This window comes from Meles meles, chromosome 5 (genome assembly GCF_922984935.1).
Source record: "Meles meles chromosome 5, mMelMel3.1 paternal haplotype, whole genome shotgun sequence".
In the NCBI taxonomy this organism is placed as follows: Eukaryota; Metazoa; Chordata; class Mammalia; order Carnivora; family Mustelidae; genus Meles; species Meles meles.
Genome location: NC_060070.1, coordinates 34,184,708 through 34,328,886, shown reverse-complemented (window position 1 = coordinate 34,328,886; position 144,179 = coordinate 34,184,708).

Below are 144,179 nucleotides of genomic sequence, written 5' to 3'. Positions count from 1 at the left end.
TCATGCATTGTTGGTGGGAATGTAAATATGTGTAACTACTATGAAAAATTGTATAAAGTTTCTTCAAAAAATAAAAAATAGAAATACTGTAGGATTCAGTAATTCTACTACTGGTTATTTACCCAAAGAAAGTGAAAACAGTAATTCAAAAAGATATATGCAAACCTATGTTAATTACAGCATTATTTATAGTAGCCAAGATATGGAAACAACCCAAGTATTAATCCATAAATGAATGAATAAAGAATATGTGTATACAATGAATGTACATACAATGGAACAAAGATGTATATATAATGAACATTACTCAGCCATAAAAAAATGAGATCTTGTCATTTGCAATGTGGGTGGACCTAGACGGTATTATGCTAAGTGATTTAAGTCAGACAGAGAAAGGCAGATACCATATGACTTCACTTACATGTCGAAGCTAAAAATTCAGAAATGAACAAGCAGAGAAACAACCTGACAAGAAAAGTCTTAATATAACATTCTATGTTAATTATATTTGAATAAAAAATGGGCAAAGTGGGGGAGGAGTCAAGATGGCAGAGAAGTAGCAGGCTGAGACTACATCAGGTAGCAGGAGATCAGCTCGATAGCTTATCTAAACATTGCAAACACCTACAAATCCAATGGGAGATCGAAGAGAAGAAGAACGGCAATTCTAGAAACAGAAAATCAATCACTTTCTGAAAGGTAGGACTGGCGGAGAAGTAAATCCAAAGCGACGGGAAGATAGACCACGAGGGGAGGGGCCGGATCCCGGCAAGCGGCAGAGCAACAGAGCACAAAATCAGGACTTTTAAAAGTCTGTTCCACTGAGGGACATTGCTCCAGAGGCTAAACCGGGGTGAAGCCCACGCGGGGTCAGCGTGGCCCTAGGTCCCGCAGGGTCACAGAAGGATCGGGGGTGTCGGAGTGTCACAGAGCTCACAGGTGTTAGAACGGAGAAGCCGGCTACAGAGACAGATCCGAGGACTGAACTCTCAGCTCGGGGTTACCTTGAACTGGTCGTGGGCTGGGTGAGCTCGGAGCGCGGCTGGAGGCTGGGGATACGGGAGTGATTGGGTGCTGTCCTCTGGGGGCGCACTGAGTAGTTGAGCCCCGGGCTCTTGGCTCCTCCGGGCCAGAGACTAGGAGGCCGCCATTTTCGTTCCCGTCCTCTGGAACTCTACGGAAAGCGTTCAGGGAACTGAAGCTCCCAAAAGCGAATCCGAGCGGATTACTTAGTCTGGCCCCTGGTCAGGGCGGTGCAATTCTGCCTCGGGCAAAGACACTTGAGAGTCACTACAACAGGCCCCTCCCCCAGAAGATCAACAAAATATCCAGGAAGGACGAAGTTCATCTATCAAGGAAAGCAGGTTCAATACCTAGGACAGCAGCGGAATTCCAGAGGAGGAGAAGGCAAAGCACAGAACTCATGGCTTTCTCCCCATGATTCTTTAGTCTTGCGATTAATTCAAATTTTTTTCAAATTTTTTTAATATATTTTATTTGTTTTTTTGACAGAGACAGAGATCACAAGTAGGCAGAGAGGCAGGCAGAGAGAGAAAGAAGCAGACTCCCTGCTGAGCAGAGAGCCCGATGTGGGGCTCGATCCCAGAACCCTGGGATCATGACCTGAGCTGAAGGCAGAGGCTTTAACCCACTGAGCCACCCAGGTGCCCCGAATTTCTTTTCTTTCTTTCTTTTTTCTTCTTCTGCTAAATTGTTTAAAACTTTTACCCTTTTCTTTTTTAACGTTTTTTGACTAGTTTATCTAAAATATATATTTTTTCTTTCTTTTTTATATTTTTTCTTTATTTGTTTTATTTTTTTAAATTTTTTCCTTTTTTTTCCTGAACCTCCTTTCATCCCCTTCCCCCCCCACACACACAATATGGGGTCTCTTTTCTGGGGTCTTTGCCACCCTTTTAGTATTTTATTTGATCCTTCATATCCTCTTATCTGGACAAAATGACAAGGCGGAAAAAATCACCACAAACAAAAGAACAAGAGACAGTACCGAAGGCTAGGGACCTAATCAACAAAGACATTGGTAATATGTCAGATCAAGAGATCAGAATGACGATTCTGAACGTTCTAGCTGGGCTCGAAAAAGGCATGGAAGATATTAGAGAAACCCTCTCTGGAGATATAAAAGACCTTTCTGGAGAAATTAAAGAACTAAAATCTAACCAAGTAGAAATCAAAAAAGCTATTAATGAGGTACAATCAAAAATGGAGGTTCTCACTGCTAGGATCAATGAGGCAGAAGAAAGAATTAGTGATATAGAAGACCAAATGACAGTGAATTAAGAAGCCGAGCAAAAGAGGGACAAACAGCTATTGGACCACAAGGGGAGAATTCGAGAGATAAGTGACACCATAAGACAAAACAACATTAGAATAATTGGGATTCCAGAAGAAGAAGAAAGAGAGAGGGGAGCAGAAGGTCTATTGGAGAGAATTATTGGAAAGAATTTCCCTAATATGACAAAGGGAACAAGCATCAAAATCCAGGAGATGCAGAGAACCCCCCTCAAAGTCAACAAGAATAGGTCCACACCCCGTCACCTAATAGTAAAATTTACAAGTCTTAGTGACAAAGAGAAAATCCTGAAAGCAGCCCGGGAAAAGAAGTCTATAAAATACAATGGTAAAAGTATTAGATTGGCAGCAGACTTATCCACAGAGACCTGGCAGGCCAGAAAGAGCTGGCATGATATATTCAGAGCACTAAACGAGAAAAACATGCAGCCAAGAATACTCTATCCAGCTAGGCTATCATTGAAAATAGAAGGAGAGATAAAAAGCTTCCAGGACAAACAAAAACTGAAAGAATTTGCAAACATCAAACCAGCTCTACAGGAAATATTGAAAGGGGTCCTCTAAGCAAAGAGAGAGCCTAAAAGTAGTAGATCAGAAAGGTACAGAGACAATATACAGTAACAGTCACCTTACAGACAATACAATGGCACTAAATTCATATCTCTGAATAGTTACCCTGAATGTTAATGGGCTAAATGCCCCAATCAAAAGACACAGGGTATCAGAATGAATAAAAAAACAAAACCCATCAGTATATTGCCTACAAGAAACTCATTTTAGACATGAAGACACCTCCAGATTTAAAGTGAAGGGGTGGGAAACAATTTACCATGCTAATGGACATCAGAAGAAAGCTGGGGTGGCAATCCTTATATCAGATCAATTAGATTTTAAGCCAAAGACTATAATAAGAGATGAGGAAGGACACTATATCATACCTAAAGGGTCTGTCAAACAAGAATATCTAACAATTTTAAATATCGATGCCCCTAATGTGGGAGCAGCCAACTATATAAACCAATTAATAACAAAATCAAAGAAACACATCAATAATAATGCAATTATAGTAGGGGAATTTAACACTCCCCTCACTGAAATGGACAGATCATCCAAGCAAAAGATCAACAAGGAAATAAAGGCCTTAAATGACACACTGGACCAGATGGACATCACAGATCTATTCAGAACATTTCTTCCCAAAGCAACAGGAACATGGAACATTCTCCAGAATACATCACATCCTGGGTCACAAATCAGGTCTCAACCAGTATCAAAAGATTGGGATCATTCCCTGCATATTTTCAGACCACAATGCTCTGAAGCTAGAACTCAATCACAAGAGGAAAGCTGGAAAGAACCCAAATACATGGAGACTAAGCAGCATCCTTCTAAAGAATGAATGGGTCAACCAGGAATTTAAAGAAGAATTGAACAAATTCATGGAAACAAATGATAATGAAAACACAACGGTTCAAAATCTGTGGGACACAGCAAAGGCAGTCCTGAGAGGAAAATATATAGCAGTACAAGCCTTTCTCAAGAAACAAGACAGGTCTCAAGTACACAACCTAACCCTACACCTAAAGGAGCTGGAGAAAAAAACAAGAAAGAAACTCTAAACCCAGCAGGAGAAGAGAAATCATAAAGATCAGAGCAGAAATCAATGAAATAGAAACCAAAAAAACAATGGAAAAAATCAATGAAACTAAGAGCTGGTTCTTTGAAAGAATCAATAAGATTGATAAACCCCTGGCCAGACTTATCAAAAAGAAAAGAAAAAGGACCCAAATAAATAAAATCATGAATGAAAGAGGAGAGATCACAACTAACACCAAAGAAATACAGACAATTATAAGAACATACTATGAGCAACTCTACACCAACAAATTTGATAATCTGGAAGAAATGGATGCATTCCTAGAGACATATAAACTACCACAACTGAACCAGGAAGAAATAGAATACCTGAACAGGTCCATAACCAGTAAGGAGATTGAAACAGTCATCAAAAATCTCCAAACAAACAAAAGCCCAGGGCCAGACGGCATCCCAGGGGAATTCTACCAAACATTTAAAGAAGAACTCATTCCTATTCTGAAACTGTTCCAAAAATAGAAATGGAAGGAAAACATCCAAACTCATTTTATGAGGCCAGCATCACCTTGATCCCAAAACCAGACAAGGATCCCACCGAAAAAGAGAACTATAGACCAATATCCTTGATGAACACAGAGGAAAAAATTCTCACCAAAATACTAGCCAATAGGATTCAACAGTACATTAAAAGGATTATTCACCACGATCAAGTGGGATTTATTCCAGGGCTGCTGGGTTGGTTCAACATCCGCAAATCAATCAACGTGATAGAACACATTAATAAAAGAAAGAACAAGAACCATATGATACTCTCAATAGATGCTGAAAAAGCATTTGACAAAGTACAGCATCCCTTCCTGATCAAAACTCTTCAAAGTGTAGGGATAGAGGGCACATACCTCAATATTATCAAAGCCATCTATGAAAAACCCACCTCAAATATCATTCTCAATGGAGAAAAACTGAAAGCTTTTCCGCTAAGGTCAGGAACACCGCAGGGATGTCCATTATCACCACTGCTATTCAACATAGTACTAGAAGTCCTAGCCTCAGCAATCAGACAACAAAAAGAAATTAAAGGCATCCAAATCAGCAAAGAAGAAGACAAACTATCACTCTTCGCAGATGATATGATACTATATGTGGAAAACCCAAAGGACTCCACTCCAAAACTGCTAGAACTTGTACAGGAATTCAGTAAAGTGTCAGGATATAAAATCAATGCACAGAAATCAGTTGCATTTCTGTACACTAACAACAAGACAGAAGAAAGAGAAATTAAGGAGTCAATCCCATTTACAATTGCACCCAAAACTACAAGATACCTAGGAATAAACCTAACCAAAGAGGCTAAGAACTTATATGCAGAAAGCTATAAAGTATTCATGAAAGAAATTGAGGATGATAGAAAGAAATGGAAAATGTTCCATGCTCCTGGATTGGAAGAATAAATATTGTGAAAATGTCTATGCTACCTAAAGCAATCTACACATTTAATGCAATCCCTATCAAAATCCCATCCATTTTTTTCAAAGAAATGGAACAAATAATCCTAAAATTTATATGGAACCAGAAATGACCTCGAATAGCCAAAGGAATATTGAAAAAGAAAGCCAAAGTTGGTGGCATCACAATTCCAGACTTCAAGCTCTATTACAACGCTGTCATCATCAAGACAGCATGGTACTGGCACAAAAACAGACACATAGATCAATGGAACAGAATAGAGAGCCCAGAAATAGACCCTCTACTCTGTGGTCAACTAATCTTCGACAAAGCAGGAAAGAATGTCCAATGGAAAAAAGACAGCCTCTTCAATAAATGTGCTGGGAAAATTGGACAGCCACATGCAGAAAAATGAAATTGGACCACTTCCTTACACCACACACGAAAAAAGACTCACAATGGATGAAGGACCTCAATGTGAGAAAGGAATCCATCAAAATCCTTGAGGAGAACACAGGCAGCAACCTCTTCGACCTCAGCCACAGCAACATCTTCCTAGGAACATTGGCAAAGGCAAGGGAAGCAAGGGTAAAAATGAACTCTTGGCATTTCATCAAGATCAAAAGCTTTTGCACATCAAAGGAAACAGTTAACAAAACCAAAGACAACTGACAGATTGGGAGGAGATATTTGAGAAAGACATATCAGATAAAGGGCTAGTATCCAAAATCTATAAGGAACTTAGCAAACTCAACACCCAGAGAACAAACAATCCAATCAATAAATGGGCAGAGGACATGAACAGACATGTCTGCAAAGAAGACATCCAGATGGCCAACAGACACATGAAAGAGTGCTCCACGTCACTTGGCATCAGGGAAATACAAATCAATACAACAATGAGATATCACCTCACACCAGTCAGAATGGCTAAAATTAACAAGTCAGGAAATGACAGATGCTGGCGAGGATGCGGAGAAAGGGGAACCCTCCTACACTGTTGGTGGGAATGCAAGCTGGTGCAACCACTTTGGAAAACAGCATAGAGGTTCCTCAAAATGTTGAAAATAGAACTACCCTATGACCCAGCAATTGCACTACTGGGGTATTTACCCTAAAGATACAAACGTAGTGTTCCGAAGGGGCACGTCCACCCGAATGTTTATAGCAGCAATGTCTACAATAGCCAAACTATGGAAAGAACCTAGATGTCCATCAACAGATGAATGGATAAAGAAGAGGTGGTATATATACACAATGGAATACTATGCAGCCATCAAAAGAAATGAAATCTTGCCATTTGTGACAACGTGGATGGAACTAGAGGGTATCATGCTTAGTGAAATAAGCCAATCGCAGAAAGACAACTATCATATTATCTCCCTGATATGAGGATGTGGAGATGCAACATGTGGAGTTAGGGGGATAGGAGAAGAATAAATGAAACAAGATGGGATTGGGAGGGAGACAAACCATAAATGACTCTTTTTTTTTTTTTTTAAAGATTTTATTTATTTATTTGACAGAGAGAGAGATCACAAGTAGGCAGAGAGGCAGGCAGAGAGAGAGGAGGAAGCAGTCTCCCTGCAGAGCAGAGAGCCCGATGCGGGGCTCGATCCCAGGACCCCGAGATCATGACCCGAGCCGAAGGCAGCGGCCTAATCCACTGAGCCACCCAGGCGCCCCCCATAAATGACTCTTAATCTCACAAAACAAACTGGGGTTTGCTGAGTGGATGTTGGGTTGGGAGAGGGGGAGGGGATTATGGACATTGGGGAGGGTATGTGCTATCGTGAGTGCTGTGAAGTGTGTAAACCTGGTGATTCACAGACCTGTACCCCTGGGGATAAAAATACATTATATGTTTTTAAAAAAAAAAAAAAAAGAAAGGATGAATACCCAACTTTTGTAGCAACATGGACGGGACTGGAAGAGTTTATGCTGAGTGAAATAAGTCAAGCAGAGTCAAGTATCACATGGTTTCACCTCTTTGTGGAGCATAACAAATGACATGGAGGACATGGGGAGATGGAGAGGAGAAGGAAGTTGAGGGAAATTGGAAGGGGAGGCGAACCATAAGAGACTATGGACTCTGAAAAACAACCTGAGGGTTTTGAAGGGGCGGGGGTGGGAGGTTGGGGAACCAGGTGGTGGGTAATAGGGAGGGCATGTATTGCATGGAGCACTGGGTGTTGTGCAAAAACAATGAATACTGTTACACTGAAAAAATAAATTACAAGTTTTGGAAGCAAAAAAAAAAAAAATGGGCAAAGTATTTGAATAGACATTTTTCCAAAGAAGACATATAAATGGCCATTAGGTACGTAATAAAAATGCTCATATCACTAATCATCAGGGAAATGCAAATCAAAACCATAGTGAAATATCACCTCACACCTATTAGAATGACTATTGTCAAAAAGACAAGAGACACTAAGTATTGGTGAGACTGTGGAGAAAAGGGAACTATTGTGGATTGTTGGTGGGAATGTAAATTGGCACCCTGACTGTGGAAAACAATATGGAATTTCCTTAAAAAAAAAAAGGATCCTCATATGATCCAGCAATTCCACTTCTGGGTATATATCCAAAGGAAATTAAAACACTGTTTTGAAGAGTTATCTGCATATTTATGTTCATTGTAGTATTCACAATAGCCAAGATATGGAAACAACTTAAGTACCTATCAACAGATAAATGGATAAAGAAAATGTGGTATAATATATACAGTGGAGTATTATTTAGCCATAAAAAGAATACAATCCTGCTGTTTGTGACAGTGTGGATGGATCTTGAGGGCATTATGCTAAATGAAATAAATCAGGCAGAGAAAGATAGATCCTGTACATTCTCACATTCATGTGGAATCTAGAAAAATCTGAACCTGTGGAAATAGAACATATAATTGTTGTTGCTAGGGGCTGGGAGTTGGAGGAAATGGGGAGATGTTGCTCAAAGGGTACAAACTCCCAGCTATAAGGTGAATAAGTTCTGGGGAATCAAATACACTATAGTTAACAGTACTATATTATATACCTGAAAGTTGTTAAGAGAGTAGACTTTTTTTTTTTAAGATTTATTTCAGGGAAGGGGAGAGGCAGAGGGATAAAGACTGGAAGAAGACTCCCCACTGAGCTCAGAGCCTGACGTGGGGCTCTGTCTCCCAACCTAGAGATCATGATCTGAACTGAAACCAACACGGTGCCCATCCAGTTGTTGCCCAACCAATTGAGCCATCTAGATGTCCCAGGAGAGTAGATCTTAAATGTTATTATCAGATAATTTTGAAGTCTGTGGTGTGATCTTGGAATAAAAACAGGAAGAATTGTTTTAAAATGGTAAATAGTAATTGAGATCTAAGGTAAAATGGTAAATAGTAATTGAGATCTAATGGAAAATGGTAAATAGTAATTGAGATCTAAGGGAAAATGAAAACAAGTGACACAAATCTTGAAAAAGAAAACTTTTGTTATTAGGCTCAGAGAGTGAGAATGACCACAAAAGATAAGGAGAAAGAAAATCACATCTTAATAGTTCACTGACTATTCATGAAGAAAAATCAGCTCATGTTTCAGAAGATGAAATATTCTTCAAATTTGTATATGCTGTGCCAAGTCTTCATGCTTCTAGGAATTTGAAAAAAATATCCTAGATATTTTAGCAAAGCTTTTGAATTAGTGCTGTTTCTGTTGAAAATTCATTCATCCATTTGTACATTCATCCAATAATTATATGTTCTCCTACAATATAATCAGAGGCTGGGAATCAGCAGTAAACAAGATAGGCACTATCTCTATCTTCATGAAGTTTACAATCTTGAAATGAAGACTAAATTTAGTCCTCTTATATAGCATGTGCTTCTTAGAGGGAAATAGGAATATGCCTCATAATGTGGTAGGTGTTTCATATTTAATTCTCATAGAAACTTCATGAGGCTTCATTTTTCATCTGTATTAATAACAGCTATTGTTTTGGATCACTGCAAGGATTAAATAAGTTAATGTACATCCTTGGTTTAGTGCCTGCCGTTAAATAATCATTCAACAGTTATTTGATATACTTAATCTTTTTTTTATTTTTGTGATTATGTTGTATGCTTTAGGACTCTACCTGTACAGATGAGGGAAGTGAAATTTAATATGCTCAGTGTCTCTTGGCAATTAAGTGGTGGAATCACAGCTTGAATATAAGTCTGTCTTTCTCAAAACTGCTCTCTCCATAATAAAAAATTCTTACTGATCATTATATAAAACCTACCTTTTTAGGTTGGCTTACTATTGGATAGTGTTTCTGAAATAATCTCCATAGAAGAATATGATCATATTTTCAAATAAGTGACTTACAAGTGAGCTGTTGGAATATAATCTTTTGTAAATGGTGGTTTATTTAGCTGTTGAGGAATCAAATGGATCCCTAATGATTTGGAAAATTTTAGTGTCACAAATTTTCAAAACTAGTAAATGGATTAAAACATAGTTGATACTCTGATCTTCCAGTTTTGTAATGTCCAAGTAATGTGTTTGAAGGAACTCTTTATACTGTAGGAAGAATTCTAGGTAGGAAGACCAGGGTATTTATTTATTTACTTATATTTTTTTTACATTCTTTCTTTTTAATTATGCTATGTTAGTCACCATACAGTACGTCATTAGTTTTTGATGTAGTATTCCAAGATTCATTGTTTACATATAACACCCAGTGTTCTTTGCAATACATGCTCTCCTTAATACCCATCACCAGGCCATTGCATCCCTCCACTCTCCCTCCTCGCCAGGTTCCTTTTTAAAAACCATTTCTGATATGGTCTAAATGTTTGTATCCCCTTAAAATTCATATGTTGAAATCCACCCCCCCAAGATGATGGTATTAGGAAGTGGGGCCTTTGGGAGCTGATCAGATCTTAATGGTGGAACTCTCATGATTAGTGCTCTTATATATGAGACCTCAGAGGTCTAACTTGTTCCTTCCACCATTGAAGATAAATAAGAAGTTGGTTGTCTGCAACACTGAAGAAGGTCTTCCCTGGAATGAATCCAACCATGCTGGTAACCTGATAATTGGACTTTCTGCCTCCAAAACGGTGAGCTATAAATTTTTGCTGTTTATAAGCCATCTGGTCTATGGTATTTTTTTATGTAGCACCTGAAATAGACTAAGAACATTTCCAAAGGTGTATTTCACTGAAATTCAGAGCAGATTCATGGGTCCTCATGGCACTTTATGATCAATATGTGGTGACTAGGACTTCTGAAGCTGGAAGGCAGACAGGCAAGGTAGGGTAGTAGAGTTAGGAAGAATGAGATAGCAACCCTACTAAGGAATGGAAGGAAATACAGAACAGAGGAAGGTAAAAACATTTCTGTGACTATCATGTGAGAGACGAAAATGAATCCAATTGGTTGTACATAATTCATGTCTCTTTGACTTGTTTAGAGTATTATTAGGAAACCCAGAATCACTCATGTTAAATTCACCTAATGTGAGATAGTGAGTGACTTTTGGATGAACTATTGGTAGAGAGTGTACCAATAAATAGAGCTATAGAAGAGGTAGAAAGGCATTGAGGGGGAAATCCCAGACTTCACTCAGTCCTACCAGTAACTGGGTATGAGAAGAGGTACTTAATTTCACTGAGGCTTATTTTACTCATTTACAAATTATTTTACTCATTTACAAATTTACAAATTACAAATTACAAATTTACAACCTAAATTTCTTTTTACTTGTGAAAGTGTTATGAAGATGAATCAAAGTAAGGCACATGAAAATCCCTTGAAAAATCAAGCACCATACAAATGAGTCATATTGCTAGTGGTAGGGGACTCTTAACACCCTCCACCTTACCACCCAGGAAGTCAAATGCCTAAATACCTTGATTTCTTGTATACTTTTTCTTTAAGAAAACCATCTTTCTTTGGCTCTGAAAAGCCATTTTCTTTAGCTTTGAGGAAAGTAGCAAAAAAAAAAAAAAAAAAAGCTGTGGATGTGAAGTACCAGCAAGTTGGTACTTCTTGCAAGTATGCAAGAGTGCATACTGAGTGTCAGCACTGTGAGTTAAAGTGATTTATTTTCAAGAAAATAATAGTAGGGGCTTCTATTTACTGAAAGTCTGATATATAAGTAGATATTGTAATAAATAATTTATACAGATTAACACATTTAATTCTCACAGAAATCTATGAGACAAGTGCTATTATTATCCTTTTTTACTGTGGAGAGACAGACATTGAGAGATTAAGCTTTCCAGGTCACAAAACTACTAAGGTACCCAATCTGGTGTAGAACTCAGGCATTCTGTCTTTAGACTGCACTACTAACCACTGCAGCATTCAAGCTTTAGTATTGAGACTATGAACTCTTATCACTGATTTGCGTAAGCTCCTTGATTGATATGTGTACAGCTCTTTATAGATAAACTTTTTAATAATTTTTATTTTGGAATATTTTTAGATGTATGGAAGAGTTGGAAAGATATTGCAGCATTCTTATATACTCCTCACCTAGTTGCTCCTGATATTAATATTTTAATATTATAATTATGGTTCATTTAATAAAACCAAGAAATTAATATTGCTACCCTACTCTCAGATAATCTACACACTTTATTTTGATTTTACCAGTTTTTCTCTGTTCTCCCCCCCCCCCCAGGATATCACATTGCATTTCATTGCTTGGTGACAGTCTCTTAGTTTTTCCTATCTATCTATCTATCTATTTATTTATTTTAGTTTTTCCTTTTTTTATGACCTTGAAGTTTTGAAGACTTCTTGTCAGGTATTATGCAGACTGTTTCTCAATTTGAGTTTGTCTGGTATTTTTCTCTTGGTTAGATTGGGTTTATGTTTATCGGGAGGGGATGAATACCTCAGAGGTTAAATGCCTTTCTTATCTCATTGTATGAGAGAGTACCTGATATAAACATGACATATTGCTAGCGCTGTTAATCTTGACCACTTTGTTAAGTTAGTCTTGCCCAGGTTTCTCTAAAGTTCCTATTTTTTTTTTGTTTTATTTTCTATACTCTGTTCTTTGAAAGTAAGTCACTAAATCCAGCTTATACTCAAGTGGAGAGGGAAAGTAAGCTCCAGCTTCTGGGAGTAACGTGTATCTGTCTTTCTGCCTGCCTGCCTATCTATCTATCCATCTATCTATGTATCTCTCTGACATATAATTTGGATTTCTTTAGAATGGAATATTGGTCTCTTCTCTCTCCTTTATTTTTTTATATTTAAGTATTTGTATCAGTAGGAACTTATATACTTATTTTATATTTTGAATTGCAATCCAATACTATGTTATTTATTTTGTTGTTTATAATTTTGTTTATTTATTTAAAGATTTATTTATTTGCTTTAGAGAGAGAGAGAGAGAGAAAGCATGAGTGGAAGGGGTAGAAGGAGCGGGAGAGAGAATCTTCAGGCATACTTCCTGATAAGTGTGGAGCCTGACAGGTGGCTTGATCTCTTGACTCTGAGATCATGACTTGAACCAAAACCAAAGTCAGATGCTTAACCAACTATGCCACCCTGGTGCTCCTTTTGTTTATAATTTTAAAAAATCCCTTTATTCCTGACATTAAAACATGATTCAAACTATTTCATAGCTTACCATCTGAAATCTATTTTGAGTGTAAATGGACTCTGGTCATTTCCTAATATTAGGTGAACTTCATTTTCTTAGCACAAATAAAATAAGTTATAATGAGCTTCATCATATCGTATTTCATCTTATCTAATCCTGGTAAAGCACAGAACATAAATTTACTTTCTTAACAATTTTTAAGTGTACATTACGGTAATATCAACTATATGTGTGATGTTGTATAACACATCTCTAGAACTCTTTAATCTTACATGACTGAAATTCTACACCCACAACATCCTGTCTCCCTCTTCCCCCAGCCTCTGAAAACCATGATTCTACTTTTTGTTTCTGTGAGTTTGATTATTCTAGATACGTCACAGACATGGAATAATGTTGTATTTGTCTTTTTATGACTGACCTACAGCATAATATATTCAAGGTTCATTCATGTTGTAGCATATGCCATGATTTCCTTCTTTTCAAAGACTGGATAATATTCATTGTGAGTGCATGTGTGTGTGTGTGTGTGTGTGTGTGTGTGTGTGTGTATGCATGTGTATGCAATATGCATGCTACATTTTCTTTATCCATTAGCCAGTTGATGGACATTTAGGTTGCTTCCATCTCTTGGCTATTGCGAATAATGCTGAAATGAAGATGGATGTACAAATATCTCTTTGATATCCTGGTTTCAAATATATACCCAGAGGATGGATTGCTGGGTCATATGGTAATTGTATTCTAAATTTTTTTTTGAAAAAAAAATTATTTTTCATAGTAGTTGCACTATTTTACAATTCTACCAACAGTATGCAAGGTTTCCAGTTTTTGCATATACTCACCAACACTTTATTTTCTTTTTTTTAAAATAGTGGCTATCCTAACAGGTGTCAGATGATGTCTCATTATGATTTTTATTTGTATTTCCCTGATTATTCGTGACCTTGAAAATCATTTTCATATTTGTCTTTGGCCATTTTTATATCATCTTTGGAGAATTGTTTCTTCAGTCCCATTGCCCATTTTTAAATTGGGTTTTTGTTGTTACAGAGTCATAGGAGTTCTTTATATATTCTAGATATTAATCTTTTATCTGATACATAGTTTGCAAATATTTTTCCCATTATTTAAGTTTTCTTTTACTCTTAATTGATTTTTTGCTGTGCAGTACTTTTTAAGTTTTTTTTTTTTTTAAGATTTTATTTATTTATTTGACAGACGGAGATCACAAGTAGGCAGAGAGGCAGGCAGAGAGAGGAAGCAAAGCAGTCTCCCTGCTGAGCAGAGAGCCCGATGGGGGGCTCGATCCCAGCACCCTGGGACCATGACCCAAGCCAAAGGCAGAGGCTTTAACCCACTGAGCCACCCAGGTGCCCCAGGACTTTTTAAGTTTGATGTAGTTCCATTTGTTTTTGCTTTTGTTACCTATGCTTTTGGTATTGCATCCAAGAAATCATTGTGCTGTCCAATGTCATGAAACTTTCTTCCTGTGTTGTCTTGTAGGAGTTTTATAATAAATTTCAGGTTTTATATTTAGATCATCAGTCCATTTTGAGTTAATTTTTATATTAAAGTATAAGATAAGATTTCATTTTAATTCTTTTACATGCAGATATCCAGTTTTCCTAGAGTCACATGTTGGAGAGATTATCCTTTACCTACTGTGTATTCTTGACATCTTTGTTGAAGGTCCTTGACCATATATGTGAAGGTTTTCTGGGCTGTCTATTCTGATGCCAAACTGTTTTGATAACTCTATAATAACCATGAAATTAGTAAGTAGAGGCCTCCAGCTTTGATTTTCTTTCTCTTTGGTTATTTGAGGACCTTAGAGAGTACACATAAATTTGATGGATTTTGGGAACACCTGGCTGACTCAGTCAGTGAAATATGTGACTCTTGATCTTGGGGTTATATATTTGAGCCCCATATTGGGTGTAGATTACTTAATAAAAGAAAACCTTACAGAAATTTTTTTTGAGGATTTTTTTTTTCCATTTCTGCAAAAAAAAAAAAAAGGTACTAGGATTTTGATAGGGTTTTCATTGACTCCATAGATCACTTTGGGTAGTATGGACATTTAATAATATTAACAAATGTTCTTCCGTTTATTTGCAGTATCTTTAATTTCTTTTAGCAGTATTTTGTAGTTTGCAGTACAAAATCTTTTACTTCTTTGGTTAAGTTTATTCCTTAGTTTATTCTTTTGGATGTTACTTTGAATGGAATTGTTTTCTTCATTTTCTTCTCAGATTGTTCCTTGTCAATGTATAGAAAGGCAATTTATGTTTGAGCATTGGTTTTGTATCTTGAAACTGCTGAATTTGTTTATTAGCTCTAATTCTGTGTGTGTGTATGTATTTAATTGTTAGGGTTTTTTACATATACCAAATGCTATCTGTAAAGAGAGATAACTTTTTTTTTTCAGTTTGGATGTATTTGAATTTCTTTTCTTACTTAAATGCTCTGGTGAGGACTACTATTTTGAATGGAAGTGGCAAGAGTGGGCATCATTTTCTTGTTACTGGTAGTAAAGGAAAAACTTTCAGTATTTCACTGTTGAATATGATGTTTGCTATGGGCTTTACATATATGGCCTGCCTATATAGTAGTAGTTTTCTTCTGCTTGCTGAATTTTTTTTCTTTATTATCAAATGGGTGTTGAATTTTGTCAAATACTTTTTCTACATTGATTGATATAATCAAGATGACAATTTTCTGTCAACTGAAATGATTTTTGACCTTTGATCTATTAATATGTTTTATTACATTTATTGATTTGCATATATTGAACCATCCATGCATCCCAAGAATAAATCCTATCGGTCATAGTGTATAATACCTTTAATGTGTTATTGAATTCAGTTTGCTGGTATTTTGTTGAGGATTTTTGGATTAATATCCATTAGGCATTCCCCCCTCCCTTTTCTCTTTATTTTCCTCCCTCCTTACTAATTCCTTCCTTCCTGCCTTCCTTCTGTTTCCCTGTGATATCTTTAGCTTTGGTATCAGAATAATGCTGGTCTGATACAGTAAGTTTGGGAGTGTTTCTTCCTTTTCAATTTTTTGAAGAGTTTGAGAAGGATCAACATTAATGCTTCTTCAAATGTTTGGTAGAATTCTACAGTAAAGCCAATTGGTCCTGGGCTTTTCTTTGTTGGGAGGTTTTTGATTACTGATTCAGTCACCTTATAGTTAAGGTCTGTTCAGATTTTCTATTTCTTCATGATTTAATCTTGCCAGGTTGTATGTTCCTAGTCATTTATCCATTTCTACTAAATTATTCAATTTGTTGACATAAAACTGTTCATGGTAGTTTCTTCTACTCTTTTTTATTTCTATGGAATCAGTTTTAATATTTCCTTTTTCATTCATGATTTTATTTATATGAGTCTTCTCTCCTTTTATTCTCCCCATACTTAACCTAGCTAAATTTTAGTCAATCTTTTCAAAACACTAGCTCTAGTTTTGTTGATCTTTTTATATTTTTTTCTTATTCTTGGTTTTATTTATTTCTATCATAATCTTTATTTATTTTTTTCTTTTTCTTATTCCTTGATATTTTAGTTTAGGTTGTTGATTTGAGATCTTTCTTCTTTTAACTATACCTTATGGTACTGTCTTTTAAATCTATACCAGGATTGATTGTTTTATGCACCATCATTATAATATTACAGTATTTTGCACTTGTTTATATATTTACTGCTTTCATCTTGCTTTCTAGTGCCCATTTGACACAGCTTGGAGTTCCCTTTAGCATTTCATGTAAGACAGGTCAAGTGGTGATGAACCCCCTCACATTTATTTATCTGGAAAGTATTTCTTTTTCATTATTCAAGGACAGTTTTCCTGGGTATAGTATTCTTGGTTGGCAGTTAATTTTTTTTGCCACTTTGAAAATATCCCACTCCCTTCTGATCTGTAAGGTTTCTGTGGAGACATCTGCTGATAATATTATAGGAGCTCCCTTTTACATGACAAGTTCCTTTTCCATTACCCCTTGCAAGAGTTTCTCTTGCCTTTGACTTTTGACAATTTTATTATAGTGTGTCTCTCTGGGCTGATCCTGGTTATAATCTTTTGAGTTTCTTGAATTTGAATGTCCATTTTTTTCCTTAGATTTGGAAAGTTTTCAGTTATTATTTCTTCAAAGGAACTATATGTCTTTTTTCTCTTTTTTCTCCTGGAATTCTCATAATGCATATGTTGATCTGTTTTACAGTATCCCATAAATACCTTATACTTTTCTCATTTTTGTTTGTTATTTCCTTTTCAACTGATTTGTCTTTGTGTTTGTTCAGACTTTCTTTTGCTTGATCAAGTCTTATGTTGACCTCTCTAGTGAATTTTTCTATCTAGTTATTTTATTCTTTACCTCCAGAATTTTTTTTCCCATAGTTGCTATCTTTTTGTTGATATTCTTATTTTGTTCATGCATTATTTTCCTGATTTCATTTAGTTGTCTATGTTTTCTTGTAGATAACCAAACTTCTTTGAGGCAATTATTTTGAATTCTTTGCCAAGTAATTCATAGATCTCTGTTTATCTAGGGTTGGATTCTGGGAATTTTTTTTGTTGTTGTTGTTCCTTTGATCCAGCCACATTTTCCTATTTCTTTGTGTAAGTTATGATTTTTTGCTGAGGTTTATACATCTGTACAAACAGCCATCTCCCCTAGTTTGTATGGACTGGCTTTGTGCAGAGAAAGGCCTTCACCAATCAGCCCAACTATAGATTCTTAGGGCCTCTAAAACCTTTGTGGGGTATGTCACTATTTTGATACTGTGTATATAGTTTCCAAATAAGGAACATCTGACCGTTTTCCTCCTTTCTTTATCATCTCTTGTTCCTTCTGGTGTTTTTTGTGGTATTGCAGGTTCTCTGGTGCTACAATCACAAGCTATCCCACTCTTTTTTGTCTTAGCAGACCGCAGGCATCCAAATCATGCCCGTCCCCAGCAGCTCCCCCAAAACAGACAAGACAGGTAACAGTCCCTTGGCAGCAATCTGAAAAGTTGGAATTCAGGATGCATGGTTGCATCTTTTTCCTGCAGATCATAGGAAAGTCACAAGTTCTTCACCTTCTGTTTATGCTGAGCTGTGATGGCCTTAGCTGCAGAACTGTAGGCCCTCTGGTGCAGCAGCAAGCCACTCCCCTCCACTTTTCCATTTTCAGCAGCCCCCAGGCATCTAAGCAAGTGGAAATCAGTCCTTCGTGCAGCCCTCCAAAAAACTGGATCACTGAATATAGGTTCCACCTTTCTCTTTTCTTGAAGGGAAAGCTGTGAGCCAATCTGAGCCATGCTTGTTTAGGGCAAGGGCCATCACATATAAAGTGAAATGCCTCTTGTCCCTGTTTTAATGTGTCCCTTCTTAGCTTTGTACTGAGGCTTCTTAATTGGTTTCTAAAATTCTCATGAAAGTATTTTGATTCATGTATTTTTAATTCAGTATCTTTGTGGAAAATGCTGGTGCTCTCTGTTTTTCCATCTTGCTGATGTCACTACAGTTATAATGAGCTTTGTATCTTAAAGTTATGGTGAGTTTCTACCAAATATTTGATTCAAAGAAACTCTTAAATTTATTATTTATACTGAAATTAGGGGAACTAATTCTTTTATGACCCACAGTTTTTATTTAATAATGATTGCTATTTAGTTTTATACAGATAGAAAATATAGTTAGAATTTCTTTAAACTTGATTATTCTTGTGGTATTTGACTTTGAACTTTAATAAGATGAACACTTTAGAGTTATCTATGGAGGATTATCAGTTTTAAGATTTATTACTTTTAGATAACAGAATTAAAAAAGAAACAAGATCATTGAATATAAAGGAGCTGTTCATCAGCTATATGGAAAAAAGATCTTGATTTAGGATTTGAAAGACTACTAATTGTTAGAGTTTAACCACTCTTGAGATATATTCAAGAGAATGAGGGATTTTATACCAGTGATAGGAAAAAGAAGAGAAAATTTTAAAAAATCCAGAGGTGTAAGTTGTCTTAGAATATGCGCTTATTCTTAAAAGAGTGAATATTTAAATGTTTGTAGTCTATTGTTGGAAAAGTTCTACAGTGTTAGAGAAACAGACTAGGTGGTTTGACCAATATATTTTTGTCTTCAATTTGCATCCTGTTATGCACATGTGCCCAATTATAAGGTCAGTATTTTATTGCTTTTGTTAAAGGTCATTTAATGATCTGCAGAGAAGAGAGTAAAGTATTATGGTACAAGATTATTTTCAGGTATGTACAACAAAGTTACATTTTAGCATAGAATTCAGGATAAAAATTAAACTGATAACGTTATGCTTATCTGTAATTATTAAATAAATGTTGATTCTAATTTTAAAGCACCTCTCAAACTCAGAGAGATTCTAAATTATAATCTAGGGAGTAATTTACTCACTTCTTCAGGCATTTCTAAAGTGGTTTCTATGTAAAAATCTGTAAGAACATTCTGGCCTTCATTCCAGGCACATAGAGTATATTAACAGGTTATTAAAAAAAGCCTTCCAAAGTGAGTTGTGCAAGATAACATATTTTGATTTGAGAAGATATTAGAACTTCCTCAAAATACTTATGACTTATTTTTAAAACTGTGTGTGTATGTGTGCATACAATTAAAAGATGTGTGCATACAATTAAAAGATTATTTATTATTATAGTACATTTCTAATCTAGTACATAATCTAATCTAGTACATTAGAACATAGAATTATTTAAAACATTAATAGGTGTATTGGAAAACATTTTACAATAAAAATGTGTATTAAATTCAGGTCTGTTGACTACAAATATTTGGACTTTTGGATTCTGTCATGGCAATGATTTCTTTAAAGCAGTTTATCAAGGTATAATTTACATACCATAATTTACTCTTTGTAAACATAGAATTAAATGATTTTTAGTAAAATTATTGAAGTATACAATGATCACAATAAATCATATTTAGAACACTTTCCTCAGTCCCAAATTTCTCTGATGTCGAATTTCAGTCAATCCTTATTTCCTCCAATTTCTGCCTCTATAAATTTGCCTTTTTTGGACATGCATATAAATTGAGTCATATAGTATTTTGTACCTGGCTTCTTTTACTTAGTATAATGTTTTTGAGGTTCACCCATGTGTTAGTATATATAATTGATGGACATTTTAATTGTTTCCAGTTTGAAGCTACTGTAAATAATATTGCTATGAATATTTGCCTAGAAGCTTTTATATGAATGTGTTTTTTATATTCATTGTTAGACCTCCATGTGTGGAATTGCTGGATATATGTTAAACTCTCTTTTTAACTATCTGACAGTTGAAGTGTTTTCATGTCCTTACTAACACTTTATATTTTCTATCTTAAGGATCATAAGCTATTATAGTGGGTAAATAGAAGTATCTTAACTGAGGTTTTGATTTAAGTTTCCCCAAATGACTATTTTGTTGAACATATTTTCATGTACTTATTAGCTATTCTGTATCTTTCCCAAATATCTATTTAAATACTTCATCAATTTTTTAATTGAGTTTATTTTTAAACTCAAAGAATTTTAATATATTGTGGCTAAAATTCTTTACAGAAATATAATCTGAATATATTTTCTCCAAGTCTGTGCCATTTTATTATATTAATGGTGTGTTTTGACTGAAAAAATTAATTTTAAGTAAGGTCAGTTTATCAACTATTCATTTTATGCATGTGCTTTTGTTTTCATATCTAAAAAAAAAAATCTTTCCCTAACTCAATGCACAAAGATTTTATTCTATGTTTTTTTTTCCTAGAATTTTCGTAGGATTTGCTCTTATGTAAGAGCTTATGGGTTCTGATCCATTTGAGATTATTTTGAGTATATCTAAGATGATTTTCTGACATATGAATATTCAAGTACCCGAGTACTACATGTTGAAATACTTGCCTTTTCCTATTGAAATGTCCTGGCTCTTTCATTGAAAATCAGTTGGTCATAAATTGAGTATTTCTGGATCTCAGTGTTATTCCATTGATCTGAATGTCTATTCTGACACTGATATGACACTCTTGTTATCATAGCTTTGTGTTAAGTGTTGAAATCAGATAATCTAAATCTATTTTTATATAAAAAGGTTTTGTCTACTCCAGGTCTTGCATTTCTATATAAATTTATGGATTGGCTTATAAATCTACAAAACAGTTTCCTTCAATTTCAATAATAGTTGGGTTGAATCTATAGATCATTGTGAGGAGGATTGCCATTTTATTAATTGTATGTTTTTCAATACTGAGTTTTTCTGTAAACATGGAATCGCTCCCTATTTACTTAGATCTTTAATTTCTTTCAGCAGTGCTTTGTAGTTTGTTTGTTTCTTAGAATAGATTTTTTTTAGGAGGTTTTAGATTCACAGCAAAATTGAACAGAAGGTATAGAGATACTCCAATCACCATAGATGTATATCATCTCATGCTATTAGCATCCTGTAGCAGAGTGGTACATTTGCTCTTTGTTTTGCCCATACTAGGTTGTCTTGATTACTTAGGCTTTATAGTAAGTCTTGAAGTCAGCTTGCATTCTCCTCTCACTTTGTTCTTCAATTTTGGATTAGCTATTCTGAGGTTTTTGCCACTTAATGTAAACTTTAGGATCAGTTTGTTGATAAACACAAAATAACTTGCTGGTATTTTTGTTGGGATTGCAATGAAACTATAGGTCAAGTTGGGAAGAATTGACATCTTGACAATATTGCATCTTCCTATCTATGAAACATAGAATATCTATTTATTTTGTTTTATTTATTTATTTTATTTCTTTCAACAGAATTTTATAGTGGGCCTCATATAGATCTTGTTCATATTTTCTTGGATTTATACCTAACACTTATACGTAAGTGTTTCATTTTTGGAGATGCTGATGTAAATGGTATTGCATTTTTATTTTATTTTATTTTTTAAGTAGTCTCCATGCCTAATATGGAGCTTGAATTTACAACCCTGAGATCAAGAGTCATATGCTCACTGACTGAGCCAGTCAGGTGCCCTAAGTATTTTTGTTTTTAATTTCAAATTCACATGTTCACTTCCTGTATATAGGAGAGCAGTTGATTTTTGTATATTAATGTTATGTTCTGTCATCTTGCTGTAGTTGCTTATCAATTCCAGGAGTTTTTAATTGATTCTTTTTGGATTTTCTATGCTTTATAGTTTTTAATATACAAGGCTTGTATTTATTTTAATGAATACATTTGTAAGTATTTTATTCATCTCAATTCTTTTGATGATGGAATTATTTTAATTTACTTTTGGTATTCTTTGCTAGTATATATAAATAGAATTTGTTTTTTGAATATTGATTTTGTGTCCTATGATTTTGCTGAAGTTGTTAAGTAGATTTGTTTTTGTTTTTGTTTTCATTTTTGAGCCCTTGGATTTTTTTTTTTTTTTTAACATGCAAGATTATGTCATCTATCAACACAGGTAGTTTCACCTCTTCTTTTGCAATAAAGATGCCTTCTATCTCTCTCTCTTTCCTTTCTCTCTCTCTCTCTCTCTTCTTCATTGCACTGAAAAGAACTTCAATAAAATGTTGGATAACAGGGGTGAGTTTATATATTTGTGCCTTCTTCCCAACCTTGAGGAGGAAGGTGTTCACTCTTACATCTTAGGAGGACAGTGTTAGCTGTATGTTTTCTGTAGATGCCCTTTATCAAGTTGAAGAGATTCCCTTCTGTTTCTTTTAATTATGAATGGTTATTGAAATTTGCCAAATACTTTTATCAATTGATTATAGTCTTTTATCTTTTATTCTACTATGGTATGTCACATTAAATTATTTTCATATGTTAAACCCACATTGTGTTCCTGGGATAAATTCTACTTGGTCATGGTGTACCATCCCTTTTATATGTTACTGGGTTCACTTCATTAGTATTTTGTTAAGGATTTTTGCTTCTATGTTCATGAGGAATAATGGTCTTTATTTTCTTTTCTTATGATATCTTTGTCTGTTTTTGGCATATGAATGATTGAATAGCTTGGAAAATTTATTTCTCCTCCTGAATGCTGTGAAGGATTGGTTTCTTCATAAATATGTTAGAAATAATTAGTGAAGTGATTTTAATTTTAAAAATAAAGAAAATTGTATTAAATCCTTGCTTATTTCCCAGTAATGGCTTCACTTTAAATGTAGAATAGATTTCCAATTCCTTTCCATGGTCTACAGGCCAAGATATAGGGACCTTGTCTAACATCTGATCTTACCTTATACCTTATACTCTTTTACTTGTATGTTGTGCTATAACTACATGGGCCTTTTTTAATGTACCTTGAACTCTCTAGTTTTACTGCCTTTTCACTTGAAGTTCTTCTACTGCTCTCTTCTTTCTTATCAACTATATCATAGTTCAAATGTAATTGCCTCATACAATTCTTCTCAGTCCATTTACCTTCATTGCTGTCCCAGTGACACTCTAACTTCTTGCTCTGTTTAATTTTTTGCCCCAGCAGTGTTTACTATTTGAAATTGTTATTTACTTATTTGTGCATCTAAGATTTATTTTCTGTCTCTACTCCTACTTCAACATTAGCTCTGTAAAGGCAGATATCTGGCCATTTTTTACTGCTATATGTCTTGCACCTAGAACAATGTCTGTCGCTTAGTGAAACCTCAGTCATTATTTGTATAATAAATAAAATGAATTATCTCAGGTCTTGCTTGAATTTTAGAAATATAATTAAATTCCCCTTTCCTGGTATCTCTTCATTAAAAACATTAAAGGTACATAAAAATAACTTGACAAGTAGAAATCATCAGAGGTCTATTTTTGTTGGTAAATAGCATTTACAAAAGGGTAGTTTCACTGTTGTCAATACTCTATTTGTCATATGAAGAATCATAAAATTGTTTGGGTTTCTCAGACTCAATCCCTTCCTTTCACAATGAAGCTCATTAAACCTATAATTCCCTGTGCTCATTTTAAAGATCTCAAGAGATAAATATTCCTTAATATCCTTCAGTAGCCTATAGTAACCTTAGGTACCTTGAACCTAGGTTTTCTTATTCATTTTCTTCACTTGTTGAAATAGCCTCCAATAGAAGATACAGAGCAATTCTTGTCTTCGTAATGAGAAGATCCCTTCAAAAGAAGGTTATGGCTGGGATGCCTGGGTGGCTCAGTTGGTTAAGTGGCTGCCTTTGGCTCAGGTCATGATCCGAGCGTCCTGGGATCGAGTCCCACATTGGGCTCCTTGCTCGGCAGGGAGCCTGCTTCGCCCTCTGCCTCTGCCTGCCACTCTGTCTGCCTGTGCTCGCTCTCTCTCTCTGACTGATAAATAAATAAAATCTTTAAAAATAAAAAAAATAAAAAAAGAAGGTTATGGCTGACTTCAAATTTTAAACTTCTAGGAATGTAAATGAAATCCTTATGATATTTTACTTATAAATTTAGGTGTGTTTTGCTATTAAAGCATTAATTATTAAATATTGCTTTTTCCATTTTCTACCTACCATGGAATTATTGTATTCAAATTTATCTCAGTTATCTACCACTTTAGTGTTTTTATTAATTAACACTTCAACCTATTTTTTGAGTCATCTAATACTACTTTCCATCTATCTAATAGGTTTCTAAATAATATTGTCTTACCTTCAGTATAGCTTAATATAGAGAAATTTTGTAATTCAGCATATGATACTCTCTCTAAAATTCTATTTCAAGCTACTAGTAATTATTTTATAACAGTATAAAAGTTTTTAGTTCTATTTACTCTTTTTAAATATATATTTGTTAATAAATCACTTTGTATAAGTGAGTGTTGCATTTGTTTTTGTAACTTAATCTTTCCTTGGCCATATATTTGTTCAAATTGTGAGATCCTTTTCCAGAGTAATTTCTGAATTTGTATTTGATTTTTGTTGTTGTTTTTGTGTGTTTAATCAATCCCATGAGTTTACATATTTAAGCATGCCAAATTAGCATAGATTATAGGCTAATGTATCTTTTCCAAGCTATACTTGTTTGCTTAAAATAGACATTAAAATGTCATTAATATCAAAGATTTTTAAAGCCCTCAAATATTTTCCAACTATCTTTTTTATATGAGATTGTTTGGGGAAAAAAATCATGGTTTGAATTTGGCCAGATAAGGATTTTATTTATTTGTTTGTTTGTTTGTTATTTATTTATATTTTTAAAGTAGGCTCTGCATCAATGTGGTGCTTGAACTCATCACCCTGTCATCAAGTTACATGCTCTATCTACTGAGCCAGCCTGGTGCCTGGCCAGATAAGGTTTTCAAAGAATTTTTTCTTGTCTTCCAGTTTTCAGACTTCTGGGAATATAACAGGCGTTTTCTTTCCAGTTTAGTGAAGATTTTTCTCCTTCATCTGCTTTTGAAATTTGTGCTTTTGAAATAATCATTTTAGTTTATCTGATTATTTTTCTGTTAACCACCAGTGTAAAGAAAGATTTCTAATTGGCGATATGTTTTTGAAGTGAATTTCATCACTATGTGCTTTGTGAGAATGTAAGATCTGTAAGAGTTGATTTATTTTAAAACTTCAATAGGAGCGGGTCAGTGACTTATTTTAAGTATAAAAATGTATTTGACCTATTATGGTTAGTTTTGCATTTTTGCATGTATAACTCAAATTTTATTTTATTATTATTATTTTTTAAAGATTTTATTTTATTTGACAGAGATCACAAGTAGGCAGAGAGACAGGCAGAGAGAGAGGGGGAAGCAGGCTCCCCACTGAGCAGAGAGCCCGATGCAGGGCTCAATCCCAGGACCCTGGGACCATGACCTGAGCTGAAGGCAGAGGTTTTAAGCCACTGAGCCACCCAGGTGCCCCTCAAATTTTAGTTTAAGGAGGATATTTTAGCATGTGTTAGAATTTCTTTCCTTTCTAAGGCTGACTAATATTCCATTGTGTGTGTATTTGTGTGTATATATATGTGTATGCCTACATACCACGTTTTGTTTATCCATTTTTCCATCAGTGGACATTTTTGCTGTTTGCACCTTTAGCTAATTTGACTGGTACTGCTATGTATACAAGTATCTGTTTGAGTTCCTACTTTGAACTTTGAATTTGTTTGGGTATATACCTAGGCACAGGGAGCATTTTATCATCAGGGATAAAATAGGGGGAACAAAAAGAAAGCTCCTAACTTCTAGGAGTTCTCATCCTTAGGTTCATGGATAGAATTTGGAGGATCTATAAACATGGGTGTGGAATAAAATGACAAGTTTATGATCACCAACCTATGGCTGAAAGGGAGCATTTCCTTCAGTGATAATGGCAGGCAAGGCCACATAGCATTAGCAGTACCTGTGAATTGGTCACCAGGAGAAATCACACATGTTTTCATATTCCATTCTGGTCATTGTGGATTTCTTAGAATATCATTGCATTTGTCACTACTCCAAAGTTTGGTAGTTAATAGAACTACAGCTAGATCTTGTTATTTAATGCAGTGAAATAGTCATTTTTAACTCTATCACAGATTTTAAGAAATATTTTGATAACTGTATTTCAGTGTTATCAGTTCCCTTTGCAATCCTGTGAATTTATTTTACACATTTAAAAAGACTACTCTAAGAATGCATCCAGAGAGCCAAGGCTCCAAGATAGACTACTCTAAGAATGCACCAGACAGCCAAGGCTCCAAGGCAAAAATAAATAAATAAATAAATAAATAAATAAATAAATAAACAAATAAAGCAAGCTACTGCTTTTGAAAGTGACAATTGGCTGAGATTGATCTGAACTACATTTTCTCTTTTGCAGATTCATGATTTTCAGTGCTGTCTTCTGCCCCCTGAGCTGCCTGACACATTATTGTACTTTCTAAGCACCTCATCTCTAATTGCTAAATGTCTCTATGACTTATTATTTGAAATTGGAACTTGATAAAATACTTTTAAACATTTGAAAGTTTTTTTTTTTAAAGGATTTTAGCTTTTCAAGGAAAATGCTGTGAAATTAAATCTTCAGTTGTTTTCTTGTACTACCTAAGTAAATTGCTTAATGTTTCATATATCAGTTTTGGAACAACAGTTCTTAGGTGCTTGCTCCAACTTTCTTTATTTTAGTTTCAGGTAGTTTAGAGTGGCACTTCTCAGACTTGAATTCCAGATGAGTCAGCTGGGCGTCTTGCTCAAATGTAGATTCTGAATCAGAAGGTTTGTGGGCCTGAGGTTCTGCATATCTGCTCCCAGGTTTTGCTACTACTGCTCATTTTAGACTATCATAAAGAAACATACCATGCAGTAGTTAGTAATATGCATCAGAAGATTTAGCTACTTTGCAGCACCATTGCTTGACCATTGCTTGGAATCTGTACTAATTATTTACTGGCTTCTGCATTTAAATTCATTTGTTGAGTTTAATTCACAATCGATTGATTATAATTCTAGCCTCATAGGAGATTTGCAGTTATGTTAATGGTAGCTTGATTTGAAATTGTGTGCACTTGTGTATGTTCTTTAAAGATTTATTTATTTATTTGAGAGACAGAGAGCTGGGGGTGGGGGAAGGGGCAGAGGGAGGGGGAAAATTGTCTTTTTTTAAAATTTTATTTTCTTAATTTTTTAAAAGATTTTTATTTATTTATTTTGAGACAGAGAGAGAGAGAGAATGAGAGAGAGCATGAGAGGGGAGGTCAGAGGGAGAAGCAGACTCCCCATGGAGCTGGTAGCCTGACATGGGACTCAATCCCAGGAATCTGGGACCATGACCTGAACCAAAGGCAGTTGCTTAACCAACTGAGCCACCCAGGCACCCAGGGAACAGCAGTCTTAAGCAGACTCCAAGTTGAGCACAGAGCCTGATGTGGGGCTTGATCTCATGACACTGAGATCAGGACTTGAGCCAAAACCAAGAGTCAGACACTTAACCAACTGTGCCACCCAGGTGCTCCACTAATGTATGTTCTTTAGAAAACCTTGTCCCTGGTGTATCAAGGAGTACATATTCAGCTACTATTATGAAATTTTTATTTTGGGCTAGTTAGTGTACATACAGTTTCAAAGTTCTAAGTGGTAAATTAAATATTTGGGAAAATTATTTTTGATCTTGGGTTTTAGAAGCTCCATTTCTCCCCCAGTCCAATCAAGTAGATAGAACAATTAAGATACAGTGGTATACTGTGCAATTGGACACTTGTACTTTGGCAATTTTAAAGGTATTTTAAAATGTCTATATTAGCTGTTTGTTTCCTTCTTTATTCTGCCATCCTTTTTCTACTCTATTCTATGCTGTACTTCTGAGATAGTCTTCTATAGTAGAGGGAGGGAAACCAAACTGTATGCAGGAAGATAAAGGGCTAGTGCTTGAAAGAACACTTGTTAATTTTAGGAATTTTTTTTAAGTGAAAAATTCCATCTATAGTTCTAAGAAAGACTACATAGAGGTGTATCTACACTGTAGAAATAAATGAAAAGACCACCCAAGTGAGAACAAATAAAGGTTATTTATTCCAAACTTGCTATGACAAGGGAGCCAGCCACCATCACTTGCATTCAGCAGGGATTCAAAGGCAGGTGGGGCTTAAGGGAAGTTTTATTGTGAAAAAAATGGAAGACGTCAGGTATGTCTGATTGGAGATTGTTGGCATGAGGAAACTGGAGGTGGCTAACTGGAAGCTGGGCATCTGGGTGATTGGTTTGGAGGGCATATGTGACTTTTTCTACTTGATCCTGATTTGGAATAGTGACAAAAAATTATATCTTGCCATTATCTCAAAACTTTACCAAGTTTCCCCTAATGTTAACACTTTTGCCAAACTAGGATAGTATATCACAATATTGACATTGCTACAATCTACTAATCTTATTCAGATTGCTCCAGTTTTATTTGTACTTGTCTGTGTGTGTGCATGTGTTTTGTTACGTGTAGATTTATGTATACCACCACAGAAAAGATACTGAACAGGACAATTCCATGAGTACAAGGATCTCTAGTGTTGCCCTTTTATAATGACATCAACCTCTCTCCCATCTTTAAACCCCTGCAACCACTGATCAGTTCTCCATTTGTAAAATTTTGTCATTTCAGAAATGTATAATATAAATGGAATTATACAGTATGTGACCCTTGGGATTCTTTTTTTTTTACTCAGCTTAATCTTCTGGAGTTTATTTGTTTACTTTTAAAACCATTTTAATTAGTCAGGTAATACATGAATAAATTCTCCTTGTGAGCCATTAAAATAGAAAAAAATCAGGTTAAAGCTTCCTTTAACTAAAACCACTCTTAGTCCTCATCTCCTCCCTTGAAGCAATGAAGTATTTATTCAGTCATTCTTTTATTGAAGTCCATTTTAAAAATATATAGATATACATATATGTATATGTGCATATACACACATCTGTGTGTGTGTGTGTGTTTTCACAATTCTGTTGCTGTCAGAAAGCTTCAGAGGATATCCTTGTACATGCTTCCTTTTGCATTTGCCAGTTGGTCTGTTTTACATCTAAGAATGATACTGTTGGGTAATAGGAAATGTAGGGTATAGATATTGCCAAATTTCCCTTCAAATTGGCAGTACTCATTTATATGCCTGATTATACCCCCAAATGAGCATTCCCTCAGATTGTCCAATGTCAAATAGATTTAGAACTTAATATTTTTCTGCCAGTTGTCTAAGTGAAGAATGCTATCTCATTATTGTTTTAATTTATATTTCCCTGGTTAATAATGAGGGTATCTTGAAAAATATTTATTGTAATTATTTGCTCTATTTATAATTCCTGCTTTGTAGTATTCTTTTCACGTTCTTTTTCTCTATTGGTTAATTCTTCTACTTTCTGTTGGTTAGTTGTCTTATTTTTCTTCTTGATTTAGATTTTAAAAATTTATTCTGGATACTAATCCCTTGTTTATTGGATATGTATGTACACACACAGAGTTATATTCTGTAACTAATCCCTTAGCATGTTAACTTTTGTTGTTTTAAATTTGATGTTCAACTTATCATTCTCTTTTTGTACCTTTTTAAAGAAAATCTTCCTCCCTCTCATTTTTAAACCTTACATTTTCTCAAAGTGACAGGGTATTTTGTGTTTCACAGGCTATGGGGCAGATTTTCCCATGTACATGTTCTGATTCAGGCCTACTGTGGTTTTTGTGTTAGCTCTGCCTTCTTGATCTTTTCAGCTGAAATATCTTGTCTTGCTTTTGACCACTTCGAAGAGGTTGAAAATATTGGTTGTCGAGAAGAGCAAGTCCCCTTATATTCCATTCCAGTCTCATTTCTTTGTGATTCATGTGGACAGCTCTACCTTCAGAAAAGCCTGGTAACACTGAAAGTACATACAATTCCAAAGACAGAATTTTAAAGATGCTGGATATGTGAATAATAAATTCCAGAGGAATGTCAATGCCTAAACATCCAGATAGATTTTAATTCCTCTCAAGACAGATCAATAAAGACAAATTTTATGATTCTAGGTATGGATGATTTTGAGCTATCCCCTTAAAACCAACTTGCTATCTATTTTCTGTAGAAATGAAAAATTGCCTGACTTTTACAGTAAACGTTACTTAAAGAAAAATTTGCCCTATGGTTCTTGGCCAAATATCGGGGGTCAGATGCAAACCTTTGGAAGCTAACAACTTTGGCAGACCCCCAGAGTTTAATAGTATTAATGTTTTGGTTTTCTAATAAAAGTTTAAATTTATTTAAATTCTCAAATAGATTATGTCATTTGAAGAGATAGGATAATGGCAAAAGGAATATAATAACCTTGAGATTTTTAAATATTGATTTTGGAAACACTTCACACTAAAATCATGTAATATAATAATTAGTTGATTCAGTTTTTCCTCTCTTTGTATTTATAATTCTTATGAAAGTATTTTAAAGCATAATAGGTTGCCAGCAGGAGTTTAAGTAGTAAAAATAAAGAATCGATGTCATTATAACAATTTTGGGGGGGTGAATTTCCTCCAACTCTATTTCTATATTCAACAAGAGTTTATTTGTGCATTTATAGTTATATTCATCACCATGCCTTTTACCTAAATTTCTTTATTGTCTACAGACTCAAGTATAACTGACTGCTAACATGTTTTCACTGAGAGATGACAAATTTGTCATTTTTATCATTTTTTTTCCTTCTGCATTCCCTAATTTGGTCAGTGGTGTCACCATCCATTATTTATGTAAGAAACCTTTTAGTTATATTTGGATTCTCTTCCTCATCTCCCATATCTAGTCAGCTTCCAAGACCCTTTTGTTTCTGCTTTCTAACATCCAAAATTTTCTTTTCTCCATCTCTGTTAGTACTTAGAGTTTTCAAGCTAGCCTTCTACCTTGTGTTCTCATTCACAACTCTCACTTGATTCAGCTCTCTTCTATTTCTTTTTAGTCTAGGTTTTCCCCTAAAGCAGATCCTGCGACCAGGGCTCTTGTGCAGGTGGTGTACTTTGGGAAGTGATCCTAAGGAAAAGGGTGAATAGCGAGAAGAGTGAAATAAGAAGGGAATGTCTATCTAGGGATATGTTACTGAGCTGAGTTTCACAGTGGGTATTTAGGGTTCCATCCTGCCAAGTGAATCCTTAGGAGCCCTATAGAACATTCCCCAGAATTATATAGCAAAACGATAACAGAGGGGAGTATTTATCTACTAGTTTCCATCTTCCATTGCTCAAGAGTTGCTGAGGAGGTGTTAATTTGTGTATTTGCAGTTTAGTTGAACAGGGGGCACTGCAGAGAAGCTTGATTACAGAAAGAGAACAGGGCTGACTTCATGGGTGTATTATCTGTTAGTGATCTGTGTAGTCACAAGAGGCCACACTTTGAAGGTCCTAATGCTTTGTTTAATGGTGTGCTCTCATTGTTTTGAAATGTATAATTATTTATGAACAAGAGACCTTACATTTTCATTTTCTACTGGGACCTACAAATTATCCAGCTATTTTTGCTGGAGACACACACAGTGACCATGAGATAAAAGGCTGCCTGTAGAGAAAAGGTTAGCCAAGAGAATGTGAAGTGAGGCCAATCACGTATCTAATACATATTCTGTGTAGTGGATCCATATCTGGGTTTCTACTTAAGAATGTACTAAACAGTGATGATCTAGCAAAGACCAATAGACATCCTGCAGAGGAGAGTACAAAGCTTGTTCTTCCAAATCTATGCAGAGCATGTAAGCCTGGGGTCTCTCTCTTAGAGCAGTTCCTGAGTGCAACCGCATGGGCTGTGACTCAGGCCTGAGGACCACAGTGTGCTGGTCACTCAGATTAAATGTAAGAATGAAGTTTATAAGCATTTTCTGATAAGTCATCTTTTCCTAGGACTCACTAATTTTGACTTGAAGAGCCCATCTTCAGTTTCAGCTGGGAAGAGAGCCCACCAGTGTAGGGAAGCAGGTTTCGACTATTACTCTGAGAAGAATACCAGTTTTGCTTGCCTTTCTTTCTTTCCTACTGTGGTGACTCTGCTGCTTCAACCCTAGCTTTGAGGGAAGAAGGGAAGTGCAATCATCAAGAAGTGATATAATTATTTCCTTGTAAGCATGTCCTTCCTATGACATCTCTCTCTTACCTCCCATAGCATTATAAGGAATCTAAAGGAAAAGGCAAAAAAAGTCTTTGTGTGAGTGTATAATCTTGAAGTTCTGTATCCTCTACCCTGTAATATTTTTACTGGGCAAATACTATTGGCAGGTTTTAAGTATCCAGGAGCTGGGAATCTTTTGGTTGGTTCTCAGGTAAACATTTGTTTTTGAGAAACTAGAGGAGGAAAGACTAGAAAGCACAAAGCAAAAAGAATATATATATATTTTTAAAGTGAGAATTGACCTGCAAGTTAGGGAGATGTCAAATTATATTTGTTTTATGGTTGTAAAAACCATACTGTAATGCAGAGAGGGCTACTAACTCCTCAGTTAGATCTAGCATGCTAAATACAAACAGGAACCCGGGTTGGTTTTTTGCTTACTGAGTTGGCAGTATTGTTTTTGGAATGCCAGTTGTATTAGAAATTTAGGAAATATCTGTTCCTTACACCCCCCCCCCCGCCTTTTTTTTTTGAGTGTGCAGCTATAAAGAAATGGGAATGACAAATGATAATTGTTTAGGCCTAAAGAACAATGGATGCCACAAATTTCTTTTTCAATCAAAAGAGCAATAATAACTACTTTTGCTCATATTATGGAAGTAGTTGTTATTTAAGTGTTCTTTCTTTCTTTCTTTCTTCTTTCTTTTATATGAATGTCTCTAGTTGTTTACACATATTTAGGTTACAAGTAAATCATTAAAGAGAAAGGTCAAAGGATTTAATAAGATTTTGTTCATGTTAATATGTGCAAACCATGTGTTTAGATTCCTTCCCAGTGCACAAACACAAATGCTACTATGTGTATAGACATATACATAAAAATAGAAATGATTCAAGCATTTGGATATGAGAGATTATTATTTCTTTGGTGTTTTTGTTGTTCCTTCTCTAAAGAGGCAGACAGCTACACTCAGCTGAACACTGGATTTTTCTTTGTGTCACTGTTGTAAATTAACTTATTGTGATGATCTCCATGAAAACTGATGACAAATTATTTTTGAAAAATGTAGATACATTCATCATCATCAGCTGTGATCAGCTGCATTAAAGATGTTCTTTGAAAATGAAGTGTTCTAAATTAAGATGCTTAAAAAGTACAAATAACAAAAACAAGTGAGAGAAACCCTAAGCTTTTCAAACTCGGTATGTGAATGTGTCCTTTTTTTTTTTTTTTTTTTTTGAATGTGTCCATTTTTAATGGAGAAAATGAGGCCAGAATCAGTTGGGGACTTTCCGAAGAACACATTGTATGTACTGTATCAATCAGTGACTCTATTCTTAGGAGGCCACAGTGACACAGTCCTTCATCCTGCTGCCAGGTGGCGCTGTGCGGTAGTAGGTGCAGTCTTACGCAAGGCATAAAATGTCTGCTCCTGCCCTGACTAATTGTACTGCTGACCCTGATAACTGATTCTATCAGAAGTGTGAAAATAAACTTATTTTACAAATTTCTAAATCATTTCTATACAACTATACTTAAAGAGGTCTTAATCTTTACATTTAGTGAGAATCTTCTGTGTTTAGTGAATGCGTCTGAAAGAGTGAATAAAAGACTCATGATTTCCAGAATGCACTAACATCTTTCATTATAACTGGTGCCTCATGCCTTATAAATACTCTGCTTTGAATATAAATAAAGCAGTATTAAAAATAAAACTCTTTTGTTGCCAATAGAGTGCTTTTTTACTTTGGAACAGTCAGACTAGGAGGAATTTGCCGGCAATGAATAGACAAAATATCTTATAACATTAGTTTACCATGTGTTAACATACACTTAAAATATTTCTTTTCAAAGAAAAGCCTTCTGTATATATATATTTTTTCCAAGTGAGTATATGTTTGCCCATTTTCTTCCCCCAAGGATGATTACAATCATTCTTAAAATGGTCAACTTTCTGGTTGTTTTTTTTTCTCCCCCCTCTTGCAGCGTGATGTAATTTGATGGTCTTTTTCTTTGTTATTATAACGACCTGACTTTACAGTTACTCTCAAATTAATCCTCAGACGGGAAGTTTCCAAGACCAGTGCAGGTGGCATATATCAGCTGAAAATTATTTTAAATGTTGGATTTCTTTTTTTAACCTTACAAATGTAAATCTCCAAATTGTGTAAATGTGTAAGGTAAATGGGATTTTGAATGTGAAACCACTATTAGAAATATGACTCAGTGCTTTGATTTTTTAAGAGACAGCATCTAAAAGATGTGAGCATTTTTGCAATATTTATGAAATAGGACAATTTTTCTTGTTGCCAACATTCTTATCTTTTCATGTTAGTTATCTAGGCACTACAGTGAACTAAACAATTTAATTTATGGATGGCTCTTGAATTGTATTGATATTAATGAAGATCTCTAGTTTATAGAGGAATATTTTAGTAGTAATTATTAAATTTCCCATGTAAAATTTATTATGACAATATGAAGAAATCATAGTGGTATGAATCCCAAATTGTGAATTAGTTTCATAGTGTTTGCAAAAGGAAATGTTTATATTGAATATTAATTGACAGGAACACATTTCTTAGAGACATTTTCTTCAAATATCCACACTATGTTTCCAGTAAAATCAAATAGAGATTGGACAAAAGCTGTGGCTTTCAAGGAATTTTTAGTTTAACAAATGCCAGCAAATTTCAAAAGGAATTTACAGAATTAGAGGAAAGTTATTGCAGAGTTACTGAGAACAGTATGAATATTTTAGAGGAGGAGTTAAAGTGCTGATGAATCCCTCTGATCTGTCACTTTAAAATTATGTTTCAAGAATATGTAGTTACATGGACAAATGTTTACCATTAATAACTGTGATAAAAAGGTAGGTTATAAAATAGTAAATAACCTATATCTCTATAACATATGATGAACCTAATTTTATGTGAAATAATTATAAAATATATATTTAAAATATTTCAAAGAGTTTTCACCAAGATATTAACAGCAATTATTTCTGGATAGTAGGATTATGAATGATTTTTTTTCTTTTTTTATACTGTGGACATTTTCTTCACTACATGTTTTATTTTCATAATATGAAAAATGCATTTTATTTTACTAATTTTTAAAATATTTTATTTTTTTGAGACAGAGACAGAGAGAGTACAAACACGTGGGGAGGGTCAAAGGAAGGAAGAAGCAGGTTCCTTGATGAGCAGGCAGCCAGAAGCAGAGCTCCCTGGATTCCATGAGCCTGGGATCATGACCTGAGCCCAAGACAGATGCTTAACCAACTGAGGCACCCAGGCACCGCACATTTCATTTTAAAACAGAAACATACATAAATTCCATATAATAATATTAATTTATGTTAAATGTCTGCACAAACATTTTATTGTCATTATATTTTAGGAAATTAAAGGAAAGTCAAGTTCTTTTCAATGTTACTGATTACCTTCCAATTACCCCAAACCCAGGACAATATCTAAATGGTTATATTTTCTATAATCAGGTTTTTAAAAACATCTTTAGTTGTAATACATTTTTATTGGTTTGATAAGTGAGTATCTTGTATCTAGTTTTAGACGACACTGATTTATAATACAATTGACCCTTGAAAAACACAGGTTTGAACTGCATAGGTCCACTTATATGTGGGTTTTTTCCCATAAGTATTTAGAGTGAAGTACTATAAATATATTTTCTCTTCCTTTCTTAATAACTTTTAATTTAATAACTTAATAACTTTCTTAATAACATTTCCTTTTCTCTAGCTTACTTTAAGAAATAGTATATAATTCACGTAACATACAAAATATGTGTTAATTGGCAGTTTATGTTATAGGTAAGGCTTCTGGTTGACGATAAGCTATTAGTAGTTAATATTTTTTTTTTTTAAAGATTTTGTTTATTTATTTGACAGCGAGAGGGAGAGATCACAAGTAGGCAGAGAGGCAGGCAGAGAGAGAGAGAGGGAAGCAGGCTCCCTGCCGAACAGAGAGCCCGATGTGGGGCTCGATCCCAGGACCCTGAGATCATGACCTGAGCCGAAGGCAGCGGCTTTAACCCACTGAGCCACCCAGGCGCCCTATTAGTAGTTAATATTAGGGACTCAAAAGTTATATGTGCATTTTCGAGTGTATGGGGTGTGGGTGCCCCTAACACCCATGTTTTTCAAAGGTCAACTGTATACAGGTGAAGGAGTGATGATAGGTGGCATGAATATATGTGGCTAAAGTAATTCCCTTAAACAGTGGTTTCTGGGTTCAGTTTTGTGACTGATACCATTTACTGAGTACTGGTGCTGGGCATTGTGATTGTAGCATTTTAAGTAGTTTATCTTGATTTCTATAGCAAACCCATAGGTTCAATATTGTTATTTCCATTTTACAGACATGTAGCTAAAGCTCAGAAAGTTAATGATTTACTCAACATCACAGGACTAGTTAACTACAGAGGAAGGCTCTGAAACTAGGTCTTTTAGACTTAAAATCTATTCTCCTCTAATTATAAATTAGTTGTTTGACCATATAGGCAAATTGCTTTCTGAGATTCAACAATCTTCTTTCTCATCTTTACATGAGAGGACTTAGACAAGGTTAAGGGAAATTAAATTTTTCTTAATAAAGAGCTACTTTTATTATTTTTAAAATCTTGTATTTAATTTTGGGACCTAACAAGAAAGGACCCAAGTTGCGGAGGATAGAAACAGCTTGGAAATTGATGTGATGTACCTTTTAAATTGCTGGTAGATAGGAATTGATCGTGGGATTTCTGGGTCCTCCAAGGGACTATAAGACAATAATAATTTGTGATTCTAAATATACATTTTTCTGGCTAAAATGTATGATAATTAGCCTTATAATTAAAAATATATAGGTGAGGTCAGTTTTAAAGAGAGTCTATAACAAGGAATAGCAGTAGCGTGAGGGATTTGTTGTAATTGAGTAAGGGCAGAATTAATTATTTGTTACAAAAAGACCAATAACATTTAAAGGAAACAATTGTCAGGTTTGAAAACAATTCATCATAGTGAAATAAAGTAATGAAATGAAAGGAGAAATAATAGAATCTCATGATGGGAGCATGGACTCTATATTTGAAAATATTTTGCTGAGAGCACTTTGATACCAGGAACAGATGAAGTGAGTGACCTCACGGGGCTTTTCTAATTTCTGCGATTCCATAACAGAGCACTCTGAAAGCACCTTGCTTATGACACTTCTGGATTTACATTTTACCTCATAATGAACTGCTGAATGATTTTGGTCGAAACAGTTTCCCTGTTATTGCACGAGTCATCTCATTATTGAATGGAACAACCCCTGTGTGCTCCACAAAGCTCAAAACCGGAACTTGACTGTAATGATTTTCTAAGTTCATTCCATAATCAGTGGTGCAATGCCTCATATTCATATCCATAAATATGAAAAGTCCTGGTGACTCCACATGTGACCAATATTATATGCCATTGAAATTATGCAATTTATTTTTGTAAAATACAAAAAATGACCAGAATGACATGGAAACCATAGAGTGCAGATTTTCTTCTTATTAGCACTCCTCCTGCCCCCATCTCGTACAGCACCCAATTTAGGACAAAGACAAAACGAAAGTGTATCTTGAATATGCATCACAGGTTCCAAAAATGAAAAGAAATTGGATTTGGATAGCACTTACTCAATAGACAGATATGATACATGGTAAGAAGGTACACTGTCTGCCCTGTGATAGATTAAACTACTTTGTAGGAAAATTACTGTGAGCCAGTCACCACCACCACCGTGGCTAAATCTTTAATAAAATTCTCTTCCATATTCAGGAGTGAGGTATGAAGTACACAATAAGCAGAGTGAAGTAGAGTGCCATTTATCAAACACCGGCCAGGTCTGTAATCTTCTGCTTTATCCCTTCTTTGTACTTTATTTGTCTTTATTGTTGCAAGGAGGGATATTTACCCAGAGCAGTGGGCATGAAGCCCATAAACCTCCTCCTTCCCCTCTTTCTCTCTTTCTTATTCCCCCTTGTCAGCCTTGTCAATATAATTTGTTTGTTTCCTTCTAGGTGGTCCTTTGCTTGTTTGGCTTTCTTTTCTCTCTTCCCTTTCTCTTCCTTTCTCTGCAATGTGCATTCATGCTATGGGAAATGACACCAAAGCTACTGGAATATGCAATGGGAATGCTAACAGCTACCATGAAGGACTGTCCGGGATGCATTCGGTAATGACTTTGAATGCCTCTTGGCAAGATAGCAGTGTTAAAATGTTGTAGACAGCCCCTGGGTGGCAGTGCACAGCCAGTCCTGATGCCAGCAAAAGCATTTTCAGAGTAAAGATTTTATGTGTGTGTGTGTGTCTTTATGATATATAGGATGTATATGTTTATGTGCATGCATGTACACATGACATACGTATACGTGGTATGTGTGTATGTTTGTATGATATACACATATGACATATAGGTATATATGTCTAGATGTGATATGTTTGTATATAACCCGTGTGTGTATGTATGATATATGTATATATGTCTATGATATGTGTGTACATTGTGTATATACATATATGCATTACATATCTATCCATCTGCCCCAAATTAACTAAAAATTAACTTTCTGTTTGAAAGATATAAACTTTCACTAATTTAGCCCATGTTTCTTAAGTACACTAATAATAATATTGCTAAAAATAACTTTTTTAATCTAAGGCTAAAAAGGTTCTAGATATCCCAGTCATATAGTGACATCCAAATTATCTTTAAAATCATGCAGATATGGGTTCAAATGTAGTAGAAGAGTTCAGAGGCTAGAGTATGGCTGGAGGTGTTTTGGACCCTCAGTCTGCACACTGCCAGTCTCTGCAACAGCCTTGGGGGTAAATTATTTTTAGTACTATTATAACCTTTTTTTTATTATTTGAATAGCAGTTTTATGACAAAACATTTATATTCAGGCTGCCTTTGTACTTGACTGAAAGAGAGCAATCATGGAGAGTGATAAGGCAACAATGGTAATGATAACTGCATTTATAAAGACGTACAGAATTTAAACGGGAGTGCTAAAATAGACTGACAGTAGTTCTCTACCTGAACCTGGAGCAGAGATAGGCAAGGTTCTTGTGGCAGAGATGCCTTTGCTATTTGGGGGCAGATGACAATGTGTAAGTGTATATGTGTGTGTGTGTGTGTGTGTGTGTGTGTGTGTGTGTTTTCCTATGTCATTGTTTCTTCCTTTTATTTAAATGTACTTAATATGTAGATGAAGGGGTAGCAATAGCAACATAGGGACATTCTGTATTCAAATTGACTATTATCATAATTTTGTCAGAATATGATACAATGCAGCTGCATTTCTGGATAAACTAATTCAACTCAAGTATTAGTTCTTAGAAGAATTGTGATTTTTTTTTTTTTGCTCTTATCTAGCATTGGTCTGTTTCTCTGTCTCCTGAGGATCTACCTCTTATAAAAAATTGACAGTATACTCTGTGAAAGATAGGATATGGGAATAGCAAGGGACCCGGTATCTTTAAACATAATGCAACAATAAGAAGTCATTCTGTTTACCTGGTACCAATATTTTACATATATTTTTATGGTTTCATTAATTTTCCTTATTCCTAATGTTCTGACCATAAGTAAAAGCTAAGCTTCTTCTGGTCCACTTACATTCCTTTGTTTCTTATTTCTAAATATGTTGTAAGTATTAACATAATTGATGTAACATAATAAAAGGGGTTGACTTTGTGTAGTTGCCTTGTGCTGTACATAAAACTAAAACTATACAGTGTGGGATATAAATAGTATCTCTTCTTCACAAGATATCCCCAAGGTCTCTTAAAATCAGCCATACATTGCCAAAGTCTATATTTTGTCTTTCTTTGCTTCTTCCTTTCTTCAGCAATGTTAATAACTTCTACATGAAGGTAAAAAATCAATTTATTTACATTCCACCTTGATTCAAAAATAAATTATGTTGACTTACAGAGATACATAACATAAATTTAAAACTATGAGAGGGAAATGAAGTCAAGGGAGCCAGAAAAAGGAAGGGCGGAGCTTGGAGTATAACTATAGAACCACATGCCCACTCTGAAGCCCTGAATACTGGCTACATGGGAGCCACAGGTTTAGTCCTCAGCTCTCTAACAGCCAACATAAAGATGGAAATAACTCCAAAATGCACAGAGGAGAAGAAACGGATTCTTCAGGAGATGTGCAACTATTCCAAGTACAGGGACTCATGGGAAATTTGACTCCTGGGTCTTCATAGAACATTGTGTAATTCAGGGAAATAAGTTTCTTAACTGTAACCTATAGTCAATACATGCTAGTGTAATGAGAGCTATTTATATGTTATAGAGCATCTTGGTAAAGGAAGTCAGTGAAAGCAAGTCTAGGGTTGTTCATTTATTCAGTAGTTATGTATTGAGTGTCTCCTATGTGTTATATGGCACTGAAACAGGTGTTGAATGGTAATGGAAGAGATGTAGCCCCTGTCCTCATCAAACTTACAGTCTTTCCTTGACAATTGACATTGACAAATTAGTTATATGTGTGCAATGAAAAGTCCTGCAGGTGGCCAGTGGGAGAAGTTTCAAGATATGCCTGGTGGTCAAACCTAACCCAGGGGCAGATATCATAAAGGCTAAAGAAATACAGGGGCTTCATAAAATTTACACAGATCTGTACAAATGACAATTCTATGGATCCAGGTTTTAATTTGTATCAAATAGTGAGTTCAAGATTGTATCTTCTGATGAGAATCTGAAAAAGTGATTTTATTCTCTGTTGGCAGTTGGGTGCAAAGCCATCATGACTCAGGAATCCATTGACCTGTGACTAGGAAGACAATAAAAATAGAATTTCATATTGAGTCATATTCTCTTTGCCCATATGGAGGAAAAAAGAAAGAGATGTTTCTATATACATTTTGATTGCTTAATTCTTCCATTATGAGTTCCTTATCTTTTGCCATGTTTTTAGTCTTTAAGTTTTTTTAAGACTTTAACTCACATACTAACCTGTGTCTTTAGAATTTTTAAACACAGTTGCTATCAGCAGCCACTGTTAACAGCATGTTTCAGAAAAGAAATCGTTTAGAAGAATAGTTATATACCAGGAAAATGCATATTCTATTTAGAAAACAGCATTTTATGACACCAAGGAAATTATTTTTCATCAATAATCTAATTGGATGGCAAATAAATGTTTCTGTTACATTTTATTTAACTTGTTATTAATAGTATTCAGCATAGTTTCACTTTCAAGTATAGAGCTTTAACATTTCAAACAATCTATCTTTTTGATTCTGTGTGTCCTTAAGAATGGGCATGTTTGTTTTTCCAAATCCATGGTTATTTCCCTTCACATGATTTACTTGTTCCTCTTTTGGACCTGGTTGTGAAGACGGTTGAGGGGAGGGGAATGATGTCTGATTAAAGGATTGTGAATCCAATGATGATAAAAGGATGGAAAAAAACTCAGAAACCCTAGAAGATTCTAACTTCACAGTAAGATAGAAAGAATACCTAGTTATTTGTAACAGTTTTTAGATAATGGGCCATACAACTTCTCGGGAAGATAATTGCTATTTAGCATGAATTTCTTTATAAACATTGAAGGGATATGGGCAACTTCACCCAGAAAAGTAATTCCCAAATATTTTGGTTTGCACCGTTCCTTTCTTGCCTTACTTACACAAGCTCTGAAGCCACATTAAGTGCCCACCCAACTTTGTTGTTGTTGTTACATTCTTCTGTCTTTTTTTGCTCCAAAGTAACAGAATGAAGAAATTATTACTACTGACTTGAGTTAGAGGTTTAGAAGAGCACTGTGTGTGGTAACAGAACGTATCTCCTACACATTCCCATATTAAAGGAAGCAGAGTTTCTTAAAAGTGGATATGTCTGTAAGAAATGGAATAGGAGATAGGCAACAGTTTCATCTATTTTCTGGATAATCTAGAAATACAGTGTCATGTATTTTTGGATAATCCAGACATCTCTTAACCTTTTGAATATTCCTGGCATCTTCATGCTGCTCTCCATTTCCCCCCATTGCCCCCTTCCTCCACCTCATCCCATGACCATCAAATTAAAGTTATATAGGGAAAAAAGAGAATGTGCCTCTTTTTGTTCCTCTCAAAAAAATATAAGCCACAGAAATATTAACATTCTTTTCCACACTTTTATAGGCTAATTCTGGGAGAGCCAACTAATTTGGTTCTGCCTGCCCCTTGAGAAACAAGCAAAAATGATATTTTTTCCCCTTGGCGATTTTAGTTAATGTTTATTGTTAAATTTATGTCTTTCTTGGGGCTTAAAAACAGTGGTAAAGAAGTGCATCCAAAACATTTTTTGAAGTACATTTAGATGAAGTAGAGATGGGCTTGCAGAATATTAAGCAAAAACCTGAAGCTTTCACTGTAGTTGCCTAACATCTGTTGGATGTAGCCATTATTAATTCTTCATTGGCCTTTGGTTTCTTAGATTACAAAAAACTATTATGTACAATGGGTAAATGGACTCTACAGCTACCTGAAGCCTGTATCAATTCTTAAAAATGAAAGATGGCTCTACTCTGTGGCATAATACAGTTTCTTTGAACATTAGGGATTCTGGTCTAAACTCATGCATAATTAGTTATACTGTAAAACTAAATAGATTTTCTTCTAGGTGGCAGGTTCCTTTCAGGCACATAATGACAGAAAAATAGATTTGTTTCTTCCGAACCTTTTGTTTCCTCTTTAGCTTCCTTAGCAAAAGCTTTTTAAAGCACAATGGAATGCATTCCTACTAGACTTCATTGGGGAAGACTTAAATGTTAACCATACTAGGACACTGAGAAACAATAAACATAAGTTAGATATAAGAAAAGAGAAAAATGATATGCAAAATAAAAAGAAAGATAAAGGGACTAAGAAAGTGACAAGAAAGCAAAGAAGAGAAAGGAGAAATTGTTCCCAATCTATTTGAAAAGCAAAAGTCTCAATATGGCACTGTGTTTCCAGAAAGATAAATATTTCCTTGGACAAAGATTTCAATTTTTAAGAAAGGAGATTATATTAGAAACTTTGAAAAATCTGTCTTCAGGTAAGAAGTGTTACTCTGTGAAATGGGGTTTAGTAACTTTTTATTCAAAATAGGATGTTCATAGAATAAGAAATGATTGGGAATAGTGTTGCTGAAACAGGGACAAACTTTCTTTCTTTCTTTCTTTTTTTTTTGAGAAGTAGCAGTAATTGTTGTATTTTAGACATCCTTTTCTTTCCTGAAGAATTATAATTGTGAAGATGTTGTGGATCAGTTGCATTGGTAAAGACTTAAAAGTTACATGAATTTCAAGGATAAGAATCTCCTCCTCCCCTTGCCCAACTTTTTTGTTTGTTTGTTTGCTCATTTGTTTTGGAAAAAGATGGCAGAAGTTTCACTTTTTGGCTTGAAAAGCAGGTCTTAAATGTCTAACCCAGTTGATAACCAAAAACAATGTTTCAAGGTCAGTCAAGTAAATTTCTTAAAGGGATGGGAAATTACCAAGTAGCAAGTAAGTATCAACCTTAAATACATCAAATTCTCTTGCTTCCGTTTTTTTCTTTGTGCTATATACACTTGTTGTGTACATATGGAGTATGCTGTCAGATCCAAGAGATGGTACTGTACTAGGTAACATGACAGCATGCTGTTTGGTCTTCAGGAGTACCCTGTGCTTATATCTTATAAACCCTAAATGCCACATTGAAAATTTTAATCCCAATAGTTTTGCAAGATTAATTTGTCCACTGCTTATAATTCACATACCATACTAATTCTTTGTAGCGGTCTAGTGGGAATTAATAATGACAGTACTTTTGTGTGGTTTTTAAAAAAGTCACACTATTCAGCAAAGTTTTTACACTGTAAACTTTTTACCTTCCTTCGATGTATGAGGTTTAGGTGGAAGTACTAGTGGGTATGGGAGGATAGACAAAATTTAGTAATACACACTCACAGATATTTAACCCAAATAGAATTCTAAGTGTAGAATCTTAGAACTTGTAGTGTTCTTAAAGGTCATGGACCCTCATCTCCATATCGTAGGGATGAAAAAATGAGGCTTAAAATGGAATTCCTAAGACCCCAAGTTATTAGAAGAATAAATAGTAAAAATTATGTCTTGAAAATAAACTTTGCTTCTTCTCCCCCCCGCCCCCCCCAAGGCTTTGGGCTCCTTAGTGATATAATTTCATCCCTACTTCTGTATTACTTTATTGAGTTTAGGCTGAGTAAAAACATAAATGTTGTGACTCCCTTATGCACAGAATTATTCTCTGACTACTTATATGGTTAACTCTAAGTATTTGGGCTTATGTATAACATTTCTCAGGAGGCAATTCCTAAAAATACACTTTTGTTTATTTTGCCTATTTTAGATTTATAGAATTGTAGAGATGAAAGTAAATCTCTAATATATCAACTCGGTTTAACTCTATTTTATAAATGAGGAAATTGAGGCCCAGATTTTGTGACTTTTCTCTAGGTTTATAACCCTAAATGATCAAGTAGGTACGAAAATGCCAGGTCCCAGGACTCAGTCCATTGCCCTTCATACTCTAATGCATTACATTCATCCCATTTGTATTAAAAAAATTAAATTATAAAATACTTCAAGCACGAAGAAAAATATGAATAAAAGAGAAAAGAGATCATATGATAGTTGTCTTTCTCCGATTGACTTATTTCACTAAGCATGATGCGCTCTAGTTCCATCCACGTCGTCGCAAATGGCAAGATTTCATTTCTTTTGATGGCTGCATAGTATTCCATTGTGTATATATACCACATCTTCTTTATCCATTCATCTGTTGATGGACATCTAGGTTCTTTCCATAGTCTGGCTATTGTAGACATTGCTGCTATAAACATTCGGGTACACGTGCCCCTTCGGATCACTATGTTTGTATCTTTAGGGTAAATACCCAGTAGTGCAATTGCTGGGTCATAGGGTAGTTCTATTTTCAACATTTTGAGGAACCTCCATGCTGTTTTCCAGAGTGGTTGCACCAGCTTGCATTCCCACCAACAGTGGAGGAGGGTTCCCCTTTCTCCACATCCTCTCCAGCATCTGTCATTTCCTGACTTGTTAATTTTAGCCATTCTGACTGGTGTGAGGTGATATCTCATTGTGGTTTTGATTTGTATTTCCCTGATGCCGAGTGACGTGGAGCACTTTTTCATGTGTCTGTTGGCCATCTGGATGTCTTCTTTGCAGAAATGTCTGTTCATGTCCTCTGCCCATTTCTTGATTGGATTGTTTGTTCTTTGGGTGTTGAGTTTGCTAAGTTCCTTATAGATTTTGGATACTAGCCCTTTATCTGATATGTCGTTTGCAAGAAAAGAGAATAATACAACTAAAACCCATGAATACTAGGGTCTTTAAAATAATGTTTTGTTCTATTTGCTTCAGACCATTTGCCTCTTCATTTTCAAGAATAAAGCAGATACAATTTAGCCCTCTGAGTACACCTCTCACATTCCCTCTTTATATTTTTATTTAATATGCAATTTTCCAACTTTTGTTTAGAAAAATTTCAAAAATACAGAAAAGTTAAAAGAATCTTACATGATCACCATGTAAATACCATTTAGATGTATCTTTCTACAATTTACTATATGGCTTTGTCCCACATCTCTTCATATAGTTTTTCCTACAATTTTTCAATTCATCTATGTTTTTGATGCATTTCAAATGAAAGTGCAGACCTCAGTACACTTTCCTTTAACAACTAGCATGAGTGTTCTGTTTGCTTCCATTTTTTGGTGTAAAACTTACACACAATGAAGTACATGATTCTTAAGTGTACTTACATTGAGTTTTGACAGTTGCATGTACCTGTATACCATCCCCAGGATCATGCTGTGGAACACTATTATCACCAAGAAAATTCCTTCATGCCTCCTAGTCAACCCCTATCCCAGACCACTGAAAAACAGCTACCTTTCTGATATTTTCCATTGCAGATTAATTTTATCTGTTTTAGAGTGGAATATAAATGGAATCATACAGTATTTTCAGTTTTGTGCAAAACTTTTTTCACTTAGCATGTTTTAGAGATACATACATACTCAGGTATATTAGTAGTCAGTTCTTGTTTATTGCCAACTAGTATTTCACTGCGTAGTTGAATTGTGGTTTGTTTATCCACTCTCCTTATGTTAGAATGTAGGCTTTCTAGTTTTTGTCTGTTATAAATAAAGCTGCTATGATAACCACTCCAGCCTTGTACTTAATGTTTCAATGGTATATCTTTTTGCATCCATTTAATTTTAAACTCTATGTCTCAGTATTTAAAATTCATCTCATATACACAGCATAGACTTGGGCCTTGCTTTTTAAAAACTGCACTCTGATAATCACTGATTTTTAATCAAAATGATTAATCTACTTACATTTAAGGTAATTATTGGTATTGTCGGGTTTAGGTCACCATTTAAAAATGTGTTTCCTGTTTTGACCCCTCCGTTTTTTATGTTTTTATTTTGCTGTCTTATTTTGTACTATAGAAATGTTTTTAGAATTTTTAGAACTTCATTTATATATATTTAATGGTTACTCTAGGGATTACAATGTACATCAGTTTTTTTTCACAGTTTAATTAGCATTAATATTGTTGGACTTTAAAATGTAGAAACTTTGCAACTGTACAGCCTATTTACTACTTCCCAGTATATGTGTATAAAATTTGTGCATTATTTTTGCTTTATACTGTTCAATTGCTACAGCAGAAAACATTCAATGCAAAATCAGTTTTGAAAATTCTTAATTTTGTTTAAAGAAAGAAAATGGAAACTAAGAAAAAATTATGAAGTAGTATAAGAATTAAAACTATGAATTAGCATGAAATATTAACTCATGACAATAATATAAGTAGTCTGTAATAACTAAAAGAGAAGAGAATAAACAATTATGGATGAGATCAGAAACAAAAACCTTTTAAAGTTTATATCCTTAATTCTAATGTTTAAAGGCAGAAGATACATGACATAGTCTTTTTTGACTGATTTGTTGAAAAGATGATCAGATATCAAAAGAGGGGCACCTGGGTATCTCAGCTGGTTAAGTGTCTGCCTATGGCTCAGGTCATTATTTCAGGGACATGGGATCAAGCCCTGCATCAGACTCCCTGATCACCAGAGAGTCTGCTTCTCCTTCTCCCTCTGGCCCTCCTGCTAGCTCGTGCTCTCTCTCTGTGTCTCAAGTACGTAAATAAAATCTTAAAAAAAAAAAAAATATCAAGAGGAAGTTTTCAGAAGCTGTATCAAGATTCTTTGTTTTCCAGCATGTAGGGCTGAGGCAGGGTGAGGGAAAGAATCAAGCAGGCCAAGCAGTTATTTGGCCAGTGGTTTTATAACTTTGTAGTTGGGTAGGAGCACAAGAGGGTCTTCGTCCCTTGGGTAGGTAGGGAAACAGCAGTGGGTTCAGCCACTTTATTCAACTCCTTTTGTGAAGTCAGAAGTTGACTGGCCTTGTGTGGAAAAATCAATAAGGCATTTATAAACCTTCATGAAAAAAAAAAGATTTTTGAAAGGGGAATATGTCGGTTACATGGAGAGATGACCCTGTGTGAAGGTGGGAAGGGTTAGAGTAAGAGGATTAAGCTGCAGTGACTACAGGGAACACATGCCAGTATTTTTGATTTATGTTAGCGTTCATGTAGTGAGCACTATCTGGAGAATAGCAGTGCTTTTCAGACCCTGTTGATGAAGCTCTGGTCACACATTGCGGCACTGGGAAGCTGCTAGAGTGTACTATGCTGAGGGATTCTGATGGAGGTAGCTGATGATCCTTTTATTTCTTGAGGGATGCCTGGTCTAATCCTTTATAGCTTGGATGGATGATTTTTGGTTCAAGCTTCCTGCTCACACATAAGGTGATTAGTGATCTTTTTAAAATTCCTGTATGGCCAAATTCACTGTTGTCCAACATTTAGATTTGAATGTTTGACCCTCTTCCTCTCTTTTTCCTTACTGCTCTCACATCTGCATGATTATTAAGGGTGAGTCTAGTTGTCATGGACATGTTACATTATCAAATATATGACACTCATCTATTTTAATTTTGATCAAAATTTTAACTGGTTTGCATTTATATGACGCTTTCAGTGCCCTGAAATTTTGTTTTCTTAATTATGAAAGGATATTAATTCTAATAGAATAAAATTATTATTGGATTCAGAAACATAAAACAGTATAAAGAAATATAGAGCTATATCTGTTGTATGAATGCATGCCTCTCTATTGAAGAATGTTAAGCATTAGAGGAACTGAGTATATTTTGTCAAAGTACAAACATGTTGGTATGAGACACTGCATAAGTGGATGGGCCTTGAGGCTAAGTCTGCCTTATATGCTCCTCGAAGCTTTCTTTTTTTTTTTTTCTCATTTTATTTATTTTTTTCAGCGTAACAGTATTAATTCTTTTTGCGCAACACCCAGTGCTCCATGCAAAACGTGCCCTCCCCATTACCCACCACCTGTACCCCCAACCTCCCACCCTTGACCCTTCAAAACCCTCAGGTTGCCCCAACCTCCCACCCCTGACCCTTCAAAACCCTCAGGTTGTTTTTCAGAGTCCATAGTCTCTTATGGTTAGCCTCCCCTCCCCAATGTCCATAGCCCCCTCCCCCTCTCCCAATCCCATCTCCCCCCAGCAACCCCCAGTTTGTTTTGTGAGATTAGGAGTCATTTATGGTTTGTCTCCGAAGCTTTCTTGTTATATCTCATATGATTTTCTCTGCTGAAGCTCCTTTTTATTTTGTAAATGTGAAATGGGCTGGATCAAAGTCTTAGAAGATTCAAGGAATCTTATCCAATTTGATGTAGAGCAAAACACAATTTAAAATCTAAATAATTCCCAAATTCAAGAAGTTGCTTTCTGATCTACCTTCTTTTCCAGTCATCACAAAGCGAGACTCCTGCTGTAATTTTCTTTTCCCAAGATAGGCAACTCTTCTGTACATCTCTCTGGCAACCTTAAAAAAAATTACCCTTGCACTGGTTCATTTGATTTAGTGGTCTGGAAATTTGAAAATGAGGTTGTCTGTTAAAGGTGACCCCTGCAGTGGCTTTGGCAGCATGGGGTGTTCCGGAGCAGGGAGCAACAATGGCCGGAAGCCCCCTGAAATATCAGTGATGCTGACATGATTGGGCAGAACAGTAAAGGCTGATTTCCTTACACTGAAGCTCTCCTGCCCCAGGCGTCTTCCTCTCACTGTCACCCCATTAATGCACAGCAATTGCTAGACAGTCTCCAAGTCATCACCTTTTGAAAAACAATAGATGGGTTAACTGGCTTGAGGTCACTCAATGAGTCAGGAGCAGAGCTGGGGTTAAGTCCCCAGTCTCCTCATACCCAACCTGGTACAGGACCAAATGTGTAGGCTGTGGCTCCATCAGCTTGGGGAACAAGCTCATTAAAATGGCTCTAAACTGATTAAACTAGGTTTATACCCACTTTCTTTTTCCTTTTTTCTTCCTTCTTTCCTTCCTTCCTCCCTCCCTTTTTCCTTCTCTCTTCCCTTCCAAAAAATATCCCCACTTAATTATGTGGCACTTACTATACGTATTTGCAAGGATGCTTCCTAATTATACTGTCTGCCTCTCTTTGTAGTCTCCTTTTATTGAATAATATTCTGCTATCTCATCACATATCATTAAAAATACAAGATTTGAAATTAAAACATTACAAGGTTTACCCTGATTTTTTAAAAAAGATTTTATTTATTTGACAGAGAGAGCACAAGTTGGCAGAGAGAGAGAGAGAGGGTGAAGCAGGCTCCCCTCGGAGCAGAGAGCCTGATGCAGGGCTTGATCCCAGGACCCTGAGATCATGACCTGAGCTGAAGGCAGAGGCTTAACCCACTGAGCCACCCAGGTGCGCCTACCCTGATTTTTGGAAGAGGAATTTTTTTTCCCTAAGTGACTGTTCTGATTCCATATGTGAGTTGCCACATTTAAGTAGATGCTACGCTTTTATGTGTGGGGGAGAAAGGAGATCACATCTAGTTAATACTTGCACACAAGAGAAAAGTGACTTTAGTTAACAAGTTCAAACTGTTGAATTTACAACCAAGCTTTTCTCCAAAAGCTCTTGAAAATATCAAGATTAGCCATTGAGTTACTTCTGACCAGTTGCAAAAGTGAATCAAGGGCATAAGAGACAAAGAGATGGTGGGAGTAGGGGAGAAAAAGGCAGAGAACAGGGTGAAAGAATAAAGTTGAAAAAAAAAAGAATTGATTTTATAAACAGATTGGAAAGATGGATAATAGACTTGATTGTGAATGACAGCCTCTTGAATCCGTGGTTTGTAATCTTTTTAAAAATTTTATTCAAATTTTTAAAATTCAAAGCTGAATAACATTATGAGCTCTCTCCCCAGAAACAAACATATATTTTCATTATACACAATTTTTAAAATACAGCTCTAGGCATTAAATTCCTTAAAGCCCATTCAAGGCTGTAAGTTAAAATATCTTAATAAAGCAAACAGAAAAAAAATTAGGAAAAAAACTCTCAAAAATAAAATGTTTCTGAATAATATAGGATTTAAACTGAGGATTTTTAGCTAAACTGTGGACCTCTAACTCACTTTCTAATATATCACCTTATTGGGGTGCCTGGGTGTGTCAGTCTTTAAGCAGCTGCCTTCGGCTCAGATCTTGATCGTGGGGTCCTGGGATTGAGCCCCGCATCAGGCTCCCTGCTTTGTGGGACACCTGCTTCTCCCTCTCCCATTCCCCCTGCTTGTGTTCCCTCTCTTGCTGTGTCTCCCTCTGTCAAATAAATAAATAAAATCTTAAAAAAAAATCACCTTACTCACTATTAAAGCTACCAACTAAAATTCTCAGTTCTCTTATTCTATGTTCTATGAACAGTGCTCTCAATTAATTAGTATCATCACAGAATTAAGCAATGAAAGGAATTCTAAAAAGTTATTTGAATTTATAATACAACCCTTGGCCATTTAGATTCAGACAAACCTAACCCATTCTAAAAAGTGAAATTACTATTAAAAAATTTCCAAGAAAATTCTACAACTATTTTCAATAGTTAATATCTAATACTTTCCTATAAGGAAAAGAATTTTTTCTTTATATCTGACCTAAATTCTTCATACTTTAGATTAAATAGTTATTTTTTTATCATCACTGGGAATTGAACACAGCTGGTCAACAACTTCTGTGTAGTACTGCTCAGAGCGGTATCTTATTTTTTTAATCAACTAAAATATGTAGATAATAGGTTGTTTTGATTGTATATTTAGTCTTGATCAGCTCCTAAAAGATTTTGCTGTGATTTAAACTCCTTGAATTTCAGCTTACGAACCAGAGTTTCTTTGGAACAAGCAAAACATGTTAAAATAGCAATTACTCTTGTAATTGCAAATAGCTGAAAGTTCCTGGATTTTTTGATGCTCTTATTCTAGGTTTGATTTTCAATATGTTTTTGATTGCTTCCCTCAAATTTCTTTGCATTTTCTTGTAGTTTTATTTTTTTTAAATCATGTTTATAGTTTCAAGCTCATCAGGAAAAAAAAATGGAAGTCAGTTGGGGGATGAAATTGGAAAGAAGCAAAAGAAAAATTTCCCAGTCTCTTAAGATGCTATATTCTTTTTAAAGAACTCCATTCAAATAAGAGTATTTCCCTGGTTACTTCATGTTCATTTTCAATTAATATTTTCATTAAATTTGCTTGTGCATCCTTTGCAAACTCAACCAGAATTATAGTTAAAGTTCTAAGCTTCATCAATGAATCAATTTGGTTTTTGTTCCCCACTCTACCTCTTTCTTTCCTAAAAACTGCTGGAAGAAGTTTTTCGTATTTCCATGATATTCTTGTTACTAAGCCATTGATCCTTTCAAGTGTAATACACAGTACAGTGTTCCTCAGTGGAAGATTTGTCTTCAGTTTCTCTCTATAGGTTAATCAGGATGGCATATGCTCTGTTCAAAGGGTCTCTTTCAGTACTTTTCTGTTTCCTAATCATGACCTTATATAATTGACTTTGTGCCCTTAACTGCAACTTCCCTTGCTTGAGACAGTGTTTTTAATTTAAGGAGACCTTTAAAATTGCTTTAGCAAGATATTGATTAAAAATAGAAATTCTCTGAATCGTTTTTGTGCATTTCTTTTCTCATAAATTATTTTAACATCTCATACTCAGTTGCAGCAGATGACACAAGATCACAGTCTCACAAACACACATGATAAACGTAATGCAACAATATTAGAAATCAATAGTATGTGTTTTATTGTATACTGTACCGAAAATATACAATAGGGTGACTTACATAAATCATTTATTCCCAGTCATGATTGATGACCTCATAACTCACGAGTGACGGGGCAAAGCAGAGCCCCAAACGAGTTATGAAATGTCATCAATAACAAGTGGAAACAAATGATTTATCCAGTGTCACAGCCCATTGTATGTTCAGTTTATGCAAGAGCAGTTAATGATAAAAACACCCAAAATGAGTGCAGCTTTTATTTTATCCATCATATATGCACATCCTCTTCCTATACTATTTTACACTAGGTTAGTGCCTATTGTCCATGAAGAAAATGATCAAGGTTGAAATAGGAAAGTGGGTTGATAGAGAAGATATGATCTTTATATATATAAAAATCCTTTTGGAATCTCTTTCCTCTTGACTAGTTTCCCCCCTTATTTTCTTTTTTTAAAAAAATCTATTCCCTTTCTAGCAAGGAAAACATAGAAAAGAATATCTGTAGCTGTGCGATTCAACTTGTTTCTTTTTCAGTTGACATTCTAGAAGAGAGAAAAGTTAGCATGATTTTTAAAGTTAAAGGATGTTATATGACTTATTTTACTAATTTTTTCCAATTTGGTATTTTTTTCTGATGATATAGGTTAGGACCAAGGAATTTTATATCTCCATATTCAGAGGCAGTAAGGACCTGACTATTAAACTGTTTTATTTGCAACCTTATCCTATGTATTATGTATATTTGGAAGTCCTGCATGTTTCACATAGAAATCTTATTTGCAACATTAAAGTGCATTTATAGTCTCATTGAAAATTTAGAGATATGTTTCAGTGAAGTTAGGGATATTGGTGGTTGCCAGAAGCTTGTATTTGAGGTTAATTTTATGAGGTTCCAATTCCAGTTCCTCAAAACTGATATTAACTTTTGGGAAAGAATGCCATTTAAGGAGAATGTCAGGTTCTTTTGAACTGAATTAAAAGTCTGTCCGTGCAACACTCTCCTTCAATATTTACAATACTGACTCACTAAGAACCCCAGAATCTTGTTAGGCAGAACTTTATCAAGTGAATTTAAGAGACTGTAATATGAGTATCATGCTGCTCTGGTTGTTGCACAAAGATAAACAAATCTAGGTTTTACTTGAACAATTAGACAAAAGGTAAAGGGGCAATTAGACATAAAGATATCTGTGAATCTTAGGGGTTATGGAAAGCACATAATGTCCGTAGGTATTGTGTGAAAGCAATTTTGTGCCAAGTTCTACACCTTCCTTTTGATTCCTCTGGAATATATTTCTTTCTTTTTTTTTTTTTTTTTAAGATTTTATTTGACAGAGAGATCACAAGTAGACAGAGAGGCAGGCAGAGAGAGAAAGAGAGAGAGAGGGAAGCAGGCTTCCTGCTGAGCAGAGAGCCCAATGTGGGACTCGATCCCAGGACCCCGAGATCATGACCTGAGCCGAAGGCAGCGGCTTAACCCACTGAGCCACCCAGGCGCCCTGGAATATATTTCTTAAATATGCCCCGAATCTGTCTATGTTTTCAAATATCCACTGTCATCATTGTAGTCTAAGCAAATATCTTTTTTTCTCTAAACTGTCTTCTGTGGAAGTTTGCAAACATGATCGTCTATTTCCTCTTGTCTCCCATCAACATACTCTGCATATAGCGGCCCTGAGTGATCTAAAACTGCAGCATTCCCTGCAGTAGCTCTTCAGTGTCTGTGCACTACATTTAGAATAAATCTAAACCCCTCTAACTGAATCTTTAAGTGGTCCCTGTATAACTCTCCAGCCTCATCATAATCCATTTTGCCTCTCATTTTAGCCACATGTTCTTTTTTCATTTACCCAAAGGGGCTGGCTAAGCTCCTTACAGCTTTGGCATCTTTTCCTGTCCTATTCCCTTTTGCTTGGAATTTGTCCTTTTGCCTGGCTAGTACCTGCTTATCATTCAGATCTCTCGTAAGGTGGATTTTTCAGAGGAGTCCAACTTGAATTTTGTTCTAAATCAAGTCCCCACTGTAATCTATCAATCTACTTTTCATTCACAATGTCTATCACAACTTTATTTCCATTTTATTTTGTTCTTTTTTCTGAAGATGGCCATCACAATTTTAATTTTAATTGTATATTTATCTCCCCATCTAGGCTTTTAGCTCTATAAAGGAGGACACATGGATTTCATTCATTGCTTCTCCTCAGTACTAACACAGTGCTTGATACCTTAATAAATGTATATTTCTTGAAAAAAGGAGGTTTGAAAATGACACAGTAGAAAAAATTAGTAATTTCCTTTGAATAACTTCTCATTCATTATCATCTACTACAGGAAGACTATAAAACCCAATACTGTGGAGATTTATTAGAGGATTTGAAAAATAGTTTTTTATTCTTGGAAAACTTATACTAAATATGAGCACCTAAAATCAATTCAAGTGTTTATTGAACATATATGAGCAGAGGAAATGCAGAATTAATCTTGGAAGTTTACTTGATGTTCAATTTAAAAATATGAGGAAAAGATTAGCAAGTGGGAACAGAATGAACATTGTTATTTTCCATACTGGACTGTGCATATAATCATGATAGCATAAATTACTAAAAAGTTTCTACTTTGCTGCTATGGATGGATTTTGTCACTTCAAAATTCATATATTGAAGCCATGAGCTCCAGTATGATAATATTTAGAGATGGGGTTTTAAGGAGGTAATTGGGTTTAGAGGAGATCAGAATGAGGTCCTCATTATAGAGTTAGTGCTCTTAAAAGAAGACTCTTGAGACCTTGCTCTCTCTTTACACATGCACTCAGAGGAGGGACTGTGTGAATGAATGTACAGCAAGAAAGCAGCTATCGACAAGCCAAGGAGAGAACTCTCATTTGGATTTGACCATGCTGGCACCCTGATTTCAAACTTCCATCCTCCAGAACTGTGGGAAAATAAATTTACATTGCTTAAGAAGCACCCAGACTATGGTACTTTGTTATGAGTCTAAGCTGCTAAGACATTTACCCAAGGATGTACTTTTCCAGATTAGAAGAATCTTGATTTGAAAAATCTAAACCTGAAGTGCAGATTTAATCTAAGCTGAGAGGCTATAAAAATGGGCGTGATTACTTATCGGCTATGTGCCTTGGTATAACTGTCCATTGGCATGGGCATAAGAAGATAGTAAGATGGCATCCATTTTCATTCACTAGCTTTCATAAATGAACTGTCCTGCATAACATTCCCTCATCAATCTCTGTTGAAGTTGGTAATTGAAAATAGCTTACTGTGTTACCTTCCCACAAGATGTCTTCTTTGATAAGCAACCTGCAATCCCTTGAAACAAATGGATATATTAAGAATTTGAGCTGTGTCAAACCAGGGATGGTCTGCCAAAATGGGATCCCAGTTTTATAGAGGGTGTGTGGTAGATTAGGGCACTGAGCATCTCAGAAAGGCAGTATTATGTGGGAAAGGGTTTGGAAAAACACACGGAACTAAACTCTTGGGCCTCTTTCTTAAAACACTCCTTGCTTTAATCACACTTAGTTATTAGGGAACTCTTTCTTTTCCATGTTTCTTGCCCAAACTTCTGATTAGAGATTGCTTAATTCCATTAAATTTTATAATATTTGGTGATGGAATTGGGTGACTCCCTTTTATATTAGATTAGAAGTCACTGGTGTCCATACCTGCAATAGGATATTTGTAGATCAGCACCCAAATGTAGGTTTCCCAGATGTTAGCTTATTGATCCTCTCATATATTATAGGAATTTGAGATTGAGTAGCTGTCCCAAAGATGAAGCAATTTGTGACAGCTGACTCTTTTCTTGCGGTTGTAAAACTTTGCATGATGACAGTTTGGCAGAGAAGAGAGGATTGGCAGATACAGAGAGATAACTGAATCCCAAACCTAATGTACTAATTTGCTAGTCAGAGCAAAGAAATGCCATTCTCTGTTTTCATCTCTCTAATAGTCATCCAAGTTGCCCACATATAATCTATGTCATTAAGGTTAAGTCATACCTTAGCTTAATTTTGCCCTGACTTCACCCAAATAAAGGTGGCCAGAGAATGGGAGAAAGAAGAAACAGAAAATACAGTGAAATTTCCTGTGTTATCCTATACATGGCTCTTAGGGACTTCCTTTTACACATTAAAATGATTTAGTGATCTATTTCTTTATGACTGATTTCTTGCCCTTTTCTTACTTGTATTTAAGATAACCTAAGAAATAATGTTACAAAAACTATCAGAATTGGGACCAGGTGAAATATACATCAGTATGGAATAGTGATTCGATATCCTGGTTATAAACCAAAACATCTTTTTATTTTGTTTTTATTTCAAATAGCCAACTCTCACCCCAGATCTTTTACCAGAATCTTAGGACTCTGAGTCAGGGTCATGTATAATTTAAAAGGTGGTAGATTTGATGTATAGCTAGAGTTGAGAAAAGATTTATTAGGTCAGGAATTCAATTAAGTGGTTCTGGCTCAAGGTCTGTCCTGCAGTTAGGAAATCAACAGGTCCACTTCCATGATGGCTCACTCAAATGGCTCAGTTCCTTGCCACATGAGCCTCTCCATAGGCTGTCTGGGTTTCCTAATAACATGGCAGGTGGTTCCTCTAGAACAAGTGATATAAGAGAAGAAAGAAGGTCAGAGCCAAGAAAGAATATCAGAGCCAATTCCAACAATTGTTGGAATTTTGCCAGCTGTCAAGAATGTCTGTTTCTACTGTAACACTCTGTAAGTGAAAATAACTAAAGAATGAGTTTTCAGGCACACTGACCTGTGTGAGAGGTGGGCTTGGACCAAAACTTGGTTTATTACATGACTACCATAAGTCTTTTCTCTGATTAGTAGATCACAGTGGGTCCCCAATAATTGATTTTAGCCCAGAGCCCCTGTTGGAAATGTTTAAAAGATCTGAGTATTTCTCCTTGCTAAGTGTATAGTCACTGCAATAAATGGCTGTGGTTACTTTGGGGAAGACTGAGAGGTGATATCATCATAGGTTGTTCCACATCACTACCTTGCCTCCTACGTGAGAAGCTGTGATTTTTCTATCAGGGTGACTAGTCAAGCCTCTGTTTACTGGACCTGGAAGTTTTCATTATACAGATTAAATAAGGCTATTTATTTAGTTATAAGGACCCTATTGTCAGTTAGTCGTTATCAATTTCATTCTGATGGTCCTTCTAGACCTAATACCTATTATGGTAAAAGTATTCTCCTTGCCTCTTGTAATTAAGTCTCTGCTACCCTTAGATCTTATCCTGCCTACTGAAGTCAAGGAATTCATTTTGGTGGCAACATGAAATGGCTCTTTCTTCCCTCCCTTTAGATGACAGTTGACAGTGTTTTCTGAGGAGACTCATGCTCCTTCGACAATTCAGGTGTTAATGTCTTTGTGAAGGTAGTGTGCTTTGGACTGGAAAAAATAAGAGGTGGTTGCATGTGATTAACTCACTCCAATATTTTTCTTTTTCTAAGTCTTGAATTTCCCCTTCCATATATTACAAGACTTTTCCAGCATTCTCTACCAGATTATTTTAGGTCACAAATGATTTTATGTTTCACTAAAATTTAGTCCTACTGATGACGTGCTGACATTTGACTTAGATCTGGAAGAAAGTAGGGTGTGGCATGTGAAAAATCGGCATCCCTTTAAAACTTAGCATCCTCATGGCAGGTCATTTCCAGCTCTTTGTGCAGAGTCGAATTGGCCTCATCAGTCAGGGTAGGAGGTCTCTGTTGACTCAAAGTTTTGTTAGGATCTGGGGGTGATGTGTACTCGAAGATACCTGAAAAATCCCAATTATCATCTTAATCAATTGTCACCAAATTCTCAAGTTTCTACTCTTTTTTAAAGCAAGTTTCTAGTTTTCACTAGAAATATAAGAAATATAGGACTTTTTTGAAATTCAGCAACCAAAGTATCAATTCTTCTTTTGATTTAGCTAATCAGTTCTGTGACAGTAGAGAGAAGAGATTCAATCTCATAAGGCAAGGAAATTTTCTTTTTTCTGCTTATGGGTTAAACAAAGACTTTATGTTAGAGCCTGCTATTTTTCTTCCTTTGCATCTCTAGTGCAGTTATAGACAACTAATCTACCTGACCATCCTTGCATCATTATGCTCATCATAGTCCTTCAGAAATTGCTACTATTTCATTATAGTTGTACCTTCCATAGGCACTTCATTCCAGGTGACTATAGGTGGTAAGTGAGGTATCTGTTTTACTACTAGAGACCTTGGTCTACCAATATACAACATTTTTTGGCAGCCAGGTTCTCACTTATTTTAAGTAGACTCAGATATTCATCTTTGAGTATTTCATCTACAGTTATTTCTGACAAACTGTAGTATTCAAGGTCCAGTTGCAACAATAGAAACCACTTCACCTATTTAAGCAAGAAGAAAAATACAAGGAATTATGTGCTTAGAAAATGTTGGAATTCTGGGAGGATTGGGAGTTTGATTGGGCCTCTAAGGAGATTTCAAGAATGATGTTTCAGAATAGTTCTGACAAGAAAATTAAAAAATACTAAAATTAGCAGGCTGGGAAATAAGACTGTTTTAGACTCCAGAGCCACACCACAGTTCCTAGACCTGACCCAGTAAAAAATGGTTGTCTTGTGCATCAGGTCTCTGTTTAACTTAAATAAGTACTGAATTTGTGTCATTCATGTCGTCTAATTGCTAATATCTCAATTGCATCTGGAATTCTAGATACAAGGGAATGTGGGTAATGAGAGCTTTCTAGCCTTTATAATGAATAACTTATTTAAAGTATTTATCACAGTTCTTGACAATTTATGGTAAATTCTTGAAGAATATTAATTATTTTTATTGTTACCAAGAAAGTATATCATGTTGTGTGTACTGTACTGTTTAGGGTGGACTTGCATTTTGTGGTCTCCTTATTCATGGTCCTTGTTAGCAGAGTGGTTGTTATACATATGGATTTTATTTCCAATTGCCCTGTTGAAAGATGTCTTCAGATTTTTGTACCTATTACATTCACCACACTACTCTCTTATGTGGCTTCCTGTAGTGAACAGCTGAGCAATTGAGTTCTCATTTCACAGATTCTTATGATAAATTGCACAATTCTTGTGCATCTTCCATTTCTTAAGCTATCTCAGTATTCTTAAAATAAATAGAAGAGCATAAGAATATAGTGAATAAGAAAAATTTATTGTGCTTTGAAGTCCAAAGAAGAGGATGCTTATAATAACATATTCAAAGTATCTTTCATTTGATATCTGTCTCTGGTTAGCAGCACCTTCTTAAGTCTTTCTTGGTCTCATAAAGATTGCTTTTTTTGTTATTAAAGTATGTGAGAGAATAAAAGGTGTCAGGAATCAGATATGTAGCTAAATAATAATGAAAATTCACATATTGATTGTAAATGCTAAACACAAACCATAATTCTTCTATAGTGGCCTAAATATTGACAAAACTGTATAGATGTGAAAGCAAAAATAGTTCTGAAAATGTTGACATTTCATAGAAGGTTAGGGGATCTTAAAGATCATCTAGTCTTACCTTCTCTTTTCATACCTTGGGATCCTGAAAAACAGAGCTGAAGTAAATTATCCAGAATCATGAAGGTGGTTCATTGTAAGGCCCCCAATAGAAGTCAATCCCCTTTGAAGTTCCATCTAGTCTAGGGTTCTAGCCACTATAAAATACCTTTACTTTTTAATATTCTTAGTATTCATTATCTAGCTTGGTCCATGTTTCTTTTAAAGTACCAATGAAATCAAACTGTTTAAATCAGTTTCACTATTAAAATGCATTCATGTAGAGATATATTTATAATCTTTTTCCACTGTTTAAAATGAAGATGACTTAGAAATTTATCCAGAATAGTCTGCCCTCCAAAAGTGGTATATCAACACTTTCTTTTCTTAGAGAATTTTTGTTGTTGTTGTTGTTGTCCAATAACTGCTTTTTCATATTCAGTGGAGTGGAGCAGCAGTGGCATCTGATGATTAATTAGTTCAAAAAAGTGTTAGTTCCCCAAGGATAGCCTGTTAGATACTTTCCAGGTCATTTAAAAAAAGAAATCTATTGCTCATGCTTACAGGTGGTGGCACACTGAATTTAGATAGGCTATAAGGCACACAATGAATTTACTACTTCTGCAGTTCCCATTGCTAATCCTGTTATAGTAATCCTGAGCAAAAATCCAGGTTTACATTTGACAACAGAAGTATGAGTACTTGCCTCTTTGATTCTATATTACATTAAATATTCCTTACACTTTCTTTTCAGATTCTTGTGATAGTCTGCATCATTTGATCTAAACATGTTTTAGCTTTAAGTGCCTAGGGAATTAATTCACTTCTGATTTCTGAATGATTTTGTTAAATCAATCGGGTGAATTCTCTAAATGATTGGTAGTTGTCCTGTATAGGACTGTGAACACCAACACATCAAAGTCACCATGCAATTTAATTCCTGAAATTGTCCCCCACGATGTCGGTATTGGATCACATAATCAAGTATATAATGTTCTTTAAAAAATATTATTTTGGTCTTTTTCATGTTTTAAAATTACTACTTGGTCTTGGTTCTAAAATGGTAGCTTAAACACACTCAGTGAAGCTGAGATTCTTAGCAGAAACTTTGACAGAAAGAAAGGGAATGTTTTTGTATGAATGTAATCAGAGCCTCAGGTGAAGATTATTATCTGATAACATAACAGATTTGGACTTTTCTAGGTTTTAGAGCCATTAAAACCTATGGGCAAAGTTTTACTTGCCTCAGTATAGGAGGAGCAAGTAAGTGTTGGGTCTCATTATTAAGAAACACTGATATAGATGCTGAAAGCCCTATCTTACAGGGTGCAGTAGTCAAGACAACACAGTTTTCCATAAGTGCCTGCCATATGCCTAATGTTGTGTAGGTTGCTCCAGAGAATGAAGAGAAGCAGCAGAAATGGACAAGGCCATGCTGGCCTGCCAGGGAAAAACAAATAGTAGACCCTCTTAATTTAACTTCTTATTCACCATTTTTCCTCAGCTATAGGGAAGAGTGAATTTGAAGTGCTGACCTGTAAGATACACTCCAATTACAAAAGTTAATGGCTTGGTTCTCAAGGGTTCAGAATATGGTTATCAGTAAAAGCAAAATTAGACCTTCATTCTTTCTTTCTTTCTTTCTTTCTTTCTTTCTTTCAAAGAGACCTCATGGGCTGAATGTCACTTTTAGTCCTCTCCTGTGTCTATTATGCATTTATTGAGCTTCTTCAATTACAATCTTGAAAGTGCCAAGTAAATAGATTAAAGACTGCCAATATTTATTTTTAAGTGTATTTAAAATCTTTGAGAACTTTTCTTTCCTCCTCCTTGGAAAACAAAGGCAATGGCTCAGAGCTTTAATTTGGTTTTATTTTTTCCTTTTAATTCTAGCTGATTGTTGTAAATATTGTGCAAATTAATTTCACAGAAAATCTACTTTTGTATTGAAAAATGAACAGAAATCTGTTGAAATGTTCTCTTATTTTTATCTAGATATAACTGGTCTTGATAGTTACTGCTTGCATTTCTAGGCTGAGAAAGTTTACAAAATTTATCCAAAAAATAACAATTTTTCCCCTCATTACTCACAGTCATAATCATTACCATAGGCTATTTGAAAAATCATCAATCTGCATTCAGCTCTGTGCTGTGAACTTAAACTGTTCATTTACTGACTTGTATATTAATACTGTCTTTTTTCTCCTAGAAGAAAACTATTTTGTGTTGTAAAACTTAAAATGAATTAATCACTCTATGATCCTTTATGAGGTAGAATATTTTATTAACTCCGCTATCATTTCTCTTCTCTTTCAGTTAAGGTGGGCAGTTTTTACCAGGAGACCAAGCAAACTCCCCCAGTTTTGGCTGGCCTTCTGTTCTCAGGTGCAGGCTATCATTATCCTTTTCTTCTATTCCTGACAATCTCAGACGATTTCACCTAGAATCCTTAATCCACCAAAGTCCTTAAACCATGCAGCAGAACTATTCTTTTGTCCTTGGAGTAGCCAAAATAACCAGTTCTAGAACTTCACAATTTATCCTAGCTCCTAAATGGCCAGGGTACCATGATAGATATTTAACTGCTTGTGGCCAGGGTTTGTGCTTCTAAGGTGTTACCCAGTGCCAGGTTAAATGGCAAAGAAGTTCCTCATGAGTCTAAGAGGGTGCTCTTGTGGGAGGCTTGTTCATATACTGTCTTTTAAATTACTCTGAAGATGTCCAGGCATTTCAGTTGTTGACTCCACATCTTTCAAAAGGTGTTACATTTCCTCAGAAGTTAATTGATAAACATTTATTAAATTGGTAATTTTGGTAAATTTGATGAATTGGCTGCTTGGCAAGTGAATCTTCAGGTGGGTTGCCCCAGAAAATTGGTTTCAAATGAACTGATTTTCAGTATATTAATGTAGAGTCAGGCTAAGCCAAGACACTTGCTGACTTCTTGGCTGAATACACACCAGACTGATATTTCTAAAATCCTCAGTCAGAAGTGCTGCTCTTCTTGTAAACCCTTTAATCACTTCTCATTGATTTTAGGATGATTCTACCTGTTTTAGCTGGTGCTGACCCCTTCAGCTCACTGGGTACTGGCCCCTAGCCTTCTTGTACTCCTATACGCCAGCCACTCTGTTCCTCTCAAATCCCTCCTTTCTTAGTGCTGAAAGTCTCCTTCCCCCCTGTTCCCTGGCTTTCTCATCCTCTTGATCTTAAGTGAAATGCCACTTTTTCTGGGAGGCCTTCTCTAATCCCTAAACTAGGTTAAGTTTCTTGATTAGAGTCTTATATGCACTTTTAGGGGTTTTTTCATGGCATATATCAATACTACAATACAATTATTTGAATAATTGTTGTCTGTCTCCCACACTAAAATGCAAACTCCAGGAAGATCATATCAACTACTATCTGGTTCAATACTATCAAATAGTATTTCTGAAATGATGGAAACGTTCTGTTTTGCACTATTTGGTATGATAACTATGAACCATATGTAGCTATTGAGTTCCTATAATGTGGTTAATGTGACTTAGGATTTGAAATTTTTAGTTTTATTTAATTCTAATTAATTAAAGATTAAATTTAAATAACCATGTATAGTGACTACTATACTGGACAGTAGAGGTTTGGCTCACTGTCATATCTGAAATTCCAAGCATAGCAACTGACATAATAGGTATTTGATTAATATTTGTTAAATGAATGATTTAGTGGGGTTTCTAGTATAAATCTTATTTTTGGATAATGAAACTGAAGGATAAAGAAATGTGACCATTATTGACAACTGCATACATACATTCATTCATAATGCTTGATTTATATATTTTTTTCCAATTTTATTTATTTTTTTCAGCGTAACAGTATTCATTGTTTTTGCACAACACCCAGTGCTCCATGCAAAACGTGCCCTCCCTATTACCCACCACCTGTTCCCCCAACCTCCCACCCCTGACCCTTCAAAACCCTCAGGTTGTTTTTCAGAGTCCATAGTCTCTTATGGTTCGCCTCCCCTCCCCAATGTCCATAGCGCCCTCCCCCTCTCCCAATCCCACCTCCCCCCAGCAACCCCCAGTTTGTTTTGTGGGATTAAGAGTCATTTATGGTTTGTCTCCCTCCCAATCCCATCTTGTTTCATTTATTATTCTCCTATCCCCCTAGCCCCCCATGTTGCTTCTCCATGTCCTCATATCAGGGAGATCATATGATAGTTGTCTTTCTCCGATTGACTTATTTCACTAAGCATGATACGCTCTAGTTCCATCCACGTCGTTGCAAATGGCAAGATTTCATTTCTTTTGATGGCTGCATAGTATTCCATTGTGTATATATACCACATCTTCTTTATCCATTCATCTGTTGATGGACATCTAGGTTCTTTCCATAGTTTGGCTATTGTAGACATTGCTGCTATAAACATTCGGGTACACGTGCCCCTTCGGATCACTATGTTTGTATCTTTAGGGTAAATACCCAGTAGTGCAATTGCTGGGTCATAGGGTAGTTCTATTTTCAACATTTTGAGGAACCTCCATGCTGTTTTCCAGAGTGGTTGCACCAGCTTGCATTCCCACCAACAGTGGAGGAGGGTTCCCCTTTCTCCACATCCTCTCCAGCATCTGTCATTTCCTGACTTGTTAATTTTAGCCATTCTGACTGGTGTGAGGTGATATCTCATTGTGGTTTTGATTTGTATTTCCCTGATGCCGAGTGACGTGGAGCACTTTTTCATGTGTCTGTTGGCCATCTGGATGTCTTGATTTATATTTTTAAGCCTCAAGGTTCTAAGTCCCATTTTCCTCATCTGTCTAACAGGGAACATAATAGTAAGTACCCTTTAATGTTAAAAATATTTTTTCTAAAATGAGGTAAAATTGTATTATAATATATAAGATTGAGGTATAAAACATTATAATTTGACATCTATATACACTACAAAGTGAGCACCACCAAAAGTCTAGTTACCGTCCATCACCATGATCCCCTTCACCCATTTTTGCCTATTCCAAACCCCCTTCCTCTCTGGCAATCATCAATCTGTTCTCTGTATCTGTAAGTTTTTATATGGTTTTGTTTCTTTGTTTAGATTCTACATATGAATGAAATCATATAATGTTTGTCTTTCTTCATCTGACTTACTTTGCTTAGCATAATACCCTCAAAGTCCATCTATGTTTTCACAAATGGCAAAATTTCATTCTTTATGGTTGAGTAATACATTGAATATACCACATCCTTTTTATCCATTCAACCATTGTTAGAAACTTAAATTGTTTCTGTATCTTGACTAAACACTGCTGCAATAAACATAAGGGTGCATATATCTTTTCAAATTAATGATTTTGTGTTCTTTGGATAAATACACAGAATGGAATTTCTAGATCATATGGCAGATCTCACCTTATTTTTTTGAGGAATCTTTGTACTGTTTTCGATAGTGTTTGCATCAATTTACATTTCCAACAGTAGTTTATGAGGGTTCTATTTTTTCTGCATCTTTTGCAACACTTATTTCTTTCCTTTTTGACAATAGCCATGCTAACAAATGTGGGGTGATAGCTCACTGTGGTTTTGGTTTGTATTTCCCTGATCATAAGTGATGTTGAATATCTTTTCTTATGCCTGTTGGCCAACTGTATGTCTTCTTCCGAAAAAAATACCTGTTCAGATCCTTGCCTATTTTTTAAAAAACATTTTTATTGTTGAGTTGTATGAGTTCTTTATATATTTTCAATATTAATCATTTATTGGACATGATATGTTATGAAAATATTCTACCACTTGTTTGGTTGCTTTTCCTTTTTCTTCTTTTTCCTCCTCAATTTCATCTAAATTATAAACAAAGTTTATTTTTTATTAGCATATAATGTATTCTTAGCACCAGGGGTACAGGTCCTTGAATCATGAGGCTTACACATTTCATAGCACTCACCATAGCAGATACCCTCCCTTATGTTCATAACCCAGATACCCTATCTCTTCCCTGCCCAACCCCAGCAACCCTGTTTCTTTCCCAAGATTAAGAGTCTGTTATGATTTGTCTCTCTCCCAATCCCATCTTGTTTCATGTTTTCCTTCTCTACCCCCCACAGCTCCCTGCCCTGGCTCTCAAATTCCTCATAGCAGAGAGATCATATGATAATTGTCTTTCTCTGATTGACTTATTTTGCTCAGCATAATACCCTCTAGTTCCATCCACATCATTGCAAATGGCAAGATTTCATTTCTTTTGATGGCTGCATAGTATTTTATGTGTGTGTGTGTGTGTGTGTGTGTGTGTGTGTGTGTGTGTGTGTATACCACCCACTTCTTCTTTATCCATTCATCTGTTGATGAACATCTAGGTTCTTTCCATAGTTTGGCTATTGTGGACATTTCTGCTGTAAACATTCAGGTGCACGTGCCCCTTCAGATCACTACATTTGTATCTTTATGGTCAAAACCCAGTAGTGCAATTGCTGTGTCATAGGGCAGCTCTATTTTCAACTTTTTGAGGAACCTCCATACTGTTTTCCAGAGTGACAGCACCAGCTTGCCTTCCCACCAACAATGTAAGAGGGTTCCCCTTTTTCCCCATCCTCGCCACATGTATCGTTTCCTGACTTGTTAATTTTACCATTCTGACTGGTGTGAGGTAGTATCTCACTGTGATTTTGATTTGTATTTCCCTGATACTGAGTGATGTTGAGCACTTTTTCATGTATGTTTTGGCCATTTGAATATCTTCTTTGCAGAAATGTCTGTTTATGTCTTTTTCCCATTTCTCAATTGGATTATTTGTTCTTTAGATGTTGAGTTTGATAAGTTCTTTATAGATTTTGGATACTAGCCCTTTATCTGATCTGTCATTTGTGAATATTTTCTCCCATTATGAAAGTTGTCTTTTGGTTTTGTTGACTGTTTCCTTTGTTGTGCAGAAGCTTTTGATCTTGATGGAGTCCCAATAGTTCATTTTTGCCCTTGCTTCCCTTGCCTTTGGCGATGTTTCTAGGAAGAAGTTGCTGCAGCTGAGGTCAAAGAGGTTGCTGCCTGTGTCCTTTTCAAGGATTTTGATGGATTCCTCTCTCACATTGAGGTCTTTCATCCATTTTGAGTCTATTTTTGTGTGTGTTGTAAGGAAATGGGCTAGTCTCATTCTTGTGCATGTGGCTGTCCAGTTTTCCCAATACCATTTGTTGAAGAGACTTTTTTCCATTGGACATTCTTTCCTGCTTTGTCGAAGATTAGTTGACCATAGAGTTGAGGGTGCATTCCTGGGCTCTCTATTCTGTTCCATTGATCAGTGTGTGTCTGTTTTTGTGCCAGTACCATACTGTCTTGATGATTTCAGCTTTGTAATAGAGCTTGAAGTCTGGAATTGTGATGTCACCAACTTTGGGTTTCTTTTTCAACATTCCTCTGGCTATTCAGGGCCTTTTCTGATTCCATATAAATTTTAGGATTATTTGTTCTATTTCTTTGAAACAGGTTGATGGTATTTTGATAGGGACTGCATTAAATGTGTAGATTGCTTTAGGTAGCATAGAGATTTTCATAATATTTTTTCTTCTAATCCATGAGCATGGAACGTTTTTCCATTTCGTTGTGTCTTCCTCAATTTCTTTCATGAGTACTTTATAGTTTTCTGAGTACGGATTCTTTGCCTCTTTGGTTAAGTTTATTCCTAGGTATCTTATTGTTTTGGGTACAATTGTAAATGGGATCGATTCCTTAATTTCTCTTTCTTCTGTCTTGCTTTTTTGATTTCAACTTGGTTAGATTTTAGTTCTTTTATTTCTCCAGAAAGGGGTCTTCTAATATCTTACATGCTTTTTTTGAGCCCAGCTAGCTCCTTGATAATCATCATTCTGACTCTAGTTCTGACATATTACTAATGTCCATATTGATTAGGTCCCTAGCTGTTGGTACTGTCTCTTGTTCTTTTTTTTTTTTTTTTTTTGTGGTGAGTTTTTCCACCTTGTCATTTTGTCCAGATAAGAATATATAAATGAGAGAAAAAAATACTAAAAGTGTGGGAAATACCCTAGAAAAATATATGTTAACCAAATCAGAAGAGACCCAAATCCGGGGGGAGAAGAAAGGAGGGAAAAAATTCATTCATATATATATATATATATATATATATATATATATATATATATATACTGGTGAATAGAACAGAGCCACCCACTTGATTTTAGGTGTATTCTGGTCTCTTAGAAGAAACTGACTCCCAAAATTTTAAGGAATGAAAAAGTTTATCTATATACAAAAACAAGGGTAAACGTGATGAAGAGATGGGATATAACTGTAAATTGAAAAATAAAAAAGGTTCTAAAAATGGACATGATGAGTTGGTTGGAAAAAGAATAAAATATAAAGAGGAGAGAATGTTTTCAGGCTGGAGACTAGAACAAATCCATTCGCTAGATTTAGGTTGTATTTTGATCTATTAGAAGAAATTGTATCCCAAAATTTTAAAGAAAATAAACCTATATGTATACAAAAAATAAGGTTAAATACAATTAAGGGATAAAATATGAGTATAAAAATGAAATTTAAAAAGATTTTTATAAAATGGTATTGATAAGATAGTTCAAAAAACTGTTAAAAAGGGAAGGGGAAAAGTTAAAAATAGAAAAAGAAAAAAATTAAATTTTAAAAAATCAACTTTGAAAGACTAAAGGATCATGGGGAAAAAGCTATGAATTCTGTGTTGCTTTCCCCTAGCTCTGCAGTTCCACAGTTCTCATTGATTGGTGAACTTGGTCTTGGTTGGGTGTTTTTGCTGATCTTCACGGGGAGGGGCCTCTCGCGGTGATTTTCAAATGTCTTTGCCTGAGGTGGAATTGCACTGCCCTTCCAGGGGCCGGCTAAGTAATCTGCTTGGGTTTACTCTCAGTAGCTTTTTTTCCTTGAATGCTTTCCATACAGCTTTGGAGGAGGGGAATGAAAATAGTGGCCTCCCAATATCTGGCCCCATAGGAGCCAAGAGCTCAGGGCCCCACTCTTCACTGTGCCTTCAGATAAAAACAGTCAATCCCTCCCATCTCGCTGGTCTCTGGCTGCACTCTGTGCTCACCCACCCTGTGACCAATCGTTTCTATCTCTGTTGCATGGCCCCATTTGGAGTCTCCAAACCCAACAGATTCCTGCCATGCACTCCCACACTGTTCCTCCTGTAAGAGGAAGGAAGGGATCTTTCTAGATTTGCCACTTGTGGGGTCCCTGATTGAAGAACAGTGGCCTGAATCAGATCACAGTTTAAGATAACCCCAAGCTAAGAGTGCACTCCTCGGCTCTGTTTCTGTAGCTGGCTTCTCTGCTCTGATACCTGGGAGCTCTGCCACACCCCGCAGTTCCTGAGGCCACACTGTCCCCGTGAGGGCTCCACCTCCCACTTAGCCTCTGGAGTGATGTCCCTCAGTGGAGCAGATTTCTAAAAGTTCTGATTTTGTGATCCATGGCTCTCTCACTTGCCAGGAACTGGTCCCTCCCCCCACAGTCTATCTTCCTATTACTTTGGATTCATTTCTCCGCACGTCCTACCTTCTGGACAGTGGTTGATTTTCTGTTCCTAGAATTGCTGCTCTCCTCTTCGATCTCCTGTTGAGTTTGTAGGTGTTCAGAATGGTTTGATAACTCTCTAGCTGAAATCCTGGGATCTGATGTTATTTCAATCTCTGAATCCTCCACCATCTTGCTTCCTCCCCTGCTTTTTCTCTTTGATGATGGTTTCCCTCACTGTAAAGAAGATTTTTAGTTTGTGCTGTCCCAAGAGTTCTTTTTTGCTTTTGCTTTCCTTGCCTTTGGCATCAGATCCACAAATATATCATTAAGACTGATGTCAAGGAGTTTACCACCTATGTTTTCTTCTGGGAATTTAGTGGTTTCAGATCTTACATTCGACTATTTAATCTATTTTGAGTTAATTTTTGTGTATGGTGCAAGATAATGGTCCAGTTTCATTCTTTTGTCTGTGGCTATCCAGTTTCCCCACCCACTTATTGAAGAGACTATCATTTCTCCATTGTATGTTCTTTGCTCTTTGTGATAAATTGGAACCATAGTGTGGGTTAACTTCCAGGCTCTCATTTCTATTCCTTTGATTTGCATGTCTATTTTTATGCCCAAACCAAACTTTTTGTTGCTATAGGTTTGTATTATCAGGGAGTATGATACTTCCAGCTTTGTTCTTTCTCAAGGAGATTTCTTTGGTTGTTTGGGATCTTTTGCAGGTCCATACAAATTTTAGGATTATGGTTCTAGCTCCATGAAAAAATGACATTGGAATTTTCATAGGGATTGCCTTGCATCTGTAGATTGCTTTGGGTAGCATGGAATTTTAACAATATTAATTCTTCTATTCCATGAGCACTGTATATCTTTCCATTTATTTGTGTCTTCAGTTTTCTTCGTTAGAGTCTTAAAGTTTTCAGTATACAGGTGTTTCATATCCTTGTTAAGTTTATTTTTATGTGTTTTACTTATTTTTTTGATGCAGTTGTAAATGAGATTACTTTCTTAATTTTTGCTCTCTTTCTTTCTTTTTCTTTCTTTCTCTACTGAGTGTGGAGCCTAATATGGGGCTTGAACTCACAGCACTGAGATCAAGACCTGAGCTGAGATCGAGTCAGATAACTTAACTGACAGCCATGTAGGCACCCCACTTAATTTCTTTTTCTGATAGTTCATTACTAGTATATAAAAACACCACAGAAGGGTGCCTGGGTGGCTCAGTCATTCAGTGGCTGCCTTCGACTCAGGTCATGACCTGGAATCCTGGGATCAAGACCAGTATTGGGCTCCCTGCTCAGCAGGAAGCCTGCTTCTCCCTCTCCCTCTCCCCCTGCTTGTGTTCCCTCTCTCACTGTGTCTGTCTCTGTTGAATGAATAAAGAAAGTCTTAAAAAAAAAAACCCACAGAATTCTGTATATTGGTTTTGTATTCTGCTACTTTACTGGATTTATTATTTCCAACAGTTGTGGGTTTTTGGATTTTTTTTTGTTTGTTTTTGGGGTTTTTTTTTGTAGATACTTAAGGATTTTCTATATATATTGTATTATATCATCTGCAAATAGTGACAATTTTACTTCTTCTTTTCTAATTTAGAGGACTTTTATTCTTTCTTGTCTTATTGCTGTAGTAGGATTTTCAACACTATGTTGAATAAAAATGGGGAGAGTGGTCATCCTTGTTCTGTACCTGATCTTAGGGGAAAAGTTTTCAGCTTTTCATTATTGAGTGTGATATTAACTGTAGGCTTGTCATGTATGGCCTTTATTATTTTGAGGTATTTTCCCTCTATACCAATTTTGTTGAACTTTTATTATAAATAAACTTTGAATTTTATCAGATGCTTTTTTTGTATCTGTTGAAATGATCATATGATTGTTATTCTTCATTTTGTTAATGTTGTCTATCATGTTGATTGATTTGCAGATGTTGAACAATCCTTGCAACTCTAGTTTAAATTCCACTTGATCACGGTGTATAATCATGGTCTTCCTTTTAATGTATTTTTGAATATAGCTTGATAATATTTTGTTGAGTATATTTGCATCTGTGTTCATCAAGAATATTTCCCTATAGATTTTTTTTTTCGTTTTGGTGGTGTTGTCTGGTTTTGGTATCAAGGTAATGCTGGCCTCATGAAATGAGTTTGGAAACATTCCTTCTTCTTTATTTTGTTTTTGTTTGTTTTGGAAAAGTTTGAGCAGGATAGGTATTAAATCTTTGAATATGTTTGGTCTTGGACTTTTGTTCCTTGGGAGGTTTTTGATTACTGTTTCAATGTCCTTCATAGAAATTGGTCCATTTACATTTTCTATTTCTTTATGATTCAGTCTTAGAAGACTATTTATAAGAATTTATACATTTATTCTAGGTTGTTCAATTTGCTGATGTATAATTTTCTGTTGTAGTTTCTCATGATCTTTTGTATATCTGTGATATCAGTTGTAACTTCTCTTTCATTTCTGATTTATTTATTTGAGTCCCCCATCTTTGTGTGTGTGTAGGTGTGTGTGTGTCTGTGTGTGTGTCTATCTGTCTAACTAACGATTTGTCAATTCTGTTTATCTTTTCAAAGGACTAGCTATTTTATTAATCTTTTCTATTGCATTCTTTGTTTCTATTTCATCTATTTCCATTATGATCTTTATTATTTCTTTTCTTCTGCTAATTTTGGGCTTCATTTATTCTTCTTTTCCTATTTCTTTTAGATGTACAGCTAGATTTTGTTATTTGAGATTTTTCTTGAGGTAGACATTTATTGCTATAAATTTTTTATAACTACCTTTGCTGCATCCCATAGATGTTGTATTTCTGTTTTCATTTTTCTCAAAGTGTTTTTTGATTTCTGCTTTGATTTCTTTGGTGACCTGTTGATTTTTCAGTAACATGTTTAATCTTCACATTTTGTGATTTTTCTAGTTTTCTTCTTGTAGTTTATTTTTAATTTCATACTGCTGTAGACAGAAAAGATGCTTGATGATTTCGGTCTTTGTGAATTTATTTAGACTTCCTTTGTGACTTAACATGTGATCTATCCAGAAGAGTGTTCCATGTGCACTTGAGAAAAAATTGCATTTTATTTCTTTTGCATATAATGTTTTGTATATATGTATTAGGTTTTTCTGGTCTAATGTGATGTTTAAGGCCAGTGTATTCTTATTGATTTTCTATTTTGATGATCAATCCAGTGATGTATGTGGGATTTGAAGTCCTCTAGTATTATTGTATTGCTGTCACTTTCTCCATTTAGGTCCATTAGTATTATGTTTTTTGGTGTTCCTGTGTTGGATACATATGTATCTGTAAATGTTATATATTATTGCCAGATTTACCCCTTTATAATTATGTAATACCCTTCCTTGTCTTTATGATAGTCTTTGTTTTAAAGTATCTTTTGTCTGATAGGACTAGAGCTACATCGGTTTTCTGTTTCCATTTACACAGAATATCTTTTTCCATCCCTTCACTTTCACTATATGTGTATCCTTATATCTGAAATAAGTCTCTTGCAGGTAGTACAGAGATGGGTCTTGTTTTCTTATCCATTCAGACACTCTGTGTGTTTTCATTGGAAAACTTGGTTTATTTGCATTAAAAAAATTTTTTTTTAAAGATTTTATTTATTTATTTGATAGAAGCAGGCAGAGAGGCAGGCGGGGGTGGGGAGGAAGCAGGCTCCCTTCTGAGCAGAGAGCCGGATGATGTGATGTGGGACTCAACACCAGAGATCATGACCTGAGTGGAAGACAGAGGCTTAAACCACTAAACCACCCAGGCGCCCTGGTTTATTCGCATTTAAACTGTTTTTTGACAGTGTGTACCTTTGCCATTTTGGTAACTGTTTTCTGGCTATTTTTGTAGTTTATCTCTGTTTCTTTTTTCTTCTGTTTCATTTCTCCCTTCTCTTCTGGTTTGATAGTTTTTTTTAGTGTGATGTTTAGATTCATTTATCATTTTCTTTTATGTATTTACTCTTACTGTGAGGTTTGCAGATAATATTATATATTATATATACATATATATAAATATTATATATACATATATAGAAATATTATACATACATATATAATGTGTATAACATTTAATATAAATATAAATACTATATATACATATATAAATGCATATAACATTACATATAATGTTATATGCATTATATATGCATTATTATATATATTATTATATGCATATATATATAAATATGTATATGATCAGTTTTAAATTGATAGGAATTTAACTTTGAACTTAACTTTGAACACATTCTCAAACTTTACCATTTTACTCCCCCATCCCACATTTTATAATTTTGATGTCATATTTTATATCTTCCTTATTTTATGTTTCCCTTAACTAATTATAGTTTTAGTTAATTTTTAATTTTGTTACTTGTTGTTTTTAACTTTTATTCTTGCCTTATAAGTGACTGATTTACTGTCTTTACTGTGGCTTCACCTGTTTTTAATGGAATTTTTACTTTTTTATGTTTTCTTGTTATTAATTATTGCCTTTGTTTTCAACAGAAGAAGTCCCTTTAACATTTTTTGTAAGACTGGTTTAGTGGTGATGGACTCCTTTGGTTTTTGATTATCAGGAAATACTTTTAGTCTTTCCTTTACATCTTTGTGTGTGTGTGTGAGTGTGTGTGTGTGTGTTTGTGTACTAATTTATTTATTTTTTCTATTTATTTTTCTTGTGTTATGTTAGTCACCATACGGTACATCATTAGTTTTTGATGTGGTATTCCATGATTCATTGTTTGCATATAATACCTAGTGCTCCATGCAGTCTGTACCCTCCTTAATACCCGTTATCAGGCTCACCCATCATCCCCTTTAATTCTTGCTGGTTAAAGAATTCTTGTTTGGAAGTTTTTTCCTTTTAGCACTTTGACTATATCATGCTACTCACTCCTGGTCTGAAAGTTTCTGCTGAAAGGTCTGCTAATAGCATTATTGGGTTTCCCTCTAGTGTAAAAAGTAGTTTCCTCTTCTTGTTTTTAAGATTCTCTTTTCATCTTTAACTGTTACTCTTTTAATTATGCGTCTTGGTATGGACCTCTTTGCATTCATCTTATTTAGAACTCTGGTCTTCCTGGATCTGGATGTCCATTTCCTTTGCCAGGTTAATTAAATTTTCTGCCTTTATTTCTTCAAATAAGTTTTCTGGCCCTTTCTCTCTCTCTTTTACTTCTGCAACCCCCATAGTGCAAATATTATTTTGCCTGATTTTGTTGGAAATGTCCTTTTAGGTATGTTTACTTTTCAGTTCTTCTTTTTCTTCTTCTTTTCTCTTTTTGCTGTTTGTTTGGGTGTGTTCATTGTTTTTGTTTGTTTGTTTGTTTGTTTGTTTGTTTTTTCCTAGCTCACTGATCTATTCTGCTTCATCCAGTCTACTTTTGAACCTCTGTAGTAGATTTTCCATTTACGTTACTGTATTCTTCAGCTCAATAAATTCTGTTTGGTTCTTTCTTACAGATTCTGTCTCTTTACTGGAGTTCTCACTGTGTTCATTAAATTTTCTCATGATATTAGTGAACATCTTCATTAATTTGAACTCTTTATCAGGTCAGTTGACTATCTCTGTTTCCTTAAGGTCTTTTTCCAATGTTTTGTTTTGTTCTGTTTGGAACATATTTCTGTGTCTCCTCATTTTGTGACTCTGTTTGTTTCTGTGAATTAGGCAAGTCAGTTACTTTTCCCAGTCTTGAAGGAGTAGCTTTGTGTAGGAGATGTCCCATGGACTTAGTAGTGCTATGACCCCTGGCCACCAAAGATAGGCTCAAAAGGCCAACCCTGTTTGAGCTGTGCATGCCCACCTACTGTAACAGGGCTATCACTGTTTGTGGTGGTAAGTGTGGCCTTCAGCAGGGCATATCCTCTAAGAATTCCTAAATGACACCAGTGCTGGTATTCGCAAATTAGAATGAGATTTAAAAAACAACAACTACTAGTGTCTCTGTCTCTGGACAGAGTCTCAATAAGTTCCTCTCCTTCCAGCATTAGCTTGAAGGTTAGTAAGTGGTTCTCCTTCACATATAGTCTAAGATTTTTTTGTTTTTTGTTTTTTTTTTTAGAGATTCTATCCATTCATTTGACAGAGAGAGAGATCACAACTAGGCAGAGAGGCAGGCAGAGGGAGAGAGGAGTAAGCAGGCTCCTTGCTGAGCAGAGATCCTGATGTGGGGCTTGATCCCAGACCCTGGGATCATGACCAGAGCTGGAGGCAGAGGCTTTAACCCACTGAGCCACCCAGGCACCCCAGTCTAGGTCTAGGGGTGTGTGTGTGTGTGTGTGTGTGTGTGTGTGTGTGTGTGTGTGTGTTTTAAGATTTTATTTATTTATTTGACAGAGAGAGAGAGATCACAAGTAGGGAGAGAGGCAGGCAGAGAGAGAGGGAGAAGCAGGCTTCCCACTGAGCAGAGAGCCCAACATGGGGCTCAATCCCAGGACCCTGAGACCATGACCTGAGCAAAAAGCAGAGGCTTAACCCACTGAGCCACCCAGGTGCCCTGGTCTAGGTGTTTTTTAATTATTCTTGGTCCCGGGGTGAGTGAGTCTGTACATAAGCCCTTTAGGAGCTGTTTCTACATTCCCTTCAGTTTTATGGTTTTCCTGGATATAATCCCTATTGGTTTTCAAAGCCAATTGTTTTAGGGGTTCTTTTGTCTTTTGCAAGATTTAAAGATTGGGGTACCTGATATGGAGCACAATTTTATTTATTTATTTATTTCTCAGGGAAAATTTTCATATTTTTTATATCCCTTCTGGTTGTAGATTGCAACACTTGGGATGTTTTTTGTTTACTTGTTTGTTTTGTTTTGGTGAGAGTGTGTCTATGACTTTTACCTGTTTTGATGCTGTTTTTTAATTTTTTTTTAATTGTCAAGGTCCTGTTCTTCTAGTTTTCTAGGTATTTTTCAGAGGAATTATTCTATATGTCATTGTAAATTTGTTATGTCTGTGAGAAGAGGTGATATTCTTAAGGAAAGTTTCTGAGAAAAACTTGACATAAGTGCGTGTTTTACAGCGTATTAACAGTAATACCTGATATAATTATTTAAAAGCTATTAGTATTTGAAAACTTCAATCTATAGTTGTCAAAAGCAGGGAATACATTTATAGTTAAGGAAGTTAGTAGTATGGCTATAGTGTTGGTACATATGTAATTTCAGTTTTATTTATTTAGTTATGAAAAGGATATAAATTAATTTCATGCTCCTTCTCAAATAGTTTGGAACTCTGGGAAAATGCCATCATGCCAGCCAAATCGTAGTCCTCTATCTCTAACACCAGTAGACACGAAAAGTTCAGAACTAAGACATTCAAGTTGTATTTCAATAGATTTTTTTTTCTGGGAAGTTCCCCAGATTTAAATGTCTCTTTACTATTTAATATGTAGCACAAGAAGAAGTAGTACAAGAAAACTAGTACATTTCTCTTGCTATTCAGAATGCAATCAAAAGAAATAAGGTATATGCAAAAGTTCATGTGTGGAACTGGTCTTAGACTATGCAGTATTTCTGGTGAATTTGAAATAGTACACTCAGTTTCTACATGAGGGTATAAGAAATGCACCATTATTTAGCTAAGACACAATTTATGTATTTGTTTATTTATGAAAATTTTTTATTTTTACTTATTTTTAAGTTTATTTAAGTAATCTCTACACTAGTAGAGTTTACACAGTAAAGTATCATTTAATTTTTTAACTAAAAAACCTTATTATAATTTAATTACTTTAAAATCACATTCAAAACATAGAAATTTAAAAATTTAAGTTCTGCCAATTTACAGATGGAGAAGTCTATTTATAAATGATCTCATCCCTGAGAATAATTAACTTAATGGATATTACTGTGTATGTGACTTTCAAAATAAAATATGAAAACCAATGACAGTGATTTCACATTTGATTACTTTTAGGTAGCACAATACATTTCCTAATTGTTTATTTCAATGCTGTATTCAGAAGGAATATAACTTCTTCCTTTGTATATAACATATTTTTCAAGTGTTGATCTGTTTGCGTAGTAGGAATTAGAAAATGCATTGAATCTATAGGCTTATTTACAAACTAACATTGTTTAACGTTAAGGAAAATACTACATTTAAATTACATATTACAATGCCTTCATGCTATGAAGGCAGTACCTAGAACAACAATAAAGTCCAGATAACGGACAGAAATCCTTAATACTATACATAAATAAATTAGAACATGGTTTCTTGTAAATATCCTTAAATTTTGGGAGCTGTAGAGAGAACTTGAGTTATAATACAGAAGATAGAGCATGGAAACAACTGTCTCTTGAGAGCGAAGATACTCTGGTTCCTGTCCATGCAATAAACTATTATCTTGGAGAAATCGCTGGCCTCTCCAGGGCTTCACTTTCTCATCTGTAAGCTGACAAATTCTGACTAAATGAGCTCTAAGTTTTTTTTTTCATCTTAAGTATTACAAGCCTAAGAATAGAAAAAAGAACAACTTTAAGTGTAAGAGTCATATGCATTTATTGCATGTGACATTCTGTATTGTTTTTATTCATAAAAAGCTCATGTTTTATTATACTCTTTACTTATAGGTGAATTGGGCTTTAGTATCATACCCATATTTATACTATTTCTCCCTCATAGAATTCTCTATTGTTTTGGAGCCATATATTGGGCTATTTTGAGCTCTGTGTTAATATTGAGTGTAAAATCCTTCTTCGTCCTTATCCAGTATAGGATAATAGCATCTGGACAGATGAATTGGGGTTACTTTCTTGCACAGGATGCCAAACTTGACCAGGATAAACATACAATTTATTATCCAAATTGGCTTGCTTCTGAGATTGAAAAGGAGCACTGCTAACAATTATATGTTTACAACAACAATTAACCAAGATTGTGAGGGAAGTTTATAAGATGTGCAAAGGGAATGATTTTAATGTGTTCTATATAACTTTGCGTGCTCTTCTTTACTTATTTTCTACTCTTCTTAAGGCAGAGGGAGAAAAATACTTAGGTTGAATAAAGGTAATATTTTGATTCAAATAGGTAAATTGCAGGTTTTGCTTTTATATGTAAAACAGCATGAATTACCAAATAGGACGGCTCAAATTTGGCCAGAAATTCTGAGAAAGACAATTATACAAAATCCAACAAACTCAGTGAAATATGTGGTTCAGTACTTCATTTTGCTTACCTCTCCATGAAAGGCCAAGAGTACCTCCTCCTGTGATATGTCTGCAATCCCTGAAAGATTGATTAAATTTCTATATAATACAGAATTGCTGAATCTAGTGAACCATGACTTATGTAATTTGTATTATACTCTATCAGTCATATTTTAAAAGTGTTTAGAATGAAACTAAACACACCCTTTTGGGCAATGGAAACCTCTGAAATACTTTTCTTTATAGTGAATTTTGTAGTTTGTTTGACTTTATTATATCAAGGATGGTGTGGGATTTCTTAAAAGAATTCAAATGTAAACATTGACTTAATTTAAGTCTTTAACTTATCAAAGGGAAATGTCTAAGAATAAAGAAGGTAGATTTTATATTACATGGAAAAGGATGAGAAAAAATAATCTTTTTACATATAGTGAAAGAGTGGCTAGAGAGATATTTGAAAACTTCCCTTGCTAATTCTTAAAGGTAAGATACAGGGCGCCTGGGTGGCTCAGTGGGTTAAAGCCTCTGCCTTTCACTCAGGTTATGATCCCAGGGTCCTGGGATCAAGCCCTGCATCGGGCTCTCTGCTTGGCAGGGAGCCTGCTTCCTCCTCTCTCTCTCTCTGCCTGCCTCTCTCCCTACTTGTGATCTCTATCTGTCAAATAAATAAAATCTTTTTTAAAAAAAAGGTAAGATATAGCATAAGTTATAGAAACCTATCTACTCTTGGAAAATTTTATAGTATCTTGGGTTCCTCTTAAATATGACCAGTTCTTTTTAGCAGGAGAGTTGAGAGTTTAAAGACCAAGTATATTCCACTTCTAGACATATAGAGAATTTCCTTTTTTCTTTTCTGCCCATGTCCCTTCCCATCACCCTCCCTCAATTCCTGATTCTCAACTCATTTTAAAGCTTGACCTGGGAAAGTACTCAAGGAATATATGAACTCCAAATAAGTCTAGGAGATAGGTCATCTTACATTCCACTGGATGGTCTTGGGCATGAGCCCTATGTCCTTGAGTAACAGTTTATGTCAGAGCTCCTTGAAAGCTGTAGAGTTGTCCCTAGAGACCTTTAGGATGGAAATCTACAGTAAAAGTGCTGAACTCTGAGAATATCAGGGGAGATAAAACAACACTCTGATCACTGGAAATAAAATCTAAACTTCCTTCACTTGGCCTTCAAAGCCCTGAATCATTCACCCCATTTCCTCCCCAACCCCATTTCTATCATATTTTCCACCATAGATGTTTTTATACCTTTAGTGTTTGCTTTCCTTCTTTATTCCCAAGCATTTTAAAGATTTTAAACCTACATCCTCCACTTCTGATTTCCTCCACCTTCAGCAGTCTCCCCCTGGTTAAATCTTATTCATTTCTTACCAGTTCAAATATCTCTTCCCAAGGGAAGTCTTTTCTGACTAGGTCAGCTCCACATTTTCTGATTGTATTAGTGTTCTATTGCTGTAAAACAAATCACTGCAAATTTAGCTACTTAAAAGCAGACAAGCTTAGGGGTACCTGATGGCTCAGTCAGTTAAGCATCTGCTTTCAGCACAGGTCATGATTCCAAGGTTCTTGACCAGCTCCCTGATCAGCGGGAGCCTGCTTCTCCCTGTTCTCCCTACTTATGCTCTTTTTCACTATCTCTGTCTCTCTCCAATTAATTAATTAATTTAATAAGAAAAGAACACAAGTTTATTATCTCATAGTTTTCTTGGTTAGGAGTGCACATATGGTTTAGGTGGATACTGCTGTTCCTGTCTAATCTGCAATCAAGGGATTGCCTGGGCTGCTATTCTTTTTTTTTTTTTTTTTAAAGATTTTATTTATTTATTTGACAGGCAAAGATCACAAGTAGGCAGAGAGGCAGGCAGAGAGAGAGGGGGAAGCAGGTTCCCTGCTGAGCAGAGAGCCCGATGTGGGGCTCGATCCCAGGACCCTGAGATCATGACCTGAGCCGAAGGCAGCGGCTTAAACCACTGAGCCACCCAGGTGCCCTTGGGCTGCTATTCTTATTTGAGTAGTTGGTGGCCAGCCTGGAAGAAGGAAATGAGAATTTCATTATAGCAATGAGAGTCCAAGGGTAAGTGTCTAGCTCTTGGAGGAGTGGAAATAATATTAGGCCATATTCCTAGAGGAGTTTTCTACTCAAGCATATTAATATGTATGTAACAAGGGAGTGAGAAGGTATTGTATGGGAAGAGAAGGGGGGTTGTGAGGCACAGACCCAGGTATTAGAACTGATTCTTGCAAGGGCCTTGGGCCAAAATAATCGAGGAAGTGAATTACTAGGCCTGATGTCCAAAACACAGAAAAATCAGCAGTAGGTTGACAGCTCTGAGTTGCTAGTCCAATTTTACACAAATTCTTTCTATTTGGAAGAGACTGAGGCCTAGATGCTGAACTGGTTGTACCTCTGTCAGTGACAGTAGAGGGACTACAGCTGTATAATGAATTTTAGCTGTGGCCAGGCACATTATATTCAGCCAATCAGAGACACATTGCCCCACCATCTTGGATGCATTCTGAGGTGCCCAGGGATGATGGAGATACTTCCCTGTTTGTAAAAATGTTGAGTACCATAGCAGGAATGCCAGGACCCAAGGGCTGCACAGACTGGTGAAACATGGAGTTACAGTGATGAAAGTCTAAGGTCAACAAGAGATTTTGGTCAACCTGGTTCAGTCACAGAGGAAGTGCTCCCATGGGACTTTCTAGGTTCCTTTTTGACTTTCCAGACCTTAAACCTACCCTCTGTTTCTTTCCCAGACTCATTAGTTTGAGTTACTTTTTCCTGATTCTGTGGAATGCCTTGTTTCCAACCACCCAGCTGAAAGTTATTTTTAACAGATGATAAATGACCTCTGAAAGTTGGAGAAGATAATTACAGTTAAAAGTGACTTTTTTACCACTTGAAATTTGAATAAACTCAAGCCTATAGAAAGTTTAAACGAACAATACAATAAATACCTTGCAATTTTGTCTAGATTCACTACTTGTTAATATTCTCCTGTATTTGGTATGTTTATTTATATGTATGTATTTGTGTATTTTGCTGAAAAACTTGAAAGCTAATTGCATATTTTTCACCCCTAAGTACTGTAGCCTCTATTTTTTAGACATACATTCTCCTACTTTAACCATGGCACCATTATCATGCCCAAAATATTTTATACTAATGCAATAATATTACTCTCTATATAGTCTATATTCAAACTCCCATTGTCTCAATAATGTCCTTTATTGATTAAAAAAATTAATTGCAGTATAGTTAACACAGTGTTATATTAGTGTCAGGTGTTCAATATAATGTTTCAACAAGACTATACATTACTCAGTGCTCACTGTGTAAGTGTACTCTTAATCTCCCTCACTTCTTTCACCTATCCCTCCACCCATCTCCCCTCTGGTAACTATCAATTTTTTTTCTATAGTTAAGAATCCGTTTTTTGATTTGTCTCTTTTTTTCTTTGCTCTTTGTTTCTTAAATTCCACATATGAGTGAAATCATTTAGTATTTGTTGGAATTATTTCACTTAGCATTATTCTCTCTATGTCCACCCATGTTGTTGCAAATGGCAAGATTTCATTTTTTATGACGGAGTTATAGTCCATTGTACATATATACCACTTCTTTATCATTCATCTATTGATGGACACTTGGAATGCTTCTATAATTTGGCTATTATACATAATGCTGCAGTAAACTTAGGGGTGTATTTATCTTTTCAAATCAGTGTTTTCATATTCTATGGGTAAATACCTAGTACTGGAATTACAGGATCATAAGGTAGTTCTATTTTTAATTTTTTGAGGAATCTCCATGTTGTTTTCCACAGTGGCTATATCAGTTTGGTTTCCCACCAGCAGTGTACAAGGGTTCCTTTTTTCCCACATCCTTGCCAACACTTATTTTTTCTTATATTTTTATTCTAGCCATTCTGACAAGTGTGAGGTAATATTGTGGTTTTGATTTGTATTTCTTTGATTAATGATGGTAAGTATATTTTCATGTGTCTATTGGCCATCTATATGTCTTCTTTGGAGAAATGTCTATTCATGCCTTCTGCCCATTTTTTATTTCTTAAATTGGATAACTTTTTTTTTTTTTTTGGTATTGAGTTGTATAAGTTCTCTATATATTTTGGATACTAACCCTTTATCGGATATGTCATTTGCAAATATCTTCTCCCATCCAGTAGGTTGTTTTTTAGATTTGTTGGTTGTTTCCTTTGCTGTGAAGCTTTTTACATTTAATTTTATTTATTTAATGCAGTCCCAATAGTTTATTTTTGCTTTTGTTTCCCTTGTTTCAGGAGACATAGTTAGAAAAATGTTGTGATGGCCAATGTTAGATAAATTCTGCCTGGGCTCTCTTCTAGGATTTTTATGGTTTCAGGTCTCACATTTAGGTCCTAAATGTGAGTTTATTTTTGTGTATGGTATAAGCAAGTGGTCCAGTTTTATTCTTTTCCATGTAGCTTTCCAATTCTCCCAACAGCATTTGTTGAAGACACTGTCTTTCCCATTGCATATTTTTTCCCATTTTGTCAAGGATTAATTGACCATATAATCCTGGGTTTATTTCTGGGCTCTTAATTCTGTTCTATTGATCTATGTGTCTTTTTTCATGTACTATACTGTTTTGATTACTAGAACTTTGTAATATATCTTGAAATCTGGGATTGTGATACTTCCAGTTTTGTTTTTCTTTTTCAAGATTGCTTTTATATTTGGGTCTTTTGAAGTTTCTTATAAATCTAGGAGTTATTTGTTCTAGTTCTGTGAACAATGCTGTTGGTATTTTGATAAGAATTACATTAAGTGTGTAGATTCGATTGGGTAGTGTGGACATTTTAACAGTGTTTATTCTCTCAGTCCATGGTAATGAAATATCTTTCCATCTGTTTGTGTCATCTTCAATTTCTTTCATCAATGTTTTATAGTTTTCAGGTTATAAGTCATTCTTTCACCTCCTTTGTTAAGTTTATTCATAAATATTTTATTCTTTTTGGTACAGTTGTAAATGGGATTGTTTCCTTAAATTATCTTTCTGCTACTTTATTATCAGTATATAGAAATGCAACAGATTACTGTATATTGATTTTGTAACCTGTGATCTTACTGAATTCATTTATCAGTCCTCATAGTTTTTGTTGGAGGCTTTAGGGTTTTCTATATATAGTATCATGTTATTTTCAAATAGTGAAATTCTTATTTCTTCCTTACCAGTTTGGATGCCTTTTTATTTCTTTTTCTTGTCTTATTGCTGAGGTTAAGACTTCCAGTACTGTGTTGAATAAAAGTGGTGAAAGTTGTCCTCATTGTTTCATTTCTGACCTTAGGGGAAAAGCTCTCAGTTTGTCACCATTGAGTATGATGTTACCTGTGGGTATTCATAGATGGTCTTTATTATGTTAAGGTATAGTCCCTCTAGCCCTATTTTGTTGAGGGTTTTTTTTTTTCATCATATAGATATTGTACTTCATCAGATGCTTTTCCTGCATCTATTGAAATGCTTGTATGATTTTTATCCTTGCTCATTGATATGATGTTGCTGTTTGATTTGTGAATTTTGAAGTACCCTTGCATCCTAGGAATAAATCCCACTTGACCATGGTGAATGATTTTTTTTTTCCCTTTTTATTTATTTTTTCAGCGTAACAGTATTCATTCTTTTTGCACAACACCCAGTGCTCCATGCAAAACGTGCCCTCCCCATCACCCACCACCTGTTCCCCCAACCTCCCACCCCTGACCCTTCAAAACCCTCAGGTTGTTTTTCAGAGTCCATAGTCTCTTATGGTTCGCCTCCCCTCCCCAATGTCCATAGCCCCCTCCCCCTCTCCCAATCCCACCTCCCCCCAGCAACCCCCAGTTTGTTTTGTGAGATTAAGAGTCATTTATGGTTTGTCTCCCTCCCAATCCCATCTTGTTTCATTGATTTTTTTAATGTATTATTGGATTCAGTTTGCTAATATTTTGTTGAGTATTTTTGCATCTTTGTTTATCACAGTTATGGGCTTGTAGTTCTCTTTTTTTGTAGTGTCTCTGTCTGGGTTGGTATCAGGGTAATGCTGACCTCAGAGAATGAATTTTGAAGCTTTCCTTCTTTTAATTTTTTGAGACCAACAGGAATTAACTCTTCTTTGATGTTTGAGAGAATTCACCTGTGAAGCCATCTGGTCCTAGACTTTTGTTTTTTGGAAGTTTTTTGATTACTGATTCAATTTCATTCCTGGTATTTGGTCTGTTCAAATCTTCCATTTTCTTCCTGATTCAGCTTTATGCAGATATATATTTCTAGGAATGTATCCATTTCTTCTAGGTTGTTCAATTTGTTGACATATAATTTTTTAATAATAATATTCTCTTACAATCCTTTAGTGTTGGTTGTTATTTCTCCTCTTTCTTTCTGATTTTGCTTATTTGAGTTCTCTCTGTATTTCTCTCTCTTTTTATGAGTCTAGATAAAGTTTTGTCAATTTTGTTGATCTTTTCAAAGAATCAGCTCCTGGTTTCAATGATCCATTCTATTGTCTTTATAGTTTCTCTTTGAATTATTTCTGCTTTAATCTTTAGTATTGACTTCCTTGTTTGGGGTTACTGGTTTGGGGTTTTGCTTGTTCTTCTTTTTCTTATTTAAAAAAAAATATTTATGTATTTGAGAGAGAGAGATAGAGTACGAGCTGGGGAGAGAGGCAGAGGGCAAGAGAGAGCCATGTGGCTCGATCCCAGAACCCTGGGATCATGACCCAAGTCAAAGGCAAATGCATAACCAAATGAGCCACCCAGGTGTCCCTGTTCTTCTTCTAACTCCTTAGGTATAAGGTTAGGATGTTTATTTGAGGTTTTCTTGCTTCTTGAAATAGGCCTATATTGCTTATATAAACTTCTCTCTTAGAACACCTTTTGCTGCATCCCAAAGATTTTGGACATTGTGTTTTCATTTTCATTTGTCTCCACATTTATTATGATTTCCTCTTTGATTTCTTGGTTGGCACATTCATTGTTTATTTGCATATTATTTAAATCCATGTATTTGTGCTCTTTCCAGATTTTTTTCTTGTTCTTGATTTCTAGTTTTCAAGCACTGTGGTCAGAAAAGATGCATGGTAGGACTTCAGTCATTTTGAACTTCTTGAGATTGGTTTTATGGCCTAGTATGTGATCTGTTCTGGAGCATGTTCCATGTACCATTGAAAAGAATGTGTATTCTGCTATTTTAGGATAGAATGTCTGAACATATTTGTTAGGTCCATCTGGTCCTATGTGTCATTCAAAGCCATTATTTTCTTGTGATTTTCTGTTTGAATGATTCATCCATTGATGTCAGTGGGGTGTTAAAGTCCCCTACTATTTTTGTATTACTGTCAATTACATCTTTATGTTTGTTATTAGCTACTTTGTGTGTTTGGGTCTTCCTATGTTCGTTGAATAAGTATTTACAATTGTTATATGTTCTTGTTGCACTGTTTCCTTTATAAATATACAATGTCCTTCTTTATCTCTTTTTACCATCTTTGTTTTACAAGTCTGTTTTCTCTGATATAAGTATTGCTACCATGGCTTTCTTTTCACATCCTTTTGCATAAATTGACAAATACTTTTCCATCCCTTCACATTCAATCTGCATGTGTTTAGAACAGAAATGAATGTTTTGTGGGTGGCATTCTGTGGATTTTGCTTTTTTATCCAATCCATCACCCTCTGTCTTTTGATTGGAGTATTTAGTCCATTAACATTCAGAGTAATTATTGATAGGTATGTATTTATTGCCATTCTCTTACTTGTTTTATGGTTGTTTTTGTAGTTCTTCTCTGTTCTGCTCTTCTCTTGCTCTTTTCTCTCAGTTTGCTGACTTCCTTTAGTGACTAGTTGGATTCTTTTCTCCTTATTTTTTGCATATCTATTACCAGTTGATTTATAGTTACTATTAGGTTTACATATAGCATTGTATGCATATTGTATTCTATATTAACTTGATGGTCTCTTAAGTTTGAACTCATTCTTTAGTTCCCTCTTGCCCCCACATTTTAGGAAATGGTGTCCTACTTTACATCCTTTTATTTTGTAAATCCTTTGACCGCTTTAATAGATATACTTAATTTTATTGCTTTTTGCTTCTTACTTTTTTACTTCTACTTATGACCTTTCCTTTCCACTCAGAGTCCCCTTTAACATTTCTTGTAGGGCTACGTTAGTGGTGATGAATTTCTTTAACTTTTGTTTGTCTGGAAAACTCTTTATCTCTTCTATTCTAAATGATAGCCTTGTTGGATAATATAGACTTGGGTACAGGTTTTCCCCCTTCAGTGCTCTGAATAGATCATGCCACTCTCTTCTAGCCTATAAAGTTTCTGCTGAAAAATCAGTTGATAGCCTTATAGGGTTTTCCCTTGTATGTAATTGTTTTCTCTCACTGCTTTTAAAATTCTCTTTTTATCACTACTTTGCCATTTTAATTGTATATGTCTTAGTGTGGACTTCCTTGCGTGATTTTGTTGGGGGCTCTGTATGCATCCTGGATCTGGGTTTCTGTTTCCTTCCCCAGATTCAGGAAGTTTTCAAGTATTATTTCTTCAAATAAAATTTCCGCCTTTTTTCTTTCTCTTCTCCTTCTTGGATCCCTGTGATGTTAATGTTGTTACGCTTGATGTCATTATGCTTGGTGTCAATGAGTTTCCTAAGTCTGTTTTCATTTTTTTATTATTTTTTCTCTCTCCTATTCAACTCAATTGCTTTCCATTGCTTTTTCATCCAGGTAACTGATGCATTCTTCTTCTTCTTCTCTTCTACTATTTATTACATCTAATGTCTTTTAATTTTAGTTATTGAAGTCTTCATCTATGATTAGTCTTTTATATGTTTTTATCTCTTTTTTAAGTGGTTCATTGAGGACTTCCAATCTTTCATCAAGTCCTATTGGTATTTTTATGAATGTTACTTTAAATTCTCTGTTAGCACATTATTTATCTTTGTTTAGCTCTCTTGCCATGATTTTTTCTGTTCTTTAATTTTAGACATATTTCTCTCTCTCATTTTGTGTACCTGTCTGCATCTGTTTCTCTGTGTTGGGAAAGTCAGCTGTGTCTCTTGTTTTTGAAAGTAATGGCCTTTATGAAGAAGACATCCTGTAGTGCCTTGCTGGGCAATGTCCCCTGTTCACCAGAATCTGACACTTCAAGAATGTCTCCTATGTCTGTTGTGTACCCTACTGTTTTGACTGACCCACTTTTGCTTTCAGTCTAGTCATATGTAATGGCTCCCTTTGCTAGTTGTGGACCAAGTTCAGTTCCTGTGTTGTTAGTGCGCCAATCTGGGGCTGTCTTCATCAGCCCAAGCATTTGTCAGAGATGCAGTAGCACTGAACTGTAGGGTACTTTCCCTGTGTTGTCACCTGAGAAGGTTTTTTTTTAGTGGTTGGGACCTGTGGTCAGATCAGATGTCTGCCTGCAGCTCACTGCTGGAGCTGCAGTTGTACTGGTCTGTGTGGTTATCTTCTTCTCTCTCCAGGGCAAGAGTCACTTTGGAGTGATGCTGACCCTTGTAGGGGCAGTGTGAACACTGTCAGGCTTGTGTCACTGCTTTCACTGGGCACTGACTAAAGGTGTATTGGAGGGGGCAGGTCTACAGAAGAATGTGGGATGGATAATGGGGGAAAAAACTCATACCCAGGCTTGGATGGAGGGAGCATTTCTACTGTAGAATGCTGGGTTGGAGTGTGCTCTTAATAAACTTGGTGGAGAATGTTGTGTGCCGAGCTGGATCCTGCAGGTGTCTGTGTGTCTAGTCTAGGGGTTGGAGGGAAACAGTGTCTGCCATTGTGTGGTTTTTTGTTGTTGTTGTTGTACTTGTTGAAGTCTTCTAAGGATCCCTGTCTTTCCAGTCATGTTCTGAGATTAGTAAATAAATCTTCCCACATACCCCATGGATTTTTCAATCTGCTGCTTCTTTTCTGTATCTTCATGGGGCTATTTGTTGTCTATCTCTTTAAGGTCAGGAACTCACTACCCTATAGGGCTCCTGGTTCTCACAGAGCCCAGCTGGCAGATTTTTAAAGTTGTGGGTGTTGAGCCTTGTTGATTCTAAGAACTCAAAAAATTATGCTTCTCTGGTTTTCAAAGCCAAATGTTATGGGAAGTAATCTCCCCCATGTGGTTTCCCCATATGTGCTTTTATAAGGGTTTGTTTCTTTTTCTTCTCTGTACCTGTGTGGTCCCTTCCTCCCTTGGACAGACCCATCAATCTGTTTAGTTCCTGAATGCATCTCCACCCTTCATACCCTCTTCAATGTGGCCTCTTCTCTATTTTTACTGTGGAGGGTCTGTTCTGCTGGGTTCAGTTCATTTTCTAGTTATTTACACTGATGTATATGTTATCTCATCTTATCCGTGTGACACAGTGAGCTTAGGATCCTCCTACCCCAGCAATTTCCCCAGAAGTCTAAGGTGTCTCAATTTTGTTTTCTATAGGGGCGCCTGGGTGGCTCAGTGGGTTAAAGCCTCTGCCTTCGGCTCAGGTCATGATCCCAGGGTCTTGGGATCGAGCCCCACATCGGGCTCTCTGCTACACGGGGAGCCTGCTTCCTCCTCTCTCTCTGCCTGCCTCTCTGCCTAGTTGTCATTTCTCTCTGTCAAATAAATAAAATATTAAAAAAAATTTGTTTTCTATAGATGTTTGTTATAGTAACTTTTAAAATATCCAGTTTTGTGGAACATTTAGAAATAAATCTAGGCACAGAAGATTTCCGATGGGAAAGCACAACTATCAGTCAAGAATATGTGAGGAGGTCTGGATACATAGTAATGGCTTTTACTTAATGGAGTTAGAGTGAATTTTCATCTGTAGTTAAAAGTGTGTATTTGCTTATTGGATGCTAGCTTTCATATTTAAATTGCATTCATACTTGATCTTTTGGCCAAAGCAGCAAGAGGCAAGTTAAAAAAATCTATTCCTCTTAATTTAAAGGCAGCGATTAAAGGAGATTCAGAGCTTTGAAACTGTTGTGAGTATTCTACTTAAGAAAATAAACACTAATTGAAAGGACTAATCAAAAGCTCATCATCCTGAAGGGCACTTGGATAGTTCACAAGTGTGCAGCTTAGGTAGACAAGGTGCTCTTATGAGGACCTCGTCATTCTAAGTACAGAGACCTTAAGCTATGCATTATCTGATTCCCCATGAGGAGTGCCTATTTATGATGTGAAATTATATCTGCCATTAACTTCCTTCATAATTTTACACATAGTTTATAGGAATAATTCATCCTTAATCAGTAATAAAAATCTTACTTACATATTATAACATTTTCTTCAAGAAAGTCTTCCTTTTGCCAATCTGTAGTCTATGTGCATTTAATTCTATCAAATAGTCTTTACAAATATTTAGGCAAATAAGTTATCATTGCCAATAACAATGTGCTCTTTAAACATACATGAATAGTTAAACACAGCTCCCTTTATTGCACTCACAAGGAGTTTTTCCTGTCCTAGTAGTGCAGCCTCCTTGGGTTAAACCCTTACCTATGGCTTAACAAAAATTTTTTTCAGATAATTCTAGATGATTCAAACAATTTTCTAAACAATAAATTTCCTATAAATGGTATTTTCCCCTTGCCAGATGATAAATCAATACTTGTTGGCTTTAATGATGAATTGGTGATAAAGAAAATCTAACAACTGTTATCTGATGAGACGATCACTGTTGTGTTGATAGTAGGGAATGGAGGTTTACTGATTATCTGGGAAGCTTGTTGAGACTGCTGCTGTCAGTGGAATTTTGTTGGTCATTACAAGTGCACATGTGCAAAATTGGGTAAAGTGAGAAGGGAATGCAATTGAGCTACGTAGTCCAAACAATCTGATATGAGTGTTTAGACAGTATCATGAAAAAATTTATAATCAGTGTGCCTATAAGTATTGCAAAATTTGGTAACAGGAGAAATTTAGTTTCCTTCACTGGTTGATAATGATCCATTTATAGCCTTTTGGTTTGGCACTCATATTTGCCTTTTCACTATTATCATATTGAATTCAATATAAGGATACAATTTTCTTTTCAAATTTAAATATACAAATATTTCAAGTTCAAATTCTCAAATATGTAAGCAATTAAATCTTTAAAAGGTATTGCTATAGTCTGACGCTTGGTGGAAAAGGAGTCCAAAGAGTGGGAATTCATCTTCAAACCTCATTATGGTAAACTTTCAAGAAGGTGTAATCAAATTCTTTCATTTTATCAAATTCTTCATAGTGAATTATAAGCTGGGAATAGAACTGTTGCCATCATGTATCCCATGAAAATGTATCTCATATGGTTTTGTAACCATTAATTTCAATTTTCCCCATCTATCTGCAGGGTGGTGGATACCATCTAGGTCTCTGCCACTAGTTCATGATGTTCGTTTATGCCCTCCTGTCCCCACACCTCTCAGTGAGCACACTGTATGAAAATGGAATTTATTAGAAAATGTAGGGTTAGTTCTTTTCTGAGTGGCCATCTTCAGAAACCCAAATAAGACACCAGAGTCACTTAAATAGAGCTTTAGAAGACCTTTCTAAGATTGCCATGAGGTTATTATAATTATCTACTAAGTTGGATCATATAAGGGTACTACTTGATAGATAAAAAGAATACTTTATTATCCAATTGGCACACATTTGAGAGTGAAAGAATAAACTCTTAATAATTAAGGTAATAAGTATAACTGATATTGTCCGGACAAAACAGAGTGTGTTCACCCAGTAATAATAGTACCTACCATCTAGGGTTCTTGTGAAGATTCAGTGGCAAAGTGTATGGAAGACACTTAGTTGTCATGTGGGAAACATTCAATAATGGTAGCTGTTCATATTAGTGTTATTTTTCATGTCTCTTACTTTGGGAAACAAAGCAATGCATGCATAGTGACTTGTTTATTCTCTTTTTCTTTTAGAAATGATGCTAGGTCTAGCAATGAGGTAATGAGAGCTTAATTATATTATCATACAGAAGCCCTTTGAGAGGGAAAGGAACTTTTTAATTATTTATTTATGTCTGCTATGGTGATTCTCCACCAAACGAAGGGAAATCTCTTTTTAAAATTTAGAAATACCAGACACCATATCCTGTCTTCTCTACATACCCAGCTTCCTAACTTCCTAGTTACTTCCACAAAAAGCTACATCTACTGACTGAATTGTGTCATAGCTCTTGGTTTTACTGGGACAGAAAAAAATGGAGAGTAACTGATTTATTAGATTAATAGTTTCTTGAAAGCAGTGAATTTTCTATTAGTTATTTCCTATGTTTATCACAGTACCCAGCACATAGTAGAAACTACTAATGTCAATATCAAATTAATATATGTTATATAATATCAGTAAGTATTTGTTAAAATAATGAAAGAATGAATAAGTGGACTTTAGCAGCTAAAAATCAGTATTCTGCTGCAGTGGCCTATAGTATTATTATATAACCAATGTTCTACCATGATAGGGAACTTCCCTGACTCCAGCTAGAACTTGTAGAGTCAGAGAATCAAGGAATTTAGGGATTTCATAACTGCAGGTGGTGTCAAGTTTGGAGCTGTTGGCTAGTTAGATTTATCTTCTGTTTTAACTGATTGTAAAAGGAAAAGAGAAAACAATAAAGTTAATCTCCTAAATTCTCAGTTAGTCTTTCTGCTATACTCTACAAATTTCAAACTTGGAAGTTTCATGTATATGCTTATGTACTATATGAGATACCAGTTGCTTTTTGTCTGTTAGGGTTTAGCACCTTTGTTGATGTATTGAGAATTGTGTATAATTTTTTTATCTATGAAAATGGGAAATATCAATTTTATAATAGTACAGAATTTTAAAGGCCTCATCTTAACCCAGTCATCTGCACTTGCTATATGCTCGGAGTTGGACTTGGGACACTATGCAAGTACATTTCCCTTCTTCTATCATCCCTCATGTTATTTATAGTTGGTGCAAGTTATTTAAAGTGGACTTTGCAAGTAGCCTTGGTTAATCAGATTAATACTTTAAATGTCAGGGGAAATATGTGTTGCATCCTTTGCAAAACCTCTTCAGGTGTGTTTTTAATCTGTATAGATTAGTACATAGGCGTTTCTCTTATTTTTACTTCTGATTTTTGCTCCCAAATCTTAGGGTCAGCAGCCCTATGCCTGAGGGTGGAGAAAAAGTTGGTAGAGAGCACCACTTTAACACTAATGTTCAGCCCGGAGGGTCTCTTCTTCGCTCCACCTAATTTGGCTCCATCCCAATGGATAAACCTGCCTCTCATGTGTGAGGGTCTAAATCGTCAGTGAAAGGTGGAGGTTGATAGAAGTCTATGTCTGTGTGTGATGGATGGGCTTTAGAGGAGGTTGTTCAAAAGATTCATGGGTGGGCACCTTTGGCACCTGGGTCACAGAACTATGTGGCAGGGAGGATGTGGGGAATGATGAGTTTTTGGCCTTTCTCACTCCTCACCTCTGGTCAGATCAGAGACCAATATGGTATTGGTACTGCCTCCCTGAGCCAAAGAAACAAGATCTCCTTCCTTCCTTCCTACCTCTCACATTGTCCTGTAAAACCTACCATTTTTGTTCATTCTTAGAGGAAAGAGAAACTGGAAATTCTTATTTTTTTATTATATAAATGTTGATGGATGTTAACATGATAACATATTCTACAACTTGAGCTTCTTGTGTGAAGAAACCAAGTTAACAAAATCAATTGAAAAAATGCTTCTGTTATTTTAAAATTATGACATTCATGTATATGCTGTGAAAATGGTATATCATAGGGATACATAAGTGGTCAAAATGTCATAAGCATATCCATAGAAGGGCTACTGGGCATGAATAGAAACCTAGGAACTGATAAAATTTAGCAAGACTTAAGGTTAGTTAAAGAGTCTATGCTAGGTAAAAGCAATTCTCTTCTTGGTGTATGGATGGGTATCACAAATGAATGATCAAGATTTGCATATTTCTTTCTAGTGTGGACCATCCTTTCCCAAGTGCTGGGGAGTTCAGAGCTGTCTTGTAGAGTTGGCATAAGACACCAAACTCATTTTACAGTGCAAATTTTTGCTTAGGCAGAACTAGGAATAATATTACCTATCAAAGAATTAATCATTTGCAGTAGTTTGTATTTTTAAAGTCAGTTTAGCATATAAGTCACTAGAGTTACAAAACCTGTGCTATGTATTATATACTGTTACTAATTCCTCTGTTTGACAAAGAGATACCTGTAAAGCTGTGGGTTCTAATTTCTGCTTCAGCTCCTTGCATTCTTTGACACTAGGCATTTTATTTCTCTCCATTTCATTGCCCACATCCCTAAGATTAGGAAACAATATTGGATAATTGCAAAGCAAACATGAATGATTACATTCATGTTAAATCATCTTTTAGAAGTGTGTGAACAAGATTAATACTAATTTAAACATTTGATCAATAAAAAACGATGGATGCTATTTTCTTTTGTTTTGTGTATTGTTACAAGTAAAGGGCAATTGCATGCCTAGAATAGTAGAAAAAATATGACGGGTTAGATATATTCCTGGCTTGAGCGGTGAGATTTCTTATTAAGGGATGATATTAGAATGCTTTATGAAGTTTATGAACTTGTAATTTGCTCCTATAATTAGATGAGACTCTGTCAGACCCATCCTTCTACAATTTCATAATTGAGGGGCTTCTGCCTACAATAGAGTGTTGAATCAGATATACATATGCTTAATGGACTAACTATTTTAAAGATTGGCCATGGCTTATGCAAAATAAGAACAATCCTTAGAACATTTTAAAGGCTTCCTGGCACAAATTGCTTTTGCAATTTTCATTTCATTTTTAACTCTAAAGTTAAGGCATCTTTAGTTATTTTTATTTTAAATTGCTCCTGCTGTTGTTCTCCTTCTAGGAAGTAGCCGCTATTCTTTTTCCTTTCTCCTGGCCATTGTAATCTTTCTTACATGAATAAAAACAAAGTGGTTTATTTTTTTAAAAGAGTTTTTAAATCCTCCCTTGCAGTTGCAAGGAAAATGCCTTACCATTATCAAACTGAAAAAGGGATAATGTAGTGCAGTTACAAGTGAGTTTTATCAATGAGTGTTTTCCTTGGTGTTCTTGTTTTCCAGAAACTCTTTTTGTTGCATCCTTTAACATCTGTGTCTGCAAAAGTTAATTCTGAAAACAAAGTAGATATGAAAAGGCAGGTGATTGATCAAGGCAAAAATTAAAATTGGGTACCAGTGGCACAATCTCCTACTTTTTGGCCCACAGGAGTCCTGATACAAATTAATTGTTTCTGTGATTCTTAGACCTTCATCAATCAGATGTAAATTACACCATGCATGATTGGCTGCCTTTCCATTCTCGAGTTCCCCATAGAGAGCTGTTGGCCGCCAACTGCTATAGAGACTCAGTGGAGCAGCAGCCTGTCCGTGGCCACTCCGGGACCACAAACAGAGCACTATAGCTGACTTGCAACCACAATAGCATGCCTGAGGATGCAGTCAGCACCCTTTCAGAGTAATTTTTGTTTCGGGCACAAGAGACATTTTTTCAAACAAGGTATAATGTTACCAAACCTTGTGTGGCCAAGGTTTTTTTTAAACATGGTTTCAGATCAATCTAAAAAGGATGCTAGAGCACAGAGCACCTAGCAGACAGCAGGATTGAACATGAAATTAATCTCAAGATTGATTAGGGAAAAACAAATATAGACACTCTCAAAAACAGGTTTCCTAAGATACTTTATGTACCTTTAGAGGCAGCAGAAATAATAATAGCCAAAACTTAATTAAAGTAACATAAAAGACCCCAGCAAGGAGACCTTGTGACCACATTTATAGCTGAGTACTGAATTTAGCCCCAAGAAATATGAGATCTACTTTTCATCTCATGGCAATTTACCATTTCAAAAAAATTCATATAAAGGATGTGATTAGAAGCTACAGAGTTGCCTTACTTCAGATGCAAGGAAAGAAGGTTTGAAAATGTGGAAGGGTACCTTTTCAAAGAAACATCACAATTAAAATTTAAACAAATATTGGGAAATGAGAAAATTAGAATGACCTGGATACATGAAATGTAGATATTTTTATCTGAATGCATTCATTCAGATCTTCTTGGACTTGTCTTCACTGTAAATTATTTGTGTTTTTGGATTGAATACTTAAAAAAATACCTGATAAATGCTATTTGAAGAAAGTAGATTGGCTCTTAGGCCTGCAGTCAGGGACTAAGATTGCCTGGATTCAGATCTTGGCTAAGCTACTGTGTGACTTTGATGAATTACTTAACTTGTCCAGTATTTGGTTTCCTTATCTAAAAAGTGGACATAATAATAGTTCATATTTTAGCAGACTTTGCAGCATAAATGAGGTAATTCATTTCCAACAGTTCCTGATGCTCAGCAAATGTCAAATACATGTTAATTATCACTATTATTTTATATGTATTATCTGTAATTCATTTAAACCATTATAAAAAGTGAAAATTTTCCTTTTAAGAAATCATTTCTCAATTGAAACATGAACAAGTTCTCAGATGGGAACTCCATATAGGTTTCTAGGGACACATATAACTATAAAATAAATTTTCTGCCTCTGTAGCTTATACTCTCTTGTTATTAAGGGGGTTCCTTGGTGATTATATTGTGAACTCTCATTACTGGGTGATAATGTTTATTTCACAGTGTTTGAGGTTATAGAAATAAATAATTGAATGAGATGACATTTGTGAAAGTGCTAAGCAGGGTCTGCCTCACAGTAGGTTCTAAATAAATATTAGCCTTTTAAATACACACTTAGCTTTTGTATAGTAAAGGGAAACTACATTTAGTGTTCCAAACAAAAAGCTGTTTTTCACCGTACCATTGAAGCTTGAGATATTCCTATGAACATGAAAATTTTTTTTTTTTTAACTTTTCCTTTATTCCCATGGCTAATCTCTTCCAACTACTCTGGGGTCATCACTTGAAGGTCCCTGAGTGGTGGTATCTGCTGTAGTCTAACGATACTGGGACCTTATAATGTCAGTGGAACTGGACTCTAAGAAAGACAATGAAGCATATAAAGTGCATCCTGGGGGCTTAGGAAATCTTGTTCGTATGAGCTGGCTGTAGGTAAGCAAGCACGCATTTTGAAAAACCTCACTGGTGGCAGCTGCCAGTTGACAGCCTGTAAAAAACTGAAACTCTCCCTCCTACAACTGCAAGGAACTGAATGCTACTAAAAATCTTTTGATCAGGAAAGCAGGATCCTTCCCCAGTCTACATTACAGATGAGAACCCAGGCAAGACCAGTATCTTAAGAGACTGAGTAGAGGACTCAGTTAAGCTATTTCTAGATTTCTGACCTACTGAGATTACGAGATAATAAATGTGACTTTATTTTTAGGCCACTGAATTTGTGGTAATTTGTTAGGCAGGAGAAGAAATTAACACAAGTTTTTGTTTTTTTTCTTATTTACTCTTAACACAGAGTCCTTTCTTCATAGGGAAGTGGCTTTTAATTTAGGCATCAATAACTTCTTGGATTGGATTTTAGCAAGGTGTACCAGGCACATATATAGCTAAAAAGCCCTTACCTTCTTCTCTGTTATCTATACCTAAAAAGATAAGTTTGAATCCTCACTCTGCCACTATTTGGTAGATAAATTCTCTCTGAGCTTCAGTGTCATCAGCTGTTAAATAGAAATAATACCACCTAGTTTTTAGGATTATTCTAAGGATTGCCTGAGATAGCCAACAAAAAAATGATTAGCATAGTACAAAGTTAATATAACAGATGCTCAATAAATTATAACTATTTTTTTAATAATATCTGAGACTACTCTGTATTCTGAGGTTTTGTACAATGCCAATGCATGTAGGGAATTAAGATGTAGATATGAAAGCATTAACCATGAATATATTCTTACAATAATTTTTGATCATGAAGATTTCCTTTTTTATGATAGAGATTTGATTCCTTGATGTTTAATAGAATGAGATACCATGTGATAGTTTGAAAAGTTGTTTGTTAAAACACACACTGCACACATACACGGAGAGAAAGTAATATTTGGTAAGGAAATTTTGCCGTGTGAAAGTCAAAATCCTGAATTAGGAGGAAAAAAAAATGTAAGCCTTCTTTGCATCTATTTACAATATCCATTTAAAACCTAACATTGTTTTGAAGAGCTCTTCTACTCTCCCTTCTATGCCAAACACTGTTTCAGATCAGCAGAGAAACTATTACAAGGAATTCTGACTTTTTGTTTCACAATGAATGCAGCATCACTTTTGTACATTGTACTTTATGAGAAACCAATACATTTGATCTTCACTATAGCTCCAAAATAAGCATTTAAAAAATCTTTATATGTATTTTTTTTGTATTGTTATAAAACTAATTAAAGATCCTTTCTTTTAGGAAATAGGATGAAATAATATTTTAATCATACCAGCCAATAAAATGTCTTTCTCCTCATCTATTCAGTTCTTAGTTAATTGCTCATCAGTATTGTTGAGTATCTACCTCATGCCATGTAGTATCCCAGGTTCTAGGAATAGGGCGGTAAACTATAAAATGCCCTGAACCACAACTTGTACCAGTGTCCTAGGATTTAAGACTTTGATATCAAGCTTTGATTTTAATAGTAGTTCAGGCAAGATGAAGAGCCTTTGAGCAGCTTACAAGAAGTGTTAAGATGTGGCATTCAGCATTACAAAGCAAGAAGCAAATTTGATTATTGGTTTTATTTACTTCTTTTTCCTGAAAGTCAAAGATATGCAGAATAGTATAGTAAAATATAAACAAATAGTGGCATACAAATAAATACATGCATACTTTTTTTTTAAGATTTTATTTATTTATTTGACAGAGAGAGATCACAAGTAGGCAGAGAGGCAGGCAGAGAGAGAGGGGGAAGCAGGCTCCCCCCTTAGCAGAGAGCTGGATGCGGGGCTGAATCCCAGGATCCTGAGACCATGTTCTGAGCCGAAGGCAGAGGCTTTAACCCACTGAGCCACCCAGGCACCCCTGCATACATGTTTAATTGAGGCTAATGACTGAATTTTATTAATCGAGGTTTTACTATATAAACTCTTGGTTCTTCCCTATCCCCAAATAGTTGGAAAGGAAATAAATATTAGACATCCATACATGAAGACTGATAATTAGTCTTTTAAGTTCTGCTTATTTTTGGCCTTTAGGCATATGAACCTAATAAGCTTACAATAAAAGTATAATTCAATACCTATCAGATGTGCAGTTATTTACACCATAGTGGTATGTAAGTATGTGTGAGTGGAAACATAGATGCATCATATACATTTTTGCACAACAGATGGCCACAGGGGTGATGGGATTCAAAGAGGACTAGAAGACATTGTGGTAGATTGGGCATTCTTTTTTTTTTTTTTTAAGATTTTATTCATTTATCTGAGAGAGAATGAGTGAGAGAGATCATGAGAGAGGAGAAGGTCAGAGGTAGAAGCAGACTCCCCAAGGAGCTGGGAGCCTGATGTGGGACTCGATCCTGGAAGTCTGGGATCATGACCTGAGTCGAAGGCAGTCGCTCAACCAACTGAGCCACCCAGGCACCCAGATTGGGCATTCTAAAATATTATTTGTCGCCTTTTCCTGCTGGCCCCTCCCTGCTAGAGAATTTTATTTTTCCACCCCGCTGATGTCAGGGTTGGCATGGAATTTGCTTGGTTAGTGTAATGTGTATGGTTGGGTCCATTATCAAAGGAACAAGACTGAGACAAAGTGAAAGTTATGCAAAGCCTTATTCTATGCCAAGCATTGGAAGTTAGACTGACTGGCCAGGGCCGCCTCCGAAGAGAGCGACCCACCTTGGTCTTATAGGCTAGTTTTTATAGGGTACAATCGCAGATCTCTACGTATGTGACTGTGGCTGATTGGATGTCTCCTACCTGTGTGTTTTAGTAACAGTTACCCAGAACCGATACAACAAAACGACCTTGTTTTAGGTATGTGTTTTAGCAACAGTTACCTAGAACTGATATCAGTAACTGCTGAGGCATTTATTAAACAACAAAATGTCTACCTAGGCAACATGGAGTCACTATGGCTAAGTAGGCCCAGGCAGGCCCTAGGGGTTTAACAGGTTTTAACGTGGAATTGGCCCCAACATGCACCACTTCCTAACTAAAGCTTTAAGAGCCATCATGTAGTTCCATATTACTCTTTCCCTCTGTAATAGACCACAAGTTTCAGCTAGCAGTTGCTCTTTCACCATGGCTATTTCATTGAACAGGATATTGAATTAGAGTGGTAGCTAATCCACAAACAGTAAGTAATGTGAGCAAGAAATAAATATGATTTTAAGTTATTAAAATTTTTCTTGTTGCTTTAGCATAGCTTAGCTCAAGTTGGAGGAAACAGATAATATAATAGCTAATATTGAGTAGTTTCTGTGGGCCAGTAATGTTTGTCAATTTCACACTTGTCTCATGTCATCTTCACAATAACTCCATGAGTTAAAAATGATCACTTCCGGGGCACCTGGGTGGCTCAGTGGGTTAAAGCCTCTGCCTTCAGCTTGGGTCATGATCCCAGGGTCCTGGGATCAAGCCCCACATCGGGCTCTCTGATCACAGGGAGACTGCTTCCTCCTCTGTCTCTATCTCTCTGCCTGCCTCTCTGTCTACTTGTGATCTCTGTCAAATAAATAAATAAAAATCTTTAAAAAATAAAAAGAAACAAAAAATAAAAAACAAATGATCACTTCCCCATTTCACAGCTGAGAAAACTGCAGCTCATCAAATTTGTGTAGGGTTGACCAGATAAAAAGATATATGAAATATAAATAGGAACATAGATCTGGCTAATTTCTAAATATCACTCAGAGTCCTGCCTTATGGAACTTTAGAATTAGACATCATATAGTACAATATGTTTGTTCATTTTGCAAAAACGTAACCTCAGGTCCTCAATCGCCATATGTAGTTCCATTGGCTAGATACAAAGCTGACACTTAAAACATTCATTTCCTGAACTAGAATTCAAACCTGTAATCTCATGGTCATGCGCATGTGGGCACATGTGTGTATCTACATAGACATAAGTAAAATTATACCTTTGTAAATACAGAATATATAGGACACATATGTCATATTTATGTCTTTTTGATATTAGAACAATAAGCTTTGAGAATTAGCTTATTGTAACTTGTATTTTACCAATACAATAGTGTAGTACCTAGACAAACAATGAAAATGTTTTAATTATGATTTTATATCCTATACTAACAGAGTCATTTTGATTTATATGTTATGAACTCTTGATTATTAGATAGTGTTGTTTATCATGATTTCCTTTCTCCTTACAGTATAACAATATAGATAGGATTATCCTATTTATTAAAGATGACTTGAGGGACACCTGGGTGGCTCAGTGGGTTAAGCCACTGCCTTTGGCTCAGCTCATGATCCCAGTGTCCTGGGATCGAGTCCCACATAGGGCACTCTGCTCAGCGGGGAGCCTGCTTCTCCCCCCCACCTCTCTCTGCCTTCCTCTCTGCCTTCTTGTGATCTCTGTGTCTGTCAAATAAATAAATAAAATATTAAAAAAAAAGATGACTTGAAATTTGATGTTATATTTCTTGCTTATCTTGTTAAAATAAGAATTGTTTGAATACAATTAAAATGTAGTTATACATTATTTAGAGAGATACTTTAGCTTTAATAAATGAAGTATACAAGTCCATTTTTTCTTGTTAGAAATATCGATTTAAAAAGAAAAGTTAAAAAAATTCCTTTTATACAATCTTGCATTACTAAACCATGTAAATATATAAATGTGCCATAAAGCCTATTAATAGGCATTTTGTTTACATATTTTTATCTCAATTATCTATGCCCATAGGACTCATTCAATCAATTTTTCACTAAGTAGTTTTCAAAATATAATTACTCTTATGGGTAGGTCTATGAACAGCAGTGTCATTTACACTATAGTTCACTAATTGCACTTCGAAGACATTATAATGAATTATACCAGTACATTCTTCAAGAAGATCAGTTAATGCTAATCATTTGTATCGCATATATCACTTAGAAGAAATCCATCCATAAAAATCTTTCATTTACAGCCTCATTTCTTTTTAATTCTCTTGTAATGCAAGTTATATCTGTAAATATATACAGCATATGCTTTTGTTACCTGTTAGCCTGGTGGACTTTGAATTTGAATTAACTATTCAAATCTGAGACAAATAGTATTCTATAGTAGGAGCAAAATTATTTACTTTGAGATCCTGTATAATAATTATTCTTACATAATTAGATCATTATTATATATAATAATCTATATTTGGATCATATTTTAAGAACTTAAATAAAATCTCATTTTCCCTACTTTTTTTTAATCATCCCCCTCAGTGACCCTAGCCCATATTTTTGCATTTCTTTTCATGCTCAGGAGAACTGGCATTTAATATATGTCTCACTTAAAGTTAAGAGACAGGAAGGTTTATGCTTTTAATGCTATACATATAACATGAAGATTTTATAGATAATAAAAATATGTAATAGATAATAAACATATTTTTATGATAAAACAATCTTGTAGACACAGTATCATGACAGAAGATGACATAAATGCACTGACAAAAATATTGAAAAGTCTCCCTTAAAATATTACTTATTTGTAAAAAAAAAAAAAACAACTTATTTGTAAAATGTGCCTCTGAAGTGGTTGTACCTACAATTGTTATAGAAATTGAGAAAGATTCTTATGAGAATCCTTTCTGTTATTGTCACATTTATGAAAAGGCAAGTAATTTTTTATAAATAATATATCCTTTTTTCTTAAGGAAAGGACGTTCATATTGTCTGTAATCATAATTAGAATTTCTGACCTCATCTTATGAAACCAGGCATAGAAGGGAAAAGAAGGTGGCTTTCATGAGTTTTTATGAGATGCAGTGAAAGCTGACAATATATGACTGATTCTGTATAGAGGTCAGATTCTACACAGTATCATATTTAATCCTTCCCTAAAAAATACTTTTGTCCCTATTTTATAGATAGTAAAACTGAGACTCGGAGAAGCAACTTGACCATTATTACACAGTTATGAGGTAGCAGTGGGCTTTAAAGCCATTATTTCTACCCCAGAATTAAAACTTCTGTGTACACTGAATTTTGGTGTGTGATTGAATATTGAGATGTGGCTATAGCAGGTTATGGTACAAAGCATACTTGTAAAACTCCATTTTACTGCGCAGGGATTGACCAATATGCAAAATTACATGTTTGTGTTTGCCTGTTATTTGTTACACTTATGCAGGTGAAAAATAAACCAGTCCTCTTCATCCTTATGAACACCCAGGCTAAGAAAACATTTAGCTGTGTTGTCTCTCGGTGTCTTATCTTGTCCTTGAAAGAAAAATGAACACCTTAAAGTTACTTTCCAATTGATATGCTTAATCATATAGTAATATCTCATTTTAAAATGTATTAAACATGGATTTAAACCAAATTAATTTTCCCCAAACACCTTATAACAAAGCCCAAGATTAGTAGTTCTATCTCCTAACACCAGCATCATATTTCACTCCCTTGCTACATTATTTTAAAAATATATATGTTGGATATATATGTTGGGTTATCTTGGTTTTCTGTTTTGTTTGATTTTGGTAAAAATTCAAAGAAGAGCTATTCTGTTCAGCATTTACATGGAATGCTGGACATGGAAGTCAGGATTTCATTTTCCAAGAATGCTATGGCAGGGAGTAGATTTATCCTTTCACTTTTACTTAAAAACTGGACAAATTATGAAGCAATGGTTTTCAGAACTTGTGCAAAAATCCATACAGGACAATGATTCCAGAGAGAAGAGAAACATCAAGAAGAACCCTATGGTCACCATACCATATTGACTGGAAAGCATTTCCTGGGTGCAACCTAGGTAAGGGCAACTGAACAGTCTGCTGGTCTTGCTGAGTTAAGGAGGCAGAAATTTAGGGGTGAGGAGTTCAAGACCACTAGAAATAGTGCAGAAAAATGTGACAGAGGGAGACACAGAAAGAGAGTTCTGGAGATGTACTGAGGGGTCAGTCTCTTTGAGCCTTTGGCTGAATACTGGTGTATAATAAATAGGTGAGGGTACGACCTGAGGCCTGGAAAGAACCAGTATGAAAGATCAGGCAGAACAATCCTGGAAGCTCACATAGGGATAAGAATAGTTTGTGTTCCTTCCAGCCAGAATGGAAAGAACTCCTAGCATATGCGACATTGTAGAGAGCTCAGAATGTCATTGCCTTAATAGTGGGTCCAAATTGGCCCTAAACTACTGGCTCCCTAGTACCCATGCTAACAAAACTGAAAAGGAAGACTCAAAGAGTCAAACTGATTCTAAATAATTATGTCATAGAACAAACCTCAATTATATTTAATGCAATACAGTAAAATCTGGCACCCAGAAAAGTAAAATTTTAAATGTCTACTTCCAATGAAAAAATCAGACATACAAAGAAATAGGAAATATGACTCATAATTGGAGAAGTTTAATCAACAAAAATAGACCCAGAAATGATAGAAATGATAGAATTAGCAGACAAGAATTTTAAAACAGCTATTATAAATAACATTTACTTTGTTTAAGAAGGTAGAGAAAGGATGATACTAAAAAAAAGACCCAAATTTCTAGATGAAAAATGTAATATCTGAAATGAAAATATTCTGGCTGGAATTAATTAGCAGATTAGGCACTGTAGAAGAAGATCAGTTAATCTGAAAATACAGCAATGGAAACCATCTGAAATGAAACGTAGAGAAGAAAAAGACTGAAAAAAAGGGAGAGTATTAATGATATATGGTACAATACCATGTAGTCTAATATGGATGTTATTAGACTCCCAAAAGGACAGAAATGAGAGGGCTCAAAAATATTTGAAGAAATAACTTAAAAAATTATAAAATGCTAAAACCACAGTTCTGAGATGCTCAATGAAGCCAAACAGAACAAACATTAAATACACACAAATAGTCATTGTAATAATTTCTAATCTCTTTATTCTAAAGAATTATTGAGATTATATTCCCATTCTATAAGTGAGAGAGCTGAAGTCCAGAGTATTGGTTTGCCCATAGTCCATGGTTTTGGTTTGTCTATCAGGTCTTGGTGGTTAGAGGGCTTCCCTTCTTTTTTTTTTTTTTTAAAGATTTTATTTATTTGACAGACAAAGATTACAAGTAGACAGAGAGGCAGGCAGAGAGAGAGGAGGAAGCAGGCTCCCTGCTGAGCAGAAAGCCAGATGCGGGGCTCAATCCCAGGAACCTGGGATCATGACCTGAGCTGAAGGCAGAGGCTTTAACCCACTGAGCCACCCAGCCCCAAAGAGGGCTTCCCTTCTTATCCTGAACTCAGCCCCATGAGTTTTTAGGATGCTGGCTGGTGGACCACAGCTGCATTTTGATATGGTACCCACGGACTCCAGAAATCAAGAATGTTTAGTTCCACATAGTCTATGTAAATACTACATGTATATTTCCACATACTTTTTGCATGGTGAACTAATGTTGTGCATACAAGATTTTGAGTGCTAATTAACAACTAGGAATTGGGGGAGAAAACTGTTTGCAAGCAATGTTTGATTTTGGAGACTATTTTAACTTGTGAAGAAAATAATAGAATTTATAGATGAGGATGAAAACTAGGATGATTGTTTATTATGAATGATAAGAAAGCAGTTTAAGAGAAATCATAGAGAAATGAATAATTGAGGAATAATTGAAAACTACAAAAGTGAAAGATAACAGTATACAAATATAAACTGGTATATCAAAATCTTTGTAACCAAGATCCAAAAATTAAAAGATGATGACTTTAGGCAGTTGTTTTCATAGAGGTGTCCCCCCCCTTCACTATTTAGTTTCCTAACATCTCCTGACTAAACTGCATAGCATTATCACTTCACTATTCTAATCTCTCTCTTGCTGCTTAAAATTATCACTCTTTTATTTCAAAATGTGGCTTCTTATCCTTTGATCCACTAATTGGGTTTATTACCTTCAAATCCTTCTTCCCTTCTCTTTGTGATGCTTGATGATTTTTTTTCTTGTAGAAAATCAGCAATTCCCAATATTTCACACTCCGTCCCAGTTCTTTCCTTTTCCTCTGGATGTTTAGAGCCCTGGAATGCAAAGACTCTATGAGAAATTTCAGTTGTTTCAAACACCGAAAATTTCTTATTGAACTTGAAAATATAAAGTGAATTTTGGAATACAGACGTTATGCCACGAACCATTAAGAGTTTGGGGAATATAGGAATCCTACTCTTTTGTGGGTCTGTCTCCTGGGAATTTAAATAAAATCTCCAGAATTTTTTTTTTTTCCGAGACACCTTATCACACTTCGTAATCACACTTTATCACACTATCCAATTTTTTTTTAGAATCAGGATTTTTAAAATCTGGAGTTTGCAAGAGGTATGTGGATACAATTCAGAGAACAAAAATTACATTCTATATTCTCATTAACCTGTAATAAAATTTAACACTTCCTTTATTTATGAAAGTAAGCAACAAACTGCAGTGGTATTAGCAGTACTTGTGATTTTAGTAATAATAGAAATCATTGATATTTTAGTATTACACTACAATTATTATAGATAATTCAAAAATTATTTACCTTCATCCCTATTTTAAGTTAATATCATTAGAAATGTTGCTATATATTCTTTTTTAATGAAATCATAGGTAATAATTTCTCTTTTCATGGATAAGCTTATGGTATTGATAGTGATGATAATTTTATGGATATATACTTATCTCCAAACTTGAATATCTATAGATTTTTATGTCAATCATGCCCTCATAAAGCAGTTAAAAAACTATTTTCATATTGAAATTTCAGTGTACTTTCTTTTTTATGTATTATTTGCTTTCATGAAATTGAAAACACTATCTGAGAAGAGGGGTGTGGCACAAAGACAATCTAGAACTCCTGTATATGATAATAGTGCAGTATGGCTATGAAGGAAGGTCTGTGTTGGTTTACCTGAGGCACTGCACAAGTTTTTTCAGTTTGAAATTATTACTCACTAGTGGAAGACTACAAAATCAGCTTTCTATTTATCATGATTTAATGATAGAGATAATTGGTAAAAATGGTAATAACATGTGCTGCCCATGGTGAGAGGTCCTGTTCCTAAGAGGACAAAGACCCAGATTGGGAGAGAGAAGCCCAGGATGTAAGTCTGGAATCAGACGATGGGTAGGTTCTTTCTCTCATATGTAGAATAGAGGAATTGTAATTGGCAATATTTAAGATTTTTTTTTTTGGTATTTTTGGGTCTTCCTATGAATGTTATTGCTCATAGCTCCACCAAGCATGTAGAGAATCTCCTTCATAGTCAGAATCACTCTGTCCAGATTGATCCATTCTGTCCAGTTCCTCCCACCTCTTGACCAATATAGTTGTCTGTTGGTCAGGAGGCTGCCATATAGTCTCTGTGTGACTCTAGATTAAGTGGCTTTATTTCATCTGAGCTTCCAATTTTTTCATTAGATGATAATATAATAATCTCTGAGGACAGTAAATATTAAATAATATATCAATGATACCAAAATATCTAGGTAGAAAGGGATCTGGCACACAAGCTGGGGTTTAGTCCATCTTATATCTCAGTTCTTCAAAGAACAAAGGGAAACTCAAGATCTTACTGAAAACTATATCCCAATATTTTGAGACTTCAGTACCATTCTCTTGGAGATTGAGCTAATAGGCTTTAGTAAGTGGATTACGTGGTGGATGTATGAACATTTGTGCAGCCAGAGTGGGACTCATAGAGTGCCTGCCTAGAGCTATCTCTTAGTAATTTATTAAAAATAATCACTAACTTCTTTTCCTTTCCCCTCTTCTCTCTTTTCTTTTTCTAACTCTTCCATTTGGGTTAAAAATGCTTATGCGAAGTGAAATAAGTCAGTCAGAGAAAGACAGTTATCATATGATCTCTCCGATATGAGGAATTTGAGAGGCAGGAATGGGGGGTGGGGGGAGGGAGGGAAAAAATGAAATAAGGTGGAATCGGGAAGAAGACAAACCATGAGACTCATAATCTCATGAAACAAACTGAGGGTTGCTGGGAAGAAGGGGGGTAGGGATAGAATGGCCGGGTTATGGACATTGGGGAGGGTATGTGCCATGGTGAGTGCTGTGAAATGTGTAAGCCTGATGATTCACAGACCCGTACCCCTGGGGCAAATAATACATTATATGTTAATTTTTAAAAAGTTCAAAATTTAAAAAAAGGAAACAAATGCTATTACCATTTTTTTTGCAATGTCTTAAAATTTTTTCAAATGATAGCTCTTGATGGCTGTCATTCATTATGATGAACAAAAATGGTATGGTTATCTTTTCAAAGAGAATTGTTTTTTTCTTTGGTGGCAATGGAGTGTATATTAGTCTAAAAATGTGAAAATAATGCCTGCAGAGAATGTGAGTATATACTGAATTCCCTTACTTTACTGTTTCTCAAACTATATCCTTCATTTATTTATCCTTTATATTAGATGATGTAATCTAATTGTATCAACCTAGAAATATATAGAATTTTATTTTATTTATTCATTTTTTATTTTTTAAAAATGTTTATTTATTTATATGATAGAAAGTCAGATCACAAGTAGGCAGAGAGGTAGCCAGAGAGAGAGGAGAAAGCAGACTCCCCGCTGAGCAGAGAGCCCGATGCTGGGCTCCATCCCAGGACCCCGGGACCATGACCTGAGCCAAAGGCAGAGGCTTTAACCCACTGAGCCACCCAGATGCCCCTATAGGATTTTATTTTAATGTTAAAGAGGTCAGACCTTTGGAACTTAAAATCTTTCCTGTCTTTTCTCTGCTGTAAACTCATCATCAAAGGATTACAAGATATCTTTAACAAAAAAGTAGAATTTTATAAATTTAAATTTACTCATTTCCATATATAGTTAAGGTCTTTTGATGAATCTCTAAGTATATGGCAAAGCAATATATACTTTATTGAGTGAGAAGTAAAATTTACAGTTACTATATTTGATATGGACATAAGATTTCTTTTGAGGCAATTTTGTGAACTCTGTTATGGAGAATGATATATTTTTATCACTTTCAACCTTATTCTAATATTTTATTGCTTTACTTCAATCTGAAAATGTTTCAAGATCTTGAATAGTATTATACTAACTTCAGAATGAAACTTATTTTCTGATTCTACTTGGATTTTTATAATTTGTTATCAGTTGCATTTTACTTAAAACAGAAAAATTACCCATTATATTCATGACTCTGTGCAGACCATTTAAGGTAAGATTTTTTTTCAAGTTAATTGTTACATTTATTTAGCTTAACTTGAGAATATAAATTTATTCCAATGAAATAAATACAGCAACTACAAAGTAGCACATCAATGAGTTTAAAATGAGTAAAAATGTATAATTGGTGTTATTAGGATTTAGGACCAAATAAGCTTTTTAGTAATAGGAAAGCTTTTCACTGATTATAAGGAATCTCTCTCTCTCTCTCTCTCTCTCTGTATATATATATATATATATATATATATATATATATATATATTTCTTTTTTTTTTTGAACTGGAGGAAAAGGCTCAGAGGAGAATCAGGATGCTCAAGGTCACTGAGTAGCTAATGCTAGAGTTGAGACTATAATTCAAATGTTTTGACTCCTACTTCAATGTCAGGTTTCCTGGGAAATCTGTGTGAACTGGTCATATCTTTCAGTGTTGGGTCAACCCATATAAGATTTCTTGTAATATGATCATATGAAAGTGGCCAAAGCACTTTTAGCTATGAGCAGGAAGAAATTTGAAATTTCTTTAATATAGATAGGCTTATTTAGCACTTCTGTTATAGGAGAGATTCAATAATAATAATGCTACTATTATAATGCCATTTCTGTAATAATAGCACTTCTGTTATAAAACACCATTATTACAGAAATGTTATTATAAGAAAAGCTCTGTTATTTAGAATTGCTTCTGCAATAAAAGTGCTAAAAAAGTCTTCTTATATTATAGAAAATTATTGCAAATTTTTCTTGCTTTGCAGTGAAATTTTCATTCCAAATCTTATTTGATTCTTCTGTAAAATGGCTCTCAGATTTTATTCTGATGACTCTGAGGCCTGGGCCAGATTGCTGTTTAGGACAGGAAATTGTTTGACAGCCAAAGTCGCTTGGTCAAATAAGTTCTCTTCCTATCTGTCAGTTTCTATGAGGTCAAGTGAATCTTTCTTCCTTGCTTTTCATTCTCAAATACTATATTTTTTATTGTCTTTCTAAAAATACCATATGGTACTTTTTTATAAAGGGTTTGAATAATTTTGTTTCATTGAAGCTAGTTATAATCTTGCTTTTACATTAATTCCTTGAAACTAAACAAACATATGGTGTAATTGATTAGAACAAAATAATTTAATGTTTAAATTATACCTCATTTTATACTTTACATAATGGGCAGGGTGAATTTCAATAACCTACATGTTGTAAATATGAAGTATGAACTGAAGGAAAGGCATGTTTATAAAGAGTTTATTTGATATCTATGTCACATATCTTAATGTAGTATTGAAATACTATATCATCATTTAAGTTAGGGCTGTCCCTTTTTAGAAAATTATCTATAGGATGTCGTAAAAACAAGCTAGAGTTTTCCTATCATCAGTATTAAACACATAAAATCATAGGTTCACAAGTTTTAAAGAATTTTAATGATTATGCTAGTAGTTTCTCTATACACTTAAATATCAGAAAATACATTTTAAAATTGAAATTTTTCTCAGACTCTTCAGCAGTTAAACAGAAAAAATGATATTTTACTAGCCCCAAATATTATATGTGTTCATGTTTATAATATTTTCTTTTTAAAAATATTTATTTATTTACTTGAGACGGAGAGAGAGGAGAGAATAAGCACACAGAACTTTTTTCTTTGCTTTTCTATTTTTTACTGCCTGTTGGATAATCACAACATTTTTAGATTTTTGGTACTAATAAAGTAAAGAATTGGTGGGTAGTAAATTTTGATAGTTTTGGGAAGCAGCCTACTGGTATCCACCAACAAAATGCACTGAATTTGCTTCAGTGAATTTGCCAAAATTCAAGCTCTGTTATTCACCTTTAAGCATGGTGTGAACGGATTTGTTTCTCAGGAAGGAACTTCCATTAGCCAAACTCATTGGAGACAGATCTACAAACAAAACTATTATTCTATCAATTTATAATGAGACACAACTCTCGTGGAGACCATAGGATTCAGTATATTGATTTACATGACACTGAAATTTTATTGAGAGGATTAGCTTGGTAGGCATTAAATTGAATCAACTATTCAATGGAATAAGGTAGCTGCAGTAGTCTCCTCAAGATAGATACCTTAGGTTAGGAATGAACTGTTCAAATATGTGAGTTAGAACACTTAATTTTCTTCTCTTGTAGACATACTAGTCTCTTTTAGGTTGATGGGTCTTTTTGGAGGGCATATTCAGTCAAGCCTTGGTTCCCTGAAAGTCTTTCATTTTCATTAGATTGCTTTTATATCTCAGATTCATCCTGCTTTATGTCATTTTATAATTCTGAAGGAAATTTTACTTGTCTTATTTCCAAATGGAAAAAAAAATAGCAAACATTTGTAAACTGGTGGCTGACATCTGAATCCAGCATAGGCAGAATTTTTTCATCTGATTTTTTATTTCTTTTGTGTTTGACCTGTAAATATTTTTAAATTTGATGCTAATATATAATATTAAATATTAAAATCTAGATTTTTTAGTACTCCTGAAGAATTATAGGGCCTGCCAACTATGCCTCATAAAAACAACTACCCTCATAAAAACAAGTGATTGAAACTGAGTAGTGCTGCTCAGTCTAGACAGAGCCTGTGCTCCCCATTTCAGTATGTGCCCCCCTAGTCTACCCCACTCATTTATACTACTTGTCTGCCCCCTAGAGGCATTTGAATTTGACAAACTTGAATATTATCTTTAGTTCCATTTTCTTTGCGCTATCTCTCTAAGAATACATCTAGCTTCCAACCATTCCCTTAAATATTGTCAATTGTGGTACAATAATCTTGCTTGCAAGTTCTCTTACCACCCTGAGATATAATAAGTCAAGTTAAAGACATTAGTCCTCATTGGGGATGGCTAGATACATTTTGAGAGTCTCCTTAATCATGTTTTCCTTCCTTTCCATTTGTTATCCACTAACAATATATCTCCGGTATTGAGCAGTGTATCTATTCCTCATTTAATCATTTTACTTAAGTTAGTCTTCCATAACAATAGTGAAATGCTTACCTCAATGCAAAAAGTTGCTATTAAGAGTAATATTTTGTAATCATTTTACACTGCATTCTCTGTGAACTTGTTAATAAACATATTACTTTATATTGATAATAAAAATACAAGGAGAAATATGACAATATTGTTAGAAATCTTACGCTACAAGCAATATAAACCAAGATAGATTAAAAAACAACTGCTCTGACCAAAGGAGAAAAAGGATTGAAATAAGCAGGGAAGGTATACTTTAGAGTTTTTTGCTGTGATTTTGCAAGGCTAGAGAGACCAATAACGGCGAGATGCATTACGGGTTACTATAAAGATGGGTTTGGTTCTCAATGAGCTGATTTCAAATGCTAACTGCTTTAACCATGAGTACTTGAGCACCTACGTGGCTCAGTTGGGTTAAGCCTCTGCCTTTGGCTCACGTCCTGATCTTAGGGTCTTGGGATCAAGCCCCTCATCTGGCTCTCTGCTCAGCAGGGAGTTTGCTTCCTCCCCTCTCTCTGCCTGCCTCTTTGCCTACTTGTAATCTCTGTCAAATTAAAAAAAAAAATGATAACCATGAGTACTTGAGCAAGACTCTTATGAATTGAGCCTCAGTTTTCTCAACTATAGAAATAAAATTGAGAAAGAGTTTTGTTCTTATTTTTGAAACTTCCTCTTTTTCAACCTATTTTGGGGTTTTAGAGAAAATGGAAAATGAGAACTCAGCTTTATAATCTCTTTGCATCCCATAGGTGTTTGCCCTTAATTTTCAAGTCATCTTGCTTAATACTTACACTTATTTATTATGGATTTGATTGTGGATTTAGGATAGTTTCTCTTGCTTGTTTCTTACTACTAACACATCTAATGATCTCAAAATAACTTGTTTGCAGGATATCACAAATTATAAGCACAGAGATATAGGTACTACATATTATCTTTCAATTTTTTTTTTAAAGATTTTATTTATTTATTTGGCAGAGAGAGCTCACAAGTAGATAGAGAGGCAGGCAGAGAGAGAGAGAGGGAAGTAGGCTCCCTGCTGAGCAGAGAGCCCAATGCGGGACTCGATCCCAGGACCCCAAGATTATGACCTGAGCTGAAGGCAGAGGCCTAACCCACTGAGCCACCCAGGCGCCCCTTTTCTTTCAATTTTGATTGACTTAGTGCAAGGAAGTTGAGAGAATAAAGGATTTCAATACTGTTTGGTCCTGAAAAACTTAATTTGCAGAATGGTTATATATACCCTAGCAGGGAAATTCTGGTGACAGTGTTAAATATGATAGAATTTTATTGGAGGCTTAAATATAGAATGGTTAAATGCACAAAAACATTATATGTAAGATTATTAAATTATTGTGATTTTTTCAGTAGTACAGTTTTACCAGATTTGCTCTACAAAGACTGTAATTGGATTTACTTTGAGCATTGTCAGAAGTGTATTGGCTTTCTTGTCTGCTGGTGACTTACTCTGCTTTTAGCCTCTAACCTCAAATACCTTTTAATTTTTTCCTAAATCAAGGATAATATAACTTTTAATTTTGAAAATGCAAGGTACTTTTGGTTATACAAACCTGGGTTCAGAAGCTGAAAATGGTACTTATTAACTCCTCAGTGTTGGATAATTTATTTAAAACTCATAGCAATGGGGGCCCAGTTAAGCAACCAACTTTTTTTTTTAAGATTTTATTTACTTATTTGACAAAGAGATACATAGTGAGAGAGGGAATACACACAGTGGGAGTGGGAGAGGGAGAAGTGGGCTTTCTGCAGAGCAGGGAGTCCGATATGGGACTCAATCCCAGGACCCTGGGATCATGACCTGAGTCTAAGACACACCATTAATGACTGAGCCACCCAGGTGCCAAAGCATCCAACTTTAAAAAAAAAAAAATTATTTATTTTTAATTTTTTTATAAACATATAATGTATTTTTATCCCCAGGAGTACAGGTCTGTGAATCGCCAGGTTTACACACTTCACAGGACTTATCATAGCACATACCCTCCCCAATGTCCATAACCCCAATCCCTCTCGCCCAACCCCCCCTCCCCCCAGCAACCCTCAGTTTGTTTTGTGAGATTATGAGTCACTTATGGTTTGTCTCCCTCCCAATCCCATCTTGTTTCATTTATTCTTCTCCTACCCCCTAACCCCCCATGTTGCATCTCCACTTCCTCGTATCAGGGAGATCATATGACAGTTGTCTTTCTCCAATTGACTTATTTCACTAAGCATGATACCCTCTAGTTCCATCCACGTCGTTGCAAATGGCAGGATTTCATTTCTTTTGATGGCTGCACCGTATTCCATTGTGTATATATACCACATCTTCTTTATCCATTGATCTGTTGGTGGACATCTAGATTCTTTCCATAGTTTGCTATTGTAGACATTGCTGCTATAAACATTCGGGTGGACGTGCCCCTTCGGATCACTACATTTGTATCTTTAGGGTAAATACCCAATAGCGAGATTGCTGGGTCATAGGGTAGTTCTATTTTCAACATTTTGAGGAACTTCTATGCTGTTTTCCAGAGTGGTTGCACCAGTTTGCATTCCCACCAACAGTGTAGGAGGACTCCCCTTTCTCGGCATCCTTGCCAGCATCTGTCATTTCCTGACTTAATTTTAGCCATTCTGACTGGTGTGAGGTGATATCTCATTGTGGTTTTGATTTGTATTTCCCTGATGCTGAGTGATGTGGAGCACTTTTTCATGTGTCTGTTGGCCATCTGGATGTCTTCTTTGCAGAAATGTCTGTTCACGTCTTCAGCCCATTTCTTGATTGGATCATTTGTTCTTTGGGTGTTGAGTTTGCTAAGTTCCTTATAGATTTTGGACACCAGCCCTTTATCTGATATGTTGTTTGAAAATATCTTCTCCCATTCTGTCAGTTGTCTTTTAATTTTGTTAACTGTTTCCTTTGCTGTGCAAAAGCTTTTATCTTGATGAAATCCCAATAGTTCATTTTTGCCCTTGCTTCCCTTGCCTTTGCCGTTGTTCCTAGGAAGATGTTGCTGCGGCTGAGGTCGAAGAGGTTGCTGCCTGTGTTCTCCTCAAGGATTTTGATGGATTCCTTTCTCACATTGAGGTCCTTCATCCATTGTGAGTCTATTATCGTGTGTGGTGTAAGGAAATGGTCCAATTTCATTTTTCTGCATGTGGCTGTTCAATTTTCCCAGCACCATTTATTGAAGAGGCTGTCTTTTTTCCTTTGGAATCCTTTCCTGCTTTGTCGAAGATTAGTTGACCACAGAGTAGAGGGTCTATTTCTGGGCTCTCTATTCTGTTCCACCAATCTATGTATCTGTTTTTGTGCCAGTACCATGCTGTCTTGATGATGACAGCTTTGTAATAGAGCTTGAAGTCTGGAATTGTGATGCCACCAACTTTGGCTTTCTTTTTCAATATTCCTTTGGCTATTCGAGGTCTTTTCTGGTTCCATATAATTTTTAGGATTATTTGTTCCATTTCTTTGAAAAAAATGGATGGGATTTTGATAGGGAGTGCATTAAATGTATAGATTGCTTTAGGTTGCATAGACATTTTCACAATATTTATTCTTCCAATCCAGGAGCATGGAACATTTTTCCATTTCTTTGTGTCTTCCTCAATTTCTTTCATGAGTACTTTATAGTTTTCTGAGTATAGATTCTTAGCCACTTTGGTTAGGTTTATTCCTAGGTATCTTATAGTTTTGGGTGCAATTATAAATGGGATGGATTCCTTAATTTCTCTTTCTTCTGTCTTGTTGTTGGTGTAGAGAAATGCAACAGATTTTTGTGCATTGATTTTATATCCTGACAATTTATTGAATTCCTGTACAAGTTCTAGCAGTTTTGGAGTGGAGTCTTTTGGGTTTTCCACATATAGTATCATATCATCTGCGAAGAGTGATAGTTTGACTTCTTCTTTGCTGATTTTGATGCCTTTAATTTCCTTTGTTGTCTTATTGCTGAGGCTAGGACTTCTAGTACTATGTTGAATAGCAGTGGTGATAATGGACATCCCTTCTGTGTTCCTGACCTTAGCAGAAAAGCCTTCAGTTTTTCTCCATTGAGAATGATATTTGCGGTGTGGTTTCCATAGATGGCTTTGATAATATTGAGGTATGTGCCCTCTATCCCTACACTTTGAAGAGTTTTGATCAGGAAGGGATGCTGTACTTTGTCAAATGCTTTTTCAGCATCTATTGAGAGTATCATATGGTTCTTGTTCTTTCTTTTTTTTTTTTCCATTTTGGACTTGTTCTTTCTTTTATTAATGTGTTGTATCACATTGATTGATTTGTGGATGTTGAACCAATCTTGCAGCCCTGGAATAAATCCCACTTGATTGTGGTGAATAATCCTTTTAATGTACTGTTGAATCCTATTGGCTAGTATTTTGGTGAGAATTTTTGCATCTATGTTCATCAAGGATATTAGTCTGTAGTTCTTTTTGGTGGGATCCTTGTCTGGTTTTGGGATCAAGGTGATGCTGGCCTCATAAAATGAGTTTGGTAGTTTTCCTTCCATTTCTATTTTTTGGAACAGTTTCAGGAGAATAGGAATTAGTTCTTCTTTAAATGTTTGGTAGAATTCCCCTGGGAAGCCGTCTGGCCCTGGGCTTTTGTTTGTTTGGACATTTTTTTTTTAATATTTTATTTATTTGACAGAGAGAAATCACAACTAGGCAGAGAGGCAGGCAGAGAGAGAGGAGGAAGCAGGCTCCCCGCGGAGCAGAGAGCCCGATGCAGGGCTCGATCCCAGGACCCTGGGATCATGACCTGAGCCGAAGGCAGAGGCTTTAACCCACTGAGCCACCCAGGTGCCCCTGTTTGGAGATTTTTGATGACTGTTTCAATCTCCTTACTGGTTATGGGTCTGTTTAGGTTTTTTATTTCTTCCTGGTTCAGTTGTGGTAGTTTATATGTCTCTAGGAATGCATCCATTTCTTCCAGATTGTCAAATTTGTTGGTGTAGAGTTGCTCATAGTATGTTCTTATAATTGTCTGTATTTCTTTGGTGTTAGTGTGATCTCTCCTCTTTCATTCATGATTTTATTTATTTGGGTCCTTTCTCTTTTCTTTTTGATAAGTCTGGCCAGGGGTTTATCAATCTTATTAATTCTTTCAAAGAACCAGCTCCTAGTTTCATTGATTTGTTCTATTTTTTTTGTTTGTTTCTATTTCATTGATTTCTGCTCTGATCTTTATGATTTCTCTTCTCCTGCTGGATTTAGCGTTTCTTTCTTATTCTTTCTCCAGCTCCTTTAGGTGTAGGGTTAGGTTGTGTACTTCAGACCTTTCTTGTTTTTTGAGAAAGGCTTGTACCACTGTATAATTTCCTCTCAGGACTGCCTTTTCTGTGTCCTACAGATTTTGAACCGTTGTGTTTTCATTATCATTTGTTTCCATGAATTTTCTTAATTCGTCTTTAATTTCCTGGTTGACCCATTCATTCTTTAGAAGGATGCTGTTTAGTCTCCATGTATTTGGGTTCTTTCCAAATTTACTCTTGTTCCAAATTTCCTCTTGAGTTCTAGCTTCGAGCATTGTGGTCTGAAAATATGCAGGGAATCATCCCAATCTTTTGATACTGGTTGAGACCTGATTTATGACCCAAGATGTGATCTATTCTGGAGAATGTTCCATGTGCACTAGAGAAGAATGTGTGTTCTGATGCTTTGGGATGAAATGTTCTGAATAGATCTGTGATGTCCATCTGGTCCAGTGTATCATTTCAGGCCTTTATTTCCTTGTTGATCTTTTGCTTGGATGATCTGTCCATTTCAGTGAGGGAAGTGTTAAATTCCCCTACTATTATTGTATTATTATTGATGTGTTTCTTTGATTTTGTTATTAATTGGTTGATATAGTTGGATGCTCCCATGTTAGGGGCATAGATATTTAAAATTATTAGATCTTCTTGTTGGACAGACCATTTGAGTGTGATATATTGTCCTTCCTCATCTCTTATTATAGTCTTTGACTTAAAATCTAATTGATCTGATATAAGGATTGCCACCCCAGCTTTCTTCTGATGTCCATTAGCATGGTAAATTGTTTTCCACCCCCTCACTTTAAATCTGGAGGTGTCTTTGGATCTAAAATGAGTTTCTTATAGGTAACATATAGATGGGTTTTGGTTTTTTTTATCCTTTCTGATACCCTGTGTCTTTTAATTGGGGCATTTAGCCCATTAACATTCAGGGTAACTATTGAGAGATAGGAGTTTAGTGCCATTGTATTGCCTGTAAGGTGACTGTATATTGTCTCTGTTCCTTTCTGATCTACTACTTTTATGCTCTCTCTTTGCTTAGAGGACCCCTTTCAATATTTCCTGTAGAGCTGGTTTGGTGTTTGCAAATTCTTTCAGTTTTTGTTTGTCCTGAAAGCTTTTTATCTCTCCTTCTATTTTCAATGATAGCCTAGCTGGATAGAATATTCTTGGCTGCATGTTTTTCTCATTTAGTGCTCTGAATATATCATGCCAGTTCTTCCTGGCCTGCCAGGTCTCTGTGGATAAATCTGCTGCCAATCTAATATTTTTACCATTGTATGTTACAGACTTCTTTTCCTAGGCTGCTTTCAGGATTTTCTCTTTGTCACTAAGACTTGTAAATTTTACTATTAGGTGAGGGGGTGTGGACCTATTCTTGTTGATTTTGATTGGGGTTGTCTGCACCTCCTAGATTTTGGTGCTTGTTCCCTTTGCCATATTATGGAAATTCTCTCCAATAATTCTCTCCAATAGACCATCTGCTCCCCTCTCTCTTTCTTCTTCTTCTGAAATCCCAATTATTCTAATGTTGTTTGTCTTATGGTGTCACTTATCTCTTGAATTCTCCCCTCGTGGTCCAGTAGCTGTTTTTCCCTCTTTTGCTTGGCTTCTTTATTCTCTGTCATTTGGTCTTCTATTTCACTAGTTCTTTCTTCTGCCTCATTTATCCTAGCAGTAAGATCCTCCATTTTTTATTGCACCTCATTAATAGCTTTTCAACTTGATTTGATTTTAGTTCTTTTATTTCTCCAGAAAGGGCTTTTATATCTCCAGAGAGGGTTTCTCTAACATCTTCCATGCCTTTTTCGAGCCCAGCCAGAACCTTCAGAATTGTCGTTCTGAAGTCTAGATCTGACATATTACCAATGTCTGTATTGATTATGTCCCTAGCCTTCGGTACTGCCTCTTGTTCTTTTTTTTTTTTGTGGTGAATTTTTCCATCTTGTCATTTTGTCCAGATAAGAGTATATGAAGGAGCAAGTAAAATACTAAAAGGATGGCAAAGACCCCAAGAAAATGCACTTTAACCCAATCAGAAGAGACCCCAAATCATAGGGGGGAGAAAGGGTATAAAAAGAGGTTCAGAAAAAAAAAGAAAAAATTTTAAAAAGAAAACAAAGAAAAAATATAAAAAAGAAATATATATATATATATATATATATATATATTAGATAAACTTGTTAAAAACGTTAAAAAAGAAAAGGGTAAAAGTTAAAAAAAATTAGCAGAAGAATAAAAAAAATTAAATTAACCACAAGACTAAAGAATCATATGGAGAAAGCCATGAGTTCTGCACTTTGCTTTCTCTGCCTCTGGAATTCCGCTGCTGTACTTGGTATTGAACTTGCTCTCCTTGGTAGGTGAACATGGTCCTGGCTGGATTTCTTGTTGACCTTCTGGGGGAGGGGCCTGTTGTAGTGATTCTCAAGTGTCTTTGCCCAGGGCGGAATTGCACTGCCCTTACCAGGGGCCGGGCTAAGTAATCCACTTGGGTTCGCTTTCCAGAGCTTTTGTTCCCTGAATGCTTTCTGTAGAGTTCCGGAGGATGGGACTGAAAATGGCAGCCTCCCAGTCTCTGGCCCAGAGGAGCTGAGAGCCTAGAGCCCCACTCCTCAGTGTGCCCCCAGAGAACAGCACCCAATCACTCCCGTATCCCTGGCCTCCAGCCGCGCTCCAAGCTCACCCAGCCTACGACTGCTTCAAGGTAACCCCGAGCTGAGAGCTCACTCCTCGGCTCTGTCTCTTTAGCCGGCTTCTCTGTTCTAATACCTGCAAGCTCTGTGGCACTCCGACACCACTGATCCTTCTGTGACCCTGTGGGACCTGGGGCCATGCTGACCCCACGTGGGCTTCACCCTGGTTTAGCCTCTGGAACAGTGTCCCTCAGTGGAGCAGACTTTTAAAAGTCCTGATTTTGTGCTCCGTTGCTCCACCGCTTGCCGGGAGCCTGCCCCTCCCCCCGCGGTCTATCTTCCCGTCGCTTTGGATTTACTTCTCTGCCCGTCCTATCTTTCAGAAAGTGGTTGATTTTCTGTTTCTAGAATTGCTGTTCTTCTTCTCTTCAATCTCCCGTTGGATTTATAGGTGTTTGCAATGTTTAGATAAGCTATCTAGCTGATCTCCTCCTACCTAATGTTGTCTCAGCCTGCTACTTCTCTGCCATCTTGACTCCTCCCCTCTCAGCATCCAACTTCTGATTTCGGCTCAGGTAATGATCTCAGGGTAGTGTGATCCACAGCTTCAAGAGTCAGGCTTCACACTCAGGAAGGGAATCTGCTGGAGATTCTCTTTCCTTCTCCCACTGGCCCTCCCCCCTGTTCATACTCTCTCTCTCTCTCTGAAATAAATAAATAAATAAATAAATCTTTAAAAACTAAAAAAAAAAAAACCAAAAAAACAAAAAAACACCTCTTGGCCTTAAGTTTTGTCACCTCTAAAATAAGGAAAATAATATTTACTCTAGAATATGTTGTGAGAATTACTTAAAGTTATAAATAATGTCATTTAGAATATATTCTGTAAATGTTAGACTTCGCCTCCTCCCTCCCTCCCTTCTTTCCTTTCCCTTCCTTCCTTTCATTTATAGGATATGTATTCAGTGCTTACATAATATGCATTTCTGCTCTATCATATGCATTTAAAAATTCAACCTATTATCTGTTAGGCACCTCTTCTGGGCTAAGAAACTTGGATAAGTACTGGGATTCAGAGATGAAGGAAATGTATTCCTGTTTTTAGAGTGATAAAAACTGAAATATAAATAAACCAACAATTACAATATAGTGTGATGTGTTCCATTTTTAGCAGGAAGTGCTAGGATACCCATAAGTTCTCAGGTCAGTCTGGAAGGTCAGGAAAGCCATCTATATAGGAGAATACACTTTAGCTGTCAGTTAGAAAGGAGGAATCATCTAGGTGGATGAGGAAGAGAATCAGGCTGAGGCCTAAAAGAACCTGGCATGTTTAGGAACCTACAAATTAACTGATGAGACTAACATATGGGATGCAGAGACTCATGAAGGGAGCAACAAATATAATGGTAGAAACAGACACAAGATAATAAGTGGCTTTGAGTGGCTATATAATGCACATTTATCATGGGTTCTATTGCTTGTCCCATTTTCTCTCTAGATAATACTTCTTATGGTTGTGGTTCTCAAACTTGGCTATACATTAGAATCACTTATGGGGGGCACTTAAAAAGAAAATGAAGTCTCAGCCCACCCCTAGAGATTATGATTAAATTGTTTTGATGGTCTGTGTTGGGGGATATGATGTCTTTGAGTCACTGTTGCCTCAAGCAATGTCATTTTTTCTATTTGGACAGTTGAGCATTTGTTATTGTTGGGGTTTTCTCATTCATTCTTTCCTTTACATCTGCTTTAGTCTGTAAGTTACTTGAGGGATCTTCTCACAAAATCCTCTCATATGCAACAAAATTCAAACAAAATTGGGACACAGAGAAATGGACATAAGATCAGGAGGTCAAGACTAAGGGAGGGCATCAAGTGTTATGATGCACAAAAGTTGAAATGTGATAAAGTGAATAAAAATAATTCTTAATATAAATTATTGAGGAAACAGCTTTTCTTATTTAACCATAAGTGATATTTCTCATCTGGAAACTGCTTTAGACAAGAAATGCTGTGGTAGATGTCTACATTCATAAATCTTTTCATGCTTTTTGGGGTATTTATAGCAAAATTACTAGGTAGAAAGATTATAACACTTTCTAAAACATTGTACTGATTGACAACATCACCAGCAATCAAAGAACACCTGACAAAATTGTAACGGTGAAACATGCTAATTGTGAACTTTCTCATTGGTTCAGAGTTTTGGCTAAAAGCAAAACAATATAATACACAACAGCTCAGTTAAACAGATTGGTTATCTGGGCATAAAATAGACGAGGACAGAGATCAGATACCTAGAATTTCTTTGAAGAGAGAGTTGCATGTGTTCTTTGGCATTTCTTCTCTCACTCCCCAAAGAGGAAGAGAGAGGATATTTCTACAACTCAAGTGAAGTTGGATGTGCTCTAAGGTAACTGTTTAGAGAGAGTGCCCTGTGTCTCCTGATGTTGAAGTTACACAAGAGGCTGGTATTCAGCCAGCCTCTTTGGACTGGGAAGTTCAAAAGTGACAGGCTGGCTATCTAGAGAGAAGCCAGTTGCATTACAGATTGATGAAGATGTTTGGATTTTCCCTTGTCCAAATGGAGTAGGGAAAGGGAACTCAACTGTATCATCTTGAAAGGGACTCTGCCTTGGAGAGTCCAGGAATCATTTTCCAGGAGAAGCAAGTCTTCTGGGTAGGGGAAGACTTTTCCAATAGACAAAGCTTCAGAGACTACTGATTAAGGGAAGTTGTCTAAAACACCAGCATATAAGAGGGCATCCTATACTTTGAAGGAACTGAGAATTTCTCTGAAATGCTTCAGGAGAAAGCAAGCAGGCCCTGATTTCAAACACAGCCCCTTTCCCATAAAACACCTTTCCCAGACCCAACTCCAGAGAGAATAAAATAGCAGCTAGAAAATGATTATGAAGAAGTGGAGTGAAGAAAAATTAAAGAAGGTGCTTATATTCCTTCTCATTCTGCAGATTTATGAGGCTAGGGCAGGCCAAAACTAGAGAAAAGAAGAATTTCATTAGTTTATGGTTTGGAGTTTTGATATTAGACTGAACGGAACTTACACTTTGTGTAATTGACTACAAGCCCCTTTCACATCTGATTAGTCAGGGACAGTGGTGAGGAAGATAAGTTTACTGGATAAGTCCAGTAAACTCCTTTAGTAACCTCAACCATTATATCTTGTGGACATTTTCATTGATCGGAAATCCTAAATAATTGGATTTTAAAATCTGTTCTTTTCCATTCTTATTTCTTCTATGTTCAAAGCTGAAAAAGTTACTCTTTTAAGATCTAATATTCTATACTCTTTTCTTGTCATTTTCTAACAATTGCTTTAAAAGTATTTAGCTATTTCATCTCTCTTTTTTTATATTTATTTTTATTTGTTTATTTACAGCATAACAGTGTTCATTGTTTTGGCATCACACCCAGTGCTCCATGCAGTACGTGCCCTCCCTATTACCCACCACCTGGTTCCTCAACCTCCCACCCCCCCTACCCCCCTGCCGCCCCTTCATAACCCTCTGGTTGTTTTTCAGAGTCCATAGTCTCTTATGGTTCATCTCCCCTTCCAGTTTCCCTCAACTCCCTCTCCTCTCCATCTCCCCATGTCCTCCATGTTATTTGTTATGCTCCACAAATAAGTGAGACCATATGATATTCTCTTTATGGCTTACTTTGTTATATAGTAAAATGTTCATTAAATATAAATTATCCCAGATTACTACCCATATCTGAAAATTGGCACATTTATTTCATTCACTTTGTCCTTTTATATTGTAGACCTTCTAAAACCCTCCATTTGTTTCCCAGAGTCCATAGTCTGTCATGGTTCATCTCCCACTCTGATTTCTCCCCCTTCATTTTTCCTTTCTCCTAATGTCCTCCATGCTATTCCTATGTTCCATAACTAAGTGAAAGAATATGATAATTGACTTTCTCTGTTTGACTTATTTCACTTAGTATAATCTCCTCCAGTCCCATCCAAGTTGATGCAAAAGTTGGGTATTCAACCTTTCTGATGGCTGAGTAATATTCCATTGTATATTTGGACCACATCTTCTTTATCCATTCGTTTGTTGAAGGACATCTCACCTCTTTCCACAGTTTGGCAATTGTGGACATTGCTGCTATGAACATTGGGATGCATATAACCCTTCTTTTCACTACATCTGTATCTTTGGGGTAAATGCCCAGTAGTACAATTGCTGGGTCATAGGGTAGCTCTATTTTTAATTATTTGAGGAACTTCCACACTGATTTCCAAAGTGGCTGTACCAATTTGCATTCCCACCAACAGTGTAAGAGGGTTTCCCTTTCTCCACAACTTCTCCAACATATGTTGTTTCTTGCCTTGTCAATTTTTGGCATTCTAACTGGTATAACGTGGTATCTCAATGTTGTTTTGATTTGAATTTCCCTGATGGTTAATGATGATGAACATTTTTTCATGTGTCTATTAGCCATTTGTATGTCTTCTTTGAAGAAGGCATGTCTGCTCATGTCTTTTGACCATTTTTTGAATTAATTAGCTGTTTTTTGGCAATTTATAATATCCTAAAAGACCCCTCCCCTCTATGGTATCCTATTTCTTTCTTTTCTTTCTTTTTTTTTCTTTCTTTCTCTTTCTTTCTTTCTTTCTTTTTTGTCTATCTGCCTACAGATTTCTTCATCTGTATATGGAGATTATATTAGATAATCCAAAAGGTCCTTTATAAAATTCTTTGCTTCTATTATTTTGTAGTTATTTGATCAGGTATTGATTTAGTAATTTAAAATATTTGGTTTTATCTGTTTAATTCCTTTATTGAGTATGTATTTGTGTGTTTCCATACTCTTAAAGTATAGAATTCTGCATATATTATATGATCTAATTCATTGATTTAAAAACTTTCTTTTTTGAAACCATTTTGTTGGTTCTTTAACTAAAATAATGTAGTTTTTATTTTTTAATTGGCAGGATATGTGCTGTTTGATAAAAGTTACATTGATTGGCTTCATTTCCTATAAATTAACATTTGTAGACCTATTTTATTCTCTGGCTAGAGTGTCTCTTTTCTTTTTTTCTTTCTTTCCTTCTTTTCTTTTTTTTTTTCTTCTCCTTTTCCTTTTTTTTCTTTTTCTTCTCTTCTTTTCTTTTTTGATATTATTTTTCATTTGGTTCTTACAGCTATCTCCACTGAATAATAGCATCTGTTTGTTTTGCACCAACAATAATCTCTTGAAAAATGTCCTAAAGATTCCTTGCTTAAATTGTTGTTGTTTTTGCAATAGGTAACTATAAGACAAATTGAACTTTGCAACTGATACTATGTGTGACAATAGTTATAATCATTGTGTTTTTCTCTCACTTCTTTCTCTCTGTTATATTTTCCTGGCTAGGTGATACAGTTTAAAATATTTTGTATGGCTTGAAGAGTGTCTTAATAATTGACTTTAAATAAAATCATTATACACCGATTATGGTTGATTTCATAAATTTATTTTTAATTCAATAATATTTATTGTTCATTTAGTGCACACCAGGCAATGGTGTTATCAGGTATTTGCTGTTCATACTGGCATCAGCTCATGGAGATATCATTTTAATTAAATTTTAGATGTATTTTCACCAGTTTCATTAAGTCCAAATCATTGGGATAACTTATAGGACTGTAGTCATTTCTGTATTTAGATTTCAATTTTCTTATGATTCTTTTTTTTCCCCCAACTAGGGGCACCTACCACCTGATCTTTCTTTGTACATATAGGTTTTCAGTTTATAGTTCTAAATTAACAGTGCTTTCTGAGTCCTGACTATGTTTTCTACACTGAGCAATAAAACGTAGCCCTTCCATCATGGAAGCCAAATGGGGAAGAAGACAGTATTCTAGTAAGCAAATAAATGTGTAATTACAAATTGCATTAAATACTTTGGAGAAAATAATATGTATTGAGAGTGAATAAAAATAATGAATTTGTTCTGTTGATCTAGCTCAATATATTCAATTCAACCTTTTGCCTGGTTGTGGATACACATTTTTTAAAATTTTTTTAAATTGTCTGCTATGTATTTCCATTGTGTATGAACATATGGGATTGCAAATATAGTATCTTCTCCTCCTTCTCACTTTCCTTTTCCTCCTCCTCTTCTCTTTTTTCTCATTTCTCTTTTATTGAATGCTTACTTTCTACCATGAAATGTGATAGGAATTTTATAAATGGTGACTCTATAAATTTTAATTACAGAAAACTTCATGTTATTATGCTTATTTTATTGAGAAGAGAATTGATGGTCATAAAGTGTGAAGTAAATTTCTTTTGTTCACTCATTAGCTAATGTTCAAGCAAGGATGCTAATTTCTGTTTCCAAAGTTCATGTTCTTTCTTTTCTGGATGTCATTTGCCCAACATTTATTATGTGCCTATTCTGTACTAAGATTGCATGCCTTTCTTCAAGTAATCAGTACAATACCATGAAGTAAATATTATCATTTTAAGTGTAAGACAAGAGACTCAGAAATGTTAAATAACTGTCACCACATAGATAGTGAGAAACTGAAGTGGATTTGAATCCAGAACCATAAATATCTAAAGACCATGCTTTTTCCACTTACCATGTACCATCATTTCCTTCTATGACACGAGAATGTATTGCTTATTTTTCTCTTGCTTGTGAAGACCATGAGGGCATCGATGAAATCTTCAGACTATATAAGATGAACACTCAGTAATTGTCTATTAAATGAAAGATTCTATAGGTAGAGCATTTAATAAGTTCTCAAAATTGTGTAAAACTTGACTATAATTACTTTAGTCAATTTGGAGCTAACACCCATCCTTGTGTTTAGGCTAAAATATTTGAAACAATTTTCCCCAGCCAGGCCTATAACTCTGTAAATACTGTCATTTTGTCAAGATAAACTCCAGCTTCCTCTATGGAATTATGTTCAAATGAGAGAGATGATTTTCATATCACATGTATTCACTAATCCATTCAAAAGATATCTGAGTATCTACTAGGTGTCTTGTATAATACTAGGTTCTGTGAATACAATGACAGGGAGAAACAACATTGGTCCTACTTTATGAGCAACCTAGTGATAGAAAGAGACAATAACCAAATAATAACACTCACACACACACACACACAATTACAAATTGAGATAAATATGATGAATTTAATACTAAGAAAGTCTATCTGTTACCAAAAGACAGGCCTAATTTGGCGGTAATAGTGAATGTAGGGAGATCTATCAAGAAGGTATCCATTTGATGGGGTGTCTGGGTGACTTAGTCATTAAACGTCTGCCTTTGGGTTAGGTGATGATCCCAGGGTCCTGGGATGGAACCCTGCATTGGGGTCCCTGCTTGGAAGGAAGATTGCTTCTTTCTCTCCCATTCCCCCTGCTTGTGTTCCTTCTCTTGCTGTGTTTTTCTTTGTCAAATAAATAAATAAAATCTTAAAAAAAAAAGACATCCATTTGATCTAGGGTATGAGGGATTTTTAAGGTCTTAGTTATGCCTATAATACCTGGGAAAGAGTATAGGTATAGTAGTACATTACTAGAAAGCAATGTAACAATTAATATAATCTAATTACATTAATTGTTTAATTTAATTAATTGTTTAATTAATTAATTACATTAATGTAATGTTTCCATTAGTTGTTCATGCATATCCTTGGAATCTAGCAGATAATACAAAATATATATTTATTCTCCCATTAAGTCACTTATCAATCCACATAGAAACCTCCTATAATTGGCATGTAAGAGACTTTTTTCTTTCTTTTTCCCTACTTCTTTTTCCCCTCACACTGCTGTTAGAAGTCTTCTGTCCATTCACCCTCTTGCTAGGATATCAGATCTGTCCTGCAGTTTTTTTTTTTTTTTTTTTTTTTTTTGTCCTGCAGTTCTTATATGTCTCTGGAGATGGGTCCATGGGAGGAAGGAGGAAATAATTCCAGGTCACTAGAACAGAATGAATAGTCTTCTTGCGAGAGCGAGAACAGTGCATTCAGGAAACCAGGGAGCGAGGGAAGAGATGGCTACATGCCTGGAGCACAGGGAAAGAGCGATTTGGAAGGAGGTATAGAAAAGATAGAGGTCAGATAATGATTTGAGCTCAAGGTTCACAATTGTGTCAAGCTGAAAATGAGTGCAAAATGTTGGGCTCATTTCTTTCTTTTCTTTTTTCATGGCCAGAAAACTCCCTCAGAGAAGGGATTTTTAAAATTTTTAAATTTATTTTCCCCCCAAAGTTTTATTTAAATTCTAGTTGGTTAACATATAGTGTACTATTGGTTTCTGGAATAGAATTTAGTGATTCATCACTGAACTATAACACCTAGTGCTCATCATAACAAGTACTGTTCTTAATACTCATCACCCATTTAGCCCATCCCCCAACCCCCTCCATCAACTCTGTTTGTTCTCTATCATTAAGAGTCTCTTACAGTTTTCTTCTCTCTTTTTTTCCTCTTCCCATATGTTCATCTGTTTTGTTTCCTAAATTCCTCATATGAATGAAATCATATGTCATTTATCTTTCTCTGACTGACTTATTTTGCTTAGCGTAGTGCACTTTAGATCCATCCACAATGTTGAATGGCAAGAATTCATTCTTTTTGATGGCTGAGTGATATTCCATTATATATATATATATTATATATATATATATATATATATATATATATAAATAAATATATATATGGAACTATACATGCCCATTCATCAGTTGATGGACATTTGGGCTCTTTCCATATTTTGGCTATTGTTGATAATACTGCTATAAATATCAGCGTGGTTGTACCCCTTTGAATCTGTGTTTTTGTATCCTTTGGGTAAATGCCTAGTAGTGGAATTGCTGGATTGGAGGATAATTCTTTTTTAACTTTTTGAGGAAACTCCATACTGTTTTCCAGAGTGGCTTTATCAATTTGCATTCCCACCAACAGTGTAAGAGGGCTCCCCTTTCTCTGCCTCCTCCTCAATGTCTGTTGTTTCCTGTGTTGTTAATTTTAGCCATTCTGACAGGTGTGAGGTAGTATCTCATTATGGTTTTGATTTGTATTTCCCTGATTGTAAGTGATGTTGAGTATATTTTCTTCTGGATGTCTTCTTTGGAGAAATGTTTATTCATGTCTTCTGCCCATTTTTTAAGTAGATTATTTGTTTTTTAGGTGTTGAGTTTGAGAAGGTCTTTTTAGATTTTGGATTATAACCCTTTATTAGATATGTCACTTATAAATATCTTTTCTTATTCCTTAGGCTGCATTTCAGTTTTGTTGATTTTTCCTTCACTGTGCAGAAGCTTTTTATCTTGATCAAGTCCCAGTAGTTCATTTTTACTTTTGTTTCCCTTGCCTCCCGCAATTTGGAAGTGGGAAGTTGCTACAGCCAGGGTCAAAGAGGTTGTTGCCCGTGTTCTCTTCTAGGATTTTGATGGTATCCTTTCTGACATTTAGGTCTTTGATTTTGAGTTTATTTTTCTGGATGGTTTAAGGACGTAGTCCAGTTTCATTCTTCTGCATGTTGCTATCCAATTTTCCCAACACCATTTGTTGAAGAGACTCTTTTTTCCATTGGATATTTTTTCCTGCTTTGTTAAATAGTAGTTGAGAATACTGATATGTGTCCATTTTTGGGTTTTCTATTCTGTTCCATTGATCTGTGTGTCCATTTTGTGCCAGTACCATATTGTCTTGATGACTACAGCTTTGTGGTATAGCTTTAAGCCTGGAGTCATGATGCCTCCAGTTTTGTCTTTCTTTTTCAGGATTACTTTGGCTATTTGGAGTCTTTTGTGGTTCCATACAAATTTTAGGATTCTTTATTCTAGCTATGTGAAAAATGCTGGTTATATTTTGATAGGGATTGCATTAAATGTGTAGATTTGTTTGGGTAGTATAGATATTTTAACAATGTTTTTCTTCCAAATCATGAGCATGGAATTTTTTCCTATTTCTTTGTGTCCTCTTCAATTTCTTTCATAAGTGTTCTATAGTTTTCAGAGTACAGATCTTTTTACATCTTTGATTAGGTTTATTCCTAGGTATCTTATTGTTTTAGGTGCAGTTGTAAATGGGATTGATACCTTGATTTCCTTTTCTGCTGCTTTGTTTTTGGTGTATAGAAATGCAACAGATTTCTGTACATTGATTTTATATCCTATGACTTTGCTGAATTTATGTATTAGTTCTATCTATTTTTTGGTGAATGCTTATTGATTTTCCACATAGAATATCATGTCTTCAATAGTGAAATTTGACCTCTTCTTTGCTGATATGAATGCCTTCTATTTCTTTTTATTATCTGCTGAGACTAAGACTTCCTGTACTATGTTAAATAGTAATCGTGAGGATGAACATCCCTGTCTGGTTCCTGGTCATAGAGAAAAAGCTCTCAATTTTTCCCTATTGAAGATAATATTAGCTGTGCATCTTTCATATATGGCTTTTATGATGTTGAGGTATGTTCCTTCTGTATCTACTATGTTGAGAGTTTTTAATCAAGAATTGATGCTGTATTTTGTCAAATGCTTTTTCTGCACCTATTGAGAGGATAACATGGTTCTTATCCTTTCTTTTATTAATGTGGCATATCAGGTTGGTTGATTTGCAGGTATTGAACCATCCCTACATAGGCTCATTTCTTTGCAGTTATTCTTTCTCCAGGATCTTAGACTGTTAAGTCCTGGCTGCTTTGGTAGTCCCACACTCCAATTTTTATCTCTCCAGATCCCTTAGACTGCAGAAAGCTAGAGCATCAGAATGTCACTGTATGCATCTTTTCAGCACCTCTGTGGCCTGTGCTGCAAATTTGAAGATGTACTAAGAGAAGTGTGAGTCAAAAATTGTCTGGTTCACTCAAATGTCTTCAAGTCCTAGCTGCTGTGATTGCTTTTTTTTTTAAGATTTTATTTATTTATTTGACAGACAGAAATCACAAGTAGGCAGCGAAGCAGGCAGAGAGACAGGAGGAAGCAGGCTCTCCGTCAAGCAGAGAGCCCGATGTGGGGCTCAATCCCAGGACCCTGGGATCATGACCCGAGCCAAAGGCAGAGGCTTTAACCCACTGAGCGACCCAGGTGCCCCTATGATTGCCTTTTTATGTTTTAAAGCCTTTTCCCTCCTCTAATAGCAATGAAGCATTAATTAGACTGGCATCTAGCTTCTCAACAGAAATACCAGAAGCCAGAAGCACATGTTATAATATCTTCTACCTTAATAGCAAAGGTTGATAAACACACTATTATAAGTGTAACCACATTATTATTCTTCCTAAAGGAAATATAAATTTCATCCTGCAATATATAAAAAGGACGACATATCAGCACTAAGTAGGTTTTATTCTAGGAACTCAGGGTTGATTTAACATCTGAAAATTAATTAATATAATTTACTACAGTAAAAATGAAAAATTATATGGCTACCTCAGTAAAGTGAGCAAAAAAATTCAACACCTATTCATGATATACAGTCTTAGCAAACTTGGAGGAAAAGAAAATTTTCTTAATCTGATATATGGTGTTTTCAAAAAATGTACAGGAAATAATACATAGTGGTGAAATGTTAAAATTCTTTTGTCTGAGATCAAGAGTAAAACAAAAATGCTACTTAGTGTTGTAATGTTTTACCTGTAATAAGGAATTAAAAAGAAAAATAAGGAAAAAGGAAATAAGGCATTAAGAAAGAAATAAAACTTCTATTTGATATGGTCGGATACATATCAAGTAAAAAAGAATCTATGGAAATATTTTTAGGATTAATAGGCAAATTTAATAAGGTTGCTGGATATAAGAATAATATAAATATCAGCTGTAGTTCTATATACCAGTAACAATGAGGTGAAATGCAATTTATAACACACCTATCAGTAACATAAAAATATGAATTAATTAAACACATAGCTAACAAAAATGTGGAAGACCTATGTGTAAAATTATAAAATGTTATTGGGAGATGCAAAAGAAGACCTAAATAAATGAAGAACTATAATTGTAATATTCAATATTATAGAGATATTAGCTCTCTCCAAATTTATTTATGGATTGAGTGCAATTCAGTTCAAAAGCCCAAAAGGTAATTTTGGAGACTTGAAAGAAAAGCAAATTTTAAAATCTGCATAAAGATACAGACTGTCAAAATAGATAAGACAATCTTAATAATGAAGAACAGGATAGGAAGAATTGCTCTACCAGATTAACTATAAAGCTATAGGAATTAAGATTGTGTGGCTAGAATAGACAGATGGACCAATGGAGCAGAACAGAGGGCCTAGAAGCTTATTGTTTTCATTATCTATTGCTGTGTAACAAATTGTCCCAAAACTTAGTGGCTTAAACATCAACAACCATTTATTTTGTCTCATGATTCTATGGGTACAGCAGAATGGTCCTTTTCCTCAAAATGATGTCAGCTGGAGCTTCAGTCTTCAGGAATCTCAACAAGGACAGAATTTCTTAAGTGGCTTATTCATACGTCTAGCTGTTAGTGCTGGCCTTTAGCTGAGAGATCACTAGGTCTGTTGATTACAGCATTTCAAGTCTCCATTTGGCCTTCCTACAAGATTTGGCCTACTCACAAGATTCTAAGGAGTTTTAAGAAGGAGTGTTCCAAATATACAAAAGAAGAAACTCCCCATATATTTGGGTTTAATTTAGGAATACACACAGCATCACTTTTGCCACATTCTAATGATCAAAGCAGGTTATAGGGTCAGCCCAGATTCAAGGGGATGGGAAGGGGCAGGAAATATTTTCTACCTTTCAGTGGGAGGAGTTTCAAAGGATTTGCAGTCACCTTTAGTCAATCACTTGATAGACTAGATAGTCTATATACTTGACAAGAACGAAGATGACATTATGGGTAAAGATTTGACTTTTCAATATATAGTACAGAAGAATTGGATGGAAAAAAGTGAAACTTGACTGTACATCATACCCTAATCAAAAATAAATTTCAGTAGGGTAGTATACTTAAATGTCACAGCAAAAAATATATATTTCAAATAATGCTATAGAAAAATATTGTGACTTTGGGTTAGGGATTTTTTAAAAACTGCACACAAAATGTTTTAATCACGGGAAAATACTAAACTGGACTACATTTTAACAGTTGTTGTTGGTGCTTATGTCATTCCCTTGACCCATCTCTAATTAACCATACATAGCTGGTGGAAGGATAGTTCCATGATGACTCATACTCACCTCTCTGACAGTGTTTCATAGTTTCTATCTGGAACCTTTTCTACTACCAATGATTCTCTTAGCCAATGTGTAAACACCACTGAAGGTATTAATGGCCCTAAGCACAGTCCTAAAACAGTAGGGCAAGATCTGGGATAAATGCTTCAGTCTCCTGTCCTTCAGAAAGATAGTTCTGTAAAGGATTCTGTCCAGTTCTCAGGAGGTTGTAGCAGAATTAAGCCCTCCTTAGAGTGGTGATGTAAAAAACACACCTTTATATTAGCTTTCCTTTCCTCTCTAACTCTTCCTAGTCTCTGACCTCTAATACCTAGGATCATTTCCTAATTAAACTACTACATGAAAGTGCCTGTCTTGGTCTGTTTGGAGGAATTCAAACTAAAACATTAAAATTAAGAATCACTGTTTACCAATGATATTAATAAAGAGTAAGAATAAGTCCACAGAATAAGCGTAGATATTTTCACAAAATGCAATCAAATAAAGTTTATATCCTGAACATTTAAAAAAGAAAACCTATAAATAATAAAGAGAGATAATATTTTAGAAAAATAGACTTGTTTTGTATACAAGCCATTTACTTAGGGAAGAGGTACTCAACTACAAATCCAAATTAAAGCACATATGGTGCCACTACACATTCACCAGAGTGGCTAAAATTCAGATAAGGACAATACCAAATGTTGACAATACAAAATCTTCTATGCAGTGCTGTGGTCTGAAGTTCGTGTCCCCCTGAAATTCACATATTGAAATCCTAACCCCTAGTTTTGATAGTAATAGAAGGTGGGGCTAATGAAGATACAAATTGAATAATCAATTTAAAAAACTGGCATCATCAACCAAAATTAAAGATATGCATACCCTTTGGCGTACTAATTCCATTCCAAGGTACACATCTAATAGGAATATATGAACTGGTCCCCATAATATGTTGTAATAACCTAAAACTGGAAAGGATCCAAATGTCCAATTATCCTAGAATGGACAAATATATATGTTGTAGTCATACAGTAAAATATAATATAACAAGGAAAATTAATATGCTAGAGCAGTACATAAGATTACATTATATATGTAATAGATTTTAAAATACATAAATTATGAATTTATGGACTGTTTTATTTCATCTTTATTACCCATTATGCCTACCTACAACATGGGTCATTTTTGGGCAAATCTTATATATCATCAGCTCTTCAAATGTAGAAGTATTTTTATATACCTATAAGACATATCATTAAAAAAACATACAATACCATTATCACACTAAGAAATTTAGTTTCTTAACATCATCCATTATCCAATCAGTATTCAAATTTTCCTGGTATTCTCAATTATTTAACAGTTCATTTGTTCAAACTAGGACCCACAAAGTGGCTAATCTCTTTTATTTGACTGCTATGCCTCTTGAGTGGTGTGACTATATATACTATATTCTCCGAAGTCCTATTTCAATAGTGTCCCTTTTAGCTCTCTAAAATATTCTGTTTGGATGAAAAAGTATATGGTTATCCTACAATTAATTCCCTTTGGTTTTTAAGCCCTCATTCTCTTTCATTTTTTTTTTAAATTTTTTGTTGTTTGAAGAAACTAGGTTATTTGCCCTATAGACTTTTCTAGTCTTGATATTTGTTAATCACCTTTCCCTGTTGTTTAAATGTCCCTCTGTCTCCTGTGTTTCCTGTAAACTGGAAGTTATAATTAGAGGTTTGATTTGGTTTAGGCTCCATGAGGGTAGGGGGCAGAATACAGATAGTTTTGTTTACTTCTGTTAGAAAGAATGTAGAATCTGCTTGTCTTTCTTTCAGTAAGCTTAGCAGTCATTGGTGATCATTGCCTAGATGTATTATGTATTATTTCAAAAGGAGTTTTCCAATGCTGATATTAATGTTCTGTCTCTTGATCTAGGGGTAATTATGTGGGGCTTTGCTTTATAATAATTCACTCAGCTGCTTATAAACTTTGCTAAATATGTATTATATTTCATGAAAAAAATTTAAAAATACATATGTATGTAACTAAGAATGTGTATGGCTATGGGAGGGTAAACAGATGAAATTGGTGAGAAAAATAGTTAAATCACAATTATGAAGTTAACTTGTTTTGCATATTAGGCAGAAATTAATTACAGAAAGTAAATTTCCTCAGTATTCTCAGTACTAAAAATAAAATTTAAATAATGTTGATGAAAGAAAGACTATTCCAATGTGTCCATTTGTTTAGGAGAATTTCTAAACTTGCTTTCTATGTTAGACTTATGTGAGAAATGTGGTAAAAGTAGAAGGTGGTGATGGTGAACAGAAAGAAGGTTGGATGTGGTTTCATGAGAATTAATGAGAAGAGGCATATATCATTTTTAGTAAAATATATTAATTGATTAGTGTTTAGTGAATAATATATACACATTTTAAAATTGATGACTTGATTGTGCTTTTGACATTTAAAAAAATGCTTATTCAGTTTGATGATTATAAAGTGATTCATGTATTCATTACCCTACATTGCAACTGATTCTAGACACCATGTCCCAGGATAGACTTACCAAAGTGATAATGCTAGATTTAAAAATATACAAAAATAATAAAGCCCCTACCAGATTGTTGATAGAGATGGAAAGTGTAGAATCTTTTCTATTTGATAATAAAGGTGAAATCATGAATCTACCACTTTCTTGCTAAGGTGGAATTACTATCGTAGAGCAAATTTTCATGGAACTGCATTTTGAATAATATTTCCCAGGGGCACTAGCCCACTGAATTTAATTACTTCTGGGGAGTAAAAAAGAAAAAAAAATAACCTCATTGGCTTCTGGGAAAATATGCCATTGTTCTCTGAGATTCTTTGATTTATATTCAGGCTGTATTGGCCACCAAACTCCAAAAGCCATCTGTATATTAACTGATACGGGGATCTTGTAACTTGGTTCACAGTCTTCTTCAAGCCATCCTACTGATGATCTATTTCTCTAGCCTGACTGTATTTGGTTTCCATTACTCTAATGACCTTTTTCATTGAAGACTACAAAACATAGAAATTGAAGGACTGATTTGTGAAAACAGATTGGGTTGAATCACTTCTGGCTATGTCACACTGGGAAATTTCCTTAATCTATTTGTGCCTTATTTCTTTTACCTGTAGAATGGTAACTATAGTATGTCTTATTAATCTATTGTAATGATAGTACATGTGATACATTTGGCACATAAGAAGTCCACAGCAAATTGTAGTTATCTTCAGTGCACTTTCACAGCTTATTTACTTAGTTTCATACAAAAAGATTTACCACTGCCAAACTGCTCTACTCTTCAGATCTTGAACCATGAAGATATCTGCTCTGATTATAACATTTTTGCTTTGTAAATGCTATTTCTCTCATTTCCTCATGACCAAGACTTCCTTTTTACTACAGTTTCTTGACCTGTTTTTATACCTTGATTCCAGTGGTTTCCAAATTTCTATACTTCATGGCCAGAAAAAAATTGGGAGACCAATATAAGATTATTAATTTATTGCTAAGTAAGGATGTTGAAATAACCAACAATATCACAGATTGAATTATGAAATTATTTGTGTAAATTATTTTTTAATTTTTAATTTTTTAAAATTTTTTGTTATATTAGTAACCATACAGTACGTCATTAGTTTTTGATGTAGTGTTCCAAGATTCATTGTTTATTTATAACACCCAGCTCCATGTAATATGTGTCCTCATTAATATCAATCACCAGGCCAACCCATCCTCCTACACCCCTCCCTTCTAAAACCCTCAGTGTGTTTCTCAGAGTCTATGGTCTCTCATGGTTTGTGTGCCCCTCCGATTCCTTCCCCTTCATTTCCCCCTTCCCTTTCCTAATGTCCTCCATCATATGTCTTTCCCTGAAAAGCTATGTATTCTTATGAAGTATAAACTCATCAAATATCTGCATTGATCTTCCTGAACATACAGGATTTAGTGCTCATCATGTTATACTAGATTCAATAAATACTTTTTTTTGAATGAATAAAAGATCTCTGTTACTTAATGAAACATATTTTAGCAAAAAATAAAAGTTCTAATTCTTAAATCAAATGTATATATATATTTTTGTACATATATGTATATGTATATGAAAAATAGTGCCAAAAATAATAGCATTAAAAGATTTATTTTTATTTGGTTTATACAAATAGTGAATTTGTTGATTTGTATTCAGGAATGAAATACAAAATGGAGCCCACATATCTAACCTTTTCTGATACATTCTTCTTTAAGTTACAGTTAGTACCAAAATTCTAGATTCAGATTAAGTGTGCTGATGAAACTGTATACTATACTCTTAGGGCAGCTTTCTCTCAGTTTAAAAGATTTTGGTCAGGGCCTACCTGGGTCATGTCAATGTCTTAGAGAGACTACTATTTTTAAACACGTTTCAATATTTGTTTGATAACTGTATACTAGGATTTTTTTTTTTTGGTGCTGAATTATTTTTCCTAAAATTTGAATGCCTCTTCATTTAATATCTTTATTAGTTATCTGGTCCTCTTTTTTGAGTTCCCTCAAAATAAAACTCCACCAACACATGAACTTTAGAGAATAAAGTAGAATTTAGAAAAAATTAAAATAGAGGGCATATTTACACAATGCGTAGCTTTTTAAAAATTTTTTATTTTTTTCTCACCATAACACATACTCTCCCCAATATCCATCACCCACCCACTCCATTCCTCCCATCTCCCTCCCATCTAGCAGCCCTCAGTTTGTTTCCTGAGATTAAGCGTCTCCCTCTCTGGTTTCATCTTGTTCCATTTTTCCCTCCCTTCCTCTATGATCCTCTGTTTTGTTTCTCAAGTTTCTCATATCAGTGAGGTCATATGATAATTTTCTCTGATTGACTTATTCCGCTTATCATAATACCCTCTAGTTCCATTCGTGTCATTGCAAATGGCAAGATGTCTGGGTTTTTTTTATGACTGCATAGTATTCCATTGCATATATATACCACTTCTTCTTTATCCATTCATCTGTTGATGGACATCTAAGCTCTTCCAATAATTTGGCTATTGTGGACATTTTTGCTATAAACATTCAGATGCATGTTATATTATTACCCTAAAGATACAAATGTAGTGATCTGAAGGGGCAATGCATAACTTCTAACTCAAATGACATCTCATGGAAGTTCCAAATTCCTCTCTTCAACCTCAGAGCTACTAGGATCTTTTCTACCTGGTGTTCTTTAGCCTTCTTGCCCTCTTTCAGTAAAATTATATTTGATATTTTTTCTCTTTCTCCCCCCCACTTTATCTTTTCCTAATTCATAGTAAACAAAAGGGATATAGTTTGACTTTTTTAAGCAGGTAAGATAGATACAATTTTAAAATAAAAAACTCCCGAGTTAAGCCTCCTTATTGCCTTAAAGCCAAATTATTGCCTTAAAGTTTCAGGGGAAATACAGAGGGTGGGTATGAAGAAGTAAGAGAAGTCATAAAGTTCCACCTAGCTACTACTTGTTATAGTTCCTTTTAACTCAGAGAACAACATTAGAGCCATTAATCTTGTTAATATTTAGTGTGTTTATTTTGCACAGGAATGCTGTGATGTGCTGGTGTTAAACTGTGTAGAGACTAGTAGAAGGTGATAGTAGGGTAAGCAGAAAATCTCTGGAATTCAAGTCCCACCAATTATATTTATATTATTACCATTATGCTGAGCAAATAATTGCTCAGAACTATAAATTCTTCATTTGTAAAATGGAAATAAAATAACATCCACTTCCATGATTGTTACTCACTTCAATGCCTGATACATCATAGTTCTTCCGTTAAGCACACTTCTCCTTTCCCACCACCTCTAATCTCTATAACCCTCCGTAATTAGTTAAGATAAAGGGGAGACAATGAATTTAAGACCTACAGTAAATCAGTAAACAATTCAACATGTTCATACTGCTTACCTACTTTGTCTAGAACTTTTTTGAACAGTAGGGATTGTCTTATTCTATTTGGGTAGCTCTAACAAAAATACCATAGACTGGGTGGTTTATACACAACAGAAATTTATTTCTCACAGTTCTGGTGTCTGAGGTCCAAGATCAAGGTGCTGGAAGATTTGGTGTCATATAGCGGCCCACTTTCTGATTAATAGATGGCCATCTTCTTGTTGTGTCTTTACATGATAGGGAAGAGAGCTCTTTGGGGTCCCTTTTATGATAGCACTAATCCCATACATGAGGGTTCCACACTCATGTCCTTTTCACTTCCCATAAGCTCTACATCCTTATACCATAACATTTGGGATTAGATTCTCAATATATGAATTTTAGCAGAATACAAATATTCAGTCCATAATAGAGATACAAACAGGAATAAAATAGAGTTTCTGTTGGAGGTACCTCTCGCTTAGAGCCAAGATCAAGAGGAATCTAGTGAAGCTACTTCTTCAGCAGAGAAGATCTGAAATGAGTAGATTATCAGGTATTTAAGAGATATAAAGTCTACAATAGTTTGGATATCCCAAGAAGAACTTTGGATGGCCAACATGATGCTTTCCATTGGGTGGTATTACCTTTTTCAGTTGACCATGATCCACATTGTAATCATGTAGCCAGTGGCTCAGTCTTTGTGTAGAAGTACACATTTAACAAATCTCATAGTTATTAATTAATATCCTAGTATGTCAATTTATTATTATAAATGAATGAGATACCATTATTATACTGAAAAACTGATCTATCCATAAATAGCCTTTTCCTATGGACATATTTATATAGGAATCCAAATTAAAATAAAAAGGCTGATAAGGCAGCAAAGAATTAATAAATGAAATAGATGATCTTAAGAAGCATACACTAAAGTGGTTTCAGGTACATTTTTTTTCTCATTGTAAGGATAATCTTACCAATGAATGGCATGCTTATGTGGCAGGCAAATATGGGATAATATAAGAAAAAGTGACTAGTGTTAGAATTAATGGGAAGTGTATTTTTAATAGGATGATGACTTTCCAGTAGGAGGTTAACTACACACCTATTAGAAATGGAAAGAATGCCTGTTGTTTATTTTAATTTTCTATGTGAAGTAAGAGGACGTTTTTAGGAGTACTGTCGCAGTACCTATTCCTGAAGATTTCTGACATTTTCTTTCTACCCATGGCCCAGGAAAATATCTCAGAATTAGAGGGAAAGTGAAAAATAACTATAGAATATACACATTTTTCCTTTTTTTCCTAAATAGCCTTTAATTTCCCAGCTATTCTCTGAGCATTTATATAAAGTGAAATCCACATGATTGCTTAATAGTTTGTTTAGTTATCTACTTTATGCATGACACAAAAGTAGGCTTATGTGGGGAAAAAGTACATAATATAGCCCTGACTTCAAGCAACTTTGAAATCTTATTGGAAAGACAAAATAAAAGTTTGAAACAAAAACTTTATCAAATAGTAATAGGTCAGTTATTTAGAATGGATTTAACGAATATTTATAAGCTTATATTCTGAGCACAGTTCTGGATGAGGTATAGGGATGCCAGAAATAATGATTCCTGCCTTTGAGGCACTCACAAGGAAATCCAACACATGACAAAGAGTTGTTTCACACTAATGGAGTATGTGTAGATGCCAAGGGATGCAGAGAAGAAGTAATCAAAGGATAGGGTTGTTACCTAGATAAGAATTCCTATGCAGGCAATTTGAGAGTTGGGTCTAGAAAGGCATAAACTGGCAAATACAGTGTAGGACAGTCCAGGAGCTAGGACAGGTGGCAGGGGTGGGACTGATAGTGGTCTGTCATGTGGGTGGGTGTGGTGTAGAATCATAAGCAATATGGGTTTAGAAAAAGAACAATTCGGCTTCAAAAAAGAATGCTATCTTTCAACTTACTTTTCCTTTGATCAATCCATTATGCCTTCTCTCTACTCTCAGTTCTTCTCTGTCTTAGTTCCTTACAGACAAGCACAACATAATGCAGGTTTCCCTGCAATGTGAAAGTAGTGTTCCTATGAAAATTTTCATAAGCCAAAATGGTGTAAAGAAATAATTACCATTAATTTATATGAAAAATTTTTGAGCATTCCCAGACACAAAAAATAACCTTTCAGCATTTTCTGATAACCTTAGGACACATCTTGCTAAAGGATGCACAAAATAAACTGACACAAAGAACAGATGCTCACAGACTTAGTTCAAGCTATCGTGGTTTGATGCTTAGATGCTGCGTTTAGTTTCTAGGGAAGGAGATTGGTGGGGGGCCACTCTTACTGCTGAGGGTGCACACTACCTCTAAACTGCTTGCTGCAACACAAACAATTCATACTATTTTTGATTTTCATTTTTTTCATAAAAGTGTAAATTCCCCTTGGATTCCTTTTGATTAGCAAAAAACACAAATTTAGATATTTCATAAAAGCAAAGTGGTGTAATGTGATCTTTCAAAAACTGGGGATATCTGTATTGGTTATTCAGCTTTTAGGAATTTGGTTGCTAGACATTTTGAGTGACCAAGGACTGAAGGGGAAATTCCTTGTTCTTAGTTCGTGATTAAAGAAGTACAGAAAGTTTCAGGAGCTTACCTGAACTAATAGTTCTATCTTCAACATGTTGGTACAAGCTCACCTAGCTGTCCCACAGGCAGTAGGTAGAAAAATAGAGGGTGGTGCCTTATGCAGTCTCCTCTAGGAGCCAGAGATTAAGGTGGCATATCTACATCACTTCTCATACTCCTCTGTCCATAACTCATTTACATGCCCCCCTCTAACTGCAGGGAAGGCTAGAAAATGTTGACTTCCTCCGTGTTATTCACAGAGTCTCTGGGCAAGAAGAAAAATCCACGTACTAAATAGGAGTAGGAATCCTGGCTCTGGGTATGCAAGGATGTTATCAGGGAGGTCACAAGTGGCTGATCAGACAAAGTTAGACACTAGTTGCCCTCTTTCCACACTCTTAGAGCTAAAGAAAATTTGGATGGTAGCAGTATAGTGGGTCTCTGAGATCAAAGATCCAGAATCATGACTAGAGAATGAAATATATGACTTTTGTACCTCAGTGAAGCTGAGGTATGAAAATATAGAAGTTATTAATATTAGTTTAGTAGGTATCACTGTATATTTAGGGCTAGTGGGTCAGCACCTCCCTCATCACTCTTTACTTGTTCATCTCTGCCTTTTTGGTGTCCATATATACCCTTAAAGATTTATGCATTAAGACCAATTAGACATGGAGTCAGACATCTCTCCCATTCACCTGTGTTTCCCCCCTCCATACCTGGCTGTGGGTTCAGTTAATACATGATGAAATCTAAAGGAATGAATTTATGTTTATGTGAGGTGTCAAATATGTCTGCACATGCAGTTACATTCATCTATTTCAATTCTGTGAGTTTGTTTTCCCTTTTAGCTCCAAGGTCTAAAAGAGCATAATTTTTGCCTTATTATTTTTTCAGAGTTCTAGTATACAATGCACCTATAATAGATGGATAGTTAGTAATGATGATTCTACAATTGCACATACTATACCTGTAATAAGAAATGTTAAATGCATGTTACCCATTTTAGCCTGTACTCACTTGCTGCAGAGTCAAACATACAATGTGTTTCTTTTATGAATTAGCTTTACTCTAAGTGTAAAGCATAGATTTGTTCTTAACATCTGATGCTCTGTATTTTCAGACTGTTTTTTCAGACTGTTTATTAATTTTCTTTTTTGTTTATTAATTTTTTTAAACAGAACCATCATTGAATAAAATGAGGCCATTACTGATAAAGTGTGTGTAGGTGTAAGTGTGTTTGTGTTTAGTGTTGGTATTGTATGGGTGAATGCTCAGTAGTTCCTAATCTAAAATAAACACGAATATTCCTTGATGTCAGTATTTTTTTCTAAGTGGTATCTATAATTTTATTCTTGTGTGTAAACAAACAATAGTACACAAGTACACTATGGTTTATAGCTCAATAAATTAGTCTTAGTGTGTGGGAGATTCATTGTGCCTTAATCAATGAATAACTCTTCTTTTCTGATCTCAGTAAGATCCCATAAAAAGGGTGTTACACCTGTAGCCTTGTTCCTTTTGAGCCTGGAAACAAAACTGTAAAATTATTAAATTATTGAATTGCCTGGGTAATATATACATATATAGTACTCAGCACCTACAGTAGTTATGCATAACTCTAAAGAAGACACCATATACAGTAAAATGCTATGAAATAGTGACATCTTTTATTATAACTTTCAAATTCATACAGACAATGATAATTAGAAAATGATTCTGTGGTGTGTACTTATAATAAATTTATGTCATCAACACATGTCTGGAATAAAGTAGCCCGTTCACCCCCCCCCAAAAAAAGAAAAAAAACTATACATCACTTACACACACACACACACACACACACACACACTCTCTCACATATAAATTTTCCTCTTCTCCCTCCATTACAGAGGGAGAGGCATAAATGGGTTTGTCTCTTGTAATAAACTATTTGGTTGGATAAAAACATTGACCAAAAGGGAGCTCTAGGGACTCTTCCAGCAGGCATCCAAGGATCAAGGGTGCTTGATGTCTTGTGGTAAGATCAACAACTGACTGTTGGTTTCTATAGAATCATGGCTTCTGGGAATTGAGGAAGTTAGTTCTTATTTTGCATTCTTGAAAAAGTTAGAGCTGACCTTTGTATTAGGCCTAGCCTTACTTTTATTTTTAAATGTACAATGAGATGGCAGTTTCAGCATCATAAGAAGTGGAGAGTAATCAAAGATATATTTTATTATCATTTCCCTCTCATCCAAAGCAGTGTTACTGAAAGTTTAAATGTGACTTGCATGACATTTAGTCTTGCTAAAGGCTGGTTTCAGGCATGGGCACAGCGGAGTTTTACAACCTACAACCAAGTTTTATCCATGAATGAAAGTAATTTTGTTTCTTTTTTTTCTAATTTAGACAGATTTCTTTCATGCCTAATTACTATGGCTAAAGCATCCACTGCAGTGTTGAATACA